We start from the raw sequence: 144,179 nt of genomic DNA, 5'->3' as shown, positions 1-144,179 counted from the left end.
TTTGTGGCATTTTGTTATAGCAGCCCCTTTTGAACCTGAGATCTTTGATTCTTGAGTGCAATTGTGAGGGCCTTGTTCCTAGCTTTCCAAGGGACTGGCCCTGTGCACCTACACTATGCTGAGGTCTATAGTAAACAATATCTTTGTATAAAGAAGATGAAGATGGTTACGGCACCCAACTACCATTTATTAACTGCTTTTATTGTACCTGGTGCTTCTCTCATTTACTGCTCTTATTGACCCTGTGAGGGAAGCTTTGAGAATCCCATTCAAATGATATAGAATTGAGGTTGAGAGGTGTAAAGTGACTTACCCAAGATCAAGCAGTTAATACACAGGAGAATCAGATTTTATCAGTATTTTCTTTTACTGTATCTGATTTCAAGTTATAGATAGAAAGCCTTTCTACACATTCAGGTTATAAAGGAACTCTGGTATTTATGTAATTTATTTTTCACATTTAGAATTTCTGATCCATTTGGAGTTTATTCTTGTGTATGGTTTGATGTATGGATACAATATGATCTTTCTCAAAATGGTTATCTAGCTGACCTCATACCATATATTTACACCAGAGATTTTTAGATGCCACCTTTATCATATTCAATATTTTCATATATATGTAGGTTTAATTCTAGACTTTGTATTCTACATAGATCTGTCAATTCATGGGCAAATACCAAACTTTAGTTATAGAAATTTATATACTTTATATAATATACTTTAATATCTGGTTTAGCTACTTTTTCCTTAAAATATTTTTTAAATTTATTGATTTTAGAGAGTAAAGAAGGGGAGGCAGAGAAAGAGAGACAGAGATAAAGATAAAGATTGATTTGTTGTTCCACTCATTAACGCATTCATTGGTTAATTCTTGTATGTGCCCTGATTGGGGAGCCAACCTGCAAGCTTGGCATATACAGATGACACTCTAACCACCTGAGTGAGCTACCTGGCCAGGCCTTATTAGCTTTTCTCTTTCAAGTTTTTAAAAATATTGTTAATTTTAATTGATTGCATTTCTTTTACCTGATTGTATTGTGGAAATAGACATTCTTACATTATTTTCTATATAAACTTTAGTACTAACACTCTAGTTCATAAAGAAAGCTTATTTATATATTTATGGAGAATATTATTTAATTTATAAATTAGATTGGGAAGAACAGACAGCTTTTTTTTATTTGTTTATATTTTTTACAGAGACAGAAAGTGAGTCAGAGAGAGGGATAGACAGGGACAGACAGGAATGGAGAGAGATGAGAAGCATCAATCATTAGTTTTTCGTTGCACATTGCGACACCTTAGTTGTTCATTGATTGCTTTCTTATATGTGCCTTGACCACAGGCCCTCAGCAGACCGAGTAACCCCTTGCTGGAGCCAGCAACCTTGGGTCCAAGCTGCTGAGCTTTTTGCTCTAACCAGATGAGCCCGCGCTCAAGCTGGCGACCTCGGGGTCTCAAACCTGGGTTCTCTGCATCCCAGTCCGACGCTCTATCCACTGCACCACCACCTGGTCAGGCAGAACAGACAGCTTTTTAATGTGAGTGATAGTATTTAAGAATATGAAATGTCTTTCTGGCCCTGGCTGGTGGCTCAGTGTATTCACTAATAGAGCATTGGCCGGGCATATGGACGTCCTGGGTTCGATTCTTGGTCAGGACACACAGGAGAAGTAACCATCTGCTTCTTCCCCCTCTCCCTTCTCTACCTTTCTCCCTCCCTCAGCCTGTGGCTTGATTGTTTCAAACTTGGTTTGGGCACTGAGGATAGCTTTGTTGGAGTGCATCAGCCTCAGACCCTAAAAATAGCTCAGTACTCGAGCATCAGTCATAGATGGGGTTGCCTGGTAGATCCTGGTCAGGGCACATGCAGGAGTCTGCCTCACTATCTCCCCTTCTCTCACCTAAAAAAAAAATAACTAGAAAAAAAAAAGAAATGTCTTTCTATTTGTTCAAGTCTATTTTTGGGTGTTTCAGGAGTGTGTTAAAGTTTTTCTCATATTGATTTTGCACATTTATTGTAAAGTTTATTCCTTAGGATTTATGTACTTATTTTGTTATTACTGTGAATAGGGATTTTTCCTATTGTTTCTCCTAACTGGTTATTGTGAGTATACCTAAAGGCTATTGCTTTCTGTATGTTAGCTTTACATTCTGCTACTTTTAGAGTTTTTCTTTATTGCTTGGTTAGTTTTACCATGGATTTTCTAAGATTTTGTGGATATACTATTGTGCCATCCATAAGATGCTGGTTTTAGGACTGAGTTATATATGTTTTATTACATTAAGAAAATATCCATTATTGTCTGTATTCTTGAGTGCCTTGTTTTACACCAGGAATAGGTGCTAAATATTGTCAAATATTTTTTCAGTCTCTCTAGAGATTGTCATATGATTATTTTCCCACTTAGATTCCTTAATATGGTGAATTATAGTAATTTGTTTTCTAATAATGAACCACCCTTATAGTTCTGGGAAAAATCAATTGGACATGATGTGTTATTTTCTTAACATGGCATTGGATCTTGCTCACTAATATTTTACTTTAGGATTTTTGCATCAATGTATATAAGTAATATTATTCTGTCATTTTCTTTGTACCATTTTTGTCAAGTTTAACAATCAATGTTTTGCTTTAATTCATGAAAAGAATTTGGATATTCCTCTTCTTTAGAATAATTTATGTTATATTGGCACTATTTGGTCTTGGGAGATGTGATATAATTTCCCTTTGAATGGAGCCTGGTGCCTTTTTGTAGATAGTTCTCAGATAACTTTCTCATTTTTTTTAATGGATATTGGTCTGTGTAAGCTTTTTTTTTTTAATCTCTATTGGAGTCCATTTTTATAGACAGTATTTTAGTAGGAAAATTATGCATTTTCTCTAACTTTTCAAATGTATTTGCATAGTGCTGTACAAAGTAGTAGTTTATGACTCTTAAAAACATTTTATGTTTCAAGGATTATTTCTCTTTTGTCATTTATTATTTTGTTTGATTTTTGTTAGTTTTTCAGAGAACCGGAATTTTTATTTTTTAATTAGTTCTTTTTCTTGTTCACCTCAGACAGTTTTTCCCCTGTAATTCAGTTACACTCCCCTAGGTGGTACCAGATATCTTGACTATGAGGTCATATTATAATTTTCTGCTTATAGTCCATTATAGATTTTAATTGAATATTTTTCAAATAAAAATGAGCAACAGTATTTTAATAAAAACTTTAAATGATTAACTGTTGCTTTAATACAAATAAAAATCAGCATTGACCAATCACTGTGTGTGTGTGTGTGTGTATATATATATATATATATATATGATCTACCAGAAAGTTCTGTCCATTTTTGGACGACTCGATCATTCAAATTCTTCTGACTTAATTCATGTGGCACCCATCTTGAATATTTCCACACCAATCCTATCTTCCGAATATGGTCTGAAATGGTTTGCTGAGCTGAATTAAGTCTTTCTGAGATCTCCAATGTTGTCAGAAAAGGATCTTGCTCCAACATGGTCTTAACAACATCATCATCAATCAAAGATGGTCGCCCAGAACGTGGCTTATCAGAAAGGTTGAAATCACCTGTTTCGAATTTTTCAAACCATCTTCTGCATGTCCTATCAGAAACTGTACCTTTACCAAACACTTTCAAAATTTCTACATGCTTCTGTAGCATTTCTTCCTTGTTGAAATTCGTATACAATACAGTGGCGTAAATGAACTTCATCGTAGCCATGGGTACACTATCGCTTCACACATAAGACTAACGTGAATCAACTTTGTTTTAGTTAATTTGCTACGTCAGTATGTATACATTAAGTGATAAAAATAGAGAGGCATACATGCGCCAAATAAACATGTCCTTACGTGTCAAAACTTGTTGTGATAGAAACGGACAGAACTTTCCGGTAGACCACACACACACACACACACACACACACACACACACAACTATATATATATATATATATATATATATATATATATGGCAAACTACACAAAAGTATTTTCATTCTATCACTAGCTAATTCTGTTCTTATCTCTGGACTGACTCGAATGCTATTTCTGAATTTCCGCCGATGTTCTCTTGTGGTAATATGTCAATAGGAGACTGGGTAATATAATTTTCTTGCAGTTTCCTTCTGCTTGTGGTACTGGTTCTGCTACTGGTTCTAGGATGTTGGGGTTTAAAGAATACTTTTGTGCCTGCCTTCTTTTACTTGACCTTTAGTTTCCATTTTTTTTTATTTTCAAAGTTTCATTTTTATCCCTTCTCTTAACAAAATCAAGAAATGAAAATATGTGATATGCTGAGACCAAAAATCCCCATCCTACCAGGTCACTTTCTTCAATCACAGGGCAGCAACTTTCCACTGATTCATAGAGTGACATCACTTCTTTTCCCACCAGCTTTCTAACTGGAAACTCATGTAAACTATTTTACATATGATGGTTACTTACCTTGTCACATCCTAGCCACAAATCTAAGTTCCTACAAATAATTTTAGAAAGTTCTATGCACAGAGAGCATTTACACCAAAAATGTAAAGTTTCTGAGCAATAAACATCCCTATGCCACCACTCAGATTAAACAACTATCAAATATTGCTTTATATTTTAGTATATATCTATATATTTTGGTGAAAAGTTTAAAAATAAGTTGCAGATATTGTGACCTTTATCCCAGGCAGCATCCTCTAAAAATAAGGACAGTTTTCTATATAACTACATTATCACCCTTAAGAAAACTAACAATAGCCCTGGCTGGTTGGCTCAGCGGTAGCGCGTCGGCCTAGCATGCGGAGGACCCGGGTTTGATTCCCGGCCAGGGCACACAGGAGAGGCGCCCATTTGCTTCTCCACCCCTCTGCTGCGCCTTCTTCTCTGTCTCTCTCTTCCCCTCCCGCAGCCAAGGCTCCATTGGAGCAAAGAAGGCCCGGGCGCTGGGGATGGCTCTGTGGCCTCTGCCTCAGGCGCTAGAGTGGCTCTGGTCGCAACATGGTGACGCCCTGGAGAGGCAGAGCATCGCCCCCTGGTGGGCAGAGCGTCGCCCCATGGTGGGCGTGCCGGGTGGATCCCGGTCGGGCGCATGCGGGAGTCTGTCTGACTGACTCTCCCTGTTTCCAGCTTCAGAAAAAAAAAAAGGGAAAAAAAAAGAAAAGAAAACTAACAATATTTTTAAAAAATTTATTGATTTAGGGAGAGAGGAAAGGGGAGGGAGAGAGAGAGAGAGAGACAGGAACATACAGGATCTGCTCCTGTATGTGTCCTGACCAGCAACCTCTGCACTGCAGGACAATGCTCTGACCAACCAAGCTATCCGGCCAGGGCTAATAATACTTGCTTAATTTCATCTAATAACTAGTTCGTATTCACATTTTCCAAATTTCCCTCAAATTTAATTATCACACATTATTTTTGGTTGCTATTTAGAACTTTTTAATTTAGAAAAGCCTTGAAAAAAAATGATGCTGACATTTTGAAAACACCAAGACTTTTCCTTGTAGTGTCATTTATTTCTAAGAGCATATTGTCACATTAACTTTATGACAACTAATTCCTATTACCATGTGCAAATTTTCAGAAATTGTAGTGGCTGAAGCCACAGAATCTTTTGGTTTGACTGATTCTTTCATGGTTTGGGAAGACTTGCGACCATAAAACGCTGGAGCGGGAAAGCCACCCCCCCCCCCACTGACACCATTAGAAAAAAGTGTAAAAAAAAAGAGAGAGTAAGTTTAATAATTTCCTATTGTTGCTGTAATTGATTACCCTCCAAATAGCGGCTTAAAACAACACAAAAGGTCAGCAGTCCAAAATATGTCTCACTGGGCTAAAAGGTGTTGGCAGTGCTGTGTTCCTTTCTGGGGACTCTAAGGGAAACTCATTCCTTGCCTTTCCCAGCTTCTAGAGCAGGGGTCCCCAAACTTTTTACACAGGGGGCCAGTTCACTGACTCTCAGACCGTTGGAGGGCCGGACTATAAAAAAAACTATGAACAAATCCCTATGCACACTGCACATATCTTATTTTAAAGTAAAAAAACAAAACGGGAACAAATACAATATTTAAAATAAAGAACAAGTAAATTTAAATCGACAAACTGACCAGTATTTCAATGTGAACTATACTCCTCTCACTGACCCCCAATGAAAGAGGTGCCCCTTCCGGAAGTGCGGCGGGGGCTGGATAAATGGCCTTAGGGAGCTGCATGCGGCCCGCGGGCCGTAGTTTGGGGACCCCTGTTCTAGAGGCTTGGTTTATAGTCCCTCCCTCCATCTTCAAAGCCAGCAGTGTAGAATCTTCAAATCTCTCTTTGACTCTGACCTTGACTTTCCTGCTTCCCTTTTCAACTTACTATAAGTGGAACTCTTGTGATGACACTGGGCCCACCTAAACAACCCAGGCTACTCTCCTTATCTCAAGGACAGCTAATTAGCAATATTAATTGCATACCCAATTGAATTTTCCCTTGCTGTGTCAAGTAACATAGTCACAGATTTGGGCATTAGGATGCAGACCTCACTGGGGGCCATTCTTTTGCCTAGGACAGAAAGTGACCTGACAAAGATTTGTGTTACTCACAGAGTCCTTTTAATACACTGCAAACACATATTTGCTTGTTTTTTGTATAAGGGAGCAGTAAAAGAGGATTCTATGTTTAACCCTACTCAGGAGACTTTAATAAATTAGGCGTTAGAAGGATTTTATTACAAAGTTACATTCTCATAACCAGGTGGTTCTGGAGAATGGTGCTGAGTTGTGTATCTGATGTATCTGAAGTCAGATTGTCCCATTTGTTAGTTTTGTTTAATTTTGATAAGGAAGTTGTGTTTTCTGTGACTGTAATTACAGAATCTAAATGACCTAAGTCTTCTAATTCAGTTCAGCCCAACATTCTTGCTTTTTTCTATTGCTTCAAGTTACATCAGGAGTCCAAAACTGTAGTGGGCTTATATACTTCTTTCTTAGGTTATCTGTTCAAATCAGATTTGAGGTGGAGCCTGCTGTTGACACCTAGTCTGGTGTTGTGTTAGGACTTAAGACTTTAGTGAAAGGTGAAGTTCTGGCATGGTCTTGGGCCCACTCAATGTCCACAGGACTCTCTGGATGCTGACCTCTTATTATGATAATTTTTGTAACTGCTTATGCAGTAGCAATTTTTAAAAAAGTATTCATTTTATGGAGAAAGAAAAAGAGAAAGAACATCAATTTGTTATTCCACTTATTTATGCATTCATTGGTTGATTCTTGTATGTGCCCTAACCAGAGATTGGACTTGTAACCTTGGAGTATGCAGAAATATGCTCTAACCAAGTGAGCTACCCAGCCAAGGTGTACTTTTTTTTTTCAATAGCAATTTTTGCTTCTTGCTAATTAAAATTTTTTCCTTAGATTAAAAAAAATCAAATTCATTGATTGTTAAATGCAATGAAATCCAACTTCCTAATGTTGGTGGGGGTTTTTTTTAAGTGATAAATGGAAATTGCTAAGTATTATTGATCAGGTAGGGAAGTCTAGTTTATTGGGAAAGGAAAATTATGAGATTTTAGTTAGTAGAAGTGAAATGTTTTAAGTGAGTAAATTTGGGGGCTTCATTGGGAGAGTTAAACAAAATAAGGAAGAAAGTACAGAATCTTGAGTACACAACAGGGAACTGGGCTAAAAACAATAGCTAGAGTTGAACTAGTATCAGAAGGTTCAGTTTAAGTCTAAAAATCTCTATTCTTGGTGCCTTATGTATGAGGCTTACTCTTTATATTAATATTACATAAAAAATTAATGATATTACAATGGGAAAAACCACAATCTTCACCTTGGGAGAAAGTCTAGAAGGAGACTGGGAGAAGCTTGTGCCATGGACCAAGGAAGTGATTCTGAGGGCGTGGTGTTGGATTGCAAATCACAGGGACGTTAAGAACCTTGGGGATCTTAACTATGCTGGATGTCCCACCAAAGTGGATGCGCCAGGGGAAGTGAACTGAAGTGTTTTTGTGTATTTGCATTACATCATTTATTTTATCCAGTGGGAAAGAACCTCAGGACAATGAGAATTTAGAGCTTATTCTTCTCTGTGTTCTTAGATCCTGATCAAGAGGGCTACCTGTCGTGGTGTTGGGCAAACAAGCGTGTTAGGCTTGCTCTCTTGGACTTTGCCTGATTGGTGCATGAGCACGGGGCAGCACCTTCAGTGTACAGTCTATGTAAGGCTGCAGGTGCTTGCCCTCAGGGCGGCAGATTGTAGATTGCAGATCGACTGCCCTATTGAGAGGGGCCATATTTTGCTATTGTTTGCCAGAGAAGGGGTCCCCCTGCCCTGGCCTGTTTGCTTGTCAGACCTGGGAGAAAGATAAGTGGTTTTCTCTGCCTGCTTGCTCATCCACCGTTGTGAGACTCTAATAAATGGAATGGTCCATCATTTTTTTGGCTCCACAGTTTCTCTACCATCTATCTGAATCCAGTGTGAATCTGTATGGCTCTGGCCACTAGCCTTACATCAGGCAAACAGAGAAACTAGAAATTCTGCAGGGTGCTTAGGAGTTAAGTGAGGAGAGTGCTACACTCCAGTTAAGAAACCTGCAGGAGAAGGGTATCCAGCAGTGGAGGGGGTCTCCAAAGAACATATGAGGGTCCCATGAATAAGAGAGTCAGCTTTAAACACTTGCTGGGTACCAGTCAGTGTGGGGATTTTCTGCCCTAACCTTACTGGTGTTAACCATACACGTAGGGAGGTAAGGTCATAGCACACATGAGGTAAGTAGGGAAATAGCTGACCCTGAGCTGAGGGAAAGGGAGGAGGCCTAAATGAAAGCATGTTATCCAGAGGTTGGCTACTACATGACATTGGACATTTTGTTACTGATTAGGACTATGTATCTTCTAAGACCAGAAAATTCATACCCAAGTTTTTCCACTTAGAGGCCAGAGAACTAGCCTCATGGAGCAGATTTTAGAGGATGATGGGAAATATATAAAAATGATACTTTAGAATTATATCCCATGCCTGTTCAATATGATTTTTCAATTGTGAAAGTCTAAGACAGAGATGTCTGGGGCCTTAATTATCAAGCCAGCTGAGGATGGGGAGGAGGGTCAAGAGACAGACTGAAAAAGAGGCAGAGATTGAGGGATGCTACTACCATTTCTTTTGTTTTATATGTGGGTTAAAGTTTACCTAGCCACATTTGTATAGTAAATAAAGTGATTTTTAAAATTATTTTCTGAATGTTTTACCTTATCTAGTCACTTAAGATTGGCCAGGGTGTGGAGAAATGGATTAACACTCTCTGTAGTCTATATCCAAACAACAGCCCACAAGTGATTTCTTCTAATCTACTGTCCACTCTTATCTTGGCATTTTTGGTCCTTAAAATTGTAGCTACAGGGAGGCAGACAACACCAACCCTAGACTCAACCATCCCTACAAACAATACACCCAAACACACAGACATAATGAGAAGAAAGAGAAGTGCAATCCAAATGAAACCACAAGAGAAATCTCCAGAAAAGGAACTGAGTGATATGGAAATAACCAAACTGCCGGATGCAGAGTTTAGAATAATGATTGTTAGAATGCTTGGGGATCTTAGAACAACAATGGATGGTCATTAAAGACAGCTAAATAAAGAGATAACAAGTATAACAAAGGACATTGAAATATTAAAAAAGAATCAGTCGGAGGTGACAAATACAATATCAGAAATGAAGACCACAATGGAAGGAATTAAAAGCAGGATGGATGAAGCTGAGGATCGAATCAGTGTGTTGGAGGACAAGATGAACAAAGGCATGAAAGCAGAGCAGAAAAAAGAAAAGAGACTCAAAAAGTCTGAGGAAACTCTGAGAGAGCTTTGTGACAACATGAAGAGAAATAACATCCGCATCATAGGGGTTCCTGAAGAAGAGAAAGAATAAGGGATAGAAACTTTATTCAATCAAATCATAGCTGAAAACTTCCCTAAATTGATGCAAGGAAGGGTCTCACAAGTTCAAGAAGCACAGAGAACTCCATTAAAGAGAAACCCAAAAAGACCTACACCAAGACACATCATAATTAAAATACCAAAGCTAAGCAATAAAGAGAAAATATTAAAAGCTGCTAGAGAAAAAAAGGCTATCACCTACAAAGGAGCCTCCATAAGGATGACATCTGACTTCTCAACAGAAACACTTGAGGCCAGAAGGGAATGGCAAGAAATATTCAAAGTAATGCAGAACAAGAGCCTACAACCAAGACTACTTTATCCAGCAAGGCTATCATTTAAAATTGAAGGAGAAATAAAAAGCTTCCCAGACAAAAAACAACAACAAAAACTCAAGGAATTTATTACAACCAAACCAATGCTGCAGGAAATGTTAAGGGGCCTGTTGTAAACAGATCAAAGTGGGAAAAGAATATACCAAAAGAGGAATACAGTTTTAAAGAATAAAATGGCAATAAACAACTACATATCAATAATAACCTTAAATGTAAATGGATTAAATGATCCAATCAAAAGACATAGGGTAGCTGCTTGGATAAGAAAACAGGACCTGTCCATATGCATTCAGAAGAGGCACACCTTAAAACAAAAGATGCACATAGACTGAAGGTAAAAGAATGGAAAAAAATATTTCATGGGAATAGAAATGAAAAAAGAAAGCTGGGGTAGCCATACTTATATCAGACAAAATAGACTTTAAAACAAAGACTATAGTAAGAGATAAGGAAGGTCACTACATAATGATAAAGGGAGCAATCCAACAGGAAGGTATAACCATCATAAATATCTACGCACCTAATATAAAGGTTGAAATCAACAGCAAAACTATAATAGTAGGAGATTTCAATACCCCACTAACATCTCTAGATAGATCCTCAAGAAAGAAAATTAACAAAGAAACAGCAGACTTAAAGGACATACTAGATCAACTTGATTTAATAGATATCTTTAGAACCTTTCACCCCAAGGCAGCAGAATATACATTCTTTTCAAGTGCGCATGGTACATTCTCTAAGATAGACCACAAAAGCAGTCTTAACAAATTTAAGAAGATTGAAATCATATCAAGCATTTTCTCTGATCACAATGGCATGAAACTAGAAATCAACCACAACTGAAAAACTGAAAATTACTCAAACACATGGAAACTAAATAGCATGTTATTAAATAACGAATGGGTTAACAATAAAATCAAAGAAGAAATAAAAAAATTCCTAGAAACAAATGATAATGAGCAAACAACAACTAAAAATTTATGGGACACAGCAAAAGCAGTCCTGAGAGGGAAGTTCATAGCACTACAGGCATTCCTTAAGAAGCTTGAAAAAGCTCCAATAAACAACCTAACCCTTCATCTAAAAGAACTAGAAAAAGAACAGCAAGTAAGTCCCAGAGGTAGTAGAAGGAAGGAAATAATAAAGATCAGAGTGAAAATAAATGACATAGAAGCTAAAAAAACAATACAGCGGATCAATGAAACCAAGAGCTGATTCTTTGAAAGGATAAACAAGATTGATGAACCTTTAACAAGACTCACCAAGAAAAGAAGAGAGAGGATTCAAATAAATAAAATTAGAAATGAGAGTGGAGAAATAACAACCGACACAACAGAAATACAAAATATTGTAAGAAAATACTATAAAGAACTGTATGCCAAAAAATTAAAAAACCTAGGTGAAATGGACAAGTTTCTTGAAACATATCATCTTCCAAAAATCAATCTGGAAGAATCAGAAAACCTAAACAGTCAATTACAACAAAAGAGATCGAAACAGTTATCAAAAAACTCCCAAAAAACAAAACTCCTGGGCCCGATGGCTTCAATGGTGAATTCTACCAAACATTCAAAGAAGAACTAACTCCTATCCTTCTCAAGCTATTTCAAAAAATTCAGGAGGAAGGAACACTTCCAAGTTCCCTTTTCTTTCTTTTTTTTTTTGTATTTTTCTGAAGTTGGAAATGGGGAGGCAGTCAGATAGACTCCCGCATGCGCCCGACCGGGATCCACCCAGCAATGCCCACCAGGGGGCGATGCTCTGCCCATCTGGGGCGCCGCTCTGCCTCAACCAGAGCCATTCTAGCACCTGAGGTAGAGGCCACAGAGCCATCCTCAGCGTCAGGGCCAACTTTGCTCCAATGGAGCCTCGGCTGCGGGAGGGGAAGAGAGAGACAGAGAGGAAGGAGAGGGGGAGGGGTGGAGAAGCAGATGGGCGCTTCTCCTGTGTGCCCTGGCCAGGAATCGAACCTGGGACTGCTGCATGCCAGGCCGATGCTCTACCACTAAGCCAACCGCCCAGGGCCACTTCCAAGTTCCTTTTTTGAGGCAAGCATAATTCTGATTCCAAAACCAGGCAAAGACAACACAAAGAAAGAAAATTATAGGCCAATATCCCTGATGAATTTAGATGCTAAAATCCTCAACAAAATATTAGCAAACCGTATCCAGCAATACATGAAAATAATCATACATTATGATCAAGTGGGATTTATTCTAGGGAGGCAAGAATGGTACAACATTCATAAATCAATTAATGTGATTCACCACATAAACAAAAGAAAGGAGAAAAACCACATGATAATTTCAATAGATGCAGAAAAAGCATTTGATAAAATCCAGCACCCATTTCTGATCAAAACTCTTAGCAAAGTGGGAATACAGGGAACATACCTCAACATGATAAAGGCCATCTATGACAAACCCACAGCCAACATTATAATTAATGGACAAAAATTAAAAGCAATTCCCCTAAAATCAGGAACAAGGCAGGGGTGCCCCCTTTCACCACTCTTATTCAACATATTACTGGAAGTCCTAGCTACAGCAATCAGACAAGAAGAAGAAATAACAGGCATCCAAATTGGAAAAGAAGAAGTAAAACTATCATTTTTTGCAGATGATATGATATTGTAAATAGAAAACCCTATAGTCTCAGTCAAAAGACTACTGAACCTAATAAACAAATTCAGCAAGGTGGCAGGATATAAAATTAATACACAGAAATCAGAGGCATTTTTATACATGAACAATGAACTGTCAGGAAGAGAAATTAAGGAAACAATCCCCTTCACTATTGCAACAAAAAAAATAAAGTACCTAGGAGTAAATTTAACCAAGGAGGTTAAAGACTTGTACTCAAAAAATTATAAAACATTGATAAAAGAAATCAAGAAAGACACAAACAAGTGGAGGCATATACCTTGCTCATGGTTAGGAAGAATAAACATCATTAAAATGTCTATATTACCCAAAGCAATTTATAAATTCAATGCAATACCAATGAAAATACCAATGACATACTTCAAAGATATAGAACACATATTCCAAAAATTTATATGGAACCAAAAAAGAACACGAATAGCCTCAGCAATCTTGAAAAAGAAGAATAAAGTGGGAGGTATCACACTTCCTGATATCAAGTTATACTACAAGGCCATTGTATTCAAAACAGCTTGGTACTGGCATAAGAACAGGCATATAGATCAATGGAACAGAACAGAGAACTCAGAAATAAACCCACATCTTTATGGACAACTGATATTTGACAATGGAGGTAAGAGCATACAATGGAGTAAAGACAGCCTCTTTAAAAAATGGTGTTGGGAAAATTGGACAGCTACCTGCAAAAAATCAAACTAGACCACCAACTTACACCATTAACAAAAATAAACTCAAAATGGATAAAGGACTTAAATGTAAATTGTGAAACCATAACTATCCTAGAAGAAAACTTATGCAGTAAGTTCGCCGACATCTATCACAGCAATATCTTTGCTGAATTATCTCCATAAGCAAATGAAATAAAAGACAGGATAAACAAATGGGACTATATCAAACTAAAAAGCTTTTGCACAGCTAAAGACAATATAAACAGAATAAAAAGACAAACCACATAATGGGAGAACATATTCGACAATACGTCTGATAAGGGATTAATAACCAGAATTTATAAAAAAACTTGTAAAACTCAATACCAGAAAGACAAACAATCTAATCAAAATACAGGCACAAGAAATGAATAGATACTTCTCCAAAGAGGACATACAGATGGCCAATAGACAAATGAAAAGATGTTCAACACCACTAATCATTAGAGAAATGCAAATTAAAACCACAATGAGATACCACCTTACACCAGTCAGAACGGTGCTCATTGACAAAACAACACACGATAGGTGCTGGCGAGGATGTGGAGAAAGGGGAACCCTCCTGCACTGCTGGTGGGAATGCAGACTGGTTCAACCACTGTGGAAAACAGTATGGAGATTCCTCAAAAAATTAAATATGGAACTGCCCTTTGACCCAGCCATCCACTTATAGGAATATATCCCAAGGACACCATATCACCGACTGAAAAAAAGAAATGCACCCCCATGTTTCTGGCAGCATTGTTCACAATAGCGAAATCTGGAAACAGCCCAAGTGTCCGTCAGTGGACGAGTGGATTAAAAAGCTGTGGTACTTTTACACAATGGAATACTATGGGGTCATGAAAAAGAAGGAAATCTTACCTTTTGCAACAATATGGAGGGACCTGGAAACTATTATGTTAAGTGAAATAAGCCAGGCAGAGAAAGAAAAATATCATATGGCCTCACTCATTTGAGGAATCTAAGGAATAATGAGAACTGAGGAACGGAATTGAGACAGAGCAGGGATCAAAGGGACCAGAGGAAAAGAGGACAGAGGGAAAGGGGGTGATAGGATGGGATAAACCTGAAGGGAAGGGGGGAGGGCGCTGTAGGGAGGGGGCAAGAGAGATGTTGAGGGGAATAGGAGGGAGGGGGGAGGCATTCGGAATGACCATACAATCTATGTAAACACAGTTAATTAAATTTAAAAAAAGAAAGAAAGCCAAAAAATAAATTGTAGCTACAATACCTCAGATAAGGCCGTGTTTCTTTCTTTCCCTGCCCCCTTCCTTTCCTCAGTTAAGTGAAGTTATGTAACTTACAACAGAATGAAGCAAACAATCAACTATTGTCCTCCCCTGCATTCCCTCTTCTTCCTTTTCAGTGAAACTTTATTTATGTTATTCTGTGTGGACATACTGTGTGTCCTGCTCTCCCCCTTAACCTTACTTTTAAACTTGATTATGTGTTTTGACATAGCGCACATATCTGATGTTTGTGGCTCTCCTACAATGAGATTATACCATAATTTCATTTCCTTGGCCATCCCCTGGGTATGGGGTGTCTGGATTCTTTCCTGTTTGTATCACAGGACCTCATAATGTCTCAGTGCTCCCCTGGGTGTAGGCATCCTGGCACATGGCCCAGACAGCCTTTCATTTAGCCAAGACACATTGGTGCTAATTACTTTTGTTGTTTGTTGCATTTTTCCCTGGAAGTGTATACATAAAATATTTGTTAAAGACTTTTTAAACCTTTTGCCAGAGGACGATTCAGAAAACTTGAACCAGCCCACAGTAGGTTCATCTCAGGATAAGATCATACTAGATCATGTCAGAAAATCCAGGGAGATTTGTCTTTCAAGAAGGTCTTTCTGATATTCTTTGGAGAATTACTTGTTTTTTTAAACTTAAACAATAGAAATTTATTTTCTAATAACTCTGGAGCAGTGGTTCTCAAAGTGTGCGCCAGGGTGCACTGGTGCACCCTAGAAGATTTCCAGGTGCACCCTATGGTATTCCAGAGAAATATGTGCCTATTGGGGACCAAAAAACAACAGGGTTTTTGGAGTTTAGATTTTTGAGTACAGAGGTGTGGGGAATTGGCTGTAAGTGGATAGTCTGCCCAACCCCCCACCTCACTTGCCTGATTAGGTTGCAAAAGGCTGTTAAACTGTGGTGCTGGATTGTTTACACTACCCCCCATGTTCCCCAGAAAGACTGGAAGCAAGTTTCTTCAATCCTTTGTTTGGTGTAAAGTTAAGATGATATGTATGGTGGTGGTTTTCTGCACTTGGTAGAATTCTTGGGTTGCCTTGGAAATATGATCAAAGATCTCATTAATTTGCTAATGGCCCACTTTGCCCTATAAATAAAGCAAGATGCGTTTTTTTGGGTGCACTTTGTTCTTGCCAGCAGCAATTACAAGGCCCTCTCAACCCTGTATTTTATTAATTCTGCCTATTTTCTTAATTCCACACCATTCCCACTCAGGACCTGGAATTACTAGCTGTGCTGGTTTATGGCATGTGCCTAGATATAAAAATAAATATAGTTACTCTATTATACCATTTCATTACGGAGATACTGCTCTTTTTGTTAACACATCATTATTATATTTATTATCAACACATCATTATATTATTTTTAGATAAATATACCCAAATAAAATGAATAGATTTCTCAGAAAGAAGCATGATATTGAAGAATCTGATTCTGGAAGTGAGCAAAAGTTAAGTGTAAATAAAATAGGACTTAAACGCTGCCGGGCAGAATTTAATTTATAGCATTTTCCATCACTTAACACTGAACAATACGATTGGATTAGAAACCCATTCATGGAAGCTTCAACTCATTTTGGTTTAACATTAACAGAAGAAGAAGAACTGGCAGCTATATCCACTGATCGTGGATTGATGATTAAACATAAGGAATTGTCTCTTGAAGCCTTTTGGATTTTTATAAAAGAAGAATATGTGCCAATATCTAAAAAAGCTTTGAACAGTTTACTACAATTTTCTTTTTTTTTTCTTTTTTTTCTTTTTCTTTTTAAAGATTTTTTATTTATTCATTATAGAGAGGGGAGAGAGAGAGAGAAGGGGGAGGAGCAGGAAGCATCAACTCCCATATGTGCCTTGACCAGGCAAGCCCAGGGTTTTGAACCGGCAACCTCAGCGTTTCCAGGTTGACGCTTTTTCCACTGCGCCACCACAGGTCAGGCTACTACAATTTTCAACATCCTATTTATGCAAAATAGGATTTTCTACCCTCAACACAATTAAGAGTAAAAAGAGAGGAATTCTTCAATGTATTGATGAGGAAATAAGAGTTTGCCTTTCAAATATATGCTCAAACATTAAAAAAATCACTAGGACACATCAGGCTCATGTTTCTCATAAACACAAGAATGAAAAAACTTAACACATTCATGCCAGGACCTGCCGAATTTACTAAATCTTACTAAGAATGTATCTATCTATATATAAAAAGATAACTCTTTTGTCATTTTTTAATTTTTTAACCCCTCTTTTTTTATGAACTCTGAGAAGTATAACTCAAAAAATGTAACATAAAAATGTTTTTTAGTGTCAGAATAAATTTAATTTTGTCGTATTTATTTTGTTTAATTACCATAAAAGCATGCTTGGACTTTATATTTTTTCTTTAATATTTGACTTAATTATTATAACATTTCTCAGAAGTTTGTATATAGTGTGCCTACAATTATTTGTAGGATTTTAAATGCGCCCCGACTTCAAAATGTTTGAGAACCACTGCTCTGAAGTCTGGAAGCCTATGATCAAAGTGCCAGCAGGGTTGGTTTCTGGTGAAGCCTCTCTCCTAAGTTTGCAGTTGGGACCTCAAAGAATTGCTTTTTGAATCTTAATGTAAATATCTTAATTTTAATTAAAATTTTTTGCTTTTCAGGCCCTGGCCAGTTGGCTCAGTGGTAGAGAGTCTGCCCAGAGTGTGGATGTCTTGGGTTCGACTCCTGGTCAGGGCACACAGGAGAAGCAACCATCTGCTTCTCCACCCTTCCCCTTTCCTTTTCTCTCTCTTTCTCTCTCTCTCTCACTCTCTCTCTCTCTCTTTATCTGTCTTCCCCTCCCACAGCCATGGCTCGATTGGTTTGAATGAGTTGGCCTTGCCTGTTGAAGATGGCTCTGTGGCCTGCCTCAGGCACTAAAAATAGCTCGGTTGCTGAGCAATGAAGCAATGGCCCCAGATGGGCAGCATCACCCCATAGGGGGCTTGCTGCATGGTTCCCTGTCAAGGCGCATGTGGGAGTCTGTCTCTCTGCTTCCCTCCTCTCACTTAATAAAACAAAAAAGGAAATTAAAAAAAATTTTTGCTTTTCAACTAAAATGTTAGCTGTTTGGCAGACTTTTAGGTTCTTTTTGTTTGAATGTTTGATGATCTGACTTCTTTTGTGACAAATGGAACAGGTTAAATCACTGAAATTCTTTTGTGTGATTTTTTTTTATTCTTTGGAGATTTTTAACATTAATTTTTTTATTATAGAAATTAAAAATAACTTACACAAAAACAAGGACCAGAAAAGGGAAGCCCATACACCAGTCATCTAGTTTCAACAATTGTTAACTTTCTGCTGTTCTTTCTTATCTTTCTCCCTATATACTTACCCCCCCCCACCTTGTGGCATATTTTTATTTATTTATTTATTTATTTATTTTTGTGGCAGAAACAGGGAGAGTCAGAGAAAGGGACAGATAGGGACAGACAGACAGGAAGGTAGAGAGATGAGAACCATCAATTCTTCGTTGCAGTTCCTTAGTTGTCCATTGATTGATTTTTCATATGTGCCTTGACTGGGGGGCTACAGCAGACCGAGTGACCGCTTGCTCGAGCCAGTGACCTTGGGCTCAAGTTGGTGAGCCTTGTTCAAACCAACTGAGCCTATGCTCATGCTGGTGACCTCGGGGTCTCAAACCTGGGTCCTCCACATTCCAGTCCAATGCTCTCTCCACTGTGCCACCACCTGGTCAGGCACCTTGTGGTATATTAAAGCAAATCCCAAGTATGATTTCACCCTTTAATACTTCAGTGTATGTCATGTTTTATTAGATGACCACAGTGCAGATGAGAAAGCAAATGAGATAAAATGTTATCAATAAGTAAATCTGGTTAGAAGGAATAAAGTGCTTTTTGTACTATTTATTTTGCAAATTTTGTGTAAGTTTAAAGTTATTGCTAAATAAAAAGTAAAAATACACAAACAAAATCCAATTAAAACATGACCATAATATCATCACACCTGATAATCTAGAAAAAGATTTTTCTTATTTTACTGTAAGTCATGCTCATGGAAATACATTAAGGGAAAAATAAAAAAATATTAAAAATAAAATAAAAATTACTCATAATTCTGATACTGAGACTTAGTCATCATTAAATGACTGTTTTTTTTCTCCAGGCTATTAAGCACACACAGACACATACACAAACAAACATCTACATATTATTTAAAAAGCCAAACAGTACTGATGGGCTTATGATCAAACATACTGATTTCTGTCCTCCATGCCCACCAGACCCATCCTCTGAAGTGCTTGCTCTACTTGTTCTCTTTATCTGACAGCAGGCTCTCATAGAAAAATTCCAGCTGCAGCTCTGTTTTAAGCACAATATCTTTCTGATTTACCACAACTGTTAAGATGAAAAGAAATCGTATTTTGTGCTTTTTTTTTCCCACCTAGGAGTGTTTTTCATTTTGTGTTTGATCTTCAAAATACTTTGTTTGTGAGCAGTAGATATTCCAGATTGCCTCATTCATTACCCATTTTGGCCTCCTTCTATCATGGACAACAAAAGCTATATTTCCAGACTCCCTTGCAGCTAAGGTTCTGCACATGGTCAGTTGGAGATTTATCCAAGCACATATAGTTTATCTGTTATATTGCTTAGAATTCCACTTGTGATTTTCCACTACTTCATATATCTAGTCTATTCATAAGTAAATAAAACAAATAAAAATAGTTCCATAAAAGTCTAGAATTATAGTTCTAGCAAAACTTTATAGGAATGATAAATGACCTAACAGTGATTTTCTTTTTAGATTAAAAAAAAATTATTGATTTTTGGAGAGGGGGGAGAGAGAGAGGAGAGGGCGAGTGAGAAAGAGGGGGGAGAAGTGGGAAGCATCTACTCATAGTAGTTGCTTCCTGTATGCGCCTTGACTGGGCAAGCCTAGGGATTTGAACGGTAACCTCAGCGTTCCAGGTCAATGCTTTATCCACTGCGCCACCACAGGTCAGGCATGAGATGATCTAACAGGGTGAGTCTTACCTTAGTTGATATGCTTATCTGTTTAAAACCTCATTACATGATTATTATTTTAAATTCCGTATTTTTCTGATATAATTTAGTGTTTAATGTACAAAATTTTGGAAGTATAGAAATTCTAAAGAAACATATCTGTTTATAATTTAAATGTTTTCAGAGGTCAGATAGAAACAAAATATTTGAAGAAAATTGGGAGATTTTGAGCAATCACCGACTCTTTGGGTTGATGTCAAGGAAAATAGCACATTCTTCCAAAATTATTTCCTGATGCTTTTGCCAGGGATCAAGTCCTGTACTGACCCTGAAGTTTATTCTTGGGTTTTAATCTCTTACCTATTTTCACTATACTCACAAGCATTTGCCAATCATGTGTTGGGAACTCAGTCCTAGAGCTAATTGCTTTTATTGGTTCTAGCCTCTTACTCTAGCTAGTTATCCAGGTAGTTAGTGTCCAAATTTCAAAGGGATGCAGCCAGTGACATATCTTTATAGTTCCTTGCTTCCTCCAATCCAGTTCTTGATATAAATAGGTATCTTTATCTCCACTCTAAACTCCCTCCATTCTTGTGAAGGATTCAGGGAAGGGCAGGGATGTGGTGGTCATTCTAGAAGATGAGATGGTCCCCCTAACTCCATTTAATGCCTTGGTTGTCCTTCCAGACCCCAGATGCACCTTCATGTTGGTTTTGCCCAATTTCCTGCCCCTGTTTGGCCTTTTTCTGATACTTCTCCACTTCTCATATCACTGGCTGAGCAGTTTCCCTCAAGGCTAAAACTCTTCTTCCTGTCTTTGAAATGCAACTTGGTTGCCATGACTGACCCTACCCTGTGCCTTTAGTATTCCTGACCTCTACCTCATTCCTTGCACAATAGCAAAGTTCTCATTCAATGCCTTGTATTATTTTGTGATCTGGGACAGGAAATCCAAGGTCTCCTGGAGACCAGTGATCTCACTACGGTAGCTTCCCTTCACCTAGCCAATTCCACCCACCTTTGGGAGATGTCATTGCCTCCAACAGATTCCTAAAATGGTTAGCTAGGCTCAGACTGATGCAGACCACCTTGTCCTGTGATTAGCCAGCATCCCTTATTAATGTTCTTTTTTCTTCTGTCACTGATGAGTTTCAATGCACATGAGCAGAGAGAAGCTCTGGCTCCCTGCAAAGCTAGCCCACAGCTTATATTACTTTAGCCAGGCCCAAAGGAGAAATACCATTGCCCTTAAACACAACTGTTGGAGACAGAGGTAGGGCAGCCCTAATTTCCCCAAAATTGGAACTAATGCAATTAGACAACTCTAAATGATCATAGGGACTTTCAGGGTGACAGTGTTATAAGCCAATTGTTACCTCTAAATTTCTAACAGAAGTTTTTAAAGTCTTCTAGGAAACTTTTTCATTTGAGTGAAAGTCCTTCATAACTATATAATTCATTTTTTATTTTCAAAATAAAGATAAACAATTTCCCATAGCCAGAGGACTCTAAAGAAAATACTTCTGACCTATTTTATACAAGGTAAAAACAGACCCTAGTTTGTTGAAGCTGCTGTTTTTCAGGTTTTTACAACTAAAAGATAATAGATTGAGAGAAAATGGCTGGTAATGATTGTAATGCCAGTGGCTGAGGCCAGATAGGTTTACATCAGATTTGGGCAGATGGTAGAGAAACCGCGGAGCCAGGAAGCGTTGGGACCATTCCCGTTTAATAGACTCTTGCAATGGTGAACAAGCAAACTGGCAGGGACAACCTCTTTCCATGGCAGCAGGCAAAGAAACAGCAAAACACAGTGGTGAGCAGGCAATCCACAATCTGCCCAGAGGGCAAGTACCTCTGGCCTTTCATAAACACATGTGGCGCTGCCACGTGGTCACGCCCTGGTCAGGCAAGTACAAGAGAGCAAGCCCAACACAGCTGTTTTCCCAACATTTCACCCTTTTAGTGTTGCTTGCCTCACAATCTATGTGACAGGTCTCTTCTGCAATGGTCCCTGTGCAAGGAGTGAGGTACATTACATAAACAGAAACAGTACAGACTTCAGCAACCAAATTACAAAGGCATAAGCTATACCAAAAATGACAATTACAAGGGTGCCCTTCATAATGTCTCCCTGAGCACTCTGCCTAGGGAGTTAACTGGAGGCCCACCCCTAGCCCCCTACGCCATGGGAGGTAGGAGGGCCTGTACAGTCCAGGGCTGTGCCCACTGAAACTGTGAAGTGTCTTTGGTGTGTCTCTGCAACTGGATGGGAGCAGCTTCCCGTTGCAGGAGGGCCTCCACAGGTGCTGCAGCCCTCCCATCAAGGTCTCTTGTAGTACTGACTACAAGCAGCATGTCCATCCAACAGGGGAGCTGGTGCACCCCCTCTGGTGGCAGTCTATTATGCCATTCAGTGTCAGTCTATGATAGAAAGCCCAGCTGTCTGTGCAAATTACCTAAGATGGAAGTCCATTACAGGCAACTAGCCATACAGCAGATAACAGATCGCAGCACCTTTCCAGAAGTGCTCTGTCCATTACCACAAGCCCCATCCAAACCCCTTAGCAAGCTTACAGGGCTTGGTGGGGTCAAACACCTTCAAGGCTTGTGCCACCTTGACAGATCTCTTAGCTGCTGCTGCTGCAAAAAAGCACCTATTATCTTCTAGTGCCAACACCAGCTGCACATTAGAAGGGGACCAGTGCATTACCAATTTCACATGGGGCCTCTGGTCCCCTGCCTGTTCCCATGAGGTCGATCCCTCAAGCATTCCCCTTTTTCAAACTGGAACAGTGGGTCTTGGAGGATCCTCCTCTTCCTCAGCTGTTTCCAACAAGTAATCTTGCAACCATGCAACCTGAATGCCAGCCATTTTCTTGGCAGCTGCTGGGGCTGCCCGCTTCCCCTGCTTTTTCAGCAGCTGGAACCTCTGCTCTGGCTCAAGCTACCGCCAAAGCTCTAACAGGATTTTATTAGACCTGTCATCGAATTTCTCCCTATCTGCCCTGACCACAATCAAATTTACCCACATCTGTGTTCGGGTAGCCTTTACAGGCCTGTTTCTCTTGTTAGTTGAGGGGGCACAATGGGCATCAGCCTGCATATTTCATGCTGCCTCTGCCCCCCCAAATCTTCAACTGTCTGTGGAACCACATTGATGGGCTGCCCCACATAGGGGCTCAAGATAGCCACTAGTGACCCCAAAAGGGCTGACCGGGCACTACAGAGAATAAGGTTCCTCATCCCTGTCGTAAACACTTCCTCATTTGGCCTAGGGGACCTCAGGTTGAAAGCAGCATTCTTCATACCCAGTTACTAGAGGACCTGCTGCAGTTCAGTATATGACTGCCACCAACTCCCTCCCCCTACCCCCAGCAAGTCTCCAGCATTCTGCCAGACCATATGAATGGCAGCCACCACCCATTCTAATAGGGTATGGTTTTCCGGGTTATCGTGGCAGTTCTGAAAATGCTGCCTCAAGGAGGAGTGTGTGATAATGGTGGCTAACGTCTCCATTTCTGTTCTGGAGAGCATGATGCCATCCACTGCTATGTCCCTCAACTGCAGCAACCAAGCTGCCAGGGACACAGTGAGTTTCTGCTTAAATTTTTCCCTTAACTCCATCCGCTCTGCCTGGGTGTAGGGATGGACCCACAGAGTGCTCCACTACCTGTGGAGGGAATTGTGCCTGCCCCTGAAGCACTCTTGGCTGCTGGGTTTTTACCTTCTGGGTCACCACCTGCTAGGCTTTGAGTCTGCCAACGGCAGTCTCAGCCTGAACCTCCTCCTCCTCAGAGGAGTTGGAAACACCTTCTCCTGCCAACTCAGAGCCACTCTGCCGGCACAAATGCAGCTCTTTTTTTCAGTGCCCACTTCGGCTCTTGAGGCCACTGGCTCTCGGCCTGAAGCTGAAGCTCCAGCTCTTGAATCTGCAGTTGTTTCTCTAACAATGGTCACTGCCAATATTCAGCTTCTAGGGAAAATTGCAGCCCCAAATCCATAATTCCTTCTCCAGATACCGTTCCAGTTCTAGGAACCATTTGTGTTCAGCCTGCATTTCACATTGGAGTTCTTGAGCTTGGTCAGTCTCCTTCTCCAGCGACCGTTGCATTTCCTGCTGCTGTCGAGGCTCAGTCTGCAGCCTACCCTGGAGTTTTTGACTCTGTGCAGCCTCTCACACAGGGCTTTTGGTTTCTGCTTGCTGTGCTGTAAAAAAAACCCTAGCCAATGGCCCCCAACAGGAGAGCCACAGGGAATAGCCACTCCTCTATCCCACGCCTATATTCAAAGGCAGCATGGCCAATGGAGTCCTTTTCACATTCCATCACTCTGATACTGATTGTTTTTGCTTCCCTCTTTCACTTTTATGGAGACTCATAATTACATTGGGTCCACCTGGATAATTCAGAACAATTTTCCTTTCTCAAGGTCAGCTGATTAACAACTTTAATTCCATCTGCAACATTAATTTTCCCTTTCCACGTAGCATAACATCATTATAGGTTCTGGAGATTAGGACCTGGGTATCTTTGGAGGGCCCTTATTTGTTCTTCCACCAATGCCTATACAGGTTCTGAGATGTGTCCTGTTTTTCTTCTGGTGCCTTGAAAGCTTGCTAGCCTCTCTGAGTCCTTCATACCAGCAAGGGAGGCAGCAATCAAGTAGACATGGCAATGTAGAGTGCCAGGTGGAGGGGGCCTGAGAGTTGCCTGTTAGTTTTCAGGCCCCAGTGACCTTTTTCATGAGACAGCTGGCCATCCTTGAAGGGGCCTAGTGGTTGGGACAAAGAGATATAGCTGTGGAAATCACTGTGGATCCCATGACTAGGTGCTGTATGGAGATGTGATTGATGCCTCAGAGGATGCTAGTGTAGAGGCATAGCCATTATTGGGAGATCAGATAAGAATGTTCTCAGAGCCTGACCAGATGGTGGTGCAGTAGATAGAGCATCAGACTAGGACACAGAGAACCCAGGTTCGAAACCTCGAGGTCACTGCTTTGAGTCCAGGCTCACCAGCTTGGGCACTGGGTTGCTGGCTTGAGCGTGGGATCATAGACATGATCCTATGGTCGCTGGCTTGAAGCCCAAGGTTGCTAGCTTGAGCCCAAGGTCGCTGGCTTGAGCAAGGGGTCACTTGGTCTGCAACTATGAATTGATGCTTCTCATCTCTCCCTTCTTGTCTGTCCCTATCTGTCCCTCTCTCTGTCCCTGTCTCTCTCTCTCTCTCTCTCTCTCTCACACACACACACACACACACACACACGGAAGAATGTTCTCAGAGATGACCACAGCAGTTACCCAGGTTTGAGTAACCCTACCCCCTTTACACTACAAAAAGCCCTCCTGGGAGGGCGGAGTAAGAAACCTCTGAAGTGACCCCCAGAAATTTAAATTGATTCAGAAACTTTGAAGTTACTGGGAAAAATAATCCCAATTTGACTAACATAAAGTTTCTGTCGCGAGGATGAATGGGAATTTAAGATAGAAACTAGGTTATTACAGAAAAATAATGCAAGTTCATATTTCACACCCCTGATTTTGCATTGAGTTATCCCAGCTACACATAAACGAGGACAGTGATGTCGAGTCCCCCTTTCTGACAAGAATAATGGGAGACACTGCTCTGTTTGCAAGCCCTTGGTGACATGAAGCTCAGTATGAATGGTGCCGTCTTCTGTGATGAGCCTCCTGCTCCAGATCAGCCATGTGGGTGCATCAGTCTTCAACCTCGTAGTCGATCTTGGCAAGGAGGAGTGTGTGACATTTTGAATAGCTAATAGTTAGTTTCGCATAACTATTCTGACACATCAAAACCAAGCCATCAACCATTCAGCTTTTTAAACAAAGACCAAGTAAAATATTCAATATGAATCTCCATTCAGCTCCGTGCCTTGCTCAGAGGTGTGACCGGCGGCAGCAGCAGGCTGGGCCTGGCTGGGGAGCGGATGGCTCGCCAGGGTCTTCTCGAGTGAAACCTTCTCTTAGCCTCAGCAGTGCTCCCACAGGGCGCCCCCTATTTGTCTTTCCATCCAAATGAACAACTGTCATATCAATAGGTTACTTTAAAATCACGGGAAGGCAGCCCTTTGGAAGAAAGTAGTCAGAGGAGGATGGTAACAGGAGCTATGAAGGTTGAGGCCTCATACAGATGTTATATTTGGCCTTGGCTTAAGACCAGCATTTAGGGTAATCTGAGAAACTGCTGCCAGACTAGGTCAGTTTCCCTTTGGTGCTGGAGACTGGCTGCTGACACAATGGGGGCAGAGCATAGCCCACCAGGGGAATGGTCAACGTGGCTTCTTCAGCATGAGCAATATAACTAGGGCTGACACCTTGAACTGGGCCCCAAATTCTTGGGCTTATTATCGAGAAAATTACTGTATCAATGGGCTTGTTATTAAAATATGAATAATAAATAAACAAGCTTTGTTTTGTATTTTAAACAAGTGAAAAATAATTACAATATCAGTAATAATATTAATATTTATTGTGTGCTTACTATGTGCTAGGCATCATGCTAAAGTACTTTACATATATTATCTCATTTAATCCACATAAGAATGCTGAGGGAAAAGAACGATCATTACTCCCATTTTAGAGACAAAGAAGCTGGGGCTTAGCAAGTGTAGGGTTCCCTGTCTAGGGCTACCCAACTTATAAGTGGCCAACCCGGGGCTTGAACCCAGGTTTCTCTGGCTCTAGAGCCTGACTGCTCAGTGGTATGTCATTCAGCCCCTTTAACTCACCACGGGCAGACTTCTACTGCTGAAGGGAACATGGTATGGCATTTGGGGAGGGGTGTTGGAGTGCCACGCTAATGCCCTGTGAGAGCTCTCTTGGAACCACACTTTCTTACCCCAGCAACTAGCAGGCGACCAACGACTGAGAGCTTATCCTCTCACAGAGGCAAGGATAGTGTGGTTTCAGGAAGCCTTTGGGGCAAGGATTGGGGGGAGCTTCTGGACCCCTGGGTCCTTGAAAGGGCTCACTAGGGCTTAGCTCATGGTGTGGGGGTGATGGGGTAGACAAGGAAAATGAATCTCAATAATACTGCTTTACATAAACCAATCTGTGAGGTTTCTTTTCCGTCAGTTTGTATTATCCATGGACTGTTACAACTGAAGCATTTTCTTAAGGAGAAAGCTACATACAGCAGTATTGATTACAGACACAGCTCATTGGAGTCATGTGGTCCCTTCCCAACAATTCAAGACGATTCTTTATCATCCTGGAATCTAAATATGGCATCGCTATCACATTCTGGGCAAAACCAGATGTGTTGGTACAGGAGGGACGCTAACCTTCTAGACATCACATGATAGCAGCAAGTAGAAGACCAAATATCTTACGGTTTTCATAAATAGGAGGGGACACATTACCTATGGCTTTGGACATTTAAAGTTCTTCCCTTTGTCAAGGTGTGGGGCAGCACTGGTGACATTATGCCTTTCAGACTCTGAACTTCAGTGGTGGCCAAGTTGATGTCCTGTTACTCTACACATTGTCTCTGGGCCAGGCTGGCCGCAATGCTCAGGGCAGCCATTTCCATATGAAGAAAGAAAGAGAGAGAAAAAAGGAGGGGGTAGATGAGTAGCTTAAAGCCTGGTCCCGTCTCTGGGATGTTGGGTGGGTTAGAATAGAGGAGGAGAACGGAAGAGACATGAACAGCAAATCTGACTATGGCGATCTCAGCGCTCTGCCACATCCAACCGCAGAAGCACACAGCTCTTCTTGGTTAATTTGAAAGGAAATAGTAGTCAATTCACTGTCATTTAAAACTGTGCTACCAAAGTCGAGGCCAATGGCATGCCTATTATTCTTCCTTCCTCAGAGGAAAGGAGTTGGGAGCAGTCCTTCATCGCTGTGGGAGAGTGTGATCCCAGGAAACCTCTCTGCATCCTCCCTGGACCGGCCCTCTCCTTCCATTTTATGAGTGCAGTATGTTTTCTGTGACAGTGCTGCCTCCACCACTGATGACAAAGCCCCGTGAATTGGACACTACAAGTGCTGGGGTCACCTCTTCAGTGTCCTCCGTCTCTGGCTGGTGGTCCCCACCCACAGGCCCGGGCAGGCCTGTCTCCTGGGCGGTAGGTTCGGAGTCCGTGTCCCCACACTGCAGTGGCAGCAACGCCTGGTCTCTGGTCAGGGTGTCGCTGCTTTTCTGGGCCTCCAGGGAGTTGTGGTGTGTGGAATTCCTGTGAGCTGTGGCACTCTTCTGAGGCTCGTCAAAGCTCAGTGAGAAGGTGACTGTGCCGCTGCCGAAGATTACCTGCTTGCATCTGGGCTGCTGCTGCGATTGCTGCTGCTGCTGCTGCAGGCTCGAGGGCAGCTGCGGCTGCGGCTCCTGCTGGGCCAGGGCCAGGGGCTGCTGCTGCTGCTGCAGGTTCGAGGGCAGCTGCGGCTGCGGCTCCTGCTGGGCCAGGGCCAGGGGCTGCTGCTGCTTCTGCCTCTCGGGCTGGGGGAAGGGGTCTTCGCTGTTGCTCTTGCTGCTGATGGAGGAGGAGGGGGTGGAGCCCGTGGAGCCCCCGAGGCTGCTGGACCGCTTGCGGGAGACGTTGCTGCGGCGCAGCGTGGCCCGGGCCGCCACCTTGAACGCGTGCGCGGCCGTGCTGCAGCGCACCTCCTCGATGGTGTTGCGCGCCGGCTTGAAGAGGATGATGTAGACCTTGTTGAAGAAGATGCAGGCCAGCAAGCCGAAGCTGGCGGCCAGGATGGCGATCACCTCCACGGCGGAGACGAACTTGCCGTAGGTGCTGGCGTAGGCCGGAATGAAGGAAATCCAGACGATGAAGAAGATGAGCATGCTGAAGGTGATGAACTTGGCTTCGTTAAAGTTCTCCGGCAGCTTCCGGGACTTGAAGGCGAAGAAGAAGCAGATGGCAGCCAGCAGGCAGGTGTAGCCGATCAGGAAGCCGAGAGCCATGAGCGAGCCCTCGTGACACGTGATGAAGATGATCTCGTCCTCCAGCTCGTGGTTGCGGTAGCTCGAGGGGGGCGCAGTGTAGAGCCAGATCACGCAGATGACGATCTGCATGAAGGTGCAGAGGAAGACCAGCAGGAACTGCAGGTTGAGCCCCCACCACTTGCGGTGGAAGCTGGTGGGGATCTTGGCCTCAAACACCAATAGGACGCGGTTGGTTTTCACCAGGATGCAGGAGATGCAGAGCACGAAGCTGATGCCGAAGGCCGGCTGGCGCAGGCGGCAGGTCCAGTCCTGGGGCTCGCCGATGAAGAACAGAGAGCTGGAGAAACAGCAGAGCAGGGAGAAGAGGAGCAGGTAGGAGAGTTCTCGATTGGTGGCTTTGACGATGGGCGTGTTGCGGAACTTGATGAAGACACCCAGCACGAAGGAGGTCAGGAAAATGCCCAGCACAGCAAAGAGGGTGAGTGCGATACCAAAGGGTTCGATCCACGACAGAAACTCAATCTCCTTGGCAATGCAGGAAGTATGGTTCTCATTGGACCAGAAGTCATCGGGGCACTTGTCACAGGCACTTGCATCTGTAAAATGTCCCAGTGAAGAGATAGTGATTCAGTGCACAGATTAAAATTTGTGAGTGTGAATATGGTGGTGAGGGTACACAGGCTATTGGGTATGATCACTTTATGTTGTGCTTACTGATGAAAAATTGTAATTTTTTTTACATTATCACATAATATATATATTTTTTCTTCTGATTTTTTTTTTTTGTATTTCTCTGAAGTTGGAAACGGGGAGAGACAGTCAGACAGACTCCCGCATGTGCCCGACCGGGATCCACCCGGCACGCCCACCAGGGGCCACGCTCTGCCCACCAGGGGGCGATGCTCTGCCCCTCCGGGGCATCGCTCTGCCGCAACCAGAGCCACTCTAGCGCCTGGGGCAGTGGCCAAGGAGCCATCCTCAGCGCCCGGGCCATCTTTGCTCCAATGGAGCCTTGGCTGCGGGAGGGGAAGAGAGAGACAGAGAGGAAGCGGGGTGGGGTGGAGAAGCAAATGGGCGCTTCTCCTATGTGCCCTGGACGGGAATCGAACCCGAGTCCCCCACACGCCAGGCCGACGCTCTACCGCTGAGCCAACCGGCCAGGGCCACATAATATATTGAACTCTGACTTCTGTTTATATAGTTAGTTAGTTTCAGGTACCTTTGATGATTTTATGATTGTTCTCCCTTTGTACTTGGTGGGGGTGTACATACTTCCTTGAACACTATCTGCTTATGGTTTGTGGTAGAGAATGACCAGTCTTGCTGGACAGGTGGCTGCCCAGAGGTATGACATAGTCCCCATTAACTTTTTACGGAATGATTCAAGCTCAGCCTGACTCATTTTGGATATATGGATGGGCCTTGTAGAGCTGCCAGAGTAGTCATCCTCTTAGATCAAGGTAGAGTATCTCACGCATGTGATGTGTGCCTTCCTCATTCCACATCTATGGTTTTCCAGTGAAGGAGGCTACAGACTCATGAAATCAGTGAATGTTTATTGAGTCTCTGCTGTGTCCTTGGCAGCATGCAATTCAGGGACGTGAAAGGAACATAGACTTTGCAGTCAGAGATCGGGATGGGAACTCGGCCCTGCCATTTACTAGCTGTATGACCTTTTGTCGGGCTCCTTAACTTTTCTGAGCTGCAGTTTTCTCATCTATGAACTGGAAGCAAAACTAACCCCATTATTGTGGGGAAAATGAAATGCAATAATGACTATTATTGTTAATATTTATAGAGTGCTTCCAATATGTCAGTCAAGGTTTTTCTTGCACAGACATTTATCTAGAACTTACCATGTCCTTTACCAATGTTAACTCATTTAATCCCCACTTTAGAGATGAAGAAACTGAGGCAACGAAAGAACTTAAGTAAGACAACAAGTACAATGCCAGGCGCCCAGCAGGCAATTGACCATGGCCTCTTAAGTCTGTAGCCTGGAACAGACAGAAGTCTGTCTATTCAGGGTCACTGAGCTCTAAGAAAAAAAAAAGCAATATTGGAAAGCAGTATCAAAGTAAAAAAAAGATGTGTAACAGGTGTGTTTGTAAGCTCTTATGGAATTATAAGACATCTAGGCAATTGACCATGGCCTCTTAAGTCTGTAGCCTGGAAGAGACAGAAGTTTGTCTATTCAGGGTCACTGAGCTCTAAGAAAAAAAAAAACAATATTGGAAAGCAGTATCAAAGTAAAAAAAGGATGTGTAACAGGTGTGTTTGTAAGCTCTTATGGAATTATAAGACATCTAACATCCCTTTCTGCCCTCCTCAGGGCCCAGGTCAGCGCTGATGCTCAGACGCACCTTGTTAAGTGAGAAACTGTGCTAGGCACCATCTCAGCTTAGCCTTTCCAGGGACTTCACTGACCCAGGGCCCCGAAGTGGACCAAGCCTTACAGTGTCCACAGAGGACTGTTCCTTTACCCGTTTCGTCGCTGTACTCCCCATCAGGACACTCCACACACTCAAAGCAGCAGGTGGGCTCCCCCTCAATGATTCCTTTCCTGGTCCCTGCCAGGCAGTCTCGGCTGCAGTTGGAGAAAGGCACCTGGAAGATGAAGAGCACAAAAGTGAGGGGCTGCAGCTGTGCCGTCAGTTTCACAGCTCCTTGGACACAGGCAAGGGGGAGGAGCTGGGCACAAGGATCAGTGCGGCAGACTCCAGGCCCACTCCAGGCCGAGGAAGGTCAAGGGGCCCTACCTCCAGGTACCGTGAAGGGGAGAGATGCCTATGGATGAGTGAACATGCACGCACATGCACACACACACATACGCATGCACACAAACAATTTATAGTATACTAGGAAGGTTACTTTTGGGAAGTCTATACACTGTGACCAAAATTCTCCTTAAGTAGTCCCCCTTCCATTCCCTCCAGGTCCCAGAATAAGACCTCTGTTTACTCTTCAAGGAAGTAAAAGTTTGAGAAACACCAAAAGATACAGGGACGTGGACCTACAGTCGCAAGGGGTCATATGAGATGAGGGAGAATTTGTTTGAAAATGAGACTCTAAACTTTGCAATTCTTGCAATTTTATTTTAGGCTTTATGGGGATCTCCCTATAAAATTTCTGAGATACTTGGGGAGGCAGGTAGGACAGGCACAGACGGGTTGAAGGTAAATGGATCAGAAAGCTACATCTGGCAAGCTTAACCAAAAGAAAGCTGCAGTAGCTACATTAATTTTAGATAACATAAATTATATTTATTGCTTTAATGGACTTCAGGTACACAGTTTTATTAATCATAATTCTTGTTTCTTTCCATCATTCCTTGTTTATGTTGGGCTCACTGTTAGTCTTTTTTTTTTTTTTTTCTGAAGCTGGAAACGGGGAGAGACAGTCAGACAGACTCCCGCATGCCCACCAGGGGCGACGCTCTGCCCACCAGGGGGCGATGCTCTGCCGCGACCAGAGCCACTCTAGCGCCTGGGGCAGAGGCCAAGGAGCCATCCCCAGCGCCCGGGCCATCTTTGCTCCAATGGAGCCTTGGCTGCGGGAGGGGAAGAGAGAGACAGAGAGGAAGGGGGGGGGTGGAGAAGCAAATGGGCGCTTCTCCTATGTGCCCTGGCTGGGAATCGAACCCGGGTCCCCCGTACGCCAGGCCGACGCTCTACCGCTGAGCCAACCGGCCAGGGCCGCTGTTTGTCATTTTTAATGACTGCCACCCAAAACGAAAGCTAAGACTGGGACAATAACCCTACATCTAACTATATGCTTCCTTCTCCCCCTCACTTCTGCCCACACCACATAGTCATATCCTGGGTTCATCACAGGCTTGAAATACTAAATTTTCAAAGAACAGATCAATCTAATCTTATATAAATTCTACTAGAGATCAGGAAAAAAAATGAAAAACTGAGCACCCTCCAACTAATTCTTGTAAGGTCACTATAACATTGATTCCAAACCAGACAAGAACAGCATGAAAAAGAAAAATAATTACAGGCCCGTCACACTTATTAGATTGTTTTCAGAAACAGACTGAATCAGGTATTTGAGTTCAAGTGATTTATAAAGAAAGTTCTCCCAGTGGAAAGGGGAAGAGAATGGAGGAAGTAGAACATAGGAGGGAGGGGAGAAGCCAGGGTGTGATCTCAAGCCAAGCCCCACAGAGAGCAGCTTCTGCCTAGTCCCCAGGGGAACTCTGGACTGTGTGGGAGATATGCCCCAGGAGAGTCCTGACCTGAAGACAAGGGGCTAGGGCTTTCAGATGCCCACCCCACTCACTGGTGAAGGGTCATCTCAGAGAAATGTGCATTCCTGCGCTGTCCCGCCTCTCAGCCCGTGGGCAGAGTGGGCTGCATTGGCCTGCAGACAGCCTTCTGAGAAGGAGCAGTGAGTTCTGGTTATTGGAAGCGGAAAAACACAGAAGTCCTGGAGGTGCACACAAAGTGTAAGGTATGTGAAAAGATCTGGGAAGAGTACAACTAGTTTCCACTTATTAAAAATAGATGAAAAAAATGCTACAACAATAAACAAACAAACAAACAAACAGGATAAAGAAAACACACCATGATCATGTTAGTTTCTTTTTTTTTTTTTTTAGTGAGAGAAAGACGGGAAGGGGAAGGCAGGTGGCCAGTGCTGCCACCAAGCCTGTGCAGTGTACTTGGGAGAAAGGCCCTGCTTTCCTGGAACTTCTAGGAATGGTCATTGCCGCTGATCCCCCACCCCTTGCCTCTGGCCAGCTACCCTGTCCTCCCCTCCCCACCCTCAGGCCCGATAAAACACCGTTCTGGATTTGGACTCTGCTGTGAAGTGGCTAGAAAGCAGCAGAGGCCAACTGGGGGAGGGCGTCAGAGACAACTGAGGTTGTCTCTACTAGAAGATTTTTATAAATCCTCCCTAACCTCTCCCAAAGGAAACTGGCAGCAAAGGGAGGTGATGCCTTTCCTCACATCTTGAGAGTGAAGAGAAGAAGTGAAACTGCCCAAGACACAACTTTCTCATCTGGTTTAGAATTTGACCTCTCTCTTCTTCCTCTGTTCACCATGTGAGGCAGGGGGCACTGAGCCCCTCGGCTGCCTACACAACTCCAACTTTGGCTGCTCATGACTCAGTCTGCCAAATGTGCAGCAGCCTGTTCTTTCCCAATGACAGCAAGACTGTCAGCCTAAAACAAAAACAAGAACAAAAACAAAAACCAACAGTCTATGCTCCATCCACTGCACCACCACCAGTCAGGCATTCATGCCCAGAATGCAGACAAGTTTAGCATTAGAAAAATCTATGCCGCTCACTGCAGTAGTCAATTCACACAGAAAAATATGGTCATTAATAGATGAAGGAAAAGCTTTTGACAAAGTTCAACAAAATCTAGTGATGAAAACTTAATGAAAAGGGGCAGAAAAAATATATTTAACTTGAAAAAGGATAACAAAAATAATCATCCTATTTGAAGCTATATTAATAGCATTTCCTTTAAAATGAAGATGCCTACTATCACAACTATTATTCAACGCTGCACTGGGTCCTTGGCTGGTTGGCTCAGCGGTAGTGTTGGTCCGGCGTGTGGATGTCCTGGGTTCAATTCCCGGTCAGGGCACACAGGAGAAGCAACCATATGTTTCTCCCCCTCCCCCCCTCTCTTTTCCTCCCACAGCCATGACTTGAATGGTTCGAGCAAGTTGACCCCCTGCACTGAGGATGGCTTGATGGCCTTGCCTCAGGTGCTAAAATAGCCAGTTGCTGAGCAATGGAGGAGTGGCCCCAGATGGGCAGAGCATTGCTGGGTAGGGGACTTGTGCATGTGGGAGTCTATCTCTCTGCCTCCCCGCCTCTCACTTAACAAACAAACAAACAACACTGCACTGGAGTTTCTAGCTTGGTTCCTAGCTTATGTATAATAAGACAAGAAAAATAAGGGCATAAATATAGGAAAGGACTATATAAAATTGTAATTATTTGCAGATGATAAGATTGTGTAGAAAATCCAAAAGAGTAAACATTGAAATTATTAGAAATAATTGGAGAGCAGCCCCAGGCTAAACTGCCACAAATTATCACTGTTCTTGAAAAAAAAAACACCCAAGTTTCATTGATTTCTCTATTTAAAAAATGTTATTGAGTTTATTGGGGTGATATTGTTTAAATAAAATTATACAGGCTTCAGGTGTATAATTCTACACTACATCACCTGTATATTGTACTGTGTATTTACCACCCAAAGTCCAGTCCTTCCATCACCATTTATCCCCCTCACCCTCGTCTATCTCCCCACACCCCTTTTGTCTGTGTCTATGAAGAATTTTTGCTTAATCCCTTCACCTTTTCCACCAAGCCCCTCAACCCCCCTACCCTCTGACAGCTGTCAATGTTTTCTGTATCTATGAGTCTATTTCAGCTCTGTTTATTTTGTTCATTAGAATCCACATATAAGTAAAATCATATGGCATTTGTCTTTCTCTAACTGGCTTATTTCATTTAGCGTAATACTTTCTAGGTCCAACCATGCGTTCGCAAAAGGTAAGATTTCCTTCTTTTTTATGGATGAGTAGTGTTCTATTGAGTAAATATATATACCACTGCTTTTTTATTCACTCATCTACTGATGCGCCCTGGAGCTGCTTCTTGGCTGTTGTAAATAATGCTGCAATGAACAGAGGGGTGCATACATTCTTTCATACTGGTGCTTCAGCTTTCTATGTATGTAGTCTTACAAGTGGAATTGCTGGGCCCTAAGGCAATTGCATTTTTTTTTCCAGTTTATCAAGGTCTTCTTTCTATTTATTTATTTATTTTTTAAATCTTATTTTTATTAATTTTAATGCAGTGACATTGATAAATCAGGGTACATATGTTCCGAGAAAACATCTCCAGATTATTTTGACCTTTGATTATGCTGCATACCCCTCACTCAAAGTCAAATCATCCTCCGTCACCTTCTATCTGGTTTTCTTTGTGCCCTTCCCCTCCCCCCACTCCCTCCCTCTCCTTCCTCGCCCCTCCCCACCCCTCCACCCCACTCCCTGTTACTATCACATTCTTGTCCATGTCTCTGAGTCTCATTTTTATGTCCCATCTATGCATGGGTTCATATAGTTCTTAGTTTTTTCTGATTTACTTATTTCACTCCGTATAATGTTATCAAGGTCCATCCATGTTATTGTAAATAATCCGATGTCATCATTTCTTATGGCTGAGTAGTATTCCATAGTATATATGTACCAAAGCTTTTTAATCCACTTGTCCTCTGACGGACACTTGGGCTGTTTCCAGATCTTCACTATTGTGAACAATGCTGCTATAAACATGGGCAATTGCATTTTTAATGTTTTGAGGACACTCCATGTTTTCCACAGTGGCTGCACCAGTCTGCATGCCGACCAACAGTGCACAAGTGTTCCCTCTTCTCCACATCCTCACCAACACTTATTTGTTGATTAATGATAATAGCCATTCTGACAGATGTGATGAGATATCTCATTGTGGTTTTAATTTGTAATTCTCTGATGATTAGTGAAGTTGAACATCTCTTCATGTGTCTATTGGCAATCTGTTTTTCCTTTTTGGAGAAGTACCTATTCAGATCCTTTGCCCATTTTTTAATTAGATTTTTTTTTTGTATTGAGTTGTATAAGTTCTTCATAAATTTTGGACATTAACTCTTTATCAGAAGCATCATTGGCAAATATGTTCTCCCATTCAGTGGGTTTCCTCTTCATTTTGTTGAGTTTTTCCTTTGCTGTGCAAAAGCTTTCCAGTTTGAAGTAGTCCCATTTGTTTATTTTTTCTTTTGTTTCCCTTGCCCGAGGAGATAGATCAGAAAAAAATATTACTATGAGAATTTACTGCCTATGTTTTCTTCTAGGATTTTTAGGGTTTTCAGCCTTACATTTAACTCTTTAATCCATTTTGAGTTTATTCTTGTATATGGCGTAAAAAGATAGTCTAGGTCAGTGGTTCTCAACCTTTCTAATGCCATGACCCCGCAATACAGTTCCTCATGTTGCGGTGACCCCAAACCAAAAAATAATTTTGGTGGCTACTTCATAACTGTAATTTTGCTACAGTTATGACTTGGAATGTAAATACCTGATATGCATTATGTATTCTCATTGCTACAAATCAAACATAATTTAAACATAGTGATTAATCACAAAAACAATATTTAATTATATATTGAGAAATATTTATTACTAATGGACCTCCTTACCTAGTGTATTGGGGCTACCATTCCGTAAATAGTTGCTTAACTAATGGATCTGTTTTTTCCAGATTAGTGGCAAGTTTTCTATATAGAACAGTGTGAACTACGTCATAGGATACACTGCAGTTTCTGCACAGCATGGTATCTTTCAGGGCTCTTTCACACTATAAAGCAGCTAGAGCAGAAAAATTCCAAAGGTTGAATCCACCCACCCCCAATAGACTTCTATAGGAGGCAGATCTTTTACACTGCAGAATCCGCACAGCAGATTCCTCAGTGTGAGGCCTCTTTCAGTCTGTTGGGGGTGGCGGATTCCACCTTTGGAATTTTGCTGCTCTAGGAAAAGTTCTAGCATGGAAAAAATTAAGCAACATGCTCTATATTTGAGCGGAATCTGCTGCGGCCTCCCATTGACTTGAATAGGAGAGGAAGAAACGTGTTGGAAACTGTCATTTCTCCGCCTCTTATTGAAATCAAAAGGAGGCTGCGGTGGATTGTGTGGCAACCCGAGATTCTCGGGAGCTCTCTTCCACAAAATTCTCCGCACTCCCAATGAAATCAATAGGAGGCGGATTCAATGCCGGAAACCGCTGATTTCAGCAGTTTCCTCATTCAGAATATGGGAAAATAGTGGGAGATAATTATACATTGGGAACAGTGTGAACTACATCTTATAGTGGTCTCTTATAGTATAAGACTGACGTAGTTCACACTGTGTAAATGTATGGTGCTTTGTGTACTGTGTAATGATTACACACAAAGCACCTTACACTTACACAGTATTGTGTGTATGGTGTGTGTACTGTTTTTACATTATTAACCTTTTTTACACCAGCAGGCTGTCTCGCAGGCTCTCTTGGCTCTCCGCCTCTTGCCTCTCTGCCTCCTAGGCTTCTGTCCTCCGGCGCTTGCTGCACCTGCCCACTGATGACGTCAGCAAACGTCAGACACACATAATGCGCTGCTATGGACTGTGGAGCGTGCCCCCCCCCCCCCCCCCCCGCTTCCCCCACCCCTTAGGCCCCGGAGGGATGATGCAATCACGTCTGCGCATGACCACAGGCATTCAGTTTGGAACGCACGTCCATAACTGCGTACATTCGAGCTGAATAGCGCTGCTGCAGATGGTAGCGCGGCTTCTCAGCGGCTAAAGCCATCAGAAATATGTGTTTTCCGATGGCTTTAGGCGACCCCTGTGTTTTGGTCGTGCGACTCCCGCCGGGGTCGTGACCCACAGGTTGAGAAACACTGACGGTTCATGTTTTTTGCACGTACTTGTCCAATTTTTCCAACATCAACACCATTTATTGACTAGGACACCTAGTTTTTGACTCCTTTGTCAAATATTGATTGACCATAAAGGCTTGAGTTTATTTCTGGGTTCTCTATTCTGTTCCATTGTCTGTTTTTATGCCAGCATCATGCTGTTTTGACTATATGGCCTTATACTATAGTTTGATATCAGATAGCATGATTCTTTCAACTATGTTCTTTTTTTCTCAAGATTGGTATTGCTAATCATGGTCTTTTGTAGTTCCATATTCATTTTTGGAATATTTGTTCTAGTTCTTTGAAATATGCCATTGGTATCTTGATATGAATTACATTGATCTATATGCTTCCATTTGTTTTATCTTCTTCAATTCTTTTGTCAGTGTCTTATAATTTTCTTAGTACAGATCTTTTATATCCTTGGTTAAATTTATTCCTAAGTATTTTATTCTTTTGGAAGCAATTATGAATGGGATTGTTTTCTTAGTTTTCCTTTCTGATAGTGCTTTATTGGTGTATAAAAATGCAATTGCAACTGATTTCTGGATATTTATTTTGTGTCTTGCTACTTCATTAGATGATTGGCATTATCCTTCAGTGACTGAAGAGAGCCTCTGGCGGTACTCGAGTTGCATGAGGAAGAGTCTCAGTGAGTCACCCGGTATGGGTGAGTGGTGTTCAAGAGATTGATACAGGTTCATTCTCAGTGCTAAAGCTGGGTCTGAGGCCACTCAGCAAAAGTCCCAGTGTGTACCAAATTTAGCTGATACCTGTTGGATACCTGCATAACTTTGTGGTGGTGTGCGGTCTTAGGAAATCATCAGGGTAAGGCTAGTAAAGTTTGTCAGGCCCAAACTGACCAAGATTTGACCATGTGAAGGTAGAGCCCGGTACCAACTGAAAAATGGAATGCAAAGGAAAAATGGCCGTGTCTTAGAGCCACACAACGCATTCTGTCCCAGATTCTGTCTGAACTCGAGCTCAGCAGAGCAGAGCCACCATGAGTCAAGACAATGGGACTAGTTAAGGTCAGTCTTGAAAGAAAGAGAGAGGAATAACTCCTGACCCAGAGCCACACAACTCAGTCACTGACACCCCTTCAGTCTGCCTAGACCTCTACCCCTGCCCAGGAATCTGAAATTCTCAGTGGGGTGTGAGCTTTGCAGGGTGGGGCGACAGGGAGTTTAGATGGTGGGGCTATTTCATTCCCCAAAGCTGATGCTATAATGAGGGGCATGCTCCACCCAAGAGAGATAGCATCTGCAGTATGGGAGAGGGACTCCAGCACAGGGATCCAGGTGGCTGTCCATTCAGCTCTCTCCCCAGAACCAGAAACCCTGGTCTCTCCTCACACGACTCTAGTCTGTTCCATCATCCCTCTGCTGAAAATGAGAGTGAGTGGTGAGTGGTTGCAAATGAGATTTTGTGCATTGCCCCGTTAAGAGGCCATTTGCGTCTCTAGCATACTCCAGTCTCTCTCTGGCAGACAGAATCCCCAATCATTTTCACAGTCAGATGTTATGTGGGTGCCTCTTCTTGGCTCTGGGCTAGGGAATCTGATCTGAACCCCATGCTCCTCACAGGGAACTTTTGCAGCTGAGATAATACCTCTGGGATTTCAGCTGCTTCCTAAAGGAGTGAGGCTAGTCCTTTTCACATCTCTGCTCTTCCTACCAGTACTGATATGGCTTCTGGAAATCCTTGGTTATAAGACCTTTTTGTTCAGCTAGTCTTTGGTTGGTTACTGAGATTGGTTGTTCTATATTTTTGCTGTAATTCTGGTTTGGTCCTGGAAGGTGAGTGTAGCTTCCACCTACTCCGCTGCCATCTTGGATCTTTCCTCATTGATTTTTCTTTAAAAAACCATTTCATCTTTTGTTTTATGCCTTTGGTTAATTTCTAGGTCCTTAAATGCTTATTTTGGACAGTTTTGTCCAATTTATCATTGCTTCACCATTTCAGAAACTCTGCTTCTGTCTCATTCTTCATCATGTTAGGCAACTGAGTATTTACTCTAGAAAATTATTAGGTATTTACTATCTCATAGTCTATATATATCAGAGATAATAAATGTACCTCAAAATAAAGTCTGTCTTACAAAAGCATGTTTCTTGCAAGTAGGGAGAAAGTCTGACTCATCTTTGTAGCCCCAGTTTAAAAGACTTGAATAATACTTGATGGATAATAGGGCTCATACTATTGCCAAAATGTCTCTTTAATAAAACTTTCCCTCTTCCCACCTACCTGCTTGCATTGGAGACATATTGCAAAGTTAAACACATGGAAAGCAATAAAATAATTATGATTGCTTCTAACAGAAAAGAAACAACTGGCTTGACAAGGGGTTTCTAAAAACTTGAACAGAAGATGATTGGCATTATCTTCTAATGAAAGAGGAATGGAAATGGCAGTGTAGGACCTGATGATTGCTAAGACGTTGGGGAAAAAAAGGAAAAGAGAGGAAAGGAGAGGAAAGGGAAAGAAAGGAGAGAAAAGGAAAGGAAAAGAAAGAATATGGTTAAAGCCAGTACACACTAGCACATTCAACTATGGTAACAATGCACCCTCAAAGATTTTCTCTTAATTGTTCTTGAGTTACCCGTCCACTTGGTCACCTAATGAAAGCAATGAATCCTGTTTACTAAACTCACAGTAGAAATGCTTCTAATTCTTCCTGTTGAAGAATAATGGTTGCTGTATCCTTTATCAAGGTAAGGTGAAGTACAGTTTCCTTCTAGTCCTAGATTTATAGAGTCCTAGAGTTGTGTTTTTAATCTGAGTCGGTGTGGGATATTACTGAATGCTTTGTCTATATCTGTTGACCTTATAGTAAAATTTTTCTCTTTTATTTTGTTAATGCAATAGGCTACCTTTATAAACTTTGTAATGTTGGGCTATCCTATTTCTGTAATTCACGGCAAACTTTACTAAGTCATGATGTGTTGTATGTTTTTTCACTGATGGTCTAGGTTTGCTGATATTTTAATTGGGATTTGAGTATCTGTGCTTATAAATAACATTGACCCATACTTGTCTTTTCTTGCCTTGTCCTTGTCTGCTTTAAAAATATTTTTTAATCAGTTTTAGAGAGAGAGGAAGAAAGGAAGAGCAAGGGGGGAGGAGAGAGAGAAAGAAACATTGATTTGTTGTTTCACTTATTTATGCATTTATTAGTTCCTTTTTGTATATGCCCTGACTGGAGATTGAACCTGCAATCTTTGTGTATCGGAACAACACTCTAACCAACTGAGATAAGTGACCAGGGCTGTTCTTGTCTGGTTTTGTTGTCAAATTATATTAGTTTCATAAAATGAGTTTAGTTGCTTTCCCTGTTGGCTACTGTTTAGTCTGTGAGTGGTAAAAACTCTCAAAATAATAATGGCTTAAACAACACTAAATACGAGAGTTTCTCTCTCATATTGATGTATGGGGAGGTAGTCCAAATTGATATGGTACTCCACAGTATTGTAGGTGTAAACTCTTTCTACCTTGTTGGTCTGCCATGTTTGGTCTTGGCATCATAGTCCCTGATAGTGGCATCGAGTTTCCAGGAAGCAGAATTGAGGAAGGGATAAAGAAGAGAGCAAAGGATCCTTGCAAGCACTTTCATGAAAGAAGATTTCCAGACTCCATCACATAACACTGCCACTTGCATCCCATTCTCCAGGATTTAGTCATATGGGCACTCTTAGCTGAAAGGGAGGCTGGAAAATATGTTAATTCTGAGTGGTCATGTGCCCAGCTAAAATTGAATTCTATTATTAAAGGGGAAAAAAATCACTGTGGTCCTCTAGCAGTCTCTGCCATGCTTCTTTTTCTCTTGTTCATAATGGTTAAAGAGCAGGCTCAAAATCATACAGTGACTTAGTGGAGAGCTAGGATCCATACCCAAGTCACCCTTTCGATGTCTGTAATTTCACTGTACCAAATATTTATTTATAGTGGCCATAGCCAAAGATTAGAAGAGTGCCACCATCTGAGACCTCTTACTGCATCCTTATTCATCCCTCAGCTAAAGAGAAATTCCACCACCAAAGGGTGAGCTGAGGCAGCCACCAGAAGGATCCATTTAGCAAAAATCCAGCAAGTGTCTTCAAGTCTCCCTAACAGTTTCATCAAAGATGCCTATCCAATTCTGGCCAAGGAAGCCCATCTGAATTCCAAGCCCCTGATGAAGATGTCTCTTTTCCTTCTAATTTGTTGCAATAAAATAAGGAAATACTTATGTAGAGTATAGGATGGAACACTGGGATCAGAGTCAGAATGCTTGGATCCTAGTCTCAGCTTACACTGACCATCGTCTGATCTTGGTCACCTTTGTCTTCCTAAACCTCACTGTCATCAACTTCAAATTAGGGTGTTGGATACAAGGATATTTAAGGACACTTTAGCTCAAAAATGCTTCATTAGAAAGAAAATTGAGACATTGGTTAAAGTATTATAATGCTATATTAATAAGTATGCATTTAATAGTATAATTCAGTTAATAGTATGCTTTTGCATCTTTGACCTCATTAACAACTTTGTGAGCTATGTAGGGAAGTTATTAATATATTGTATATATAGTTAAATATAGATGGCATTTTTGTGGTCATTTCTACAAATAAACACAGGAAAAGAAAGAGTGGATTAAACCCTAATATTTGTTGAGTGCCTGTATGTGCTAGGTTTGACGTAACATTTCTATGGAAAAATCAGATTTAACTTATAACTCTGTCAACTATTCCAGGAATCTAAGTGACTAAATTCATGAGGATTTTCTGTTACTCCTTTTCCAATGTTTAAACCCACAGTGCATAGACTGGTAGGGGACATTCGGGTTATAGAGAGCTATACAGAAAGTAGTTTCCATGCAGGACAGGAGATGAGACATACACCAATTAGAGACAATCAATTATGTGCATTAATGGAGGTGAAAGATAACCTGGATGATTCAACAACAGGGAATCAGTGATAGTATAGCAGATCTATTTAGATTCCAGTCAGTTGAAACTTGTGATAATCTAGACAACAGTATAATTAGTGGACAAGAGTTGTATAACCTCTGAACCCCCAAATCTTTGTTTAGAAAAGGTCATGACATGTTTATTATTGAGAATCCATCCTCTGAAGTAGGAGCTCACAACAACTTGCACACTGTGGATAAGATTCACCGTCTATAGGAGACCTTTGCATGGGTAACTATCCTACATACTGGGAAGCAATGAGATTGTAGCATCGAATCAGAAACCCACCAACCTTAGGAGAATTTGCTTAAAATGATGAAGTTGAATCTTTGACTATGTTATAAAAATTAGTTCAAGATGCTCAAAGGTGATACTAGAAAGGCAAAAGCAAAGAGTAATATAGTGGGTCTCATTCAGACATCTTGGAAGAGTTAAAGAGGATGCCCTTGTGCAGGGTTTGTTTCTACCCAGGACCTGGGTGCTACATTCAGGGGCACAACCACTACAGAATGGTCATTTCAGCATATCATATGCATATTCATGGGTGATGGGCTTCTGGTTTCTAATCAGGCGTCTGGGTGCAGTTGATACTCAGGGGAGGAGGATCCTGATCACGGTGACAAGCATCCTTCTATTTGTTACAAATCTCCCAAGGAGAAAAAGAAATCGTATTTTGGTTGATGGGTCAGCAGCCCTGAGCTGTTTGAATCCCAGGGAATTACCTTTGTGTGAGATTAATTACCCAGGCCCTGCCTTGAGTGATGTTTATGTTTGCTTAAATATTTTGTGTTGATGGAGAAAGTTTTAGTCAGGGAAACTATTACTAGCCAGAGAGTCAGATTTGTAAAGAATAAAATTGTTTCAGCATAATAAGCACAGGGCTAAGGTTCTAAGGATTCTTCTCTGTACAGGAAATGCTCAGGGATTTCGCAGGGAGCCCTGGTGATGCAGAGTGAGGAAGTTGAGGGAAATAGACTCATTGTTCTAGCCCAGTTTCCTGCTATGATGGAGACATCTGGACAGCACATACCTCTCTGGAGAACCCACTCCACAGGATTTTCTCCTCATTGATGAAGAGCCTTTCTCCTTTCCTGGCATAGACGTTGTAGTAGCCAACTTCCTTAAATACAATGGAGCCATCCTCTGGAGAGAGGTGCCAGTTGATGATGGAATAGTTCCCCACCAAGTCACCACACTCATCAAAAGTCACCTGTTCCCCCATATTGTTGGTAAAGTTTAGGTGACGGAGGTGCTTCAGGACCTAAAGAGGAATAGAGATGAATATTCTGAGTACAATCCACAGGGCTGCCATATGTGGTTATATAAGTTTCGTACTGTGCAAGAACAGTAGCCTTGCTCTAACAAAGTGGAAGGAATATGATTTGAGGAAGAGGCACCTTTTTCTCATTTACACTAGGGCACTTGCATGTATTGGCAGTAGTTCTGGTAAACTAGGGGCTTTAGGTGGTACTCAAATTGAACCTGGGGTAGGAAACACTTTCTTGAAATCAGGAAAGAAAAATAGTACATCTCACTAAAGACCAAGACAAGGCTTCTGCAGGTGAATTGTCACTTGGCAGTGCCCCAGGAGGGGTGGGTTTGTAAGCCAGAGCCCATTCTTGGCATTTTCTGAATTGGGAAAGGACTGGAGGCATTAACGCCCTTACCATCTGCACCATCTTTCTCTATGTTACTGTTTCTATGCAAGTATCTTGCTACTAAAAATCACAGAGAGGGGAGCAGGAGGAAGAAATACATGAAGCTGCAGGTGGAGTCCTGTTGTTATAGTTATGGCCAGTCCCATATTCTTACAGCATTTTATGGGTCACAAAGCCCTTGTACCAAAAAAATTACTGAACTTTCCTGGTCATTTTACTACTTTTGGAGAACAATGCTAAATAGTTTATATACATTATCTAAACTAATCCTCACAACAAGTAGCACTATTATCTCATTTTATTGATAAGGAAACTGAGGCAAAGAAAACAAAAGTATCTTTTCCAGGTCCACACAGCTAGCAAGGGGTACAAAGACTGCACTCTTAATGGTTATGCTCTATGGCAGCATCATTAGGCTCCAGGCTTTGCTTTCTATGTGTCCATGACATGGGTCAAGATGATTCAATGGGCACCCAGTAGCTGATCTTTCATACAGGACGTGCCTGGCACCAGGGGTCACTGAGGCACACAATCCAGCTTATGAGTGCAGGGGTGCTCACTTCCACTGTACCTCAAATCAAATCTAGCTATCTACAAAAAGGAAGATACACTGTGACTAAGTAGAGTTTATCCCAGGAATGCAAGGTTAGTTTAACACAGGGGTCGGGATCCTATGGCTTGCAAGCCAGATGTGGCTCTTTTGATGGCTGCATCTGGCTCGCAGACAAATCTTTAATAAAAAAAATAATAATGTTAAAAATATAAAACATTCTCACATATTACAATCCATTCATTTCCTACCGCTCATGTTCATGGTTGTGGGTGGCTGGAGCCAATCACAGATGTCCTCTGGGACAACACCAAATTTTTATTGGATAATACCTAATGTACACAGGTTGTTGTATGGTTCTCACAGAATTACATTTTAAAATATATGGCGTTCATGGCTTTCTCAGCCAATAAGGTTCCCGACCCCTGGTTTAACATTTGACGACACTAACATGCTACGAAAGAGAAACCATCTGGTCATCTCCATAGATATAGAAAACGTGTTTGTAACAGCCAAGCTCCATTCTAGGTAAAAACTCTCAGCAATCTAGGAATAAAAGGGAACTTCCTCAACCCTATGAAGGGCATCTATGGAAAACCTACAGTAGTAACATCATACTTAATTGTGAAAGACTGACGGTTTTCCCCCTAATATTAGGAACAAGACAAGAATGCCTGTTCTCACTATGGCTGAACTGGAGGTTCTAACCAGTGCAGCGGACTAGATCAAACTGAGTCAGAAAGTTCTAAGTTCTACACTCAAACAAAAACAAATAAGCAAACAAACAAGCAAAAGTATCTTCAAATAAAATGAAAAGACATAGAATTCACTTTTTGCAAAGCTTACCATTGAAGACCATAAATTAAGGCTTTTATGTAATTGGTTGGAACTTAAACCTATATATTGAAAAGCAGAAAGCAAATTACTGAAAACCATAGTATGAATAAAAGGCCAACACAATTTCTCCCTTTGAGCTATAATTATAATCTACAGTTTTGTGTTCTGATTTAAAAAGAAAAATAAACTGTCCAGCTTAAAAACCAAATAAACCAGCCAACAAACAAGCAGAGAAATAGTAGCAGAATTTTTTTTTAAATGTGCTAAAATATTTTACTTTAGGTAGAATAGATATCAGAAAAATTATGGCTTTTATAGCATAAAATGTTAACTATCATAAAGGAAAAAGAAGAGTCTTGTATTTTTCTGGGGATATGTTTTCTTTGTTATCTTTTAAGAGACTACAGCTAGATGGAAAGTGGACAGAGGGAAAGGGGATGAGAGGATGGAATCAGAGAAGGGAAGGAGATTGGTGAAATTATATATACATAACACAGTGTTATAGAGAGCAGAAAAGCAAATCCTGGAGGGAAGGGGGAAGGGCATTGGGGAAGGGGGGCAAGGGGGATGTTGAGGGGAACACGGGGGAGGAGGGATGTATTCGGTGGGACACTAGAATCTGTGTAAACACAATAAATTAAAATCAATTAAAAAACCCGCAGCTAAATATTATATTTTGCATGTCATGTTTTTTATTATGAGCACACATTTAATTTTCAGTAACCATTCAAAACATGGAGTAAACAGATTATAAAACTTTCACCACTTTGGTGAGGAAAACAGAAGTTGGAATCACCATAGCGCAGTACTGTTTTAGTAACAGCTGAGCGTTGCCTGAGAGAAGGGTAAATCCAAAGAACAACTGTTCCCATATAAGAATGATCACAGCAGTATGCCAGAGATGAAGGGAGCAACCAACGGTTCAAATAAAGGACCAGATGTCTCTTAATACAGGGAGAACCCAGAATTATTCAATTAGCTATAATAAATTCATTCAGACTAATTGCACGAAGGACCAGGTTTTCTTTTTCTTTTTTTGTTAACTAACTTAAAAAAAAAAGCCAAAATAGATTTAAACAATTTCTTTTCTTCTTTTAGACATTTTTATTGAAATGAATTAGGTTAATAAATTGTTCCTGGTGAAGATTTTTACTAAGTCTTTGTCAATTTTATGAAAAAAGAATTTAAATTTTAGTTGTTTCTGGATTTTTATTTCTCATTAATCTGTTTATACTCTTTAAATTCTTACCAAAGTGGTGCCTTCCCTAGTCATTCACCTCATTGATAATGAAGAGGCATATCTCCGCCTCAATTTATGAAACCAGAATGATTGCAGTTTTATTGTATGAAAAATTTCTGCTGACCTCTGAGAGACCACCCACTTCTCTCTTATCTATACCTGTATCCATGTACTGTCCTTGTCATCTACTTAACCCGTATCCCCTCAGTATTTACCTTTGTCCCATTCTCTTCCTTTAGCTATTTGTTCATTCAACAAGTATTTATTGAGCAATCAATATGGGCTAAGCAGGTACTTTTTTAAGGTTAAGAGATGCAATAGTGTTCAAGATGGATAAATAGATGTTCAAGTACTCTAACTTGGTCAGTGTGTCCACTCTCACTTATTTGTGCATTGTACTTTTTAGATTTTTGTATCTGTGTATGAATCAGAGTTTTAGGACAACTGGTTCCTGTGGTGAACACCCAGGGCTTAAGGCTATGGGACAACTGGGCACATGGTTGTTTTAACAGTTACCTTGGTCTCACCAGGGAGCAAACTATCTGGGGCAGATGCTGCCTTTCTTACAGGCTAGATATATAACTTTGGCCAAGTCATTTTGGCCTTTCTGAGTCTTACTTTCCTCACCTGCAAAAGGATAATTCTGCAGACTAATATTTACTGAACACTTAGTATATATAGGCAGTATCTTAAGTACCTTATATGTATTAACTAATGCTATTCTTATAATAAATTTATAAATTTCATGATCTCCATTTATAGGTGAGAAAACTGAGAGGCTCATTAAGTGACTTCCCAAGGTCATAAAGTTACTAGGTAGAAATTGGGATTTAAATCCAGTTAGTCTGGTTCTAGAGTCCAAACTCTACCATTACACTATATATTACCCACTCAGGTGTAGGAATCAGATTAGACAGTTTATCTATTAAGTTGTCTGTCTCTAGTTACAACCAGTTAACTAGTGTAAAACTGAGGTTGAGAAAATGGACATATTTTTAAAAATGGGGTGGTGGAGACATGTATAATGCTTTATGGCGGCACCAGAGGCCATCATTGAAAAAGTGATCAAAATTCAGAGTTTTAAAAGAAGAAACTAATAGTTCCATTAAAAAAGAAAATATAAGATTGCATTTTACATTATAAGTTATTTTATTTGGAGAAAAATATGAGAAAAAAGAATAAATGAAGGGGAAGAGAAAGGGGGGAAAGCTAGCAGAACAACTTAAACATGGAAGATAATATACAAACACAAAAAGACTAAACATTGCAAAAGGCATATACTAAAAGAGGTACAAAAATGTACTTATATAATATGCACACACTTAGATGGTCACATATTATCTTTTATGTGGTAATATTTCCATCTTATAGTCTTTTAGGCAATTTCCTCTAAGCAGGGGCCCCCAAACTTTTTACACAGGGGGCCAGTTCACTGTCCCTCAGACCGCTGGAGGGTCGCCACATACAGTGCTCCTCTCACTGACCACCAATGAAAGAGGTGCCCCTTCCGGAAGTGCAGCGGGGGCCCGGATAAATGGCCTTAGGGGGCTGCATGCGGCCCGCGGGCCGTAGCTTGGGGACGCCTGCAAGAATTGAAAGTCAAACTGTTACTCAGTATAAGCATAAATGGATATCACCCTTTGGCATGGATCAATTGAATTAAGCCAAAGACTGGAGACTAGAAATCTTTCCCCCTTTACTCTTGTCTAGGATTTCCAGCTCTTACACATGGCATCACTCCTTAGCACAGAGGAAAGTGGCATGGTATGCACAAAGCAGCCCGTTCACATGGATAATGAGGGAGAGTTCCCACAGATAAGAAGCCTATTGCTTCTCACCCACTTCCTATGCTAACAGTGTAGGGGAAATCCTAGACCAGTTCTTTTATCTAACCTCATCCCTGTTTTCTGGCTTCATTTTCTTCATCTCCTTTGACTTTCACCCCAATTCACCTCCCGTCTCCCAACCCCCAATAGTACTAGCAATTCCTAGAAAGAACAATTTTGTTTGGCTTTTGTTATTACCATGGTTCTGTCATCATGCAGACATGTTTTTGTCTACTGAGTGGTTTGTGTAAAGTGGAAGAAAGTAGGAAGCATGTCTTGTGCACAATCATCCTGAGAGAAGGAAGAAAGCAGTTCCATTCAAAACTGAGTGATGGGTGTGTGATCCAGGCTCTACCAATTAGAGCCTAGAATTCCCTGGCCACAGCGATTGATTCAAGGTGAACAACACTTTGCGAAGGACTATAGGTAGTGTTGTCAGGTCAAATTCAACTAGACTGCTTCTCATTCATTTGTCTTGCACATATTTAGGTATCAGGTGTTCTGGACACAGTGCTAAACAATACGAACATGGTTCCTGCTCTCATGAGGCTGAGAGTAGTACAATGGAGGAGTCAGAATGAAGAGAGAGCTGATGAGCAGAGCGAGGAGGGCTTGGGGTCTCTGTGGAGGTTAGGAGAGAACTCTGTGTTGTATGTTCATACATTAACCTGTAGTGTTACTTTTAAGGCATATGAGTTACTTGATTGGTAAATTTTAGATGGAAGAAAGGTCAACAAAAGAAAATTGCAATCGACATTATTTCAGTCAACTGAAAAGCTGTGGAAGCTTAAGCTGGGTATATAAATGGCAAAAAGGAGGAAAAAAGAGAGGTCAGACAGTGTGCGTGTGGGAGTATTATTTGAAGACTTTTAGGAGAAAGTGAATTTTGGAAAAATTATAAGTTTGTGGTGGGCAATGATAGAGGAGACAAAAATTGATGCTCTGAGTGTGAAATAGTATCTAAGCAAAAATTCTATGCCAAAAGTAATTAGTAATTAGTGGGGAGGTACCAGGAAGGTTGGCTTTTAAGAGAATTGAGAGAAGGTGATGTAGAATTCCAGGCTGAGATTCTTGGATTAGATTGTAGATTATATGGGTGATAGATTTCCATGTAGGGCTTAATAATGAGCATGAGTAATTGTCTGTCTATCTTCTGATAGAGACATGGCCAAGATCTTAAATTTCCGAATGCCCACCCAACTGCCTGGAATCCTGAGGCTTAAGTGAGACTTTCAGCAAGCACACGGGACATTTTGGCCAATGCTCACATGTTATTCTTCCTAAGAGCTCTGACTTTATTTTCCTGTTTTCTCTCGTGCATGAATTATGCTGGACTGTGTGTGAAGCAAGAAGTCACACCATTCATTCATTCATTCACTCATTCATTTATTTTAGTGAGAGGAGTAGAGGCAGAGACAGATTCCCACATGTGCCCTGACCCGGATCCACCTGGCAAGCCCACTAGGGGGTGATGGTCTTCCCATTGGGGCACTGTTCCTTTGCAACCAGAACCATATTTTAGTGCCTGAGGCAGAGGCCATGGAGCTATGCTCAGCACTCAGGGCCAACTTGCTTTAATAGAGTAATGGCTGTAGGGGGGAGGAGAAAGAAGAAGAAGAAGAAGAAGAAGAAGAAGAAGAAGAAGAAGAAGAAGAAGAAGAAGAAGAAGAAGAAGAAGAAGAAGAAAGAAGAAGAAGAAGAAGAAGAAGAAGAAGAAGAAGAAGAAGAAGAAGAAGAAGAAGAAGAAAGAGATGGAGAAGCAAATGGGCACTTCTCCTATGTGTCCTGATCAGGAGGAGGTCACATCTTTACCTGTTCTAGGGTCAGCTGGGGTGTCTGTAGTGGGCACTTTATGTCCTGCTTTGTTTCTCTTTCCTCCTCCTTTTGGTAGAAGAAGAAGAAGAAGAAGAAGAAGAAGAAGAAGAAGAAGAAGAAGAAGAAGAAGAAGAAGAAGAAAGGGAGAGAGAGAGAGAGAGAGAGAGAGAGATGGAGAAGCAAATGGGCACTTCTCCTATGTGTCCTGATCAGGAGGAGGTCACATCTTTACCTGTTCTAGGGTCAGCTGGGGTGTCTGTAGTGGGCACTTTATGTCCTGCTTTGTTTCTCTTTCCTCCTCCTTTTGGTAATAGCATCCTGATTTAACTTGGAGGATATGTTCTCTGCCTTCCTCTCAGTCTACGTAGTTTGGGAGGACTCCACTCCTAGCTGCAAGGATGAATATATGGCCCTGGACTGGTCAATCAATGTGGACTTTGGGATTTTTACAGGAGATCCTGGGGAGTAAGGAGAGCCTAGCAGTAAGGGCTTTATGACCCTGAAGCTGCTGCAGAGGCTGAAAACTGTTAATCCCGAGGAATAAGGAACAGAGAGATGGAGACTAAAGCATCTAGTTGTACCTGGAATACTTCTGAGGTTTTCAGTATTATGAACTACAAGTAATGTTCCTTCTTCTGTTTAAGCCAGTTGGTTTGGGTTTTCTTTAGTATGCAACTAAAAGTCCCTATCTTGACTATAGTCTGATTTTTTACTTTTTTCTCATATGTCCAAGCTTTGATCTTGACCATCTGGGTCTTATTTCTTTATCTGGAAGAAGATTCGCTGAAGAGCAGAACTGTCAAATTATCCATTGGAAGCCTCTTTTCCCCTTCAACCCCACCCTGGTTCTGTAGGCTTTCAAAAGCTGGGTTCCTCTTTCCAGGGAACATGCAATGGAAGAGAGAAAAGACAATAGTATTTGCTCAAAGACTATCCCTTTATTCCTTCTTCTTAAAACTCTACAACTTAGCATCATGGCTCCTGAAGTCTTTTTGGTCTTTGACCTTCATTAGAGCTTCTCTTCCTTTGACAGGGATGGAGACAGGGGAGGGATGCTGAGTGCAGGGCAAGGAAGGAAATTTTAAGGATTTCACACAGTTTAGAACCTTTAGTCAATAATGATGTCTGAGTGAGATTTTCCCCACACAAGAACAGCTAAGAACTTGCATGTTCCAGTCATTCTGCCAAGCCTAGACAGTCACCCCTTATTCTCTGAGCATCTCTAAAATAACTGACACAGATTGTATGTTCTTTGTTTCTCTTGGTATCTTTTCCCAAGGATTTATGGTGATTGGGTTCTGTGTGCAAAACTATTTAGTTATTTTTTTGCCTGATTGATTAATTAATTAGAGGTATATTAAAGCCCTACTATAGTAATCACCATCTGATTAGAGCTTAAAACTTTACAAATTAGTTTGACATACATCATCTCACTTTATCTTCAAAAGAACCTTGGGTGGAAAGTAGACTAGAGATTAGGGCTATTTTACAGAAGAAGAAACAGTCTTAGACAGCAGCTTGCCTAAGGAGATGCAGCTAGTAAATGGGGAGCTGGAGCTGAAGCTGGAGGCTGGGTCATTCAACTCAAATTCAGCCTTCGCCCCCCCATGCACTCTCTCCCCCGGTCAGTCTGGAACTGAGGAAAGTACAAAGGAGTGTAAAACACAATCTCTTTTAAAAATCAAGGTACATTCATCTATAAATGGATGCATAGGTTGCTTTCATATCTTGGCTATTGTAAGTAATGCTACAATGAGTATAGAAGGGCATATATCTTTTCAAATTACTGTTTTTGTTTTCTTCAAATAAGGAAGATGTGGTATATAATTACATACAATAGAATATTACTCAGTGATAAAAAAGAATTAAACTTGCCATTTGCCACAACATGGGTGAACCTAGAGGGTATTATGCTAAGTGAAATGAGTCAGACAGAAAAAGACAAATATAGCATGGCTTCACTTATATGTGGAATCTGAAAAAAAATCTAAAAAAACCCCCCAAACCAAGACACAAAGAAAACACAACAAAAGCAGACTCATTGAAACAGAGATCAAACTGATGGTTGCCGGAGGAGAGGGAGAGTGGGTGAATGGATGAAAGGGAATGTAGTCAATAAACTGCAATAAGTTTTTATGGTGACAGATGATTACTAGACTTGGTGTAGTGATCACATTGTAAGGTATACAAATGTCAGATCACTCTGTTGTATACCTGAAACTAATATATTTATAATATTATATACCAACTATACTTACACTTAAAAAAAATCAAGATACATATATGCAAGACATGAATTGCTATGTAAGATATGTTAGGGCCGACTTTTATCTTCAGAAGTTCTATGAAATAAAAAGATTATGATGACTTTCCTTTGTGTAATTATAAAATACAAAACAAGACTAAATTATAAAATAAGTGTTGGAATTCCACTTAAGTTCTGATTATTTTCTATTGTAATTATTTCAGTATTTCTTTTTGATATATCCAACATCAAATCCTTTTAAGGCAAACTTTTTCTGTGCTCTTGATTTGCTTGTGTCCTAAGCTTGATTGTCCTGTCAGGTGGCCCAGCACATTATATTTTGTGTAATATAATGGCAAGGGTGGTGACTAAACACAGTAAAACTAGTTTTATGTCTGTTATCATATGGAACATAATAGATACTCAGCAAATACTTGTAACTCACAAGGGAACAGTATCTTTAACTTAAAGCAGTAGAAAAACATCCTCCACTCAATACTAAATCTGTCCCAGGATATTAAAAAACTTTTAGGGGCCAGATATTCTGAACCAGTAGGCTAAAGAACAGCTGATCCAAGGCTTTAAACAGATAATCAAATTAAATTACTATCAATTGTGCAGGAGTCATTTGCTGAAATGTTAGAAAGGCAATTTGCCTGGCCTGTGGTGGCACAGTGGATAGAGTGTCGACCTGGAATGGAATGCTGAGGTTGCCAGTTCGAGGCCCTGGACTTGCCTGGACAAGGCACATATGACAAGCAAGCAATGAATAACTAAAGTGAAGCAACTATGAGTTGATGCTTCCTGCTCCTCCCCCTCCTTTCTCTGTAAAATCAATAAATAAAATCTTAAAAGAAATAAAAAAAAGAAAAGTCAATTTGAATCCACAGCTACATTTAGTGACCTTATTTAGATCTTTCTTTTTGAGGTAACTATTTTATCTTGTCTTGCTTAGATTAGCCCAACTCTGCTTTATTACACAGAAATCTGCTATGTAAGTGAAGGATGTACCTGCCAAGCCTCAACCTTCTTGATATCAGCACAGGAACCATTGGTGAAGAGCCCTCTCCCAGGTAAGCAGGTATATATATCTTGCAGGGCATGAGCAATGGAATAGACGGCTAAGTAGACATTGTAGGATATCCGTAAGTGTGTATAATCCATGTAAGGGGTCTCAACACTGTTGATATTCTCATCCCCTGTACAGAGAGGTCGGAAGGCAGTGGAGCTGTTGCTTATCCTGCCACTACCTTCTTCTTGACCTCTCAGGAAGGTGTCCATGGGTAAAGGTCCTTTAGGACCTTCTTGGAGGTGGCAGTCAAATGTTTCTTCCCAAAACTCCTTGGCAAAGCCATTGTGGACAGATTTCCTGGGATGGACTTTCTGCAAGAATTCCCGGAAACCTGGGATCTTCCCTGCCTTCAGAGCAAATCCAATGGTGCCTCCAACCACATGGAAGTACTCTGGCATGGCAATCAGAGAAGAGCTGGCCCAGGCCTCACTGGCCAGCCAGATCCTGCCCGTGATATTGCGCCGGACAATCTCCTTGATGAGGGGCTCCAGGTCTGGGCCACTGGAGAAGACGACGATGACTTTGGCTGTAGAGTTATGGATCACCTCTACCACCTGCTGGATCTCTTCCTCATCGGAGTACTGGGAGATGAGTTCACTGAAGTCAATGCAGATGTCCCTCTCCTCAGCTTCTTCTCGGAACTTCTCAATCCCTGGCCGGCCATAGTCATCATCAGCTGCAATTGTGCCCACCCAGTTCCAGCGGAAATACTCAATAATGTCTGCCATGGCGGTGGCCTGGTGTTCATCATTGGGGATGGTACGGAGGAAGGACTTGAACTGATTCTTATTGCTGAGGAGTCGGCTGGAGGAGGCATAACTGACCTGGAAAGAATACAGAAAACAGAATAAATGGGTGAGTGAGGTGCTGGGTGAGTCTCAAGGCTCTGTGGAGGTGGCTTTGTTAAGCACTTATTATTATAATTTATCAAACCTGTTGTTCACTGCAGACGTGATGAAAGGGTGAGGACAACCAGAATCTGTCCCTCTCCAGTGTGAGCATCCAAGCACCTCTCAGTCTAGCAGGGAGCATTCTAATTCCCAGTGGGTGGGTGTTCACGATGCTGCTTTCAAAAATGGGTACGGCCATAAAATCAACCCAACAATAGCAGGATCTATTCATTCTTTCAGGGTGAGTGTTTATGCACTGTTATAGTTTCTCCTAACCTCCTCTGTACTGCCTCGTTGGTTATAATATACCTATGGACACATCTTCTGCCTGTTGGATCTAGGTTCTGATCTGAGCATTTTAGCTTGTCCTTTACCGTGATGACCACACTTTGTCCATGACTCATTTCTGGAAGGTACAGGTTCTCTCTGGGTTATAAACCTGTCTCTTCAGAAGAGCCCCAAGGGGTTCCCCTTTCCTAGTCTGCCTAGTTTCTCTCTTCCCATCTGTTGCCAGTCTCCAGCTCTTCACTCTTTTCCCTCCCCCAGTCCCCTCTCCACCCTCCCCACAATACTTCAGCTAAAAGTTCCCTCCATTGTAGTCATTTCTAAGAATTGTTTCTCTTTTAGACTCAATTAGCCATAGATTTATTAAGCTCAATGTCCCTGCACCATGATAACAATGATTTACATCATTAAAAACAGTGAGAAAAACATCTTTTCCTCTCCTGACTTCTCAGTGGGTTCAGTCACCATCCAGAGCCCTTTCCTCTGTTCATTTCAGTTGATGGCTGAGGCCTCTGGACAGGCTTTTGATGTGGGTCTCTAAAACCTAGAGAGGCCGAAAAGGAACCCTGGAGAGTCTGCCTTGCTGTGTTTCCACTTTCTTAGATGTAGCCAGTTCTACATTTGAGCACGGATGTGGGCCACCAAGGGAAGAAAGCCTTACCTTTTACGGTAGAAGGTCATTGCCTGAAGAAGTATCTGAATGTCATGTCAAGTATTTGTTAATGCAGAGGTTCCCAGTTTTGTTTTTTTCCCTCACATTTTGGCAAACATAGAAGATGGGGTTAATCTTCTTACCAACCTGGTGGGGGGTGCTCTGACCACCCTTGGCCCCACCCCGCCATCCCAAACTTTGAGGGGATCAATATCTTGGTAGGTTTTGGCCCATCTATAGCACTCCTGTGTGTCCTGGCTCACCAGTTAGAAAGTTCCAAGTTATTGGACCATTTCTTCTGAAGAACAAAACATTTTTTATAGTTAATATATTTTCTTCTAGGTAATGAGTGGTGTTTAATATCACTTGTTCTCCAGTTTCCTAGAGAAATTTTTAAACTTCTTAAGAATACAAAGTTAAAGAAATTTGGGGGAAATGCCTTTTTCAATATTTATTACCAATTGAAACAATTAGTTTTCTATGTTTAGTGTTTTAAAATGAATTTTTCAATATGTTTCTTCTTATCAGTGAATAGTTTCTACATCAGAAACATGAGAGGCATTGTTCTGTGGGAGAACTGGGCCAACCTTGCTAAAGGGCAAGCATATATTTTTAAAATGAGAGCTTTGAACTTGGAAGTGATAATATGAGATTGACATTTTTTTCCTTTAATCAGAATAAGCCCCTTCTTGCTCCATTGTGGGAGTTAATGAGATAGGTAGATAGATTAAATACTTTGTTGAGATGTTACAGTTTGTAACAGAGCTCTGTTTGCAGACCCAACCAATGGGTTTCTGAATCAGGTTTTTGCAAATAAAAACCTACTTGAGCATTTTGTAAATCCATCCATTATTGCTTACTTCTAACTTTTTTTTTAAACTGGGTTGAAAAGAGTTTTAAAGGGATAAAAATGAATAATAAAAACATCTCCTGGTGTATGTTTCTCCTAAAGAATGCATTCATAACATTTGTCCAGTTTGGGGGTAAACACCACTTTGTATCCCATCTTCCCCCCCAAAACCCTTAAGACATACAAAAAAAATTTTTTTTTTAATTGTAAGGGGAGAATTTCATGAATGATTCAGAAAACGGTTCTAACCACAACTTAGGGTTAGAAAGTCTAACTGGTCTGCTAGTTCCATCCACTTGGTGGCATACACGGCATAGAAATACCTCCGACCCTACCCTGCAGGGCAGCGGTTCCCAACTCTGCTGTACGTTAGAATTGCCTGGGGAGCCTTCAGAACTCCTAATGCCCAAGCTGCATCTCATGGCAATGAAACCAGGATCCCTGGGGAGTAAGACCCAGGCATCAGTCTCTTTAAAACTCTCCAAGTGATTCCAACGTGCAACCACGGCAGAGAACCACTGCTGTAGATACACTTACCTTGATTTGACTGATTATCATTATCGTCTTCTCAGCATTCTTAAAATTCAAATTCAGGTGAATATCTTTCATTCAAACCATAAAGATTAAAAGCTTCCCTTTCATGTTCTTTCTTGATAATGATTACATCTTATTGTCTGGTGGGCCATGGGCTAACATTACAACAGTCTATTTTAACTGTGTATTGAAAATAACACTGCACAATATGCCAAATTTACAAGTTTGCATCTTGCCCAATACATTCCCTGATGTGGGCTTTGTTAGATCATTTTAGCCCAAAAGTTACAGAGCCAGGGCTTCCCCATGGGAAACACCTTTAATTCCTTGAAGTAAGGGTTCGGGAAATGATGACAAGACTTTCTCAGTTGTCACGTGTACATAAAGGGATAATGGTTATCACCAAGCAAAGATCTCACAAAATAGAAATGTAAATTTATCAAAGGTACTTTATAAATTTTAATTATTAGACATAAAAAATAAATTTAAAATTAATTTATTCAACGTGTTTTATAATTTAATTTAAAAATTGATAATAAGGAATGTATCGTAATTGAGTTGATTCTTCCATCCACGGACATTTAGGTTGTTTCCAATTTTTCACTAGTATAAAGGATGTCATAGATCTATATATATATTAACGTGAAAAAAGGTTTGCTCTATAGAGTGAAAGGGGGGAAACCAGGCTATAAAATAACATTTAGAGTTTGCTGTTTCTTTTTTTTGGTGGACAAATATGCAACTTTAAACAAATGTTTATCAAAGCACTTGTTTCAGTGAATGTGTAATTCACTGAAAATGCAGACATCCCCTCACCTAGGCTGAGTTACTACATGGTAACTGCTTCTTCATACACACTCTATAAATAGCTTTTGAATGAAAGAATATTTTCCATTTCTAGAATGTGCAACACAGTGAATAAGTTCCTGTTTTGTGAGAAATATGCTTTGCTTCCCTTTGAGTTAAACTTTCAACCAGATGGTTGAGAGGCAGAGATGTTTAAGGGACTAGGATTAGGAACATATTTGGGGTTTGAAAGGCTGGATTTACATCATATGATCACATTCCTTTTAGTAAAGGCAGAAGAAAGGTCATTTGCTAAAGGAATGGAGTGGAAAACAAAGAACTAAACACTTTGTGGGGAAAATGTTTTATGCAAAGTCTAAAAATAAATAAGTGAAAGGTGTATACAGAGTTTCTCCTGACCCCCGCCCACGCTGGCCCAGGTGAGAAGGCCCAGGTACCTGGGGAATGTAGAAGAGCCCCAGCAGGTTCGCCACCGCCGTGGAGATGCCGGAGCCAGTCGCCCCCACCACGGCAATCGTAGAGGGGATGTGCTGTGAGCAGTTGCAAAACTCATCAAGGTTCAAAGAATCAATTTTATTCTGGGCCACAAAACTCAGGGTGGCCTCCAAGGCTTTCGAGACGGTGTTGCAAGTGTCGAATATCCTGTATCCCAGTGTCATGTTAGGAAGAAGGGCCGGGCTGCTGTTTATTTCCTCTATAGCAAATATCATTGCTTGTAACCAGCGAAACCCCCGGAAATTGTATCTGGAAGAAAGAATAAATAGAAGAAAATGGAAGGCTTTCTGGTCACTTACCTTAGAGTAAGGACTAGACAAAACTGGATTGGAATCTGACTCTTGTATCTTTTTGGTTTCATGACATTGTGTTCTTTGAGACACAAGTGAGGAGATAATTATGCAAAATTCTCAACATGGTGCCTCACAGAGTTAGGGAGCAATGAAAGTGAAGACTGTTATTAGTCACAGAATGAATCAGTGGTATCTGCTGCATCCAGCAAAGAATTTGAATTAGCTGATGTGAGGTACTTAAATAATATAAAGATTTAAAAAGAAAAAGAACGAGGGAAAATAAAAGTAGATTAGGACTTCATCATGTGGGAGCCCAAGAATAACCTCAGATTTGTAAAGTCACCAATTTAGACCATAACTGTCCAGAAGGTTAAAGGGGAAAGAGAAATGAGTGACCTCATCTTTGTAAACAATCCAACAAATAAATATTATGCATAGGGAGGCTGTTCATAGACAGTGATTATTTCTGGGTGGTAGAATATGAGTTCTAAAATTGTATACTTTTGGTTTATTTATACTTTTTATTTTTAAAAAGTGATCATGGATTGCTTTTCAAAGAACATTGTTTTAAAGAAAAATCAGCAAATTAACACAGAGAAATAGGGTCAGTGACATAGTTTTACTCTCCGAAGACTTGGCTCAGAGTGAGGGCTCCATAACTGTGCTGAATCAGAGTAGCATTGCCCAAAATGCCTGTGCAGGTTCTCTCTTCACATCGTGGGCTGTACTACTTGAACTCTATGATAGGAGGTAAGAAATACAATCTGTTCTACCCCACTGTATTGTTTAGGGTCCTAAAGGTCTTGATCTAACTTTTAATGTGATGCTTTCTCTTAATCATTTTATTTTTGTTTCTGTTATTTATTTGTTTAAAACCTGCAGAGTGATTGGGAGATATTATAGAATTTTTGATTATATGAAACATCTACACTGCTAAACTAATTTTGCAATCTTTGTTTAATATAATTGAGATATATATTCTTTAAGGTCTAGCTTCTTGTTTGGTCTTAGGTATACATGTGACACATGTATGACTCCACCCAGCAGGATACAACAACAAAAAAGAAGATATTTGTCTGCATGGGTTATGTGAAGGATATAATCAGGATCAGTGAAATTCTGCACAAAGTTCCTCTGCATTCATAAAGAAATGTGAAAATGTTATCTAGTTTGTGAGCTTTCATCAGAACAGAAACAGAAATCCAGTTTTGCTGGAACAATCCTAGTTTTCATTTTCCAGCTACTAGGAAGACCAAGTAAAAGTGCTGGATCACTTTTGGAAGTTGTAAATCTCAAAAAGAAAGTGCTATTCTCTCTTAGAAGATGGGTCAAGACTTGGGGTACAGTAATGGTCTCCGATATCCAGATTAAAAAAGGTGATATACAGCCTACTGCACTCTGCAAATCCTATTTGAGAGAATGTGCCTAGTTTTTAAGTGCCATATTCTAAAAGAGTCATTATAAATCAGATGGAAGGCAACCAGAATGGTGAGGGTCTGGAAATCATGTTATGAAGTAATTGTTTAGAAACTGAGACTATTTGGCTTGGAAAAGAAATGATTCAAGGGGCTATGTTAGCTGTCTTCAAATGACTGAGGAGAGTCCAGTTGAATTAGATGGATTCTGTGTGTCTCTATCTTTGTTAGCATGGGGATTTTAGCTTTCTCGAAGAAAGACTTTTTAACAGAAATAGTTTTGAAATGCCGTGGGCTTTATTTTGAAAATGCGTGGATCATGCCAACCATGGAAATTTTCTTCAACTCTAAAATCCTTTAAAAAAATAAGAGTGGGACGGGGGAGAGGGGATGCAATCGGGGCAACACTAGAATCTATGTAAACACAATAAATTAAATAATAAAAAAAAGAGTGGTACAGCCAACACTCAGTTATTACTGACCATTGGGGCACTTAAGGTCAATGGAAGATATTACTATTCAGGTTTGCTAGACTTACAATAAATTTTCATTGAGGTACCTACTTAGTGGTCCATTAAGCAACATTGCTGCCAGGTGAACAATGATGACTCAGTTGTCATGTGACCAACCGGGCAGGCTGTGGATTTTTCTATTCAGTATCAATGACATTTTACTTTTGGAAAAAACTCTTTAATAAGTTTCAGCAAGGCTCTGCATGGCTAGCTCAGTGGTAAAGCATTGGCCTGGCATGTGGATATCCTAGGTTCGATTTCTGGTCAGGGCACACAGGAGAAGCTATCATTTGCTTCTCTACCCTTCCCTTCTCCCTTCTCCCTTCTCTTTCTCTATCTCTCTCTTTCTCGCCCACAGCCACAGCTCAGTTGGAGCAAGTTGGCCCTGGGCACTGAGGATGGCTCCATGGCCTTGCTTCAGTTGCTAAAATAGCTTGGTTGCTGAGCAATGGAGCAGCAGGTGGGCAGAGCATTGCCCCATAGGGGGCTTGCTGGGTGGATCCCAGTCGGGGTGCATGCAGGAGTCTGTCTCTCTGCTTCCCTACTTCTCACTTAAGAAAAAAAAGTTTCAGCATGATTACTAATTACCATTTTTTGAAAAGAGAGAACCAAGTTTAAAAAAATAGTTTTGGGTTTGGGGCAGCTTTTCTCCAACCACCCAGAAGCGAAGAGATTCTGACTAGGCTCCCTTACCTGATACATTCCACAGACTCTGGTCTTGACTTTAGGTCTTGATCTTTGGCTGCTACCCCAAAATGAATAGGAAAGAGCCCCCCAAGGATAATGTCCCCTTTCTTCTGGGCTCGCTGGTCAGGCCCGTAGGCAGAAGTGTACCATGTAAATGCCAAGAGGATCAAATAGCAGCTATAAAGTGCCATGATTCTGCTTTTTCTCCAGGGCAAGAGACAAGAAATGCTGATGGTTTGGGGGCCCCAAAAACTTCCCCCTTGGTGCAGTTCACTCCCTGCAGTGGGGGCACATGTCTACAGAGTGATTAATAATAGAATGGAAGTTGTGGTATTTGCATTTCCATTTCTGCCTTCTCATTGCAGACTAGTAAAGCGGATGGTCCTTGAGTCCTTAGAAGCCACGCCATGTAGAGACTGTCTGTGATGCTTTCTAAAAGAAAAGAGAGACAAAAATGAATTCCACTAAGTCTAAATCCCATCTTGTTATGGTGACTGCAAAAGAAGAAGCTCAGAATCCTATTTAGAGAGGATGAAGGGTAGCAGGTGCGGAAGGCATGGCTCAGAGTCTCATTTTTATGGCACTTCATGTAAGATACAGAAAACTTAATTGCTCATGTGGGATACATTTTAAAGAGGCCATTGATAAGCTAAGGCCTCCACGGATGTTGTCAATGGATTTAAATCTATTTATTCTGGGTAAATAGTGCATAGACTGGGCAATTCCTTGTATAATAATAATAATATAAATGATACTTTTTTCAGCACATATGTTCGTATAGAAAATATAGAATGAGTAATGTTTAAGTTTCAATCTGACTTGAAATCAAACAACAATGTCAGAAAAGGCCACTTATTTTTTATTTATTATGGTAGCCCCCTTTTTTTGTGCCTTCTCATCACAGATCTCTGGTTACAATTTGTAATATGACACTCCATAAACCTTTGAAGAATAGTTCTTGAAAAGGATGCAGATAAACCAAGGGTCAAGTTATGTTCTACAAAGCTCACCAGCTGGATCTAGGGAAAAGTCCTTCTGCTTTAACATGGCTATGATATTAAGAACTCTGCTCTTCTCATTCTATACTCTAGATCATTTACTCTATGTTCTTTATTATCCATTCTGTAAGTCAATTAACAATTACATGTTGATGTCAGCTAACTATCCCAGCCTCTCCTGAGTTTCAAACTCAAGCTTCCAAACATCAACTGATGTCTCCATTTGAATGTCCCAACAGGTGTTTCCAACTCGACAGACTCTAAACTCATCTTTCTCCCAAACTTGTCTCTTTCACCATTTTCTTTCTCAGCAAATAACATGCCATCCACAAAGACACAAAACAAGAAGTTATCCTTGCCTCCTCCCTCTTCTCATCATTGTCCTTCATATTCAAACAAGCACCAAGTATTGTAGATTCTACTTCCTAAATCCCTCTGGAATCCATCCATTCCTTCCCATTTCCAAAGCCATCTTAAGTCCACCAACATTCTTTATCTGGATTTCTGCAACTATTTCCTAAATGGCTTTCCTTCCTCCAGTTTTGTCCCTTTGTAACCTACCATTGCAAAGCTTCAGATGTCATGGAACAAGTGGTTTGCTGCACAGGCTCTGGAGTTAAACCTAGCTTTGAATCACAGTTCCACTATTTCTAATATATGACTCTGGACAAGCCACTTAACCTCTGTGATCTCAAAAAAAATAATGCATGAAGACCCATTAGTTCAGTATAACTGATAAACTCACAGAAAATGCCAACTATAATGAGTACCTTTCTAGCATCACTCTTGCTAGTCTTCCTTTGAACTCTACCCTCCAGCCATAGTGAACTTTCTTCAGATCCTCAAATACACCAGGCTTCCTTAAACCCCCCAGACCTCATACATGCTATTCCCTTTATTTGTCCTTTTGCCTAAACTTTGTCTGGAAAACATCTGCTTATCTTTTTGCTTTCAGATCTCCATAACTTCAGAGGCATGGCTAAAGGGTAGCAGATGGGGAAGGCCTGGTGAATTGTGGGGCCTTCATGTAAAGGGAGAAAAGAACTCTTCCGAGGCAGATATGTCTTGGGCCAAGGTGAACCTGCTGTCTGGATAGTGGGACACAGATTGGATTTCTACCTATGCTAACACCTTAAGTGTGCAGTAAGCAACTTATAGGACTCTTCAAGAAGACCTTCCCTGAACCCTCAGACCAGGTAGGTCCACCTGTTCTCTTCTTGAAAGATTCATCATACTTGTATGATAATTATATGCACAAATGTCTGATTCCAGAGCCTAAGTTCCTAACCATTGTCATATACTGCCCCTTGCCTCTTAAGATCCTCACCTGCTTTAATAGCCATTCTAGAAGGCGGCACTGAGCCCCATATGGAAGGAGTACCCCAGAAGACACGCAACATTTATTGAATTGACTCCAGTAATGTCTGAACATCCATGACCATCCTAGTTTTCTAACTCCAGTCCTGCTTTTAGATTTTTTTGGCTTCATTCCTTGGACCTTGGTCATAAATTTAGTCATACACGTAATAAGTACATGTGGTAAGGCCACATGCATGTTCTCTGCTCTCAGGAACTCCCAGCCCAGGAGTAGGCACCCTTGTGTAGAGGATCACAATTTACCTCAACACCTGGAAGTGAAAAAAGAATTGTAACTTTGTTTTCAATGGTTAAATTAAACTTTTCTCCCCAGGACTTAGCATAGTACGTGAAATAGTAACTACTGAATAAATGTTTGTATGGATGCATAAAAAAAGGACTTTGAAAGGAGACAGAAACTAACATTTACTGAACCAGTCATGAGATCAGGTCCTTTAGACATTCAAGGTATTTTATTTATTTATTTATTTATTCCTTTTTATTGAATTTATTGGGGTGAAACTGATTGACAAAATTATACAGGTTTCAGGTGCACAATCCCACAACAGATCATTTGTAATTGTATTGTGTGTTCACTACTCCAAGTCAAGTCTCTGTCCTCAATGATGTATTTTAAACTTCACAACTGTAAAAAGGGCAATACCAACTCTACTTTCTAGCTGGGAGAATAGATTCTCTAAATAGCTTACTCAAGTGAGAAATTCTGATACTGTACTTGAATTAAGAATGCCTTAAGAACTCAGAGATTTAAGGCGTCCCATGTAGGATACTGAATTAGGAGAAGGAACATTATAACTGGCTAGGGTAAGTCACTGTTAAGTTTTTCCTGTCAAAGATTAACTACTTAGAGAAGTTTATTAACTTCATTAGTCCATTCAAGAGAAAATTCATGGCAAGAAGTGATAGATGAAGGAGAGATTTCGGGTCATTTTGCAGTAGTTAACTCCACTAGCCTAATGTAGTCTCCAAACTACCCTTTTTAGTCCAATTACCAAGGTCTAATTTGCTTTCAAAGCTGAGCACAATTCTAGATCTTTCCTCTCCCTTTCCTCCAATATCCAATCACTATGTCTTGTCAATTCTACCCTCTCTTTTTACTCTGCCTTGCCCCTTCCATTCCTTTGTTGCTGTATCACCCCACCCCAACTTCCTTATTGCAAAAGCTTTTTTCTTCTTTCTTGGTCCTCCCATCTCCTAGTTATGAACAACCAGAGCAGTACCAAGTGTGATTGTAACACAGTCAATTAACAATTGGAGTTATTGTCACCTCAGTCTGTAATAGTTAGAATGTAAAAGTTCCCGAATAGTCACTAACACTTCAGTTTTAATATCTGTGGCAGACTTCTTTTTTTTATTTATTTATTTATTTATTTATTTATTTTTTTAACAGAGGCAGAGATAGACAGGGACAGACAGACAGGAACGGAGAGAGATGAGAAGCATCAACCATCAGTTTCTCGTTGCGTTGCGACTTCTTAGTTGTTCGATTGCTTTCTCACATGTGCCTTGACCGTGGCCTTCAGCAGACCGAGTAACCCCCTGCTGGAGCCAGCGACCTTGGGTCCAAGCTGGTGAGCTCTTTGCTCAAGCCAGATGAGCCCGCGCTCAAGCTGGCGACCTCGGGGTCTCGAACCTGGGTCCTTCCGCATCCCAGTCTGACGCTCTATCCACTGCACCACCACCTGGTCAGGCTGTGGCAGACTTCTAATTGTATCCCTCATATCTATACTCCTTTTGTGCCACAGTAAAATAGTTTCTAGCTGAATGGATAGTTATTCAAAATAAAAAAACTACTTTCCTTGACTTCTTTTACAATTATGTGTGGTTGTAGGACTAACTTTTGGCCAATGCAATGTAGGTTGAAGTGGCAGCTTCCAGGAAACTTTGCTTAAGAGAGAATTGGCCTTTGTCATTTGTTTCCTCACCCCCTTTCCTTCTTTCTGCTGCATGGAGGTGGATATGACAGCTGGAACCCATCTTGAATCATGAGCCCTAGATTAGGGGATGATGGTGGCATGAGGTAAGGGTCTCATGGAATAGAACCTCCAGAGCAGGCTGTTCCTGGACTTTTACATGACAGAAAAGAATGCTTCTAGCTTGTTTAAGCCACTCCTATATTTTCTCTCACTGCAGCTGTATTAACCGTATCTATCCAAGAGTCACAAATAAACTCATTTGTTCTCCTTACTATAAGTTAATTTCATTTAAATCATATATAATCATATTTGCCTTTCTGCAAAAAGGGGTATTGTAAACACAAGCCAAAGATTTATTTGTTCTTTATCTCAATGGCAGGTACATTTGGAAAAATAAATGACCCATGGACCAGCTGGTTTTATGTTTAAAAGGTCCTTGAAATCATGATGAGTGTTCCAGTACTGACAGGTAATTGATCATTGGGGTCCTCATCTAAGAGACATGGGACGTAAGGTCAGGGCAGACTATGGTTCCATAGGTTCATGAATTTGTAAATTCATACAATTATTTATTCATTAAAATTTTTTTTGGAACTCTTGTATGTGCTAGATACCAGGAAGTGTAAGGTACTCAGGGGAAAAAAATTGAGATTGTTATCTTCAAGGTGCTCATGGCTTAAAAGGTGACAGAAAGATGTATTATATTTACAGTGAAGCATACGCTAGGAAGAGGCATGAACTAAGGGTTGGGGAACACAGAGGGAAGAGTGACATTCTTTCCAGTGGCTGCCAGGAGAGAGAACTAATTCAAGTGGGGACTGGAACCTTCCTGAGGGAAGGCCTCTCTCTTTTGCTCATCACTGTAGGCTGGCATCAAGCACATGCCTGGAACTTAATAGATGCTCCACAGCTATTTGGTGAATGAATGAATGAATGAATGAATGAAGCATGACCAGGAAAATCTAGGAGCTGGCTGAGCACTTCTAAGACAGAATAGGGAAGGGGTCACCCCATAAGCATGAAGGTTCACCATAATCCCAGTTGCATCTCCAGCATCGAACAAGGAACCTGATACTGAATGGATGCTCAAAAAATATCTGCTTAGCACTTGTCCAACAAATTGGATGACTCATCTAAGTTTAAGAACTGAGGACAAATTAACAGAGGATAACAAGGCGAGGGTAGAGTCAACACTGCAACATTTAAATTTTCATCAAAGCAAAACCACCTGGGCTTTAAAATTTCTGGAAATTGTGTAATTCTAGAGAAAAATGGTTTTAACCACATTTCAACTAGAGAAAACAGAGACATGGACTTTCAGAACATAAAACCACTCAATAAATTAGAGGCATGGCAAGCTCAAAAGCTATAATTTCATAATTCCTAGACTGCAGAAATAAAAATCCTAGGTTGCCTAGAAAAAAAGGTGATTATGAAATCAAGATTAAAAAAAAAATGGTTATTGATTTTAGTGAGAGGAACAGAGAGAGAGGGAGAGACAGGAACATATATTCTGTTCCTGCATATGCCCTGAACGGGGAGTGAACCGGCAACCTCTATGCTTCAAGACAATGCTCTGACTAACTGAGCTATCTGGCCAGGGTGAAACCAAGATTTACTTGTAATAGAGGTACTTTATCTTCGTAGGGAGAGTACACTGATTTGTCTCTGGTTGACTGTACTGTAATCTTTGCCCTCCTTTGTCACACTCATCACAAAGAATACGATTTTTATTGAATTTATTGGGGTGACAGTGTTTAATAACATTATACAGATTTCAGGTGTACAATTCTCCAATACATAATCTTTATATTGCATTGTGTGTTAATGGGGGTAGACAGGGAAAACCCTGAGAAAGTTCGACCAATAATCTGTGTACTGGGCTCTGGTTATAACATGTTTTACCTCTGGCTGAGCACACATCCACAATAGGAGTTTTAATGCACACCTGCTGCACATTTGCCAAAGAATTAGGGACATTTTACCTGTCATCACCAATGTGACCATCTCCGGTTCTGTGTCCAATTTCATTCCTCTGTACTAAAGCAAGGGATTTTTTTTTCATTCATTTTAGTGAGGAGAGAGAGAGGGAGAGAGAGAGAGGAGAGAGAGAGAGAGACAGGGGGGAGGAGCTGGAAGCATCAACTCCCATATGTGCCTTGACCAGGCAAGCCCAGGGTTTCAAACCGGTGACCTCAGCATTTCCAGGTCGACGCTTTATCCACTGCGCCACCACAGGTCAGGCTGGGATTTCTTGTTTAAAATGAGGGCCCTCTTTCAGCACTGTGGGGACACAACATGCCGATCATACTCCACTACCTCCCTCTGGCCCTGCTTGCCGTCCACTGCCAGCGGCACAGGTCCTTAGTCTCCATCTCCCTGACAACAGGTGTGACTTTCGGAGAGTCCATGCCTCATTTAGCCTCGGTAATGGCTTAATTGAGTTGGAAAAATGCAAGGACAGGAGCGTGATAAAAACCAGCTGAGCTGGGTTCCTGTTAGTCATTGGAAAAAGCTGTCGTGGAAGGGAGGAGAAAGGATGAACCAGGGTGGGGCGGAGCATGGGGCACCCAGCAAAGTGGGGAGAAACAGCCGAGACAAAACAAATAAAGTAGATGAGTAGGAGAGGAAACAAACACTCGTGAATGTTGTACTCTGAGCTCCTTGAGGACAGAGCCAGCTCTGTCTCATTTGTGCCCTGGAGCGTGGAGGGGCTCCCTAAATGATTAAATGAATGAAAGCATGTGTGCAGTGTGAACACACAATAAACCATTTTAGGAGTCTATGAGGCTATCTTAAGGAGAAAGATGGAAAAAGGAGAAAAGAAATAAAATGGGATTTGAGGGGTGGGGGTAAGATTCAAGGTTAGAGAATGATGAAATGTGCATTCTCTGCTCCAGAATTTTGTGAGCTGAAATGTATGGTGGCTTTGGGGCTTTGATGTGGCCAATGCCTGTGTTCCATGGCAGGACTGAGTGAGCTCCTGGTGACTCAGGCCACGAGGTAAGAAATACGCTGTCCTGAAACGTTTTCCTTAAATAAGCTCTACTGATGGACGTGTGGACACCCGCAGGCTTAACGAAACGCTTCAGGTGAGAAGCAAAGACATGCAAGTCACGTTATTATAAAGAAAAATACCAGAGCTTCAAGTCTGACAAGAAACATTTCTGTGGAATAATGTCCTGATATCGCTTTCGAGTCGCCAAGGAGCCCTGCGTGGTTTATTTTCAGTTTGGTGTCCCAGAACGTGCCCCCCACAAAGTGTTCCAGGGCAAAATAAATTTGGGAATGGGTGTGCACTCTCTGCCACAGGGCACATTCGCCTCCTAAAGGCTCTGAGAAGTCCTGCGTGAAGACAACTGCTTAACTGTGACAGGCTCATTCACAAATTTATTTTGGCATCAAACGCTTTCACCCCCTGCCCGCCAAAGGACACTTGTCCCAATGCTGTGAACATAGGCTTGGGGAGTCATGACCTAGTGGAAAGCATAAAATCCTTCACCTGAGCCTCTTCCAGTTTCTTTGGATACTGTTTTAGGTGGGGAGATAGATCTGACCCTCACTGGGCATAGCATTTTTTATAAGCTCAGGTATACAATTCTACGGGGTGGTATTGGAAAGAATGAAGGACTGAGGTGTGTAGGTGAACGCTAATGTGAACTCCAGTCATCCTCTGGTCTTCGGCATATATTCCCTTTCTCTTCTCTCGAGGGATGTTTCTGCGACACCCCACAAGCTTGCACACCAAGCCTTTCTCCCTCTTACTTGCAGCAAATCTGGCCTTGTATAGTGTCCCCTACAATGACCAATGGAACATGCAATGGTGTGCTAGTAAACCAGCTCTTTGAAAACAAAACAAACAAAATTTAAGGAAAAAGCACCTTGGTTTGTAGTGTTTGCTTAATACTCCCACCACGGAGGATTCCCAACTACCATGGTTTAACAACCACCTTGCAAAAATCCTTGATATTTAACTTTTGTCAGTAGAAGCCTGCTCGCTCCAGCATACCACTGGGATGTATTTCTGCTCTAACGGAAATACTGGGCTTTTTGGCCCAGATCATTTTATAGGCATTATGAATCTTCTGTTTCCTGTTTCCTTCTCTGCTCTGAACATTAAGAAGCTGCAAGCCAAATCCGTCGCCCAGTTCTAGCTAAGACAGAAGCCACAAGTGTGCATTTTTGCATTTTAATATTTCTCATGGTATTCCATTTCTTCCTGCTCTTATTTCACCCCAATTTCCTCACCCTATGAAAGCTTTCATTTTCATAAATAATGATACTGTGAAAACACAGAGACAAACAAATTCATAAATCTGGAGTTTTTCTGAGGACAGTAAATGTCTCCCCCAGGGATAACTTTCTATGTAACTAGGAGGAAGGTGTTTGAGAAAGCCATTCTTTGCCTCATTAACTGAGTGGGTAGATTTAAGCAGACTGATCTGGGACACCAGGTAATCAATCTGAAAAAGAGAACTTCAGAGGTAGAGGCCACTGGAAAGTTTATCTGGTTCACACTGAAACCTTCTAACACCAACATTTGCATCATGGTGGCCAAGCTTCTCATGTGTAGGAGTTGGAATTAGGAACTCATTGAAAAATTTGAGTGAGGTTTAACAATGGATAAGAAGCCATTTTCTTTCTCTTTTTTTCTGATTTGTCAGTGCACCCTTGTGTGTCTTAATAATATCATTTTAGGTCTCCAGAAGACTAAACTTAATTTCAATTATAATATAAAACCTATTATGGAAATTCTTATAGTTTTAACTGGACCTCAGATACACAAAACTGAATTAATCAAACTCCTTGGTTGATCCCCATCATTGATCCATGCCTGGTCCACATTTATTTCTTTACTGTTATTTTCATTTATGTATATATTTATTTATTTCCTGTTCTTCTCTTTTCCAATTTTTCTATCAGAGTTTTGCTCCTTTTCTCCTCACATTTTAAGAGTTCCTTATGTACTATGGATATTAGCCCTTAATATGTGATATATGCTACAAAAGTTTTCTTCTAATCTGGCAGTTCTTTGTCTTTATTTTTCCATGCAATTAAAAACAATTTTTATGTAGTTAAATTAATAAATTCCTTTTTTTATTGCCTTTGGATTTTGAGTCAGTGTTAGAAAGCTTTTCCCTACTTTGAGTTTATAGAGGAATTCATCATGTTTTTCTTCTAGTTCAATTTATTAAATTATTTTATCTCTAATTTGTTTTACATTTAGTTTCCTGATTAGTACAGAGTTTATTTTTGTGTACAGTGTGAGATATGGGTCTAATTTTTTCTTTTTTCCAAGTGGCTGTCTAGTTGTTCCAGCAACATTTCTTTAAAAAGCCTGTCTTTGCTTCTGCAATTTAAGATGTCACCTTTATTATTTACAAATTTATTTAGATCTGATTTGGGACTTTCTCTTCTACTCTGCTGATCTGTATGTCTAGGCTTGTGGAAGTAGCACCCCGTTTTAATTATGGAGGCTTACAGTATGGTTTAGTACCTGGTAGGACTAGTTCACCTTTGTAGTTTTTATTTCTTTGTGTGTTCCTGGCTAATCCTGCATGTTTGTTTTTCCTCATGAACTTTAGCCTCAACTTGACTAGCTCCATGAAAAGGAGTGTGGAGATATTTTTATTGAGATTTTCTTACATTGACATCTTTAAGATGTTGAGATGTCCTATTCGAAAACAGCGATGCTTTTCCTTTTGTTCGATACTAATTTTGTGTCTTTCGGCAGCGTTTCCTCTTATAGGTTTTGCATATTTGTGTCAAATTTATTCCTAAGTATTTAATCATTTTTCTTACTATTATAAAATAAAATAGGGTTTTCTTTACTATTATGTCCTCTAGCTGGTTATTGCTTATGTCTATGAAAGCTATTGATTTTGTATAACCGGTTACCTCACTGAGTTCTTTTTGTTACTTAAATTTATTCTTCATTGATTCTTTAGCATTTTAGAGATATTTTCAAATTTAAAATAATTGATATATAATAATTATTTTTTAAAATAAATTAATACTTGAGAATCTACCATCTGAAACAAAGAACATCAGTAGTACTCTACCTGTACATTCCCCCTCTTGCATCCTGTTCTCCTGCCTCTCCCACCAGAAACCATCATCCTAACCCGCATGTTCATCACTTTTTGCTTTCCTCCACACCAGGGGCCCCCAAACTTTTTACACAGGGGGCCAGTTCACTGTCCTTCAAACCATTGGAGGGCCGGACTATAAAAAAAACTATGAACAAATCCCTATGCACACTGCACATATCTTATTTTAAAGTAAAAAAACAAAACGGGAACAAATACAATATTTAAAATAAAGAACAAGTAAATTTAAATCAACAAACTGACCAGTATTTCAATGGGAACTATGCTCCTCTCACTGACCACCAATGAAAGAGGTGCCCCATTTGGAAGTGCGGCAGGGGCCGGATAAATGGCCTCAGGGGGCCGCATGTGGCTCCCGGGCCGTAGTTTGGGGACCCCTGCTCCACACCCTCCTCCCCTGATTTAAGACTTTTTAAAATCATAATTAGGACTAAGAGGATACACATCAGGATGTAAGAGTGGTTAGGTCTCAGAAATGGAATACTGAATTTCTTCCTTATTTTGTTTTTTGAAATGAAAAAATAAACATGTATTGCTTTTTAAGTAAAAAAAAATGTTACCGTTAAATGTTATTTCAAAAGATCGTTATATAAATAGACATAAACATTACATACAAAGGAAAAGCATTGCAAAAAGATTGACTAATATTTTGCCATCTAGTCATACTATATATTCTTTGAAATATATTTTGAAAAATATGCTGGCTCCTTCTATATATCTTCCATCCTTTTTGTTTTTCTTATTTTTACCTTCTTTTTTCTATCTCACTTCTTTCTTTCTCTCTTGAAATAAACTTTTAATTAAAGTATAAGATATCAGATGTGTGATAAGTAAATTTTCACAATATAAACACATTCATGTAACTGGCATCCAGATTAAAAAACTATCAGAACCACAGGGGCCGCACTCATGCCTCCTCTCAGTCATGACACTCACCTGAGGTAGCCAGTAGCCTGACCGTTGCCATCACAAATCAGTTCTCTGTGTTTTTGAACTTTATATACATGGAATTATGAATTATATACTCTTTTGTTCCTGACTTCTTTTGTCCAACATTATGTTCATCTATGTTGTTGTGCTTGTTTTTTCTCACTGTTGTATAGTATTTGTATATGATTATATCACACATTATCTATCCATTAACTCTATTAATGAACACTCTGGGATTTTAATGAATAGTGCTGCTATGAATATTTTTTGAATATGTCTTTCGTTGAATATATGTTGAGTTTATACTTAGAAGTGGAATTGCTGAGTTGTAGAGTTTGTGCATTTAGCTTTAGTAGATACTGCCAAAACATATTTTAAATGGTTGTAACTAATTTCTCTTCCCATAAGCAGTATGTGTGAATTTCCACAGATCCATATTCTTGCCTACCCTTCATACTGTCAGTCATTTTCACTGTAGTCATCTCTTATTTTTCTTTTATATGGTTATATTGTATCTTAAAAATATATTAACAATTTTTAGTTGTTATAAACTTTATGAAAGAATATCATACTGTGTATAGACTTTTTTCACTTAATATTATGTTATAAGATTTATCTATATTGTTGTATGTTATTATAATTCATCATTTGATTGCTGTATTCCCCTGTGTGAATATATCATGTTATTCAATTTCCATTGATGAACATTTGAGCTATTTCAATAATATGGCAATTCTTTCCTTCAAATTTGCTCCAGGGCCACATGGAAGAGCTCTGTGAAATTCTACACACACTTAAAATGGATAACTGCTATTAGCTTCTTGCAGATTTCCAAGGCCCAAACTGACATACATCCAGTGTTTTATCATTTTGTTGTAAAGAAGATTTTCCTCACAGTTAATTAAAATCACATATATTTTAAAAAAATATATTACCTCTTGCTTAGTTAACCTCTGCAAAGAAAGACCAGAGGCAGAAAACTCTCATTTATTTAAAGGTAGAATGGAGTTATTTTCATTTTTTTCCAAACTTAACAACTCAAATTTCTTTCTGGCCTTTCTGCTTTTTTAAATTTTTTTAAATTTTTTAATTTATTCATTTTTAGAGAGGAGAGGGAGAGACAGAGAGAGAGAAGGGGGGGAGAAGCTGGAAGCATCAACTCCCATATGTGCCTTGACCAGGCAAGCCCGGGGTTTCAAACCAGCAACCTCAGCATTTCCAGGTTGACGCTTTATCCATTGCGCCACCACAGGTCAGGCTTTCTGCTTTTTAAATGTATTTCTAGAGATATATGTTAATATCCCATGAAATCTTCCTAAGTTATCCACATTACTTTTCAGAGATGCTAATGAAAATTCAGTACATGCCTGTGACTGACCTGAGGTTGAAAGGCACCGTGTTCCAGCCCTTACGTGACAGATCTTAGGATATATTTGTTGCCTTCTGTCTATAATATCATCATGTGGCTGACTCACATCCACATTCTAGTCGTCTAGGCTCTCCTTGTTTTCCTAATATACATTTGCTAAAGCAGTCCTTTCAGAACCTGTATTTGTATTTTTTTAATCCCCAAATATGTCACATCATAATTGTTCAAGCTGATCTTTTTTCTGAAGAACTATGGCCCCCTGTTAAGTTAATTTTGAATATTATTCCTAGTTTTGAAGTACCATGTCTCCCTGTGAGGAAATATTTATTGTTTTATTAACTGGCCTCTTCACCTTTGCACAGGAGGATCACGAACCACCTTTAAAAAATAAATCCTGGAACCTGCTACATGCAGGAGCGCAATGAGAGTGCTCCATCGCTAATAACACCTGCAGCTGCTCTGGAGGAAGACTGTCTCAAAGAAAGAAACCTTCCCCAAATAAAGACTGACTTTGATGCTGGATTATCCAACACACATGGTGTGATTAATCCTCACACATGGTGAAAACCCATCCAATAGATTTCCAAAATGTGGTAACTAACGCTCAAGCAGATGGAATGTTACTGTATAAGGAGTTTCATATCTGTCAGGCACTGGGCTAAGTGTAGGGCAGTGGGTCTCAAAGTGAGGTCCCTGGACCATCAGCAGCAGCAGCATCACCTGGGAACTTGTTAGAAATGCAAATTCTCAAGTCCCACCCTGATCTACTTAATGAGATACTCTGGGGATGGGGCCAACCAGCCTGGGTTTTGACAAGTACTGTGGGTGAATCTAAAGTACGCTCAAGTTTTTTTTTTGTTGTTGTTTTTTGGATTTGTTTTTTTTCTTTTAAATATTTTTCAAAAGTTAGAAGCGGGGAGGCAGTCAGACAGACTCCCTTATGCGCCCAACTGGGATCCACCAGGCATGCTCACCAGGAGGCAATGCTCTGCCCATCTGGGGCATTTCTCCATTTCGGCTGGAGCCATTCTAGCATCTGAGGTGGAGGCCATGGAGCCATCCTCAGTGCCCGGGGCCAACTTTGCTCAAATGGAGCCTTGACTGTGGGAGAGGAAGAGAGAGATAAAGAGGAAGGAGAGGGGGAAGGGCGGAGAAGCAGATGGGTGCTTCTCCTGTGTGCCCTGACCCGGAATCGAACCCTGGATTTCCACACACTGGGCTGATGCTCTACCACTAAGCCAACTGGCCAGCGCCTGTACCCTCAAGTTTTGAGAACTACTGTTAGACTATTGAATAACTCTTTTATCTGCATTGGCTCGAGTTGTTGGTCTATTCTTGGCTCTGAAAAATCTGTTTAAGACTATTTAAAAATGTACCTTTTCTTCCAACCATATAACTTAAAAAAATTTTTTTTCCATTGACTTGAGAGAGGGGGTTGGGGAAGAGTGAGAGAGAGCCCAACACGATGACTTTTTTTTTAAAAACCAAGCATAACCTAGCAAAGCAGCATTACCTTGGAACAGATAGATATACAAGTTTCCTGTCAATGCCAATTCAGTCTTCAATTTCCCTGAAATCTCTCATGCAATAATTATGACACTAGTATTTCAGAAAACACAGTTCAGAAATTATTGCTCTATATTCAGAGTAATTTTACGAAACTGTAATCAATATGCATGATCTGTGAACTAGAAAAATGGCCATGAACTGAGATCAGCCACTTCTCACGTTCTCTCCCAACCAAGTGGAGGGGATTTACCTATCTGGTTACCATTCTCCTCTATCTTTCCCTGGAAGAGTGTTGAGAGCTCTAGTTTTAAACTAAATATTTCATTATTAAATTCCTTTTTCAAATTTACAGAATGGACATATATTCCTCATGACAAGTGCATTCACCCCAGATGGGAAGGTCCAGGATCCTGTTTACATCTGGCCATTAGAAGTCACCTTCATAAGCCCCTCTGTATAGCACCCCCTGTTTCTTCTGTTGTCTCTGGAAATCCTAGGGCAAGGGTCCCCAAACTATGGCCTGTGGGCCACATGCGGCCCCCTGAGGCCATTTATCTGGCCCCTGCCGCACTTCCGGAAGGGGCACCTCTTTCACTGGTGGTCAGTGAGAGGTCAGCAAAGCGCAGCGTCACTCACGTACAGTACTACTTCTGGTGACACAGGACGCACGCGTCACGGCTCCAGCTCCAGAAGCACGTCATATCACTTGTTACGGCTAGCAGTGACAAATATGAAACCAGACATTGACCATCTCATTAGCTAAAAGCAGGCCCATAGTTCCCATTGAAATACTGGTCAGTTTGTTGATTTAAATTTACTTGTTCTTTATTTTAAATATTGTATTTGTTCCCATTTTGTTTTTTTACTTTAAAATAAGATATGTGCAGTGTGCATAGGGATTTGTTCATAGTTTTTTTATAGTCCGGCCCTCCAACGGTCTGAGGGACAGTGAACTAGCCCCCTGTGTAAAAGGTTTGGGGACCCCTGTCCTAGAGGCTCAGAAAGGTCTCTTCTTCAGGAGCTAGAATGATTCTGAACATTCTGCAATCTGTGGCTATCAAGTGAGCTCTGTGTCTCTCTGCTGGCCCCCAAACTAGTGAGTGGCTCCTAAAAAACTGGTCAGGGTAACCTGGAAACAGCTGAAGTTGCCGGTTCAAAACCCTGGGCTTGCCTGGTCAAGGCACATATGGGAGTTGATGCTTTCTGCTCCTCCTCCTTTCTCCCTCTCTCTCTCTCTCCCCCCTCTCTATAATGAATAAATAAAACCTTAAAAAACAACAACACTGGTCAGGGTAAAAAGAGGCTACTTGAGGTTTTAAAAAGAGCTTTTTCCACTCTACTTCCCTTTTCCCACTCTACTTTCCCTAAAGTTTCCAAACTGATTTTAAGTCTTCTCCCAGTCCCTCTTATGAGAAATAAGCTCTTCATAAGTTATGGGAAAGGTTATCATTCCCATTCTTATTCAGCTGTGCCCGTGCTTTGATTACGTTAGACCAGGGGTTGGTTGGCAAACTATGGCCCTCCTGTGGACCAAGTTTGGCCCACTTGTTTTTAAAAATAAAGTTTTATTGACATACTGGCATGCCCATTCACTTGCATATTATCTATCTATGGTTCCATTTGGGCTACAAGGGCAGATCTGAGTCCTTATAACAGAGATTGTCTAGCCCACAAAGCCTAAAATATTTGCTATTTGACCCTTTACAGAGAAACTTGGCTAACCATTGCATTAAACTGAACGTGGAGAAGACTCTGCTTTTGCCAAGACTGTACACTGACAGCTTAGGAAACAGTGATGAGCGCAGTGTGAGCAATGGCAGCTGATTCCACTAGCCTCTCCACCAGAAGAATGAGTCCAAGAGTCTTTTTTTTTCTTTTCTTCTTTTCCAAGTGAGAGGAGGGAAAATGGAGAGCCAAACTCCTGCATGCACCCAACCAGGATTCACCTGGCAACCCCTGCCTGGGACCTATGCTCTGCCCATTTGGCACAGCATAGGTCCCTCACAACCTACCCATTCCTAGCACCTGAAGTGGAGGCTCCACGAAACCATCCTCAGTGCCCAGGTCTGGTGCACTCAAACCAATTGAGGTATGGCTGTAGGAGGGGAAGAGAGATGAGGGGGAGGGATGGAGAAGCAAATGGTCACTTCTGCTGTGTGCCCTGACTGAGGATCGCACTCAGGACATCCACATGCTGGCCAACGCTCTACCACTGAGCTAAGGGGCCAGGGCCCCAAGAGTCTGTCTTATGGCCAGAGAAACAGGTCACTTCTTCCCTCAGGAGAAATCACGGGTCATGTTTGTTAACCATTTCCTCACACAAACAGAATAGAGTGGGTTGTGTGATAGGGATACTCCCTCCTCAAGTGAAAACACTTTAGCTAAGGATGGGAAGTCCAAGCTGAGAAGCTGAAGTCCCAGCAGTAACAATTTTTGCCCCCTTCAATACTGCCAAATGAATCACCTCTCTGGGAGCCAGTTGCCTCCCCGTGAAGATGGCTTTAAGGGAAAGTATGATTGGTGTGGTTTGTCTGGGAAATAGAAACACTATTACCTCCCCAGTGGCCCATGCTGGGTGTGAAGGAGAAAATCCTGAAAGGAGAAAGCCTGGTCCTTTATGTGAGGGGAGAAATGTTTGCTCTGGAGATAGTTTTAAGTCTGCTCCCTCATCATTGAATGGAAGCATGCTTCCTTGTGAAATTGTCCCCTTGCATTTCCTTCCTTATTCTCTTCTTCCACTTCACGGCTCCACTCCCCCAACACCCGAGGTCCCGAGCCAGCAGAGTCTCTGGTGAGATCAGAGGAGAGCATCACAAGCGGAGGGTGCTGATGTCAATGCCTGCAGCCACGGGCCACCAGGACAGGCTGGGAACTAGGGTGAGGAGTGAGGGTGTGAAACGTGAGGTCCTGCTTGTTAAAGCCAGTCATGCACTTGCATGGCCCAAGTCCAACCCAGCTCCAGGAACACTGCGGGAAAACAAGTTGGGGTTGTCACGCACTGCGGAGAAGTAGACGGACGAGCTATCTCAGAGAGGTTAGAAAGGACTTAGAGTGGTAGGGCCTATATGAGGTGATTTGGGGGGAAGTCCTAAGAAAGCAGGGTCATTCTATAATTTGGTGTCTTAGGAAATCTTGTCTAGAAGGAAGGAAGACTAGAGTGAGGCTGAGCTGTAAAGAAGCAGTAGTCATCTGAGCCAGATAAGTGGATGTTTCATCATGTTTGTGGTTTGAACAATGTTGATGTTCTTTTGTCTGGGTTCAAACACAATTGTGGAGTGATATTTTTGTCTTTGTCCAGAACAGTCACAGAGAGGCCTTGTTTGATGCTGATATTCTGTGAAATTGCTTATGTTCAACAGGAAACGCCAGGGCCTCACTAACAGTACCACCCCATTCCCAGATATCAGGGGCCAGTTTTCTCTTTCTCCCCGACCACTTCACCTTCTTTGAAGTCACGGGATAGTGGAGCCAGAGAGGACTTTAGGAACCATGTAGTTCAAACCTTTAAGGTTTAAGTTAAAGACATAGGAAATCAGAGAAGTTACATGCAGTCAGTTGTCCCAGCTGGTGCTGGAACCCATGTCTCTGACTCTGGGAGCCCTGCATAGCTGGCCCTACTCCTTCAGCAGCCCCGTCCGTAGGGGTAGGGAGAGCCTATATCACTGTCCGTCCTTCTGCACGCCATCCCGCCATCCCTCAGGTCCTCTAACGGGCCGGGGTCTTGACTGTTTCAGGCCCTTCCCACTGCTGTTTCCTCTGCTTGGAATGCTCTCCCCCCCCCCTCTGGCCTGCTCCTCTTACTTAACTCATTCTTACTGACCCTGCAGGGATTGGCTCAAATCTTCGCACCTCTCAAGGACACTCCAGACCTCACTCTCCTAGTGGTTTATGCATCTTCCTAGAACCTCCTTGCCACTGTCTCTCTGAGTCTCCCTGCAGTCAGGGTTCTAGTCTATCTTGTTGACTGCTGTACACTCAGGACACTGCTGATGCTTGATAATGAATGGATGCTTCACACAAGCCCAGTGGCAGCTCCACCACAAGAATTCTTTTTATAGTACAACCAAAAAAAGGTTTTGCAATCTTTACTTGAGGTGTCTATATAAAGCCTGCTTGCAAGTCAAGAATACAGTAGGCTGAAGGAAAAATGCTGAGGTGTTGCACGTAGGTGCAGGATGAATCTGATGATCCCGTCCAATGGCTTTCTTCCTGTGATCACTATCTGGACATGCGGGTGTGCTGGAAAGGCCAGCGGCAGCCGGGAGCCCTTTGCACCCCTGAACCAGAAAGGGGTCCTGGAGTCCGAAGTTGCTATTGCATCATTATTTAAAATGTTAGAAGAGAATGTAGACTAGACTATTTGGCATTCAAAAAGCTGTAAAGATGAGACAGTCCAGAGAGTTTATATATTGAATATTTGGGGGTGGAGGAGAGCCTATGGATTGCTCTGAGATCCTGATGAAAACTATGGCTGCTCTTCCCAGAGAAATGCATATCTTTCCATAATTCTATTTGTTTCAGGTGTTTCATGGGTCTGAAAAGCAATTATGTGACCCGCACACAGAGGTGAAGTAAGAATAGATGCCCAGTTTCCTCACACCAGAATGTGTATTCCCTCCTGAGAGGCAACGGGGCATAACAGCTGAAGGCAGAGGGTCTGGATGAACACGGAGTACAAACCTCTGCTTTGGTTAAGTACTACTATACTTGGTGACTTGGGCACGTCGTTCAATTTCTGTGCCTCTGCTTCCACATCTGCAGCACGGGAGTAACAACAGCAGGGTTGATGTAAGCATTATATTAAAATAACACTTGTGGGAACGTAGCATAGATCCTGACACATAGTAAATACTCAATAAACTTTAGTTCTTAACATGGTGGTAGTGACGCCCTATCCCCCTTCTTAAACTTAGAACAGTCCCTCGTTATCTCCCTTTGGTTCCAGAATGCACCTGGGTTAGCTCACCCACAGCAGAGCTACCTTCAAACAGCAAGTGTATGATGATGAGACAGGACTGGGACAGACGCCAGACCAGCCACCGACTGCTAGCTTAAAGAAATAGTACACGCTGAGATGCAGTAAGCATCCTGTCCCAAGGGTGAGATGGCCTGTGTGACACACTTTTATAAATAGGATCAAGACTGGGACGTTTTCTGATGTCTCGAAGGCAACCGCCTGCCAGAGGAAGGCACGCGGAAAGCTGCAGAGGCTCTGAGGGCAAGCAGGCCAAGCGAGGGGTGTATGCTGGAGAGTCAGTAGGGGTAGTGGGTTTCGGTTTCAAGTGAGCACATCTCCCACCTTTATGTCTCAGTCTGACAGGTCAGTGCGACAGTTTGGAAGCATTTTTGTGAAACAACCAAGAGAAAGCCCTGTGGCTGCAGAAAGGAGGTGGAGGAGACAAAGGACTAGAAGGGGGCAGGAGACCATGGTCCTCGTCTGGCTCTGCCACTCCCCTTCGGGACGAGCTGCTGCCTGTCTCTGGGCTCTGGTTTCCTCATCTGTACGATGGTCGAGCTGGGCCACAGGGTTAGGTGGGTCTTTCAAAGTCCCCATACAGGTGGAGAGTCAGTAGAGGGGTGGGCTTAGAAGTGGCCATTCTGCCTGTCCATTCTCCCGGCCTAGTCCAGGTGAGGTCTCACCCCTCCCGCCCACCCCTTGGGGCTCAGGGCCGAGAATGCCCTGGGAGCGGGCTCCTTTCTCCGTGTCAGCAGCCCCGCCACTCCTGCGCAGCCTTCTGTCTGACCCACCGCATCCACGCACCCGCATCCGCAGCTGGAGCAGAAAGATCGCAGGTAGATTTTCAGCCCCAGCCCGGCGGTGGCGTCAGCAGGGAAGAGAGGTTGTTTGACTTGTAATGCATGGGGCTAAAGGGAGGCCCTCTCTGGCCTTGGCGAGGGGGCGCGGCCTGTGGGCTTTCCTGTTCCACGTGGGAGAATGCCCCGAACCACGGCCCCTGCGGTCGACGCTGGGCTGGGAGGATCCCCTCCCATTTGAGGGCTTACTGATAACTTAAGACCAGAGACACACTCTGAGTAGAATGAATACCTAATTAGAATCCAGTTATGACTGAAGAAGGCATCTCAGAACAAGTTTAGTTTAAAGTCCAGCACTTACAAATGGGAGAAATGAGGCTCAGAGAGAGGGAGGGCTCGCCTAAGTCCGTGGCTGGGCTGGGGCAGTGCTAGGCTGGGGCGTGAATGTTCCTTCATCCGCTGGAAGTTAGGTCAGGAATGGAAGGCTTCTTATTTTTAGTTTTTAGTGTGCAAACTTTTACAAAGTACCATAAATCACAAAGGAAAGATCCATCCCGTAACATAAAATATGTCCAAATGCACGGAACTTTAAATTTGGGAAGGATTTCAGAAGTCTCCCAGCTCACTCCCTCATTTTAGTTGCCAACTGTTTACAGGCAGAGAATCTAGATTCCCAGGGGCCCTGCTCACTGCCCCAGCTGTTATTAAATAAACAGGGAAGGCACCTTCATAAAAATGCAAATAAACCCCATATGTTCACTCCTGTAGGAAAGCAGGAAATTTTGCTTCTAATGTGTGTCCTGATTTTGAAGGTGGGTTGAAGGCGAAGGAGAAACGTTTAGAGGCTGGCAAACAGTGTTTGGCAGACTAAAATGTATATTTTAAATTTAAGACTTTACAATAAAATATACTCTTAGCATAGAGGATCTTCCTAGTGTTATGGGATTATTAAAATTTCACACTAATTTCAGAAAAGGAGTTCTCTTACCTTGTAGGGACTTGATTGCACATAGGCAAGGCTATGGAAACGAACTGTGCTGACCCCAAGAATCTGAGAGCTAGATTGTTTATAATAAAATGCTAAATTTCTGTGACTGAGAATTACAGAAAAGATAAATCAGCAGGTATCTGAGGGATGCGTTTGAGAGGAGTGGGCACTGGGGGATGGAGGGTGTGGACAGGAGGACACCTGGTGGGCAGAGTAGAGTAAGTGAAGGCACAGAAGGGGGTGACACAGTGGGGGCTCTGGCCTCTCTCAGTCACTCCCCTCTCAACCTGGTAGCTGTGAGCACGGGTTCATTGCAACCCTTGCTAGGGGATGACCTTACCTCACAGCACTGTTGTTCTAACACATGTAAAACTGTCTGACATATCAGTCCCCACCCAATAAGGACACATAGCTCCTTCTTCTCTTCTAAGTGACCATTAAGTCCCTCTTGTTTTCAGGGTTTGAATCCCAGCCAGGGACATGCAGGTCTCTGTAACTACAAAACAAGAGGTGTGATCTCGATTCGAGGAGCCCAGATTCCTTCCTTTTCTCTGCACCTGGCAACAGTAATTAGATGGCGAATGATGAAACTCCATGTCCAACAAGTGAGGATTAGCATGCAAAGATGGGTCAGCCTCATAACGGAAGGCTGTGGCATCCTTAAAAACATGTACTAGCCCTGGCCGGTTGGCTCAGTGGTAGAGCGTCGGCCTGGCGTGCAGGGGTCCTGGGTTCGATTCCCGGCCAGGGCACAGAGGAGAAGCGCCCTCCTCTGTGTCTCTCTCTTCCCCTCCCGCAGCGAGGCTCCATTGGAGCAAAGATGGCCCGGGCGCTGGGGATGGCTCCTTGGCCTCTGCCCCAGGCGCTAGAGTGGCTCTGGTCACGACAGAGTGACACCCCGGAGAGGCAGAGCATCACCCTCTGGTGGGCAAAGTGTCGCCCCCTGGTGGGCGTGCCGGGTGGATCCCGATCGGGTGCATGCGGTAGTCTGTCTGACTGTGTATCCCCGTTTCCAGCTTCAGAAAAAAATAAACAAAAAAACAAAAAAACACATGTACTAAAACTAATAACATAGGACAATGCTAATGATATACTGTTAAATAAATTAAAAACAAACTTCCAGAACAGCATGTACCATGAAACAAATTTGTTTTAAAAATGTGAATAGCCATAGAAAGAAAAATGAAGCATTAACATCCCTGTGAGCTAGACAGGGAAGAGATTTCTAGTGTTAGGTCCATGATGCTGAAAGCAAACAATAGCAACAACAAAGTTACCTAAGATTCAGGGGATTAAGTGATTTGCCCAATATCAGTAATGGCAAAGCCTCAGCTGGAACCAGATTTCAGGTTCCTGATTGAATGTTCTCCACTGACCATTCTAATCCATTCCTTCCTCAGACTGCTAGTATCCCTTATAGGTATACATGTCTTGTCCTCAGGAAGGACAAGTTACTTTGACATGGCCACCTCTAAGGTTGTTTAAATGACCTTAGAAAAAAATTTCTTTCTTTAAAAAAATGATGCAGTAATGTGCTCAACAGTAATTCTCCCTGCTTCCTGAATCTCTTATGGGCAAGTGGTGTGGGAAGGCGGCAGGGCAGTGTATGCACATACCCTGTGTACCTAGACTAGGAGAGCTGGTGGGGGCTTTGGGAATTACTTAGTAAATGAGAAAACCAAGGGTCATGACAAAGTGTCCTCCAGCTGGGAAGGCCTCCCAAGGGACTCTTCCGGTCCCCATGATCTCACTTTGTAGAATCTACTTTGAAATAGTGCTGTTGTCTTTTAGAAGCTATCCCAGACAAAGACCAATCCCACCTCAATCCTGAAAGAAATCAGCCAGCCAGTTCTCCCTTTGGTGGTAGAATTCTCAGTTACTGTGTCTGGAGCAGGAAGGAGGGCTTTGAATAGATGTGGATTCAGGTGTCTGTGGAGAATGTGCTAGCTTAACGGATCTGAAAGGAAGTGGGAGTTAAAAGGACAAATAAGAGAGAGGTGAATAAAAGGTAAAAGATAGTTTATATTTGCCATAGCTTTCCTTAAGTCCTCCGAACAATCTCCATGTTTCCTCTACTCACAAGATGAACTTGGTGAGAATCTAAAAGGTAAAGCAACTTGGCCAAGTCACACTGTAATAAATGACGGACGAAGAACTTAAACCTAAGTTGGATTGTTCCCAGAAGATTTCCCTGGTGTACTGGAGATTTCTGTTGTTGTTGTTGTTTTATTATTACTGTCTTTCTAGCTGCAATAGATCACTAAAAATTCTGAATCTTTTTTAAAAGATTGAGTTCAGGTTTCAATTCTCAAGGTGGCTTAATAAAACTACAGAAATAGAGACTTGTCCATTCCATCAGGTTCATTCTTCATATCTGTTGAATGAAAGATTAATGAATTCGAGAGCCTTGTAGATCCTCACTCTGCCCCACTGTGGACCATTTAGGTAAAGATTTACTATGGGTGGGGAATGTCCTGGAGTTGGGATGGGGAGAGACTGGGGCTAGGGTGAAGACAAGAAAGACTTCAGCACCAAGATGGCAGCTGAAACAGTGAAGATGGATGATTCTCCAAGAAAAAGAGGGATGAGAAAGAAAATGAATGATAGTCTTAAAGGAGAATGCCCCAAAGTGTTCTTGCTTACATATATATGAAATCATTGTGTTAAATAAAACTAAATGTGTCTCTTTGCAGCAGGACTTACCAGACCTTTAATGGTCAGATGTGCATTGTAGAATCTCCGAGATAAGAACCCAGCAAATGAAGTAGAAGCTTAAGAAGATCAAAATAATGTCATTCTGTTAATTTTCTTGTTCTTATTTTTTTTCTCTTCTCCTGGATCTCAAGTTCAAAGTGCCGTGAGTCTTTAACGTTCTGTGATTTATTTAATTCATTTGTGGTTAACTGTGGTCATCAGGGATGCTGGTGATGCCTAACAGGGATGCTGCTCCGAACTTCTCTATCAGATTTCAGTCTGTGTCACACTGGATCCCCAAGGTGTGGAAATGATCAGTACAACCTGACACTTCACTGGCTCTTGGCTCATTGTCATAACTTGGCAGCATTTTAAAAACATGTTTCTGGGTAGCATTTAGCATTGGCTGAGGATCGAGATTGGAACAAGAAGGAGTGGTTAAATGCAAACAAGCTTCAGGAGGAGACACATTGCTACTCTTTGTGACTCACAGCAGAATAGACCATCCATTGTCTTGTGTACTTCGGGATCAGGTGTTTCTTCTCTTTCTCTGTCTCTTTTACAAAATACATTTTTATAGAGGTATAACTTACATATAACAAAGTCCACAACAAGTAAAAGGACAAACGTGATGAATTTTTATAAATATACAACATCCATGTCACCACCACCCAGATCAGGTCATAAAACATTCAAAATACCCCAGAATGTTCCTTCATGCTTCCTCACAGTCAACTACACCCCAGCTATGATGATATCTATCACTTTAGATTAGTTTTACTTATTCTTTACTTTGTAGTAATTCACAACATGAAGATGCTTATTGTCCTTCAAGTTAATGAGCATTGAGGTAGCCACTACTCACACCCCCGTTGCCACATATCATGGTTGATTCATCATGTGTATATACATATGTGCACTATGCTATTGTGATGCTAGAGAAACAAAAAGATTGTATTAGGAAGGTTAGTATGCTCTTAGCAAGGCTACTAAAAGGTCTTATGCTCTGGATCAAGCCATGTATACAAGGCAGGGACTCCTATTATCTAAGTTACAAATAGCTAAAGAACATTGGGATCATTCTATTTGCTATTCTACAAATAGATCTCAAATATCTAAATCATCCACCAGATGTTTCATCAAACTGGTGTCATAGGTGGAATGGCTCCATCTCTCTCACCTTTAACTGATGGCTTTGCCACACTAACCTCCACCTTTGACTGGGGTTTGAACTAGTTTCCATCTCTGGCTCCAGAAAGGAAACACTTGTGGAGAACTAGATCAACATATTCCCCCCTCATTCTGGGCTGGTGTGACTTTGGTAACTCTGCTGTGACTTGGTAAACCCTGATCCCATTTATCCCGGTGCCAGGTTTGGGCCTCTGATTCTTCAGTGGAGCTGGATCTCCCTAATGCCAACAGCCTGCTCTTCGGAACCTGTACAATTGCAGCCCACCCTTGCTTGGACTCCAGAGATGAAGCGTAGATTCTGCTTCTGTAGGTAGGTTACACCGGGACATCAACCTCTGCAAATGAATCTCGCCATGACTACTTCAAGAGCCATTTAGATCTTAAATGAAGCCAGGTGAATTTATCTTAAAACACACCTGTCCACCTGATATCTGCCTACTTCTCCCTGATTCACTTACACACCCTTAATTCAAGCCATCATCTTCTATCACTTAAATAATAGGCTTCTAACTGATCTCCTTGCTTTTACTCTTGCTCTGAAATGATCGTTCCTTCCCCCAAACCAATTCCCTGGTTTGTTACATAGCAGTTAGAACAATCCCTTAAACACACATGAGATTATTATAGTTGCTATGCAAAGAAGAGAAAAAAATCCAAAAATCTTAATATGACATACAAATGTTCTGTCTCTCTAACCACATTTTGTATGACTCCCCCTTTGCTCATTATTTTCAGCCATCCTAGTCTCCTACCTGTTCCTGAAACACACCAAGCTCTTTGACCTACCTGTTACCTGTACCTGGAATGCTCTCCCACTAGCTCTTCTCCTGGCTGCCTCCTTCTTATCCTTAGGCAGGACCTTAAATGGCACTTCCATAGGTAGATCTTTCTTAACTACCCTATCAAAAGTCTGCCCTCCCCCTAGTTATCTGAAACTCGTTTATTTTTCTTATACCATTAATCTGTAATCACATACTCTATAACATGTAATTGTAACTTGCAAATGCAAGCATATGGTTGTTTTTATGTTTATTAATTTATTATCAACTCTCTAACTCCAAACCTAGATTGTAATCCTTTGAGGGCAGGGACCTGTCCGTCTTATCCTGAGCTGAATCTGCAGTACTTAGCAGAGGATCTAGAGTTTAACAGGAGTCCAATAAATATTTGCTGAATGAATGATTATTACACCTCCCTCTGTTCTACCTCTGACATCCAGTTTTCACCATGAGATCCTGTAGATTTTCCCTCTTAAATAACTTTTTATTTTTTCCACTTCTTTCCAGCTCCACCACTGCCACCTTAGGTTAAGCCAGGGGTCCCCAAACTTTTTACACAGGGGGCCAGTTCACTGTCCCTCAGACCGTTGGAGGGCCGGACTATAAAAAAAACTATGAACAAATTCCTATGCACACTGCACATATCTTATTTTATTTTATTTTTTTAATTTTATTTTTTTAATGGGGTGACATCAATAAATCAGGATACATATATTCAAAGATAACAAGTCCAGGTTATCTTGTCATTCAATTATGTTGCATACCCACCACCCAAAGTCAGATTGTCCTCTGTCACCTTCTATCTTGTTTTCTTTGTGCCCCTCCCCACCCCCTATCCCTCTCCCATTCCCCCCTCCCCCCAGTAACCACCACACTCTTATCAATGTCTCTTAGTTTCACTATTATGTCCTATATCTTATTTTAAAGTAAAAAAAACAAAATGGGAACAAATACAATATTTAAAATAAAGAACAAGTAAATTTAAATCAACAAACTGACCAATATTTCAATGGGAACTATGCTCCTTTCATTGACCACCAATGAAAGAGGTACCCTTCCAGAAGTGCGGCTGGGGCCGGATAAATGGCCTAAGGGGGCCGCATGTGGCCCGCGGGCCATAGTTTGGGGACCCCTGGGTTAAGCTACTATCAACCTCATGTGCTTTGCTATACTAGTCCCTTACATCGTCTCCCTGCATTCATTCCAATCCAATCCATTCTTCTCCTTGCACTGGGAGTGATTTTTGAATCATAAATCTGGTCATTTCATGTTATTGTTTAAATCATTTCAATGGCTTCTCTGCTGTGAGGGTCAAGGCCATGATTCTTATCATGATCAGCAAGCCCCTGCCTGGTTTAGTGCCCTTCAGCCTCCAACCTTATTTTTTGGTCCACGACCCATCACTGTCACTACTCCAGCTGTGACTATGTTCTGTTCCTCCCAGCTTCAAGACCTTGACCTCTGTTGTTCCTTCCACCAAGAGTCTGCTTCTCCTCACTCTTCGCTACATTAGTCCTGATCTTTTTCTGGCTCCCTCCCAATTAATTTACTTAAGAAAACTTGCCCTAAATCCTCTCTGCCCACTACCCTTCTATCTACACAAGATTGAGTCCACTCAGTTACATGACTTCATAGAGGTATACTTTCCCAGAATTGCACTTAAAACAAATATTCAAAACAAAGCTCCATGGGATGAGGGCTATTTGGTTCACTGCTGCATCTCCAGTGAATGGCACAATGCCTTATGTACGGTAAACATTCAATGGATATATGTTGAATGAATGAATGCAAATAAAAAAGCATTCCACATAATGAAATTATATCTATAAATTATGTGTGAGTAACAGTAGCTCATTATTGATGAAGGACTCTTTCATGTGTCAAAAGTCACTGATGGCATATACAATGACATCTTTCTAACTTACAGATCTATAAATTCCAGGATTTATACTGGCAGAGTAAAGAACTTATTGTTTACCCAAGTGGCATTTTCATCTTGTTTTCTACCTAAGATTGTCTCAAGCAGCAGCCTACCTACCCTTCCCAGCCCCCGGTGGGTAGTGGGGGAAGAGAAAGTGGGCAATCCTCCAGGTGGCAAATGGCGACTCTGTGCCCTCCACCTGCCTAGGACTGGATTGGGTTAGAAAAATCCTTATTTTTCTTTATCACTCTATTTTCTCCCAAAAGACACCTTTTGCAGCTGTTTGTAGTGTGTATGGTTTCCATACTGCAGAGTCACAAAATTGAAGAATGTCAATGTTCAAGTTTTCTTATCCTGTGTTTAGAAGTTGGTTTCTGCAGATGTTGGTGTTAATAGACCATATAAGTAGTCACAGAAAACAAAACAAAAACAAACAAACAAAAATGCTTCTTTTCAAAATAATAGCTAACATTTATTTAGCACTTTTTTGTGCTAGACTGTACTAGTGCTTCCAACCACTTATTAGGATGGGAGAGTTATTACCTCATTTTTTATAGATGAGATAACTATAATTTTAAATCTTTCTCCCCTTTCCTTATTTTTAACGCACCGTGGGAACGCCTAAGAAATCTTCTAGATCTCAGATTCCATTGTTCTGTGAAAGAGGAGTTGATAAGTTTCAAATGTTAAAATAAATTTCAGGTAAACAGTGAATTGATCAGATCCTTGTAAAATTCCAAAATCGACATCCAAGACTGAAATCATTCACCCTCACTTCCCAGCTGCTGAGAGCCAGAAACTGCCCCCCTAGCCTTCTCTGGTTTCCCCTGCCACACTTGGGTATTAGAAAAATCAAATATAATAACCACAATGTAAGGCAGCCATGAAGAGATAAAGCCTGAGGAGAGTGGAAGGTGACAGGACAGTCCTACCTTATGTTTTTGAGGACATGGCCATCTACGGAGTGATTTATGTCCATAGGAGGTATGTCCATCGGGAAACAAGGTTAATCTGACAAACATAAACAGTAGGGCCTGACAGCTGTATACGGCTTGACAGTTTGCAAAAGAGCTTCCACATCCATGACCTAATTTGATTCTCATAACAGTTCCTGAAGAGTGGACATTATGAACACCCATTAGAGATGAGCAAACAGGGGCTCCATGGGAATAAGGACCTGACAGAGGTCCTGAGGCCTCCAAGGGCACATCCTTGGTAAAGCTCCAGAGACTATGGTTTCCAACACTTCTGCCATCCCCATGCTCATGTCCTTCAGAGACAGCCCCTCAGAGGGCAGTTATTTTGGGGGCTCAGAACACTTCTGACATGGGTGCCTCTCTTGGAGCCAATTTCCGAGCTGTTCAAGAAAACCAATTACACCTGACTTGGCGCCAAAATCTTGTTACTCAGCTTAATCATTACCTTACTTACCAGACTTAGCTGGCTCCTGGCAACTCTGATTTCCAAAAATCAAATCCTTCCTCAAAAGTAGAAACTTTGCCCAAATTAATGATATTCAAAAGAATAGAATATAAAGAGAAATGCCTACAATAATGTTCACTAAATATTACTAACAGACTTTTAGATGTTTCTAAAAAACCTTTTGTTTTTTTTTAACATTATATAAATCTGTATAAATGCTGTGTTTCCTTTTACTGAGAAATAATAGAAAGATATCTCTTCAAGAACAACAATACTGGAAAAAAATATGCCAAAATATTACCAGTAGCTAATTCTGAGTTGTAGATATAGATGGTGATCATTTGTGCGTATTTGTATTTTCTTTACTCAACTTCCTAACAATCATTTGAGCAACAGAAACATCATGGAATAAATAAAAAGCTTGTCGAGGGGCTTTATTTAAAAAAGGCCATACTCATTTGGCTGTGCCCACAGCAGCATGTTGGTTTAAAATAAACCAGGAGGGTTATTTTTATGCCTCGTCCACAGCCTCACTGTCCAGCTGTGCCCTTGGTTCACTTGCGGAAGCAGAAGACTATAATCATAATACGGGCCACCTTTCTCACATGAGTAGGAAAAGACCCTTTAGTTACCTGTTGTTCACAGTGGTGTGGCAGCCATGTTTGGGATGGTAGCAAAGGCAAGAATAAATCTACTCCCTCCTCTCTGCCACCCTCCCTCTTAGTGGCCCGGCAAACTCTGGTTTATGTCCTTTCAGTGGCACAGATTAGTCTGTCAGTGATGCATTCCACACTCCCGAGGTTAATAAATGACTCTGACGAAAAGCAAGTCACTTATCCACTTATCATGAACTTTTGTGTGACCCTTAGTCCAGTCAGTGAAAAATAATATTGTGCTGTGGGTACTTTCTAATAAAAAATTAGCCTTACTGCCCTTGTTGCCACGTGTCTAGTCAAGGGACATGGTCTTTTTTTTGGTCACTTTCATTCCAAGGACTCTTAGCAGCCAAGAGTGATTTGGCTAAATTCTAGCTATTAGACTGTAAGCCCTGGCCGGTTGGGTCCATGGTAGAGTGTCAGCCTGGTGTGTGGATATCCTGGGTTCGATTCCCAGCTAGGGCACACAAGAGAAGTGCCCATCTGCTTTTTAACCCTTCCCCTCTCCTTTCTCTCTCTCTCTTCCCCTCCTGCAGCCAAGGCTACATTGGAGCAAAGTTGGCCCAGGCGAGAATGGCTCCATGGTCTCCACCTCAGGTGCTAGAATGGCTCTGGATGCAACGCCCCAGATGGGCAGATCATCGCCCCCTGGTGGGCATGCCGGGTGGATCCCGGTCAGGCACATGTGGGAGTCTGTCTCTCTGCCTCACCGCTTCTCACTTCAGAAAAATACAGAAAAGAAAAAGAAAAAGAGTCTAGACTGTAAAGCATTCCTATACAGTTCAAGTACAAAGTGAACGACAACTGAGTTTACTTGAATGGTACACCTTTCCCTGTTGGGCTGAAGTTGGGTTCCCAGCCCCCTTTCCCACTTTCCCCTCCCACCCAGCCCCACTATCCCTACAAGGTTTATGAACATTCTGAGCTAAGAGAGGCCAGTAATGTTGTGTCGCCATCCTCTTGTCTGAGTCATGCAAATGAGAGATTGGAGAACTGGAGTCTCTTCCAGCTCTGAAACTGCTTGTGCACCCCCACTTTAAGGTACCAGAAAATTATTGTGGCATAGTTTTATAAAGAAGTTCTGAATAGAGCATTTGTTTTTAGGAAGCAGCACAAATCAAAGTCCTTAATGAATAAAATAGACTTGATTAAGAATCTTTAAATGGATACTGTAAGCAAAAAAGAAGAGAGCACAGTCATAAAATGGAGTCAATAAACCTAAAAGAACAAAAGGCAAAATCTGGGACAAAGATCAGAGGGACAAAGGGATAAGAAAATAGCCTGACCAGGCAGTGGCACAGTGGATAGAGGTTCAGTCTTAGATGCTAAGGACTCAGGTTTGAAACTCCGAGGTTGCTGGCCTGAGTGCCAGGTTGCCGGTGTGGGACCATAGATATGATTCCATGGTTGCCGGCTTGAGGATAAAGGTAACTGTCTTGAGCCCAAGGTCACTGGCTTGGCTGGAATGCCCTCAGAAAGTATGAGAAAGCAACCAATGAACAACTAAAGGGCTGAAACTATAAGTTGATGCTTCTCATCTCTCTCCCTTCTTGTCTGTCTGTCTCTCACTAAAAAGAAAAAGAAAGAAAGAAAGATAGGAGAAAGAAAGAAAGAAAGAAAAGAAGGAAGGAAGGAAGGAAGGAAGGAAGGAAGGAAGGAAGGAAGGAAGGAAGGAAGGAAGGAAGGAAGGAAGGAAGGAAATACACCTTGGAGTCTTCAAGAAGAAGGGATGACACAGCATCAAGTGTTGAGTAGGTAAATATGGGCAGACAATGCATGAATATAGATCCAGGACAACTGGAAGATTCTGATCAGGAGGGAAGACCACATGAAAGAAATGAGAATGATATCTTCAAGTGGAGGGTTTGGGCCCTTTAGAAACCACAGCTGAAAGTGTTAGGAGCCAGCTTCATCAAGTCATCCTAGAGTATCTTTGACCCCTCTTTGCTCTGGGTGTCTACATGGCAGGAAAAAAGATCAGTATTGATTTCAGTAATTCTGGTAGATGTTTTTGACACTGACTTAGCAACTGCATCCAAAATATTAAAAGAGAAAGAAAGAAAGAGAGAGAGAGAGAGAGAGAGAGAGAGAGAGAGAGAGAAAGAAAGAAAGAAAGATCTATAGTATTTATAAGCAATATATGAGCCACAGGGTCAGGTGACTGCTTAAGCAGTGGGTTGTTAACAAGGACCAGAAGGACTTAAGAGCACTTGGCCTAGACTTCACATGTAGTGTGGTCCCCAAGTATATGTATATTTCAGTCTTAGAAAATGGGATCCAGACAAGCTGACCTATGTCCAGAGAAAGCAAACAGTACAATAAAAGCTTGGAAATGAAGCCACAAGAAGGAAACAATTGTGGGAACTAACCCTGAGAATGTGCCTAGAGAAAAGAACTCTTGGTCAGGTCATAACTGAGATTTTCAGACTACTGATAGAGGTCTCGTATTTCTTTCTAGGCAGGGTATGGAGAATGGGACTGGGAAGACAGGCAGAAGTTCCAGGGAAACAGATTTTGGTGTGATGTAAGGAAGGGTTTTCTAACCATCAGAATTGTACAACAGTGCCTTACATTTCTAACACAGGATAAGAAAAATGTCCTATGACAATTAGGATTATGCGACAATGGGCATACATGTCTCCCAAAGTGAGAGTGTAAAAGTGTTCAGAAAGAGGCTGGAAGGTCAGGTGGGAGTGAAGCGGAGAGGGCATCCATCCAGCCCTGGGGGAGTGCGGACAAGAGATCCTCACGTCCCACTGGAAGACTCCCCAATTCTAACAACCATCTTGAATTTATATTGTAACCTTTTTCTCTCGAAACTTGTTTTTTAGATTTTATTCATTTTAGAGAGAAGAGAGAGAGAGAGAGAGAAAGAGAGAGAAGGAGGGGAGGAGCAGGAAGCATCCATTCCCATATGTGCCTTGACCAGGCAAGCCCAGGGATTTGAACCAGCAACGTTCCAGGTTGACGCTTTATCCACTGCGCCACCACAGGCCAGGCTTTGTCTTGAAACTTAAAGTTCTTTTACCTCTAGTCTCATAAGAGTCAGTGAATCACAGAACAACAAAGCAACTTGCTTGAAAATTGTAGCTATTTTGGGAGCAAAACCCTTCCTAGGAATGTAATCTTATTGATTTTTATACACTTACACAGAAGAAGCTGTTTGAGTCTACCCAGAAGCAACATTTATGTAAATCTGAGGCATGTTTTACAGATTTTATAGCATGAATGTGGGTATACCAATTGATATGTTTTTTTTTGTTTGTTTTTTGCATATTTCTGAAGCTGGAAACAGGGAGAGACAGTCAGACAGACTCCCGCATGCGCCCGACCGGGATCCACCCGGCACGCCCACCAGGGGGCGATGCTCTGCCCATCCTGGGCGTAGCCATGTTGCGACCAGAGCCACTCTAGCGCCTGGGGCAAAGGTCACAGAGCCATCCCCAGCGCCCGGGCCATCTTTGCTCCAATGGAGCCTCGGCTGCGGGAGGGGAAGAGAGAGACAGAGAGGAAGGTGCCGCGGAGGGGTGGAGAAGCAAATGGGTGCTTCTCCTGTGTGCCCTGGCCGGGAATCGAACCCGGGTCCTCCGCACACTAGGCCGACGCTCTACCGCTGAGCCAACCGGCCAGGGCCCAATTGATATGTTTTAATAAGTCAATTAATTGAATCAAGCAGTCCTAATAACAAATACGTGGAATAAAGTAAATGAACAGTTACTCTAGTTGACATCTGGCAGGTCACTCCTGCTGAATGGGCCCAGCTGGACCAGTGATGATCTCCTCTACTGTTCTTTCCAGCTCTAATACGTTGTATGTGAACTACGATCTAAGCTAGAGTCAACTCTAAGACATGATGTCCCAGAAAGCCAGCTAGCCCTTGACAGGCACGTGGTTGGCAGAAGGTATAGAAGTGAAATGGAGAACTTATACCCTTCTTATTTTTTATTAGCTCCTTATTTACACTGTTGAGGGGTAAAGACACCAGTATCAAAAAGTATCATATGATTCCAGCCCCAAGTGCAGAGGTAGCTATTGGCTCTCCCTGGCACCCCTGGTGTTGCTTTCCAGCCAGCAGGGCAACGCCCTCAACCTCCTCTTCCTTGTGTGACTCTTCAGTCCCACCTTGCTGGTCCTGAGCCCAGTTCAAAGACTAGCCGGCAGGAGTCGCAGCTCCGGCAGTGATGAACGTAACTTTAGGACTTGTCTGCTTGTAGTACCTCCTCTTTTCATTTCTTCTTGAAGAATAAATCCTGTTTATCTGCTTAATAGGAATTTTGTATTAATTCTCTTACTTACTGTGGCTTAGGTTTCTGGTTTATCTAGTAGCTGCTGTCTTACCTGGCAGAGGCTCATGAGGAACAGATCTATGTGGAACAGATCTTCACAAGGAACTGTCACTTAGGTCACTTCCCTTCCCCAAAGGTACACAGGTCTCACTTCATCCTTCCCTCTGTGTTCTTTGTGGGATGCAGACTGAATAAACATCCTCACCTGATATACTTGTTTATTTGTGGTCTCCTGTCATACTTCCCATGAGTTCCTGCCATTGTTCTATCCTGAATCTACCATTTTCCCCTGTTTCCCTCTCCATTTGCCCATGTTTGAAGGTGGCCACCTGTCACTCTTCAGGGGTGGTACTCACTGCTGTCACTCCTTGCAATCTTCTTCCTTCCTTCTCAGGTACTTTAGTAATTTTGTTACTTAGTCTCTGGCCTATCCGCTGTTGGGATGTTTTAAGGAGACAGTATTAGGACAGTGTTTTTCAAAGGGTGATTTGAGGACCAGCAGCATCACTTGGGAACTTCTCAGACATGTAAATGATCAGGCCCCACCCAGACCTGCTGAATCATTAACTCTGGGGTGGAGCCCAGCCCTGTGTGACTCCAATACCCACCTACTCCTTTAGGAGCTGGGTTTTGGCTGGGGATTTGGAACTACCCAAATCTTGCTATCAAGGTTTCAGAGGAAAATGCAAGTACAGAGAAGACTAGCTGGGGCTTGGGCCTCAAAATCTAATGTCAAACTCCAGTGACTGAGGGTGGACCACACAAGAGGAGCTTTTCCTCTGTCATTTAGTCTTTAGTCTAAGTAATCTGGATGTAAGGCATGCAATTTTTGCCTCTCTCCTCCAAGGCTAAACTCAAGTTGAGCATTTCCCAGTCAAGTATGAGAAAAGTCGGGTCGGGAACTCATGGCAGCTGGGTGCCAGAGGGGCCAAACACTGTATTTAATGATCAGGGATAAAAGCCCTCCCTTCAAAACCAGGAACGAACAAAGACACTCCATCATCACGTCTCTTCAACATTTTCCCAGAGGTTTTAGTCAATTTAGTAACATAATGAAAAGATATCAGAAGTATAAGGCTTAGAAAATAAAAATAAAATTATGATTAATTATATACAACATGATAATCTTATCCTCTATGTACAAATAGTGAGAATCAATAAGAGAATTTAATAAATCTGCCAGATATATAGTTACAAAAGTCTACTGCTTTTCTATTAATCATCAATAACAGAATATATAAACTTTATAAATAGGTTTCAATTTATAATATAAATATTTAATTTTCTCAATAATAGAGTAAACTAAAGATTTATAAAGCAAATTTCAAATGTTATCAAAAGACATTAAAAAATTTAAAAAATGAATTCTACTGTGTTCATGAATAGGAAGACTCAATAGTTATGATGTCATCCCTTCACTGCAATTCAAAAAATAATCTCAACAGGTATGTGTGTGTTTGTGTGTGCACATACACTCAACAGGAGATATGTGTGTGTGTTTGTGTTTTGTATGCACACAAGTTGACAAGTTAATTTTAAAATTTATATGGATGAGCAAAAGAGTGAGACTAGTCAATACTCCTGAAGAAGAACATGGAAAGGAGACTCACTCTACCAGCTGCCACAACAATATGTTTGACTGAGATGGTAATAGCAGGGAAGACACACAGTGAAGAACACAGAGCCCAGAAACAGACGCATATGTATGCAGAAGCTTGACAATTGGCAGATGGCATTGTGTATTGATGGGAGAAAGGGTGGACTATCAGTAACAGTATTTAGAAAACTGGATGACCATGTCAGGGAAAAAATTAATTTAGACCCATACTCAATTGCAAATAGCTTGAAGATTTAAATGTGATAGGCAAAACTTTTTAATTCATAAGAAAATATAGAATGTCTTTGTAACCTTGAGTATGGAAAGATTCTTAAACAAGTAAAAAAAGCACAAATATTAAAAAATAAATATTAAAAGATAAATTTGACTACACTAAACTAAGAACTAATGTTTGTGAAAAGATCCTACAAAGTGAAAAGATAAGCTACAAACTGAAAGGGGTAACTGCAGCAACGTAACTGGAAAAGGAGTAGTATCTGGAAAATATGGCATTCCTATTGAAGGAAAAATAGAAACTTCCCAATGGAAAAACAATGGGCAAAAGACATCAAGAGAAAAATAGTATGAATAGACAAGGAAAACACATAACTCATTTGTAGTCAAATTAAAGCCATAATAGTCTGGCAGTAACTCAATTCTTGGCAAGGATGTGGATAAATAAGAGCTCTAATACACTAATGGTGGAGGTTTAAACTGGTAAAACACTTTGGAAGTCCACTTTGCACTGCCTAATGAACATGAAGATTGCAAACCTTAAGCCCAGCACTTTTACCCCTTGGTAGAATGCCCTAGGACTCTTGCATATGTGCCAGGAAGTCATGTACAAATATGTTCATAACAACATTTTTTATAACAGCAAGGAAACTGCAAATACCAATTGCTGATCAAAAGGAGAATAAATAAATTTGGTTTGCTCATACAATAGAATTCTATACAGCAGTAGAAATGAATGAACCACAGCTATAGTCATTAACCTGGATTATTCTAAAAATACAATGCACATTGTAGATGAATGCAAAAAAACATAACTCCATTTGTATAAAACTCAAAACAATGCAAATTAAACACTGCATTGTTTGGAGATACAGGTGTTTGTGATATAATGTAATACATGTGTTTTAAAAAATGCTCTCGGCCCTGGCCGGTTGGCTCAATGGTAGAGCGTCGGCCTGGCGGGCAGAAGTCCTGGGTTCGATTTCCGGCCAGGGAACACAGGAGAAGCACCCATCTGCTTCTCCACCCCTCCCCCTCTCTTTCCTCTCTGTCTCTCTCTTCCCCTCCCACAGCGAGGCTCCATTGGAGCCCAGCGGGATGGCTTCTTGGCTTCTGTCCCAGGCGCTGGAGTGGCTCTGGTCGCAACAGAGTGATGCCCCGGAGGGGCAGAGCATCGCCCCCTGGTGGGCGTGCCTGGTGGATCCCGGTTGGGCGCATGTGGGAGTCTGTCTCTCCCCGTTTCCAGCTTCAGAAAAATACCAAAAAAAAAAAAGCTTTCATTTTGCAAAATATTCATTGAAAGTAACAAAATCATGGGCTGTTTTACTATGGGAAAGAATACCAAAAACAAAAAAAATCCTGCATAACTTTGTAACCAAATATTTTAAAAAAACCCCACCAATAAAAATCCTAATAAAACAGGATAATTAAGATACTTTACATTTGTAATAAATATATACCATTAAAAATATAAGAATTTATCTTACAGAAAAGAGGAAGATAGTTTCTTAGGACAGGGTTTAAGGAAGGGCTGAGGAAGCTCTCATGAGAGAAAATGCCCAAAGTCAAGAAGAACTGCATAATAAGCATTTCCCAGGCTGCACACAAGGCCACAGTGACAGAGAAAGAACTTGAAGTGGGTGAACTTCATGTACAGACTTTCACAGCTGCTGCATTCCGCTGAGGTAGTGTACTTGGTAATCAGCTCCTGTTCTTCAATGGTAAGTAACATTTATGAGTGAGAAAAATCTCATAAAAACAATGTGACTTGCATATGAACTAATGTGCACTATGGTAACCCAAGTTGTGGCATAACGAACTGAACACAAACATGTCATTAAAACTATAAAGTAAAGGAATGTCAAAGACAAATTTAGGAGTGGTTACGGGAGAAGGATAGACTTGATTAGAGGAATAGGGTTTCCAAAGACTTGGTTTCCTTAAGCTGGATTATGGGTGCACAGGTATCTATATTATTATCATTCTTTAGACCATACACACATTACATATTATCTCTAGCATGAATGCCATGTTACCTAATAGAAAGCAAACACTGTTTGATATTTTCATAGGCAAATATAAAATGAACAACCAAAAATTAAAGTTGGCCGTGTAATTTACAAAATAATTGGATTTTTTGGCTTAAAAACAATATTGGCTAATTGTAAAAACAGTATTGGCTAAATATACAAGCAATGTAGAAAAGTATAAAGAAGAGATGAAAGACAGAATTTTTTTTTATAGGGACAGAGAGAATCAGAGAGAGGGATAGATAGGGACAGACAGACAGGAATGGAGAGAGATGAGAAGCATCAATCATCAGTTTTTCATTGTGAGACCTTAGTTGTTCATTGATTGCTTTCACATATTGCCTTGACCATGGGCCTTCAGCAGACCAAGTAACCCCTTGCTTGAGCCAGCGACCTTGGGTCCAAGCTGGTGAGCTTTTGCTCAAACCAGGTGAACCTGCACTCAAACTGGCAACCTCGGGGTCTTGAACCTGGGTCCTCTGCATCCCAGTCTGATGCTCTATCCACTGTGCCACTGCCAGGTCAGGCGACACAGAAATTTTTAAGTCAACGAAAAGTTCATCACCAAGAGACCTCCTTTTGGTGACTATATATATGCATACATATATAATTTCACAGAATAACGATCATATTATATTTATGGCCTGCAACATGGTTTTTTTCATTCAACAATATGTATTTATTGTTATAAATGCATAGTAAACATGTTTAATGACTTCATGGTGGTTTATGGTATATGTGAGTCAAAATTTACATAGCCAATCATCAACTGCTAGGTATTGAAGATATTTCTTGTTTATTTGTTTATTACTATTACAAACAATGTTTTGATTTATTACCTATTTTCAAATACTTCTTTCACACATGTCCAATTATCCCTTATGATTGCAGAGATGGAAATGCTATGTCACAAAACCTTTTATTTCTTTTCTTAGTTGATCAGGGATAACTTGCTCTTTTCAAAAATGCCCTGTTTAGTCTCCCAATTTATCTTGGATTTTACTTTTCTGGTGTGTGAAATTAGAGAGTTGCGATAAATGACCTGTGTTTCTTTTGAGTGTATCATAACCAAAATGCTGTAATTTCTTATCAAATGAGATATGGAACACTGAAGTTTATAAGTATGCTATGAAGTACTTTATGCAGTGAGCAAGCACCCGTGTATATGTATAGCTATGCACCAATGAATTCTCAATAAAAATGTGATGATTAAAAAATTAGTTGTTGCCCTGGCCGGTTGGCTCAGCAGTAGAGTATTGGCCTGGCGTGTGGAAGTCCCGGGTTCAATTTCTGGCCAGGGCACACAGAAGAAGTGACCATCTGCTTCTCCACCCCTCCCCCTCTACTTCCTCTCTATCTCTCTTCCCCTCCCGCAGCCAAGTCTCCACTGGAGCAAAGTTGGCCCGGGCGCTGAGGATGGCTCCATGGCCTCTGCCTCAGGCATTAGAATGGCTCTGGTTGCAACAGAGCAACACCCCAGATGGCCAGAGCATCGCCCCCTGGTGGGAATCTGCCTCCTCGCTTCTTACTTCAGAAAAATACAAATTGCTTTTTTAAAAAAAATATATACATATTTGTATTAGAGGGAATGCTAATTGATGTTTTTTTATTTTAGTACTTTATTTTCAGAGGTTAAACTGTTTCTTCTATAACTGATTATGCCTAAAAAAGAGCACGAGTCAGAAAGCTCTGCTCCCCTTTCAGGAGTCAAGTAGTGAAACATGGTTTTTAAAGTAAAAACATGTATCAGGGAAGGTCCACATCAAAGGCTAAAATGATTAGATTAAGGATTAGCAGTAGAATAGAGGACATAAAGAGATGAGAGACAGACATTTCGACTAGAGACAGAAATGAGGGCCCCAGGGAGGTTGATGAAGGAAGCCTGCAGAGATGATCTCAGGGATGAGAGCAGGAGAAAGCAGAAGCAGAATGAAGGCACTTTTCAGAGCCACCTTAGCCCAAAAGTGATGAGTACAGACAAGAGAATGGATCTGAGTCAGTTGCACAGAGCAGTTGGGAGGTAACCTGGTCAGGAAACCAAAGCACAATGAGTCAAAGAAAAAAAAATAATTAAAAAAACCCTGCATTTAAAAAAAGAAGTTCTCAAAGAAGCTGAGAACATAAAACTCAGTGTCTGTAGAAATATTTGTGGGATAAATTATAAAATGGGAGCACTGGTAAATATGCACAGCAGTCAAAGATCTTGTAATTTGAAAAAAAAGTAAAATTCCCTTCACACTGTGAGGGTGAGAAAAGGTGGCTGCTACTCCAGAAGGAAAAATAAGGGTCGCCAGAGTCACAAAACCAAGTAGCAAAGGGAGGAGGAGAGGTAGTTTAGGTAGTTTAGATTAGGACGTTTAGTTTAGTTTAGATTTGGATAAAACAAGCTATGAATTGCCCACCTGAACCACAAGGATACAAAATACCAGAGAAGAGCTTAGTTTTATCAAATATTTCAACACAAATGATCAGCTCCCCAGCCCAGAGCCGCAAAAAGAGCAAAGAAGTCAATAGCATCAAAACACAGACATTTCTCCCATTAAAAAAAAGCCTAAAAACAAAAAGTTAAAATAAACCTCAATATCAATTTGAAAGTAATTATTTCACACTAAGATAAAAAGAAAATAAAAATTAGTTTTAATTCTATCTCAGTCTCACAACTTTTCACTTAAAAAAAAAACATATAGAGATGACATCACAGTAATGGCACGGTAAGAAGCGATACCGATAAATCTCCCCCAAAACTCAACAAGATCTTCAACCAGAAACAGAAAAACCTATCCTTGGAGCCTCCAGATGTTTCGCAATACACCTGAAGGTATGGTCGAGCGAAAAATTGGCTAAATATATAATCAAACCCCGAAGGAAATAGGGAGTAAGAAATGCTCCACCTTCCTCACTAACCTAAATAGGGCTGCTTTCACTGGGAACTGAGAATATAGAAACTGAGGCAGGCAAAGGAGGTGAATAGATCCAGGCTGTGGCACAAATGGCCGAACCAGGCTGTGGCACGGAGATCCAAGCCGAGGAAAAACTGTGCCTGTGGCAACCCAGTCAATACAAGCTAACACTTGCGCCAAACCCAAACAAAGAAAGACAAGTGGGGCAGCCATTTTCCCCGATCTCCTGGTCGGTGCGCGCAGATAGTGGGTGAGAGATTCCTCCGAGTGCCTCAGCGGTGGGCACTTGTGTAACCCCACAGAGAGGCAGAGTCAGGGGCCTTTGTGTGGGCAGAAAGCGGAATCTTGGGCTGCCCCAATGCCCTGAAAAAGCCGCGCACGGGGAGGGAGCAAGAGCAATTCTAACGCTGGAACTTTTCCGTGTGGGTGGGGGTCTCACTCAGAGTGTGAGACTGCCAGCCTGATATCCTGGTCTGCACACACAGATAGTGAGCGAGAGTTTCCTCCAAGCATCCCAGGAGTGGGCGCCCGCCCGTGTTACCGGACAGAGTGGCAGAGCCAGAGGTCTTTGAGTGGGTGGAAGCCCCACCTGATTATGCTAGCAGCTCTGACTGACTGAGCCTTACCCAGAGCCCTGTGCTGAGTGGGAATAGAGTGGGGAGTTGCCAGCTCCTTGAGCCTCTAACTATCCAGGCAGAGGCAGCAGCAACCCCATAGCTGGATTATCAGGCTACTAATTGAGGAAGGAAAGACTAGGAGAGAGGCTCCAGGAACACGGACTCTCTCACTGTCGGAGCCTATAAATCAGGGGTCCCCAAACTACGGCCCGCGGGCTGCATGCGGCCCCCTGAGGCCATTTATCCGGCCCCCACCACACTTCCAGAAGGGGCACCTCTTTCATTGGTGGTCAGTGAGAGGAGCATAGTTCCCACTGAAATACTGGTTAGTTTGTTGATTTAAATTTACTTGTTCTTTATTTTAAATATTGTATTTGTTCCCATTTTTTTTATTTTAAAATAACATATGTGCAGTGTGCATAGGGATTTGTTCATAGTTTTTTTTTATAGTCCGGCCCTCCAACAGTCTGAGGGACAGTGAACTGGTCTCCTGTGTAAAAAGTTTGGGGACCCCTGCTATAAATGCTAATGAGCCTCGGCTGCCAACCAGACTGAAGCACAATACATGACATCGCCATAGAGACTTATCAACTGCAAACCTCTACCTGAGCGTGCCAAAGGGGCAGAACCCAGGGTACACAGTCACCGACCAGGAAGAGGGAGAGAAAAGAAAAAGCAAGAAGATAACCTCTCAAAATCAAGAATAATCCGCAGACTTTATAACCTATCCCATTTTATTATATTTGTTCATTTGTTTCTCTTCATTCTTGATTTTTTTTCCCTCCTCCAATTTGGTCGTTTAATTCTCTGCTGGTCTTTCTTTCTCCTCTCCTTGAACTACACTACCCATAAATGTTACATCTCCCATTATCTTTTCTTTCCTCTTCCTTTCTCTCTATGAGGGTTGCACTCCAAAACCCTTAACTCTCTCTCTCTCTCTCTCTCTCTCTCCTCTTTTTCCTTTTTTCTTCTTTTAGTGGTTCCCTCTTTTTTTCTCTCTCTCTCTTTCTTTTCTCCCTCTATATTAGTTTCTTCCTTTCTCCTTTACGTCTCCTCTCATTCAAACCTCAATAACGAACAAATTATCTTATCTGGGACTCAAACTTATGTTTGTGGCATTTTGGGAGGTTTTTACTTCACCTCTTTAACTCACTAGCAGTGGTCCCATCCCTGGCTCTCCATTTTATCTAGTTCTTGTTCCACTAAACACAATAGTAATTTTTTAATTTGTTCCCCCATTTTCCTGTTTCCCTCTTATTCCTCTCATCATAACTCTTAGGCAACCAACACCTAAAAGCAAATCATTTTATTCTTGACCCAAATTTTTTCCTTATTTGCTTTTGGTGGGTCCATACCCCCTTTTCTTCTTTTTTTTGCCCCTTTATTACGTCTCCCCAATTCAGGCCCTCCATTACAGGCATTGTTTTTTCTATTTAATACAATATAATTCACAGTTCACAACAAGATTTTCTCAAGAAAGAGGGGAGAGGAGAGGAGAGGAAAAAAGGAGGGGGGAATAATTTCCTTTTTTATTAATTTTTATTTTATTTTTCTTTATTTCATTATTAATTTTTTTAAAAAAACAACTTTTCGATTTTTTATTTTTATTTTTTTAATTTTTTATTCTTTATTAAATCTCATTAATACTATCAACAAAACCACCCTCAGATGCCATTAAGGAAGAGAAAATCGAATATCATGGATACAAAAGAAAGAGAAGTAACACAGATAGATGAGGAAAAATCTATGGAGAAAAAATTTAATATATTGGAAACCTTGGAGTTAAACGACAGAGAATTTAAAATAGAAATCCTAAAAATACTCAGAGATATACAAGAAAACACAGAAAGGCAATTTAGGGAGCTCAGAGAACAACTCGATGAACACAAAGAATATATTTCCAAGGAAACTGAAACTATAAAAACAAATCAAACAGAGATGAAAAACTCAATTCACGAGCTGAAAAACGAGGTAACAAGCTGAGCTAATAGAACAGGCCAGATAGAAGGTAGGATTAGTGAAATAGAAGACAAACAACTTGAGGCACAACAGAGAGAAGAAGAAAGAGACTCAAAAATTTAAAAAAATGACATAGCCCTACAGGAATTATCTGACTCCATCAAAAAGAATAACATAAGAATAATAGGTATATCAGAGGGAGAAGAGAGAGAAAATGGAATGGAGAACATACTCAAACAAATAATAGATGAGAACTTCCCAAGCCTGTGGAAAGAACTACAGCCTCAAATTCAAGAAGCAAACAGAACTCCGAGTTTTCTTAACCCCAACAAACCTACTCCAAGGCACATCATAATGAAATTGGCACAAACCAATGGCAAAAAAAAAAATTCTCAAGGCAGCCAGGGAAAAGAATACAACATATAAAGGAAGGCCCATTAGATTATCATCATATTTCTCAACAGAAACTGTACAAGCTAGGAGAGAGTGGACCCCAATATTTAAAGTCCTGAAAGAGAGGAACTTTCAGCCACGAATACTATACCCATCAAAGCTATCCTTCAAATATGAAGGAGAAATAAAAACATTCACAGATACAGAAAAGATGAGGGAATTTATCATCAGAAAACCCCCACTCCAGGAATTACTAAAGGGGGTTCTCCAATCAGATACAAAAAACAAAAAAAAAACCAAAGCCACAAGTAAAAGCTCCAAGAAGAACACAATAAAACCAAATTTAAACTGTGAAAACAACAAAAAGAAAGGGGGGGAGAGAGGATGGAGATTAACAGTAGCAAAGGACGATGGAGTGCAAAAGCACTCACAAAATAGTGCGCTACAATGAACAGGGTAGGAACCCTTTTCATTACTTAAAGGTAACCACCATTGAAAAAACCACCACAGAAGCACATGATTTAAAAAAGATAGCAACAGAGGAAAGATGTATGAAATACAACCAAATAAAAACAAAAGATAGAAAAATGAAAGAGAAGGATCAAACAAGACACAAAACTAACAGAAAGCAATCTATAAAATGGCAATAGGGAACTCACAAGTGTCAATAATTACACTAAAAGTAAACGGATTAAACTCACCAATAAAAAGGCACAGAGTAGCAGAATGGATTAAAAAAAAAATCCAACTGTATGCTGCTTACAAGAAACTCATCTAAGTAACAAGGATAAAAACAAATTCAAAGTGAAAGGCTAGAAAACAATACTCCAAGCAAATAACATCCAAAAAAAGCAGGCGTAGCAATACTCATATCTGATAATGCTGATTACAAGACAGCAAAAGTACTCAGAGACAAAAATGGCCATTTCATAATGGCTAAAGGGACACTAAATCAAGAAGACATAACAATTCTTAATATATATGCACCAAACCAAGGAGCACCAAAATATATAAGACATCTACTTATTGACCTTAAAACAGAAACTGACAAAAATACAATCATACTTGGAGACCTCAATACACCGCTGACGGCTCTAAATCGGTCATCCAAACAGAGAATCAACAAAGATATAGTGGCCTTAAACAAAACACTAGAGCACCTGGATATGATAGACATCTACAGGACATTTCATCCCAAAGTGACTGAGTATACATTTTTCTCCAGTGTACATGGATCGTTCTCAAGAATTGACCATATGTTGGGCCACAAAAACAACATCAGCAAATTCAGAAAAATCGAAGTTGTACCAAGCATATTTTCTGATCATAAAGCCTTGAAACTAGAATTTAACTGCAAAAAAGAGGAAAAAAATCCCACAAAAATGTGGAAACTAAACAACATACTTTTAAAAAATGAATGGGTCAAAGAAGAAATAAGCACAGAGATCAAAAGATATATACAGATAAATGAAAATGACAATACGACATATCAGAATCTATGGGATGCAGCAAAAGCAGTGATAAGAAGGAAGTTCATATCACTTCAGGCATATATGAACAAACAAGAGAGAGCCCAAGTGAACCACTTAACTTCACACCTTAAGGAACTAGAAAAAGAACAAAGACAACCCAAAACCAGCCAAAGAAAGGAGATAATAAAAATCAGAGCAGAAATAAATGAAATAGAGAACAGAAAAACTATAGAAAAAATTAATAGAACAAGGAGCTGGTTCTTTGAAAAGATCAACAAAATTGACAAACCCTTGGCAAGACTTACCAAGGAAAAAAGAGAAAGAACTCATATAAACAAAATCCAAAATGAAAGAGGAGAAATCACCACGGACATCATAGATATACAAAGAATTATTGTAGAATACTATGAAAAACTTTATGCCACTAAATTCAACAACCTAGAAGAAATAGATAAATTCCTAGAACAATACAACCTTCCTAGACTGAGTCAAGAAGAAGCAGAAAGCCTAAACAGACCTATTAGTAGAGAAGAAATAGAAAAAACCATTAAAAACCTCCCCCAAAATAAAAGTCCAGGCCCTGACGGCTATACCAGCAAATTTTATCAAACATTCAAAAAAGACTTGGTTCCTATTCTACTGAAAGTCTTCCAAAATATTGAAGAAGAAGCAATACTTCCAAACACATTTTATGAGGCCAACATAACCCTCATACCAAAACCAGGCAAGGATGGCACAAAAAAAGAAAACTACAGACCAATATCTCTAATGAATACAGATGCTAAAATACTAAACAAAATACTAGCAAATCGATTACAACAACATATTAAAAAAATAATACATCATGATCAAGTGGGATTCATCCCAGAATCTCAAGGATGGTTCAACATACGCAAAACGGTTAACGTAATACACCATATCAACAAAACAAAGAACAAAAACCACATGATCTTATCAATAGATGCAGAAAAGGCTTTCGATAAAATACAACACAATTTTATGTTTAAGACTCTCAACAAAATGGGTATAGAAGAAAAATATCTCAACATGATAAAGGCCATATATGATAAACCATCAGCTAACATCATATTAAATGGCACTAAACTGAAGGCTTTCCCCCTTAAATCAGGAACAAGACAGGGTTGTCCACTCTCTCCATTCTTATTTAATGTGGTACTAGAGGTTCTAGCCAGAGCAATCAGACAAGACAAAGAAATAAAAGGCATCCATATCAGAAAAGAAGAAGTAAAGGTATCACTTTTTGCAGATGATATGATCCTATACATCGAAAACCCCAAAGAATCCACAAAAAGACTACTAGAAACAATAAGCCAATACAGTAAGGTCGCAGGATACAAAATTAACATACAGAAGTCAATAGCCTTTCTATATGCCAACAATGAAACATTTGAGAATGAACTCAAGAGAATAATCCCCTTCACGATTGCAACAAAAAAAATAAAATACCTAGGAATAAACATAACGAAGAATGTAAAAGACTTATATAATGAAAACTATAAACCATTCTTAAGGGAAATCGAAAAAGATATAATGAGATGGAAGAATATTCCTTGTTCTTGGTTAGGAAGAATAAATATAATCAAGATGGCCATATTACCCAAAGCAATATACAAATTTAATGCAATTCCCATCAAAATTCCAATGACATTTTTCAAAGAAGTGGAGCAAAAAAATCATCAGATTTATATGGAACTATAAAAACCCCCGAATAGCCAAACAATCCTAAAGAAAAAGAATGAAGCTGGGGGCATTACAATACCTGACTTCAAACTATATTATAGGGCCACGACAATCAAAACAGCATGGTATTGGCAGAAAAATAGTCACTCAGACCAATGGAACAGAATAGAAAACCCAGAAATAACACCACATATATATAGTCAAATAATTTTTGATAAAGGGACCAACAACACACAATGGAGAAAAGAAAGCCTCTTCAATAAATGGTGCTGGGAAAACTGGAAAGCCACATGCAAAAGAATGAAACTGGACTACAGTTTGTCCCCCTGTACTAAAATTAACTCAAAATGGATCAAAGATCTAAACATAAGACCTGAAACAATTAAGTACATAGAAGAAGACATAGATACTAAACTCATGGACCTTGGTTTTAAAGACCATTTTATGAATTTGACTCCAAAGGCAAGAGAAGTGAAGGCAAAAGTTAATGAATCTGACTTTGGGTGATGGGTATGCAACATAATTGAATGACAAGATAACCTACATCAGACTAAGAAGTATTTTCTCAGCAAGAGAAACTGATAACAAAATAAACAGACAGCCAACTAAATGGGAAATGATATTTTCAAACAACAGCTCAGATAAGGGCCTAATATCCAAAATTTACAAAGAACTCATAAAACTCAACAATAAACAAACAAACAATCCAATAAAAAAAATGGGAAGAGGACATGAACAGACACTTCTCCCAGGAAGAAATACAAATGGCCAACAGATATATGAAAAGATGCTCATCTTCTTTAGTTATTAGAGAAATGCAAATCAAAACTGCAATGAGATACCACCTCACACCTGTTAGATTAGCTATTATTAACAAGACAGGTAATAGCAAATGTTGGAGAGGCTGTGGAGAAAAAGGAACCCTCATACACTGTTGGTGGGAATGTAAAGTAGTACAACCATTATGGAAGAAAGTATGGTGGTTCCTCAAAAAACTGAAAATAGAACTACCTTATGACCCAGCAATCCCTCTACTGGGTATATACCCCCAAAACTCAGAAACATTGATACGTAAAGACACATGCAGCCCCATGTTCATTGCAGCATTGTTCACAGTGGCCAGGACATGGAAACAACAAAAAAGCCCGTCAATAGACGACTGGATAAAGAAGATGTGGCACATATACACTATGGAATACTACTCAGCCATAAGAAATGATGACATCGGATCATTTACAGCAAAATGGTGGGATCTTGATAACATTATACGAAGTGAAATAAGTAAATCAGAAACTGCATTATTCCATACGTAGGTGGGACATAAAAGTGAGACTAAGAGACATTGATAAGAGTGTGGTGGTTACGGGGGAGGGGGCAAGGGGGAGGGGGAGGGCACAAAGAAAACTAGATAGAAGGTGACAGAGGACAATCTGACTTTGGGTGACGGGTATGCAACATAATTGAATGACAAGATAACCTGGACATGTTATCTTTGAATATATGTATACTGATGTATTGATGTCGCCCCATTAAAAAATAAAATTATAAAAAAAACAAACAAACCAAAAACCAAAAAAATCCAAACATATACTATATATTTATGACTCTGGCCTTATATCATTTCTCTTTGAATATTTTGTAGCATCTGTTTTTACACAAATCGATTTAACCTGAAATCCTATAGTATACAGTGGTTCCTTGAGATATGAATTTAAGTCATTTTGTAACCAAGCTCAGTAAGTCAGTCAACTCCTATATCAAACTGCTGATACTGGACCCATGCACCAGTGTGCCAACTAGTGGCAGCTTCGCAAATCATGACTTGTATCTTGGAATTTCGCTCAAATCTTGAACAAAAATATGAATTGAGTCGCAGCTCCTATCTTAAAAAATTCGTATGTTGGTCTGTTCATATCTCAAAGTACCACTGTATTACTTATTACATCATGAACACATTTCTATGCCACTGAATATTCTTTCTTTTAAAATTCATTGTGTTAACATAGATTCAAGTGTCCCACTCAATATAACACCTTCAACCCCCAACAACATGCCCCCATTTGACCCCCTTTGCCTCCCTCCTCCTGACTCCATATCCCTCTTCCCTCTGGGATTTACTGTCCTGTTATCTGTATCTATGTGTTATGTATATATAATTTCACTAATCCCTTCACCTTGACAAATCTTGTCTCCCTCCCCTCTGACAGCTGTCCCTCTGGTCTCTGTGACCCCTCCTCTGCCTTTATTCTGTTTCTCAGTTCACCATGTTCATTATATTCCACATATAAGTGACATTATATGATATTTGTCTTTCTCTGCCTGATTTATTTCACTTAGCATAATAATCTCCAGGTCCAATCATGCCATCACAAAAGGTAAGATTTCGGTTTTTTTCACGGTTGTGTAGTATTCCATTGCGTATATGTACCATTGCTTTTTTATCCACTTGTCCACTGATGGACGCTTGGGCTATTTCCAGATCTTGGCTATTGTAAATGGATGCAATAAACATGGGGGTGCATATCATCTTTTTGAATTAGTGTTTTGTAATTCTTAGGATTTTTCCTAAAAGTGGGATAGCTGGGTCAAAGGCAGTTCTATTTTTAATTTTTAAGAAAACGCTATACTGTTTTCCACAGTGGCTATACTAGTCTGCATTCCCACCAGCAGTGCAGGAGGGTTCCCTTTTCTCCACACCGTTGCCAGTACTTGTGTGTTGATTTGTTAAGGACAGCCATTCTGACTGGTGTGAGGTTGTATCTCATTGTGGTTTCAATTTGCATTTCTCTGATGATTAGTGATGTTGAACATTTCTTCATGTGCTTATTGGCCATCTGTATGTCCTCCTTGGAGAAGTGTCTATTCAGTTCCTTTGGCCATTTTTTAATTGGATTGTTTACCTTCCTGGTGTTGATTTTTATAAGTTCTTTATAAATTTTGGTTATTAACTCCTTATCAGACGTATTGGTGAATATGTTCTCCCATTGTGTGGGTTGTCTTTTTATTTTGTTAATGGTGTCTTTTGCTGTGTAAAAGCTTTTTAGTTTGATATAGTCCCATTTGTTTATGCTGTCCTTTATTTCACTTGCCCATGAAGATATATTGGCAAAAAATTGCTACCAGAGATATCGGAGAGTTTACTGCCTATGTTTTCTTCCAAGATTTTTATGGTTTGTGACTTACATTTAAGTCTTTTATCCATTTTGAATTTTTTTTTGTGAATGATGTAAGTTGGTGGTCTAGGTTCATTATTTGCATGTACCTGTCCAATTTTCCCAACACCATTTATTAAAGAGACTGCCTTTATTTCATTGTATGCTCTTGCCTTTTTTGTCAAATATCAATTGTCCATCAAGGTGCGGGTTTATTTCTGGGTTCTCTGTTCTGTTCTATTGATCTGTATACCTATTCTTATTCCAGTATCAAGCTGTTTTGATTACAATGGCCTTCTAGTATAACTTGATATCAAGAAGTGTGATACCTTCCACTTTGTTCTTCATTTTCAAAATTGCTGAGGTTCCTTGGGTTCTTTTTGGTTCCATATAAATTTTTGAAATACAGGGCATCTGTTTCAGATCTGTGAAGTATGCCACTGGTATTTTAATAGGAAGTGCATTGAATCTATAGATTGCTTTGGGTAGTATAGACATTTTAATGATGTTAATTTCTTCTATCCATAAACATGGTATATGCTTCTACTTGTTTGTATCTTCCTTTATTTATTTTTTTCAATGTCTTATAATTTTTGGAGTAAACATCTTTTACTTCCTTAGTTAGATTTATTCCTAAGTACTTTATTTATTTTTGCAATAGCAAAGAGAATTTTACCTTAATTTCTCTTTCTGACAGTTTATTGTTGATGTACAAAAATGCCACTCATTTCTGAATATTAATTTTATATCCTGCCTCTTGCTGAATTTATTTATCAGATCTAGTACTTTTTTTTTTTAACTGAGACTTTAGGGTTTTCTACCTACAGTATTATGTCATCAGTAAATGATGAGTTTTACTTCTTTTCCAATTTGGATGCCTTTTATTTTTTCTTCTTGTCTGATTGCTGTGGTTAGGACTTCCAGAACTATGTTGAATAAGAGTTGTGTAAAGGGGCACCCCTGCCTTGTTCCTGATCTTAAGGGAATTGCTTTTGATTTTTACCCATTGAGTATGATGTTGGCCATGGGTTTGTCATAGATGGCCTTTATCATGTTGAGGTATGTTCCCTGTTTTCCCACTTTGCTCAGAGTTTTGATCCTAAATGGGTGCTGTATTTTATCAAATGCTTTTTCCTCAGTTATAGATGTAATCATGTGACTTTAATCCTTTATTTTGTTTATGTGATGAATCATATTTATTTATTTGCCTCCCTAGAATAAATTCTACTTGATTATGATGTATAATCTTTTTAATGTATTGCGGGGTTGCTGGATCTAGTTTACTAATATTTTGTTGAGAATTTTAGTATCTATGTTCATCAGGAATAGTTTTCTTACTTTGTAGTGTCTTTACCTGGTCTTGGAATGAGGATAATGCTTGCCTCATAAAATGAGCTTAGAAGTCTTCCCTCTCTTGAATTTTTTGAAATAGTTTGAGAAAGATAGGTGTTTGTTCTTCTTTGAATGTTTGTTAAAATTCTTCTGTGAAGCCATCTGGTCCAGGACTTGTTTTGCTGAGAGTTTTTTGATAACTGTTTCAATTTTATTTGTTGTAATAGGTTTGTTTGGGTTTTCTGATTCTTCCTCCTTTGGGCGTGCTGCTTGTGTAGCAAGCTGAGCTTAGCATTGGTGCTGTCTGCCACACACTACTGGTTGTGTTGATTCTGTGTCTTCTTGGGTTGGCATCTGCCATTGTTTGTAGCCTGCATTCAGCTACCTGCCTGGAAATACTGCTTTATTCACTGTTTGTGTGTGTTTTCTGTGTCTGGGTAGTGTGGGAGGGGTCGACCTATGTATAAGGATCAGCTTCTTCCTGCTTAGAGATGACAGCAGGTCTGTAAAAGCCCCAAGCTCTGTAAGATTTGCCTCCACCTTTCAGCTACTCCTTCTCCTTTTGCAGCTGTTCTTTATTCCCAAAGAGTCTTTCTTAGTAAGACCGTAGTGTGGGCTTAGAATGGCCTCACACCACCAACCCCTCTATAAGTTGCAAGCTTGTTGAGTTCGGGAAGCTGAGGTTGGGAATACAATGTTAGTGGTAGTGGGACCCCTACTTCAACAGTCTGTTGTTCAGGAGCTCAGTATGGGGAATGTGGCCCCTACTCCAGAGCCTAATCTCTCAGACACTGCTGGATACTCCAATTCTATTTCTCCCCAGTGAGTTGAACAGTAGGTTCAGATTGGGTGGGGCAGTTCCTTCTGCAGGAGTTCTTTCAGCTGGGGAGCCTCTGACCTCAGGGAGGAAGACTGAGAGAGTCCTCCCCTGGGGCTGACTCTGCCCCCCCCCCAAAAAGTGACTGAGCCTCTCAATTGGACCCAACAATAAGCTCAAGGAGACCTATGCTTTGAATGCCTGTGTTCCAAGCCTCTTTCCCTTCCTCCTGTGGAACCTAGCCCAGTGGGGCAGGATATTCAGAATCCAGGCCAGTCAGCTGTGAATCTCCACCCTGTCCAATATGCACATGAGCTTCTGCATGGGAGCTGACTACAGAAAGCTGAACTTGCCTCAGCTGGGTCCAGTGGCCAACAAGCTCTCCCTTCAGGGATGCTACCAGCAAGGGTCATTGGGTCCTGTTCCAATGCTTTCTGCTACTGGCTTTCAATATGTCAGCCCTGGCCCTCCCTAAAGGAAACCTGGTGCAGACCAGTGGAGGACATTGGCTGTGACTGACCCTCAGCAACCTTCTTGGAGCTACAAGCAATCCAGAGTTTGTGGCTATCTTGCTGGACTCAGGTGTACATGGAAATACCAAGTTGCATACCTAGACTGGTTTTTTATCTACATTGGACCTGGGAGAGTGTCAGCAAAAGGTCAAGGTTCCCTGAGACCCACCTCCCGCTGCTTCTGACTGCTAGCTGCTTGTTAGGCTCTGTCAGTGAAAAAGCTCTAGTAGAGTTTAGAGCAGTGGTAGTCAACAAGGTCCCTACCGCCCACTAGTGGGCGTTCCAGCTTTCATGGTGGGCGGTAGAGGAGCAATCAAAGTATAAATAAAAAGATAGATTTAACTATAGTAAGTTGTTTTACAAAGATTTATTCTGCCAAACTTAGTGAAAATCAGACATAAAGTACTTGATAAGTATTATTATTATATGCTTTAACTTGCTGTAACTCTGCTTTATAAATTTTATAAAGTAAAGTTACGTCCCTATTTTATAAATCATTATTACTGTGGAACCAGTGGGCGGTTAGAAAATTTTACTACTAACAGAGATACAAAAGTGAGCGGTACATATAAAAAGGTTGACTACCCCTGGTCTAGAGCCTGGAGCAACTCAGAGATTAGGAAGGGTGGTAGGTGTGGCTCCCATCCCTCAGCCCCAGGTGTCAGTCTGTCCTGACTTCTTTCACAGACCTCAGTAGGATGTGGCCATCAGAAATCTGATGAGTGTAGCTTCTGACACCCAGAGATGTGATCTACCCACCATCTGGACAGTTTTTATTGAGTGTCCCGTGAGGCAGAAGCACCAGTCATAGTCTCGGTAGTATGCAGGGGAAAGCTCTGACCTCAATGCCAGAAAACTGAGTCACTGATGTGCCCCCTGCTTCCTGGTTATCTTCTCAGAACAGCCCAGTCTACATGGTGTGGGGCAAGAGAGATTCCCGAGGGTGGGGCAGTTGCATTCCCCCAGGCTGATGCTGCATGGAGAAGGCTGCTCCACCCAAGAAAGATGGAACTGCAGTACTGGAGTATGACTAAGCACAGTGGTTCTGGTGGCTGTCCCCCACAGTGTCTCTCCCTGGGCCACCCACTTCACACTCTCCTCACACAGCTCTAGGCCTCTCAGCCCTCCTTCTGCAGGAGCCCCAGGTAAGTGGCTGTGAATGAGATTTTCTACGTGGGCCATTTAAGACAAAGCCTGCATCTCTGAGAGCTCCTGTCTTTTTCTTGCAGACAGAAATCTCAGCTCTTTTCACTGCCAAATGCTATGTGGGTGCCTCATCTAGGCTCTGGGGCTCTGAGCTGGGGCTTCAAACCTGGGGCTGAGGATCCTCCTCTCTCAAGGTGACCTTCACCGCAGTGAAATTCTCTCTGGAGCCTCAACCACCACTCGCTCCTGGGAGCGGAGCAGCCCTTTCGGCATCTCTGATCTTCCTACCAGTCTCAGTGTGGCTTCTTCTGTGATCCTTGGTTATAGACCCTTAGTCATGTAGTCTGAAGTTGGTTTTTCAAGGTGATGGTTTTAAATTATGTTGTAATCCAATTTGGTCCTGGGAGGGGGCAGTTGGAAGATCTGCCTACTCTGTTGCCATCTTGGAATTCTCTAAGTAGTCTTTTTCACACAATTTATAACTATTTAGTATTTCATTATATCTATGTATCACACTTTATTTAGGCCATTTCCTTTTGTTGGGCATGGGACTTTTGCAATTTTTTTATATTATGAATATTGCTGTCCTGAACTTCCTTAAAGTTAAATCTTTGCATATTTTTTTAAGTGGGGGAGGGCCAGCAAACAGACTGGATGGAAGACAGATGAGAAGCATCAACTTATAGTTGTGGCACCTTAGTTATTCATTGATTGCTTTCTCATATGTGCCTTGACCAAGGGGATACAGCAGAGTGAGTGACCCCTTTCTCAAGCCAACAATCTTGGGCTCAAGCCCTCTGGTTCAAGCAGTGGTAGGATTCAAATAATTTAACAACTGTTTTTCTTCCCTAATGACTGTTTTAAGTATAAAAAAACCGATATACCAAAGAATAGTTTATTATTTCATGCATTTAACACTTAAACAAGAACAATAAAAAAGGTACACAAAACTAGACTATAAGAAAGTTTCAAAATATTAATGAAAAAATATTAAATAATACCTGACAGTGAAACAATAAAACTGTTATTTAAGATATTTCCATATTGCTTCTTGATTGGTGTCATCACTTGCAATTTTTTCACCTTTGAACAGAATGAACATTACTACGGGCACTTAGAATATGCTGTTGTGCAGATGAATGTTAAAAAAGAGTAAGGAATGTAAATTTGTGATTTCCACATTGGGCGACTACCCAGGCGCCCACCTTAGAGAGAACCCTGACTATAAGTGCCATTTTAACAACCGATTCACCGAACTCAACCAAAAATTAGGTATTGGTTCATCGAACTGGTGCGAACCAGCTAAATTCCACCACTGGTTTCAAGCCAGCGACCTTTGGGCTCAAGCCAGCCTCCCAGTGCAACAGCTTGTGAGCTGTCACTCAAGCAGCAACCTTCGGGTTTTGACACTCTATCCACACTGCACCACCACTGGTCAGGCAAATCTTTGCACATATTAGTAATTATTCCCTTTGCATAAATCCAGGCATGGAAATGGGTAGATTAAACGATAAGGAAAGTTTTAATATGGATTGCCAAATTGCCCTCCAGAAATGGTGTATCTATTTACACTGTCAAGAAGGTGTATGAGAGATATTTAAGCTAAATCACTATATTTTTTTGAAGGATAAAAGAAAACTCCCAGAGACTAAATTTTGACTCTGAGCTTTGGAATTATGTGGGCTCAGTTTAAATCTAAGCTATTCCACTTCCTCAGGCAATTACCCTCACTAAATCTCAGTTCTCCATTGTATTGGGATATACCTAACTAAAGTTTTGATAAGCTTAAACAAAACAAAGCATAAAAATGCTGAGCACAATGACTGGTAGATTGTGAACTCCAAAGAAATAGTAAATGGTATTGCTCAGAATGTCCTTCCCCCCTTAGGGTTTCACTACGAAAGTAACCAAGAATAGCACATGGAATGAGGCACCAAAAGAAAGGAATTTGAATCACAGGACACACTGAAGGAAAGCATCAGAAGCACCAGGAAGCTGGTTCATAAATGTGGGTCAGAAAAAAAGCTTTCTGAACAAAAAAACTAATTGAATCTAGAACCATGTACTGGTGGTGGTGTTAGTTTAGCAGTACAGCTACATGAGGGTATAACCCAAACACAACCAGCACTTTTGCACTAATAGGGAAGAAATGAAAGCACCATGGGAAATATCTCCTTTTGGCTATGAGGTTCGGCTGCTCTGCAGACCCCTTACAAGGAGATATCATGCCAAGTTTTGAGAAAATTACAAAACGATGATTACAAGCCCAGAGATGTATAAGCTGTCACAATGGGCTGATAATGCTACCCAAGCAATAACAGAAATAATGGCCTCAAGAAGAAGGAGGAAGGAGAAATGGAAGGAGGGGGAGGGGAAGGAGTAAGATAGGAAGGGGAGAAAATGACCAGTGTACAGACTAAATGAATGGGTTCCACCATATTGGCCCCAGTAGATCTTATTAAGGGAAAGCAGCTCCTACAGATGTACAAGCTGGGAATGGCAGGTGAGAACTCTTGGCAGACCCTTGAAAGCAAGCATACAGAGTGAAACTGGGAAGTAAAAAATGGAAATGCAATTTGAGTAAGTATGGGAGGAGGAGAGGGGTGTCTGGAAACCAAGGAAAAGCAAATGCCACCTGACCAGGCAGTGGTGCAGTGCATAGAGCATTGGACTAGGATGCAGAAGACCCAGGTTCAAAACCCCAACATTGCTGGCTTGAGCCCAGGTACATCTGGCTTGTTTGCAGGCTCACCAGCTTGAGTGTGAGGTTGCTGACTTGAGCATGGGATCATAGATATGACCCCATGGTCTCTGGCTTGAGCCCAAAGGTCGCTGGTTTGAAGCCCAAAGGTCGCTGGCTTGAGCCCAAGGTTGCTGGCTTGAGCAAGGGGTCACTCGCTCTGCTGTAGCCCCCTGGTCAAGGCACATATGAGAAAGCAATCAATGAACTAAGGAGACTAAGGAGCTACAACGAAGAATTGTTGCTTCTCATCTCTCTCCCTTCCTCTCTGTCTGCCCCTATCTGTCCCTCTCTCTGCCCCTCTCTCTTTCTTTGTCACAAAACAAAACAAACAAACAAAAACAACAGAAAAGAACAAGTGCCCAGTACAGAACCTCATGGAAAATTCCTTCCCATGCTGCTGTGGAGCAACAAGGTAAACACTAGCAAACCATCCACAGCCGCAATGCAGGGAAGGGGAGTTAAGAAAGGTCAGATTTGGCTATTTTTTGCCTTCTTGTTGATATGGCTTGATTTCACCAAAATAAGGATGGACAAGTAGTGGGGATAGCAGTACAGGAAAGGAGAAAAGTAGGAAGGGGGGTAAGAGAGTCAACCAGTCCCCACTATGGCTGTTCTAAAGGGGACCCAGAGATGCCAGACATGGGCTCTTCCTTCAAGGAGGTCCAAATCCAGTTAGGAAGACAAATCCCGTGGGATGTAAATGCAAACACATAGAGGTTGGGCAAAAGTACGTCTGCAGTTGGGAGTACATGAAACACAGTTTATTCCTGTATTATTATTTATTAATTATTGTATTCTTTTCCAGGCCAACAACTGTAAATCTACTTTTGCCCCACCCTGTCTGATGGACGGCCAGGTGAGAACAGAAGCCGCACTGCAGTGTGGCCGGGCGTCACTGGCAGAGCTTCCTGGCCAAAGGTTTAAATGGGACCCGAATAGGTGGTGAGTGGAGACGGGGGCCCCAGACTGGGGACTTGGCAGGAGCCACACAGCTGAGGCAGAATCGAGAAAGCATGTAGCCTGGAGGCCTGGTGACAGTACCACCATGTGAAAGGGGCGGGACAGTAAAATGGAGTGAACTTGGGCTTTGGGACCAAGAGGACTTGTTTTTCCCACTTACTGGGAGTCTTAAGACCTCAGTGTCCTCACCTCTAAAATGAGGATAATAATACAAGGTTGTTGACAAAAAGAAAAAAAATATGAATAAAGTACTAACATAGTTACTGGCACACAAGTGCTTAGAAAGTGGTAATTTTATTAGGTGACTATTCCTAGAAATAAAAGCACAGCTCAGAAACGAGAAGATAAGAGAATAATATAAAAAGCCAGTTGAAGATTTCCAAAAATGAATATGTTCACAAAAAAGGTACATTGTAAAGGATGATAAAAACTAAAGAGGGGTTAGGTTAGATCAGCAGACCTAACATGTGGTCCATGATCAGCATCACCTGGGAATTTGTGAGAACTACAGACATTTGGTCCCACCCCAGCCCTACTTAGTGTGACTTTCTGGGGTGGAGCTCAGCAGTCTTTAGTTAATAATACTTCCCACCATAAAGACTGAAAATCCTTGACTGGAGGATTTGGGGATGTTTCTTGGCCAAGAGATTAGCTCAAAGTAAACACAACTGACTCCAATTAGCATTGACCTCAATCTTTTCACATGTTCGTGCAGGTTATTAATTCATAAAAAGAACCTTAGAGATTCTCTAGGGAAAGTAAAACTATGGAAAGGGATTAAGATTGACAATAGCCCCAGAATATAGTCACAGAAAGTGGGATAAAGCTATGTCAGTTCAATCATATTTTGCTACCAATAAAGTTATAAAAACCTTCAGGTTTGTAGAGCTTTGAGGATTTTGGAATTGTGTACCTATATTGATCCATTTAACTCACATAAATTATGTGGTAGGTACTCTTGTCATCCCTGCTGTATAGATGAGGAAAGTGAGGTGTGGAGAGGTTTTCAAGGTTGAATGGCTAATATGTGGCAAAGTGAGGATTCGAACCCCGGTGGTGAGCCTCCATGCTTTTAGCTGCTAGTTTATGCTGCTTCAGCTTGACCATAATTTATTTAAACACTCCTTCTTATTGGACACATAGGTTGTTTCTAGACTTTCACTTTCACAAATAAACACTGAGAAGAACTTCTTTAGGCATAAGTTCTTCCTTTTTTAGGCCTGTTACACTCTTCAGAACTTTAGTTATCATGGCCATACAGTAGTACCAAACATTTTTTTCTTTTTTTTTTCTTTTTTTTTAACAGAGACAGAGAGAGGGATAGACAGGGACAGACAGACAGGAACAGAGAGATGAGAAGCATCAATCATTAGTTTTTCATTGCGCGTTGCAACACCTTAGTTGTTCATTGATTGCTTTCTCATATGTGCCTTGACCGCGGGCCGGACTGAGTAACCCCTTGCTGGAGCCAGCGACCTTGGGTTCAAGCTGGTGGGATTTTTGCTCAAACCAGATGAGCCGGCGCTCAAGCTGGCGACCTTGGGGTCTCGAACCTAGGTCCTCTGCATCCCAGTCCAACGCTCTATCCATTGCGCCACCGCCTGGTCAGGCCAAACATTTTTTTCTTTATAGTTTCTTAGATAACTTCTTTCTTTGGGTGGGGGAGCATAAGTCTTAAACCGTATTTCTGATGGTTGCTTTATGATAGAGTCCCCAAAATTGAATTCCTTAGTCAAAGGCTCTAAACAACTTTAAGGTGATTATTTTTCATATAATTTGTGATGAGGGGAACCATTTTATCTCACACACCAGCATCATCTGTGAAGTCTTAATATTCTTGATAAGCAAACTGATATATCATTTTAAAATCTTTACTTTTTTTATTCAAGTAAAGTTAAAATATTTTATATGTTCACCAACTATGTGCTTCTCCTCATTTGATTTTGCCCACTTTTTTTAAACCAAGGTCTTAATATTTATCCTCTTAAATTCTATGAGCTCTTTAGATATTGAAACTTTTAACCTTTGGCATATTTGTTGCAAATTCTTAAAGTTTATTTTCTTTATAAGTTCATTGTGATTTTTATACATAAATATTTCACACACACACAAATATATATATATATATTTAAAAAAAATTTTTTTCTGAAGCTGGAAATGGGGAGAGACAGACAGACTCCCGCATGCGCCCGACCAGGATCCACCCGGCACGTCCACCAGGGGGCGATGCTCTGCCCCTCTGGGGTGTTGCTCTGCCGCAACCAGAGCCACTCTAGTGCCTGGGCAGAGGCCAAGGAGCCATCCCCAGCGCCTGGGCCATCTTTGCTCCAATGGAGCCTTGGCTGCGGGAGGGGAAGAGAGAGACAGAGAGGAAGGAGGGGGGCGGGGTGGAGAAGCAAATGGGCGCTTCTCCTATGTGCCCTGGCCGGGAATCGAACCCGGGTTCCCCGCACGCCAGGCCGACGCTCTACCGCTGAGCCAACCGACCAGGGCCTATTTCAAAAATATTTATGAAACAAAATCTGTCAATATTTTCCTTCAGGATTCTCTGCTACTTTCACACATAGAAAGAACTTCCTCATTCCCATAAAATATCCTCTGCTTTTCTCCCCATCCCCCCAAATAGAAACTTTTTAGACTTCAACTTTTAACTTGAAGTTACAATATGGGTGTATTTCCAGTAAGAAGGTATTCTAGTAAAGGAGTATTTATTTCTTCGGAAGGCTAAATAAGCTATGTGTGTTCAGTTTTGCTGGTGAATAACCTTTGAGTTCCACAAAACCTGCATCAGATCAAGAGGCAGCCAGGTAGCGGGAAGATCATAGATCCAGGAATCAGTGGAGTCCAGAGAGTGACAGGTCTCTCATTTATAGTACTGCTTTCTTTGTCAAGTTACTCCAACTTTCAGTGCCCTGGTTCCTCATTTGTAAAATGAAGATGATGGAACCTATCCTTGCTATCTCCCTCATTTATCTCCTGAGATGTTCTGAGCATCAAATGAGTTAATGATAGGAAAGTGCTTTGTCAATCAAGTGCTATATCAGTTCACATGTCGAGATTTTTTTTTTTATTATTATTCACTCAGCTTCTCCATTGTACCAGGCACCATGCTGGATTCTGAGGTTTCATTGCTGAATAAGACATAGTATTTCTGTGCTTGATGAGCTTGAACAATGTGTATTAGCTTATTTAAGTCTTGGTAGGTAATATTAGTAACCTCAGTTTATTGATAAGAAAACGGGGGCACAGAGAAGTTAAATAACTTGCCCAAAGACACACAACTAGTAAGCTGTACAGCTGGGATACAGGACCAGGCTCTCTAATTCCAGAGCCCGGACTTTTAACAGCACTGCCTCTGAAAAGATAAGGGTGAAAATTGGCTAATTGCAGAGAGCAAACCTTTATTTGGGATATTTTCAATTTTGAGAGTGCAGAAATAGAAGGCCACTTGTCCTCCTCACTACCTTTCTTCCCCTGAACTCTCAGTTGACAAACACTTTGTACAAAAGGGCTCCCACATGCAAGGATGTGGGGCATAGTGATGAGCAGACCTGGATCCTGACCTGAGCGAGCTCAGGATCTGGTGGACTGGGAGGGGGGGTCTGAAGCTATAGTAAAGAACTTTGGCCTGACGGGTCCCTGCTCACTGGCTCTCTTTAATCAGCAGGCACCTACCTCCTCTCCCTAAACACGCTCTTCTGCAAGGGCTACCAAACAGGAGATCTGGGATACCACAGCTGGCATCTCTGAGTTCCCAGTGCCAACTCAATCCCTAGTATGCAGCTGGAACTCAGCTGATGCTTGTTGAACTAAAGTGAAGGCTTTTGTCAAATTACGGAATATTTAGAGTAACTATTATGGATGAATCATTCAACCATCAACTTCTACTAACAAAACTTTTTTCCTACGGACAAAGAGCTCACAATTATTGGGTGAACCATTACAGTCTCTTTGAGCCTGCTTATTTCTTTTGACATGAAAAACAACCAACAAACAAGAAAGATGCCTGTTAGAATACCAACAAAAATCACAGGAGAAAGATGTCAAATCACTCCATATTTCTATTGTTCGTAATTTTGCTGGTGTTTATGTTAAAAACACGTTGAAAGAAGAATAGCTAAAATTAGCTTCCTTTCCGTGGATATTATATTACTTTTGCCCCCATCCGTCACTCAGAAGCATTTCCTGAGGGTGGAAAAACACAGGTTTTTGCCCCGGTTCCCAGGGAGGGAAAATCAATTATAGATGGGAAACACATAAAAGCCAATTAATTCAGGTTACTCACCCCAAGAAATCTTCATTCTCCCTACTTTTTCAGTGTAAGGAAAGACTTCAGAGACAGCTGAGTCAAAGGACAAAGGCCAGTTAAATATTCACCCTATGCCAGGCATTGTGTTAACCACTTTCTACATACAGCTCATTGAACCCTCACAACCACCCCTTGAAGGAAATATTACCTCAGTTTTACAGGTATCAAAAGAATATCCACCAGTAAAAACTGAGACTCAGAGGTTTTAAATGTGTTGCCCAAGGTCACAAACATGGAATGCCCACTTTTATCCAAACTCTAACAGACCATGGGACAGGCAGACCTTATTTTTTCCTCACTTCACATTTTGCCATCTCACTCATTGGCCCTGCCTAATTATAATGTCTTTTTATTTTTGTGACTTTGGTGAATGATACAGTTATTCAAGCTGTACTAAAATCAATCAGCATTTCCCAGGATCCACTTTTGGGGGAAGTAGGTATAAACCTCCCGGCAACTTTTCAGCAAACACTACCACACATGTCTGGATTATTTTCCATTTTATGAATGGATGATATGGTTATCAAGACTACTCTGCACTATAAAATAGGGACCACCTAAAAACCCTCTAATTCTTTCTGGCTTTAATAAAGGCACCTCAGCCTGTGCTTACTGGATTGTGGAAGGACATGATGAAAAAGGAGAAAAACTTTAATCAGGTTAGTGACAGGCAAGAGTTCCACCCAAACTACCAGGCAAGAATGAGGGTTACATGTGCCATTTAGTGACATGGCGAATGGATGAAGTCTAATGTTCATTTACTTTGAACTAAAAGCCTCCCAGAGATGAGAGAGAGAGAAGAGAGAGAGAGAAATTATACATATTTGTTATGAATCAACTAAGTGTTCCTGGTCCTATTTTACTCTATGACATAGAAGTTGTCAAGGGATATTCTCAATTAGAAAACAGAGTTTTGGTACTAATTACTAAGTCTTCTGCACATAAGCACTTTATAGATACCTGATCCTCAGTCCTTTTGGTTCCTGGCTTCCTTTTGTCTACCCTGTGATCATTTGAATGACAGACTAAAGGATGCCAGATCAGAACTCCACTCCCCACACCTAATGAGTAACTGCATTCTGTGGAGTCTACCTCGCAGATGTCTCAAGCATTCATCTTCTTTTCTCCATGGCCACTACCATGGCCACTATTTTTCATGCCATCTTCTCCATCACCTGAATGGTTATAATCTCTTCAAGCGATTTCTCTGCTCCAAATATATTTCCCTTTAATGTGGGATCCACATGCAGCCAGAACAACTGTGCTCTAAATAAAATACTCACTAAGTCACTCCTCTACTTGAAACCTTGCAGTGATTCCTAGGATTAATTATGAAAATAATAACCAACAATACCTGGGTGTATAATCTGTGCCAGCTACTACATGACTTATCTCAATTCTTGCAGCAAGCCAATGAAGGAGGTAACACCTTCATGACCATTATATATATATTGAATCCAAGTTACTTAAGATTCCACAGCTAGAAAGTGGACAAGCCATGACTCAAACCTGGGAACATATGGCTTTTGAGTGCACAGTTTAACCACCATGCTATCTATATGATGGCATGCAAGTTCTCTGTGACCTGGTGTGCCCACTACTCTCTTAATGAACCCCTCTTTGTTCCTTATGCTTCAGTTATCTGACTCACTTGAAGATCCCGGACCTTATGCCTCTGCTTTTCTTTTTTCTTTTTTTCACATTAATTCCTCTTCTATAATTGTATAACGCCCTTTCCTCTTTGTCTTGTGGAATGTCTCATCTTTCAAGACTGAACTCAAGTGTTAATTCTTCCATGAAGCTTTTCTCAACCCCTCCTTCCCTTGGTAGAGATGACCACTCCCCTCTCTGTGCATCACTGTACCCTAATTATAGCAACCACAATCCTTTCCTACCCTTGCATAGATAAGTATGACTCCCACCTCTTAGACTTCTATGAATTCCTTAAATGTCGAGAATGTGTCTTACTAATCCATTTTACCCATAGCATCTTACATAGTGCTGGGCATTGGAAGATTTACTGTAAATAATGTTGAATGAGTGAAAATATTTATTTGCACATAAAATATGTTGCTTCTCAAAGCATCCCATTGTAAACTTTATATTAATTTTACTTAGACCATCAATGCAATTAGTTTTTTTCCCCCTTAGGACTGTATATGAAACTCTGAAAAGGTACATGCAGCTTTAGGGATGGAGAGAAGATATTGTATTCTACCTGCTACACTTGTTTTTACCTGGGAAGGTACTCAGGCATAACAAAATGTCTCTGAACAACCCAAATCTGGGATGGCAGTTACATATGTATTTACTTTAGGAATGAGAATATGGATCATTCACATTTGAACCACAATGCACATATTGTTTTGAGCACAATAAAATTAAGTGATAAGAATAAAATTAATTTAAAATTTTAATTTAAAAGCAAGAATAACAGCAATGGAAAACCATGACCAACTCAAGATAGGATAAATGATGCTGTGATAACAAAGCATTCTTTCCCCAGGTTCCAGAAATGCCAACTCTACGTGTGTACACATGCTGTATGGCAAACATCACATGGAAGACAGACTTCTGGATTCAGAGCAGCCAAATGCAATTCCTAACTGATACATTGTTGTCCGTATATATCCCCAACATTCCCATCTACCCTTGAATATCAGCTCAAGAGAAACCTCCTTGAGAAAGCCTTCCTTGGTCTTGCAGTGCAATCTGTGTACACCCTTAAAGAACTTTCTTTCCTTTAGAGAGTTTATGTTAATTCATAATTGCATTTTCAATAGTTATTTTAATGGTTTCCTCCCCAAAGCATCTGTAAGCTTCAGGAGATCAAGGACTTGCCTTGTTCCATTTACTTTTTTTTTCTTCTTCTTCTTCTTTAAGTGAAAGGAGGGGAGATAGAGAAACAGACTCCTGCTTGCACCAGGACTGGGATCTACCGCGAAACCCTGGTCTGGGGCCGATGCTCTGCCCATCTGGGTCATGCTCCCAACCGAGCTATTTTTAGCACCTGAAAAGGAGGCTCCACTGAGCCATCCTCAGCATCCCCCCCCACCAATGTGCTTGAACCAATCAAGCCATGGCTGTGCGAGGGGAAGAGAGAGAGGGAGAGTGGAGGGGGAAGAATTAAGAGACAGATGGTAATTTCTTCCGTGTGCCCTGACCAGGAATCAAACCTGGGACCTCCACACTCTGGGCCCATGCTCTACCACTGAGCAAACCGGCCAGGGCCACATTTACTTTTTTTTTTTCCCCACCAGTAACTGGCACATAGCCAGGCACTCTATAAATATTTTGAATTCCTTCATCTTTTACTCATTTCCCTATTCCTTTAATTATATTCAATTCCATACCAAACCCAAGTGGATACTCAATCCATTCCTTTTTATTATTTCCCTACCCTACCACAAGTCTCTGTCCTTATTTTTTATTCTTCTCCTCTCCTAACTCCCCAATCCAAAAGGCTTCTTGAAAATGGCAGCTTCTAATCAACCTGTATATTTTTACTTATTTGGGATCCAAGTCAAAGTCATGCAACATAAAAAAAATAAAACGTAGTGTCTGGAATAGCCATTAAGTTATTTTAGACACTTTACACAACTCCTAAAAAACCTTTTAATTCAGTAAAAATAATTTTAAAAACTTTTGTCTTATAGCTAAAAATGGGTTTATTTGCTGACTTTTTTCTACTTCTCAAAATGTTTTGGCCTTGCATAGTCAAAGCCTTGGAAGAGAGTTGATTGCGCTGGTGGTTGGCAAGAAGTGAGCCACCTATGTGGTCTCTTACAAAATTATCTGGAGGTAGTTTCTGAATGACAAGGCCCAGAGCCCCAGTATTTTTCTCCATTCAGGGGTCTTGGCCTGGTCCTCCTGCTTCTACAATTTCCCCCCTCACCTCCTTTCACAGATATGAAACCTCCACCCTCTGAGTTCTTACAGAGGAAAAATCCCGGGCAGGTCTGCTGGTCCTGTGGGGAGAGGGGAGGGCAAAGGAAAGACTTAACTGGTGGAGTTCTGCTTTCAGGAATCGGAGCTAGCGAGGTGTTAGTTTCTGAAAACCGAGAGAGCTTTTAGGAAATATCCTTCATTGAACCCCCTTACAATCAGCCTCTACTTATCTTGCTCTTGGAAAGTCTAGTTTAAGGGAAAGAACAGGTTGTAAAGAACTCTTCACGGACTCTTCCCCAATGCTGCCGTCTTCGACTCACTGGGAGAGCTGAGGGAAATAAATGAAATGTCCTCTCAGTGGTGGGCTCCTACCCCAAGGGCCAAGCAAGTGAAAGACTTTGAAGACAGCAGGGGCAGTGCCCACAGGGAGCACTGGAAACTAAGGGAGGCTGGCAGTGGGAGTGACAACGTCATTTTCTTCTGGTACTTTCACTAGGCAGGAGATGGGGCGCAAAATCAGAAGGAGGGGACAGAATAAGAAGAATAGGGAAGAATATAGTGAAAAACAAGGGAGGTATAAATAAACACATGCTAGTGCAGGCATTACTCTAGAAGGTAAACTTTTGTATTGTTTCATTTTTAAAATCATGTGCATGTGTTATCTCTTGAAACTATAGTGTTAAAAACAATAAGACTCTAGCAATTTGGCACTTTTTTTTTTTTAACTCCCCAAGGAATAGACGGGCTGGTGATGAGGACCAGGAGCTGAAACCTTAATTTGGTGCCACCGAGCCAAGGTCTCTAAGGTAAATGGAGGCTTGGGCCCAGGATCCTCCAGGAGGGCTTGTGACCCAGCAGGATGGGTGCTGAGGCCGCGGCTTTCAATTCCATCTACACTAGAAAACTGCCTGTTCCCTTGTTAACACACACACATACGGAAGGGGTGTTCTTTGTGACAGAGCTACACACAGGCAGAACAAACAAGGCCCAGGGACAAGGCATTACGCACGGCGGACTCCGGCTCATCCGCGAGGGCGACCCACAGCCCCTTCCGGGGGTAACTGAGCCGTCCAGTCCTGCGCCCAGGGCGCTCTCGTTCTTGTAACTGGACTTGCCCTATGGCGGGCACCCAGATTCCCAGGACTGAGCGGCTCGGGCCTGCGCCCTTGGTTTGGCCCCAAGCCCACAGCCCCCAGACCCGCCACTGCCCCTCCCTCATTGGGGCGCTTTCTGCCCGCCCTCCTCGCGGTCCTTGGTCCTACCTGGCGCCCCGGCCAGGGCTCAACAAGAAGGGGTAGCTCCTGCCCGTCGGCTGTGGATTTCCACCAGGAAGGGCTCGCAGCTGAGCGAGGACGGCGCACGGGTCCCGCTCCCGATTCCAAGGTCACGGTCCCGAAGAGGCGCCCGCCCTCGGGTCTGGCCACGGCAGCCCCCGCAGACCCTCTGGCAGCGGCCGCGGCCCTGGGCGCGGAGCTCCGCCCCTCTCCCGCTCCCCGCCCGCCTGCCCCTCCGGGGTCCGCGCCTGCCGAGCCCTGCTCCCTCCGGGGCCCGCTCGGGGGAGGCTCTCCAACCCTGTACCTCGGGCAGCCCCGGTTCCCTCACCGTCTTCCCAAACCCGCTCGAGCAGGGCAGACTGCCTCCCCTGGAGCCCGGCGCCAAGGGCGCGTCTCCCTTCCCGAGGGCCACGCGTCGGGTCTGGTCCTCGGTGACTCGCGGCCCCGCGCTGGGGTCCTCTGCCTGCCGCTCCGAGTTCCCGGCCCCCGGCCCCTGCACCCGCGGTGGGAGAAACTCCCTTCCTTCCTCCTCCTTAGAGATGGAATGAGGCTTACGACGTTGGGGGCTCACGGCTCCGCCAACGTTCTCTGTGCCAAGAGTGGGAATTTTTTTTTTTTCTGATGGAAGGCCAGAGAGTCACAGTAAAAGAAATATAAACCCCGTGCCAAAGCTCTTACTCATTCTGCAAGACTCGGGTCGAGAGCTGTCTACGCCGCGAGACCTTCTCGGTGCTCGCAAACAGCTCCCTGCTTCCACTCCTCTGCTCAGAGGGCGCGCGGGATTCCCTGGCCAGAAGCTGCACCCGGAGCGCGCGCGGTTTCCTCTACCAGGCCGACCTTGACCTCCGTCAAGACCCGCACCCATCCTACCTTGTCCATTCCGGTCCCCGGCCCCTGGCATGGCGCCCGCCACCTATCAGGCGCTCAAATATTTTACGAATGAGTGGAAAATTAATTTCTTTTGTAGAAAACCAGAATTTTCTTTTTACCCTCAAATATCACACACTTCTTTGGGTTAGCAATTTGATAGTCTCTATAAAGAGCCACATCCCCTTTGATGTTGTAATTCCATTCTTGGGGAAATTTCCAGAACAAAATAATACTTGTACAGATGTCCGTAACAGGATCATTTATTACAGAAAATAATAATTTTAAAAACCACAAAAAGCAAACAAAGCCAAGCTGTCAACAATATGAAATTCGTTAAATCAATTAAGGTAGGGTAATTCAGGGTTATTATACAACCGTTAGAATGATAAACATCAAGGCAAGAGTGTCTCAAAATGTTTTTAGGACAAGGAAAGAGCATTTATTTATAAAGGAAAAAAAAGAGAAAAATATGAAGCAATGAGATAAAGTGGATAAAGTGTTAACAAAATAATATTAAACCAACAAAGTAAAAAAATTGCAGTTAGTATGCTTAACTTCAAATAAAATGTAGATTTTTTTGTAAAATAGGGATCACACCTATCTTGCATTATTAAATGAAATGTTAGAGGAAAGTGCTTGAAATGTAGTGGATACTCAGCAAAAAGTTTCCATTTTCTTATTTCAAAGGAATGCAGACTCCTATCTGGAGTCTCAAACACATCCTCATCATAGCCCAGTTCTGTCCATTTGACTCCCTTCTCCTCAAATGCAGAGTAGGAGAAGGCATTGAACAAAATATTCAAGCACCACGTTAAAGTGAAGGGGCGAATCTAGTTAATAAGAATAAACACCAAGTACTCCCTCCAGACCCAAACACCCAGCAACACAAGTTCATAATGGGGGATTTGGTTCAATAGTAGTGCATGTCAAAATAACTTACAGATTTTAGTTGGCTACAAGCACAGCTTGGTCAGTGCCTCAAGGCTGAATTAACTGAGCCCCAAAGCTGAATGTTGTTGAAGTTTTAGATTGAATTTATACTCTTCAATATTCAGCATAATATTCAAATGTCTTTAAGAAATCATCACTCGAAAGAGCTAATATTAGTCCCATTTTAAAGATGAAGAAACTGAAGTTTACAGTGGTTAAGGTGTATAGGAGCTAGCAGGTAGGAGGTAGAAGGACCATGACCTTGATCTGATCAGCTTGGTCATATCCGAGGTGCTGAGCATTTCGCCAATGTGCGTGTCTCCCACTAAAGGTATAGGAGATGCTTTTGAGTGGTACACAGAGAGTGAGGTTAAATAACAGATCACATAGTGAAAATAGCATATGCCCCTTTAAGTTCTCTTGAACCTATGATTATGTCAAGGTAGGAGTATTATTTTGTGGTACCTGATCGCTACACCTCTCAACATTTGCTAAGCTCCTGTTTTAGCAAAGGGAGAGACTGCCTCAGGCTCAACACCTTTGTTAGTCAACACTTCCTAAGTAGAATTTAATATCATCACTTTCTCTTCTTTCTGATATTAGTCTCTATGCTGTCAGGTTCCAATTGATACAGGTTTTCCACTTACAAGGTGATACAGTTTCCATTTAAGGTAAAATTACTTATCCATGAAAACTGGATAATTTGAAAGAAAGACATTAAAAACCAATAGGACCAGTGATATTTGATTTTGATAAGATAAAAATGGCAAAGTACTGGAAGTGGTACGCAGATGCTTATACCTGCCCCTTACTTCATTTTGACCTGAGGAGGGAAGGTATGGTGAGGCAGGTTTCAGTTAGAAATAAATGAGAACTTCTGACAATCAGAGCTGTCTGAGAAGATGTGTAAGGACTGCCTTGAGAGTGTTAACCACATTCTCTTTACTCCAGGGTTTGACTTAGGGGTTAGATACCTGCTTAACACTAATGAAGTCAAGGGAAGTCAAACACCAGGTAGGCTAGAAGCTCTAAAGTTACTTCCAGCAAAAAGAATCTGAGGTTCCAGTGAGCTTTCCAGGGACCTGACCACTCGAGAGACTGGATTTTGGAGTAAGTTTCATTAGCTCCCTTCAAGGAAAAAACCCCAAAGAAGAGTCCCAAGTGAGCTTTGAGTAATGGCTGCACCACTGTGACAACTGCATAGTTTATGGACCACTAGTTTATTACCCACAAAGCAATGGCTTTGAAAAAGACAACATTTTGGGAGGGGAGGCAGGAGGATTAGAAAATGTTAGGGTGTTTGCTTACAATTCAATCATTTAATCTACAATTACACTTGTGCCTGGTGTAGCCTCTATTCCTAACCATGCCCAACGGCAGAAAGGATGGGGCTGCTCCTCCTTTCTTTCACACATCAGCATTCCCCACTCCCAGGTTTCTTTGTGTGGTGTCTGCTTACCCCAAAGCAGCTGCCTTTGCTGTTCATTTTAACCCATTTTGACCAGTATAAAAATGCATGTGTGATGGAAAAGGTAAGCAGCAGTGAAAAAGTTATTTTGGTATAGAAAATTTACTTTGTAACTATTTAGCCTAAAAATTTACGAAGTATAGAACCACTTCCTGACTTCCTTAAAATCCAAGTATTTGCTATGTGAGTGATATCTTAGAGGTCACCTGAGGATAGAAATGCTCTTATGACCTTATTTGGCAAGTAAGCTAGAGAGAAAAGAACCCCCTAATGGAGTAACTGCCTCCGCTAGAATAAGTGCACCTAGGGAAAGCTCATGCAATTGTCAGACAGCTCCTTGGGTTAGAAAGTTTCTTTTACACGCCATATTCAACCCACCTGCAAAGTCTTGCTGCTTCTAGTTTTCAAAAGCAGCCAGAATCAACCTCTTTTCCCCACCTCCACCACTAGCGGCTTCATCCAAGCCAGCATCATCTCTCTCTTACTGTTTCTGCCACTCTATACTCTATTCTTTCCACAGAAACTGAAGTGATACATTTCAAACAACTTGAATTATGTCATTTCTATGCTCAAAACCCTGACTGTAATAACTTTCTGTCTGATTCCGTAAAATCCATGGCTCATCGAGGCCAGCATTATCTGGCTCCTGGCTATTTCTCTGATGTCGTCTCCTACAATCTCTTCTGGCTCCACACACTCTGTTTTCCTTGCTGGTTTTTAAATGCGCCCAGCGTATCCTGCCTGGGAGTCTCTGTGTTAACTTTTCTCAGTGTGGAATACTCTGTCTTCTCCCCCCCCCCCTTTATTCAAGTGTTACTTTTTCAAAGAGGCATTCCTGTGGGATGTCTATCTCCTAGTAGCATAGCCCTTTTCACTCTTTTTCACTATTCCTTTATTCTGCTTTTTTATTTTTTAGGGTGTTGTAAATTTTTTTGATGGTTTAAGAGCAATAAATTGGAGGATGTAAATGGGGTCACAGAGAGTTTAGAACAACTCATAGCACAGAAAACAATTTAAAATGAATATTAAATACACTGTTCTTTAAAACACTTAGGAAATTCAGCTACTGTGAATTTGTTGTCCGCTGACTTTCCTCTGGGTCCCCAGTCATCTACTTTATTACTGTAGGGTTTGGTCACACTCTGACCTGTAGCTCATTTCATTGTTTTATTCTAACTCCTCTCAGGATACTGTTAAAAACTCAAATGGAGCCTATTCTTTTTGTTTTAATTAACTACTTTCATTGAAGTATAACATATGCTTAGAAAGATCTACAGTTTGACCACCATTCATATACCCTTTCCATTCTATTAAAAACCCAGAGAGTTATCACTATCCTGACTTTAACATCATGGATTACTTACATGTGAATTAATAGAGTCATTCAATAAATACTCTTTGATGTCTAACTTCTTTCATTTGACAATTTTAAGATTCAACCATATCGTGCAGTAGTTTATTCCTTTTATTTGCTGTATAATATTCCAATTTGTGACAAGTATTAGTTTATTGATCTATTTACTTTTGACTGGCATTTGAATTGCTTTTAGTCTTAAGCTGTTATGAATTATGTTATCATAAATGTTTCTTTATGTGTTTCCTGGTGTATGTGTGCTTGCATTTCTGTTGAGCAATATAAAGGAGTAGAATTACTAGATCAAAAGGACAGAAAATGAATTGACTGTAGGTGTTGGACACACAACATAATCAACAGTTCAAATACTATAGGAACATTTACCTGAAACCTATATTCTCTTATTGATCAATGTCACCTTGTTAAATTTAATTTTCTAAATAAAATTAAAGAAAGGAAATAAATAATTGGAATGGACCTATAATAAGTAAAGAGGTTGGATTAGTAATAAAATAACTTCCTACAAAGAAATGTCTAGGCCTTAATAGCTTCACAGATGAATTATACTGAACATTTAAAAAATATTAACACCAACTTTTTAGAAATTCTCCCCAAACATAGAAGAAAAGGAAACACTTCCCAATTCCTTCTATGAAGCCAGTATTACTTTGTTACCAAAACCATTCATAGATATCACAAGTAAAGAACATTGTAGGCCAATATTTCTTATGAATATAGAAACAAAAATCCTCAACAAAATATTAGCAAGCCAAATCCAGCAGCAACATAGAGAAAGAATTATCTACAATGACCAATTAATTTACTCCAGTGGTGCAAGGTTGGTTTAACATCTAAAAATGAATTATTGTAATATATTAATAAAATAAAGGACAAAAACCACATGATCATCTCAGTAGATGCAGGAAAAGTTTTTGATAAAATATGGCACCCTTTCATGAAGATAAAAACACTAAACAAACTAGGAATAAAGAGATTTTCCTCCACCTGATGAAGGGCATCTTTGAAAATTCATATGAATGTGAAAGACTGGATGTTTTCTCCTTCAGATAAGTAACAAGACAAGTATGTCTGCTCTCACTACTTCTATTCAACATTGTTCTGGAGGTTATAGGGAGGGCAGTTAGGCTAGGAAAAGAAATAAAAAGCATACAGATTGGGAAGAAAAAAGTAAAACTATCTTCATGGCATGGTTTTATATACAGAAGATATTACAAAATCTACAAAAATTATAAGAATAAATAAATGAGTTCAGCAAGGTTGCAGAATATATGATTAATATACAAAATCAAGTGTGATTCTATTATACACAAACAATGAAAACTCTGAGCCCTAGCTGGTTGGCTTAGTGGTAGAGCATTGGCCCAGAATGTGAATGTCCTGGGTTCAATTCCCAGTCAGGACACACAGGAGAAGCTCCCATCTGCTTCTCCACCTCTCCCCTTCTCACTCCTCTCCCTCTCTCTTCCCTTTCTGCAACCATGGCTCAATTGGAGTGAGTTGACCCCTGGTGCTAAGGATGGCTCCATGGCCTCCGCCTTAGCCACTAAATAGCTCGGCTGCCAAGCAACTGTGGCCCCACATGGGAAGCATCACCCCTTGGTGGGCTTGCTGGTTGGATTCCCATCAAGGTACATGTGGGAGTTTGTCGTTTGTCTCTGCCTCCTTTCCTCTCACTGAATAAAAAAAAAAGAAAAAGAAAAATCTGAAAATTAAATTAAGAAAAAATTCCTTTTACCACAGTATCAAAACAAGGAAATACTTAGCAATAAATTTAGCAAAATAAGTACTTGTTCTTAGTGGTGGGATTCAAATAATTTAACAATTGGTTCTCTGCCCTAATGACCATATTAAATATTAAAAAATGATATGCCAAAGGTAGTTTATTATTTCTTGCACTTAATACTTAAATGAGAATAATAAAGGAGGTATACAAAATTAGATTGTTATAAGAAAGAGTTCTAAAATATTAATGAAAAAATATTAAATAATACCTGCCAAAACCAATAAAACTGTTATTTAAAATATTTTCATATTGTATCTTGATTGGCATCCTCACAATTTTTTTCACCTATGGATGGAATGAACATTACTACGAGCGCATAGAATATGCTATTGCACAGATAAACATTATAAAAAGAGTAAGGAGTGTAAATCTATGATTTCCACATTGGGTGGCTACCCAGGTACACACCTTAGAGAGAACACTGATTACAAGTGCCAATTTAACAACTGCTTTGCTGAACTCAACAAAAAATTAGGTATTGGTTCTGCTGAACTGGTGTGAACCATCTGAATTCCACCACTGGCCATGTGCTACATACAAAAATTAACTTTAAAGAGATCATAGACCTAAATATAGCTCGGTTGGTTAGAGCATTGTCCCAAAGCAGAGTTTGCCTGTTTGATTCCTGACTGTGGTCATACAGGAACAGATTGATGTTCTGTTTCTCTTTCTCTATCACTTTCTCCCTTTCTTTCTCTAAAATCAATAAACATTAAAAAAAGAGCTAAACCTATAAAGCTCTTAGAAGAAAACATAGGAATAAATGGTCAAAAAGCATGTGAAAAGATGTTCAATATCATTAGTCATCTGGAAAATGCAAATCAAAATCACAATGAGATACAACATAATATGTCAATTTCATAGGCACTAAGATGGCTATAATAAAAACGATAGTAACAAGTTTTGAGGAGATGGAGAAATTGAATCCTCAAAAAATTGCTAGTGAGAAGGTAAAATCATGTAAAACAGTTTGGCAGTTCCTCAAAATGTTATCGAGTTATCACATAATCCAGTAATTCCAGGTATATGTAGGTGTAAGTATATATACCTATATCCTAGGTATATACTTAAGAGAATTGAAAACATATGTCCACTCAAAACTTGTACACCAACATTCATAGCAGCATTATCATAATAACCAAAAATGGAAACAATGCAAATGTCCAACAACTGATGAATGAATAAACAAAATGTGGTATATCCACATAATGAAATGTTATTTAGCCATAAAAAGGAGTATAGTTCTGATAACATGCTACATCAGTGAACATGAAAATTGTTATGCTAAGTGAAAGAAGCTAGATATCAACTACCACAAATTGTATGATTCAACATACAGTATATGCAAATGTCCAGAATAGGCAAATTCACAGAAACAGAAAGTAAATTAGTAGCTGCCAGGGTTTAGGGGAGGAAAAGAATGAAGAGTGACTATTAATAGGTATGGAGTTTCTACAAGGAGTGACAAAAATATTCTGGAATTAGATAGTAATGATCAGTATACAACTATAATAAGATACTAAATACCACTGAATTATATACATTTTAAAAGGATGAACTTTATGATATGTAAATTATATTTCAATAAAACTTATTAAAATGTAATCAAGACAAACTATAATATTTGAAGAGATCAATAAAAGAGAAGAAATAGAAAAGTGGTCCAAATAAATAAGTAAATGAAGAATAATGCCATTTTATACATAGAAAGATTTAATATCATTACCAAGGAATTATTTATCACCAAATTAATGTATAAATTTAGTGTAATCTCAATGAAAAATTGTTTTAAAAATAATTCTTTTCAATTCTGACCTGTGGTGGCACAGTGGATAGAATGCCAACCTGAAATACTGAGGATGCCAGTTTGAAACCCAGAACTTGCCAGGTCAAGGTACATATGGCAAGCAACCAATGAATAGCTAGAATGAAGCAACTACTCTTTGTCTGCCCCCTACCCCATAAATTAGTAAATAAAATATTTTAAAAAATAATTTTCTTCAAGATGATTCTAAAATTCATCTACAAAAGTAAGTATACAAGAAAAACCAATAAAAATTTAAAATAGAAAAAATATCAGAGTAACTAGCTCTAGCAAAACAAAAGCTATTATGAAGCTAATAATTAGAGACTGTAAAACTAGGTCCCAAAAAACTATGGATTTAGTTTGTGATAAGTGAACAATTGTTCCTTTTGGGGGGGAAGGGAATAAAATAATATCATACTTCATAACATATTCAAAACTAAATTCCATGTTGATTCAATAGCCAATTTAAAAAACAAAATTATTGCCCTGGCCAGATAGCTTGGTTGATTAGAGCATTGTCCCAAAGCAAAGTTTGCTGGTTTGATCCCTGACTGGTGGTCATACAGGAACAGATTGATGTTCTGTTTCTCTTTCTCTCTCACTCTCTCCCTTCCTTTCTCTAAAATCAATAAAATAAACATTTAAAAAAACCACCAAAATTATTTGAATAAAACTTCTAAGTATATTTTTGTAATCTTGGAATAGGTAACACCCTCCTAAGCTAGATAAAAAGCAGTTACCAAAAGGGAAAGGCAGATGGATCTGACTATGTACAAATTAAAATTTTCTGTAAAATGAAAGGCATTAAAGACAAAAAGGACAGGGAGAAAATATTATCAGTATACATAATAGGCAATATAATTTAGTCATCTGTAGAAGACTTCTACAACTCATTAACTAAAATATGAACCATCTGCTAGAATAATGAACAAGGTATGTGAACAGGTCATTCACAGATGAAAAAAATATAAATAGTAACATGAAAAGATGTTTAGCCTCTCTAGCAGTTGTGGGAATGTAAACTAAAATAATAAGATATTTTGATCATCAGATTGACCAAAAAAGAGTTATTTTAAGTTTTTTAGTACACATGGTTTCAGACAGTATACAGGAATCAGTATTTTCATACATGGTTGATATGTGAGATCAAATGGCATAGCCTAGTTGGTAGGCAATTAGGCATTATCTACCAGTATCTAATAACGTAGCTTCTAAAAATACTTGTTATTCTTAACATCTCCCTCCAGAGAATAAGCAGAACTTAATAGAGGGCTTCCCTTGTACAGAAAAACTGGGATTCCCATCAGTATTGATGGAAATACAAATAACTTGATCAATATTTATCAAAAGTTTGAAAATTTTATACCATCTGACCCACTAAAGTCCATTACTAGTAATTTATCATGAGGAAATTATCCTATGATAAAACTTTTATATTAACTATATTCATAGCATCATTAACCTTAATAGCAAATATTTTAAATTTATTTAAAACTCCAAAATAGAGATATATTAAATGATCCATGGCAAATCTGCTCAATAGACTATGATGATACCATTTGAAAATGATATTTATGAAAATAATGTGTTATTAACATAGAAAGTGCTTCTGAGATTATATTTGCAAAAAGTTAGGGTGCTTGATGAAAATGAATTATCAAAGATATGTTAAACAAATAAATAGGTAGAGCTTGGAAAGCCCCTTTCCATATAACCAGCCCAAGGTCCTCTATCCCATCTGCCTGTTCCCCTGTTCCCTGCTCCATCCCTTCAGGGTTTCCTTGTGTCTGTCTCTCTCTGAGTTTACGCTGCAGCCTGCGTCTCTACCATCTCCTGGCTTTTACCCTGTCTTTCAGCATTGGCAGCTCTGGTCCTCTCTCCCCCAGTCTTCCCTCTACACAGGCACCGCGCTTCTTGCTTCATTTCCCAAGGCTTCAGGAGTTCAAGGTGGTTGTCTATACTAGACACTTACTGAAGGGGTAGAGATGACAGAATTTGAACATAGTACTGAAAAGAGCATTGAAATGAATGCACATTACTGTTGCTGTAACAAATTTTCTTCCCTCTGTGATCTTCTGGTGTCAATTATTAAATAGTGATGTGTTTTCCTCCCGTTCTCAAAAAATAATATGCATCTTTGAACTGAAGAAATATATGGTGGTTTTCATCGCGCATGCCTACTGTGGTTGGTAGGGCTGCCAAGCGCTCTCCCTGTATGCAGAAGCTGGGCCTACAGTCAGCAAGAAGGAATAGGGCTCTTGTCTGCCCAGGCCCAGGGAGAGCCTCTAGTCGGCCATCTTAGGCAGGTGAATGTAACATTCTGTGATTTAATAGCATTATTCGCTGAGACTATTTCCACAGGCAAGAGAGGAAATTAAATTCTCCAGCCTCGCCTGACCTGTGGTGGTGCAGTGGATAAAGCATCGACCTGGAAATGCTGAGGTCGCCGGTTCGAAACCCTGGGCTTGCCTGGTCAAGGCACATATAGGAGTTGATGCTTCCAGCTCCTACCCCCTTCTCTCTCTCTCTGTCTCTCTCTCTCTCCTCTCTAAAATGAATTAAAAAAAAAATTCTCCAGCCTCAGAATAGGGACACCTTGTGTTGTCCCAGACCACATTAGACAAAATAAAACAAAATTGTGGTTTCCTGCAAATGGTGCTGCTCTCATATCCCTGTGCTGGAAGGAAGATGACTCATGTGGCTCTGTGCCCTGGTCAGCCATGTCCACAGGCTGCAGAGAGTCCTCAAGGAAGAGCAGGAAATGACCCTGGGTTGCTCACTGCAGTTTACTGCTGGGGAGGAAAGTGGCTAGGGTTGTTAGGATATTTAATGGGGGCTGCAATCTTATTAAGCTCCTGTTAATAAGCATGACTTCCTTATTTATCAGGATAATGAGGTCCGGGATTAGAGAGAGAGCTTAGTCTTTAGCTTTCAGGACATAAACTATTTTTTTCTGTCTTACCTCACAGCTGTGAACCCAAGATTAACCATTTTCCTGTCACAGTATTGCCCTGAACTGCAGTGTACTAAGTTCATATCTGAGTGTTTAATTATGTCTCAACTCTTGATTTTTAAAACAGTTGCCGGGTGATTAATAAGAAAGCTAGAGTTACAAATATTGAACGTCCTATCCAAATGGTGGCTCGGGCTCTTCTGAGAAGAAAAATTCTAGCCTTCTTTCTCTTTGTGGTAAAAGCATAGCTCCTCAAATTTTAGATGACTGAATTGATTGGGTCCATCAAATTTTCCATCAAAATTTCTAGAGTAAGCCTTACCCTCTCAGGTAGAGAGACATGTAAGATGTCTCTCCTCTCGCCTGAGAATCTCTTTTTATTCAGTGTCATAGACTGGTGTGGGACACAGTGCAGCTCAGAGGAGATCCCCTTTACACAGGTATCAGGACCTTGTGAGCAGAGTCCCTGCAGAACTGAAGCTTCCATTAAACATTCCGGGAAGCAGCTAGAGGCAGGCAGGTCTCCACACCATCCTCTCACAGTTCACAGTGTGGGCATTTTGGCCCTCGGGTTGGGGAAGCGGGTGACAGAATAGAGAAGATAGTTTCTGCTATTCCATTGGGAAAGTTATAACATGTGACCTGACTGAGACCACCAGGGCCTGGGAAAGAGCTCAGGTCAGAAAAGAGGGCTCTGCATCCTGGTGTGGGGCCTGGCACTGGGTCAGTGTCCTGCTGGGTAAAGCTAGCACTATGCAATTTTGTGTGTTATGCAGGTGGTTGGCAAAGCCTCCCTGGTCAGCTTGAGTTTTCCTTTTAGCTGAACTTGGCTAAAAATGTCCAAAAGAATTATCCAGTGCTTTTTAAAAGATTTTATTTATTAATTTTAGAAAGAGGAGAGAGAGAGAAAGGCAGAGGGGAGGAGGAGTGGGAAGTATCAACTCATAGTTGCTTCTCATATGTGCCATATGTGCTGTGACCAGCCAAGCCCAGGTTTTGAACCAGCAACCTCAGTGTTCCAGGGCAATGCTTTATCCACTGTGCCACCACAGATCAGGCATACCCAGTGCTTTTTATATATTTATTTTTTTTAAAAAAGAATATTCAAATTGCTCTCTGCTTCTGTGACCATGTCTGCCTAGGTAGGTGGAAGATAAATAGGTCCCCAAGGCACTTGGACCAGGTAAAGGGTGGAAGCCTTTCTTATGCTCTGGGGCTTAGCTGGGCTCAGCTGTCATAGAAAGCCTCGGGGTCATTCTTCACAGACCTCATCAGCAGACCTCTGAAGACCTCTGTGGGGCCGCGGAGACCATCTGCCCATTTATCTCAGAGATGCATCCTCACTGTTTGAGAGGCCCTAATTATAAAAGCACAGCTAATCACACAATAAAATATTTATTGGGCACCTAAGATGTGCTCAGCAATGTGCTGGGTGCTGGTAAATATAAAAGTATAATGCCTACCATATGTTAAGCATTACAACAACAATGGAAGGCACATTATTATTACTCATTTTACACATGAGAAAACTGAGGCAGAGTAAAATTAAACAACCCACTTGGTAGAGCAGAGATTTGATGGTAAATGCCAGGCCCTAGAAGGTTCTTTCCTGTCATTTTAAGACTTCTAAGATCTTGAAACCATAAGGATATAATAGTTTATTTTCCAGGCTGTGGTGATAAGGAAAATGTGCACTAGTTAGCTGCATATTCTGTGTTCTATTTTGTCACAATTCATATATTTAAGTTTGGTTTTGGGACAAGATTTCTATGACAACACAATGGGCTTTCTCAAGGTATAGAAAGCATTTATAGGCCACTGTCTCAAAAGTACTCAAAATGTACTTTCATTTACTTCACTTTCTGTTTGTTCATCTAAGCACAGAGTATTTTTATCTGGATCAGATTCATCTGATAACTCCAGAGTGATTTTTCCACCCCTACATGCTCCAAATCCCTTATGTTAAGAGTTTTATTTTTCTGTCACCTGTTTGTTGGCACATTTTTCTAAGAACTTTGTTTCTCAGAGCAAGAATGACTCATGACATGCTAAGTCAGCAGGTTGGCCAGGAGAGAGGGAAGTGAAATTAAACCTGGCGTTTATTCCTCTTAGGGATGATGGTTCAGAAAGACATGCCATCAGACCAAAGATGAATTGGTGGTCAAGGAATAAAAGTCCCAGGGATCAGACAATTAAAATAAATCATGATAAGAGCTGTTCTAGAGGTGAGCAAGGCACAGGGAAGCTCCAATGCTCATTCTCTCTCACAGTACATGTTATTCTTTCTCATCATATTTACGACAATATACCACTGAGTTTGTGGAAATTTGTTACAGCGACTCTAGGAGACTAATACAGTGAGTGATCTGGCAAATGTATCATCTCTATATAATGCAGGCATATATTTACTTTTCAGATTTAAATCAAGACATTACCTTAACCGGGGCTGATTTGTCTCTTTCCTAACAGTCCTAAAGACTTTTCTCATGTCTATAAAGAAATGTATTGAGAATTTTAGGGAGTTCCTCTGGAAGCCAAAGATAACATTAGGTTTTATTCCTCAGATGTTATATACCTTATTAAAAATAGTCACAGAAATCTTATTCTTGAGAGATAAATAGGGTGATGGATAACAACATGTAGCTTGTTCAAGTTACTTAAATCCTTACAGATGTAAATAGAGGGTCTCTATTTTACTCTGCCTCAGTTTTCTGAGGCAACACCATCAAACTATGTTGTTGAAGATTTTTTTTTTTATTTAACAGGGACAGAGAAAGAGTCAGAGAGGGTGATAGATAGGGACAGACAGACAGGAATGGAGAGAGATGAGAAGTATCAATCATCAGTTTTTCGTGGCAAAACCTTAGTTGTTCATTGATTGTTTTCTCATATGTGCCTTGACTGTGGGGCTACAGCAGACTGAGTAACCCCTTGCTTGAGCCAGTGACCTTGGGTCCAAGTTAGTGAGCTTTTTGCTTAAGCCAATGAGCCAGCGCTCAAGCTGGTGATCTCAGGGTCTCGAACCTGGGTCCTCGGCATCCCAGTCCAATGTTCTATCCACTGTGCCACCGCCTGGTCAGGCTAAAGATTTTGATATAACTAATATTTTAATAACACTTCACAATTTGCAACATTTTAATATATTAATTATTTCTCTTGGTTTCTGCACAAGAACTCTGTAAATTATTAATATTATTTATCCCTTTTTAGAGATGAGAGTACTTACCTGTGATGGGTTAAACAACTTGTCAAGGTTTCACAGCTAGTACATTGTTTAGTTAGGACTCTTACACCATGTGAGCTGCTTCTTCTTTTTTTATAGGGAGACTTTATTGTGATTGACTAATACTCATTTTAAAATGTTTTGTTCTATACTTGTTTATAAGAAAACACTTCTGGTCATTAGGAAGCTAATACTGTTTGCTTTCTTCTTGAGATGGTAGCCTGGATTATTTGTATCAATTTTCCCTTTAAAAATTGACTAAAAAATAATGGATAAAAAGTTATTTCTAAAAATCATCAAAGAGATAACAAAATAATAAAAAAATAACTAAATGAAGAAAGGAAGGCATGGGAGATGATCTGATCTTGAAGGCATTTCCAATTTTGGCAAACTTGAATCTTGTTTTTGATGGACTCTCTGATCTACCCAATGGAAGACTATAATTGGAATTCTTTGAAAATTATGCTAGTTTCCAAATGGCTACCCCTTTAGGGTTATGAAGAAACAATAATAATTCAATCTGAAGTAGATATGCAGCTTGAGTTCATGTTCCTTGGGGTCATCTAAGGAACCTCTTGTCATGAACTTGATTTAAAATTTTCTCAGTGAATACCCCTCTCTAGAGGAAAACATTTTCATTTTGGCTATCTATAAATTCAAGGTCCATGAGCAGCACAAATCCTAGAATAAGCATACACAAAAGAAAACAAGTATACAGAAACAAATACACAAAGATTTTAGATATTGGCATTATTTGCCACAGTCTATCAAATATGCTCACTATGTTTTTAAAAATAAAAGTTATGCTTTAAAACATTACAGGGAACAAAATTTAAAATTATGGCAAATAATATATTTATTTTTTATTTATTTTTATTTTATTTTATTTTATTTTTATTTTTATTTTTTTTTGCATTTTTCTGAAGCTGGAAACAGGGAGAGACAGTC

At 40.8% G+C, this 144,179-nt stretch overlaps 1 protein-coding gene across 2 annotated transcripts; it reads right to left on the bottom strand.

The window, feature by feature from the left end:
* Positions 1 to 26,356: 26,356 nt before the first annotated feature.
* On the bottom strand, positions 26,357 to 129,587 carry CASR (calcium sensing receptor). Of its 2 annotated transcripts, none has more exons than XM_066241467.1 (7): positions 129,501 to 129,587; positions 61,893 to 62,318; positions 58,922 to 59,228; positions 54,406 to 55,290; positions 44,254 to 44,484; positions 31,280 to 31,403; positions 26,357 to 29,392 (listed from the first exon to the last, which is right to left on the bottom strand). In XM_066241467.1, the coding sequence occupies exons 2-7, from the start codon at positions 62,075 to 62,077 to the stop codon at positions 27,819 to 27,821; spliced, it is 3,306 nt and encodes a 1,101-aa protein (XP_066097564.1). In that variant the 5' UTR covers positions 62,078 to 62,318; positions 129,501 to 129,587; the 3' UTR covers positions 26,357 to 27,818. The 2 variants fall into 2 exon arrangements, with proteins under 2 accessions (XP_066097564.1, XP_066097563.1); XM_066241466.1 differs by lacking the exon at positions 129,501 to 129,587 and adding an exon at positions 128,811 to 129,020.
* Between the last annotated feature and the right edge of the window lie 14,592 nt (positions 129,588 to 144,179).

The sequence above is a fragment of the Saccopteryx bilineata genome, chromosome 8 (assembly GCF_036850765.1).
Source record: "Saccopteryx bilineata isolate mSacBil1 chromosome 8, mSacBil1_pri_phased_curated, whole genome shotgun sequence".
Taxonomy (NCBI): domain Eukaryota; kingdom Metazoa; phylum Chordata; class Mammalia; order Chiroptera; family Emballonuridae; genus Saccopteryx; species Saccopteryx bilineata.
Note: the sequence above shows the minus strand (reverse complement) of the source record. Positions and strands in the feature narration are given on the sequence as shown.

What these genes read in the sequence shown, in the direction of transcription:
- CASR (XM_066241467.1), bottom strand. Translation starts at nt 62,077, where the DNA reads ATGGCACTTTATAGCTGCTATTTGATCCTCTTGGCATTTACATGGTAC. An exon ending in GGAGTGGGTTCTCCAGAGAG is followed by an intron (nt 31,404 to 44,253) that starts GTATGTGCTGTC and finishes TTCATCTTCCAG; the next exon opens with GTGCCTTTCTCCAACTGCAG. An exon ending in GGAGTACAGCGACGAAACGG is followed by an intron (nt 29,393 to 31,279) that starts GTAAAGGAACAG and finishes GACATTTTACAG; the next exon opens with ATGCAAGTGCCTGTGACAAG.